Raw genomic sequence first — 144,179 nt, forward strand, 5'->3', positions numbered from 1 at the left:
GTTGTCTTGAATTCTGTAGCTGATGCTGAAGGGTTACACACATCTTGTTGCTTTGCCTTGGTTTATACAGCCAAAACTCAGAGAGCTCCACACATTTTTGAGACCCATGGCTCTGGAGCGACTGCTTTTGGGGAATCTGAAATCTGTGTTTGGGGCCAGGTTGCTCTCTGCCCAGCATTTTGTCACTGACTGCCATGGCTCTGACCTTGAGCATCAGCCTCCTCTGACAGGGCCCCAGTCTGAAGGTATTCTACAGATATGCCTTAGAGAGAGTTGTAATTTTAAACCGTGTGAGTGAGCCAGCCTCATCGTGTTGGCAAACATGCGCTCTGCAGATGTGAAGGAGGCAGTGCTGGGGAGGGGCCCCAGTTCTCGTTAGTGGGGCCTCTGGCTTTGGCTTTATGGAGACGTCCGTTTTGAGGGATTTTACAGCTGTTAGTACAGGCTCAGTTCCACTTTAGTAAATTATTTTATAAACAGCTTATGTGCGTTCAAAAGTGATTTACAATCCTCAAAATAGGACATACTAATCCAAAAATCCACATCAGAAAACTCTGGGAAAGTATTCAAATAATACTTCAACAGAGCAGAAAACATTTGCTTCTAAGGCCAAGATGCCATATAATGAAAGAAGTGGGCTTTGCTAGGATGGATTGGGACTTCCTTTCCCCCTGAGCCCCTATTATTATTAGTCTTCTATTGCATGGCTCCCAGAACACTCGTCGTGGTGGTATTTGATATCCTTGAATGTCTCTGTGCTCAAGGTGAGCACTCCACAGGCTGAATCGCAGCTTTGGCTCAGGTGTGACAATGAGCTTTTTGATGGTGGTGACTCTGTGTCTCAATTTCCCGCTTGGTAAAGTGCGGATTGAGTGGATGCCTGAGAACCTGTCTTTACAGGTCAAGACAAATTCCTTTGTATTCTCAGCTACTAGGAGGCGAGTTCTCAGTGTCGCTGCTAATGATATATCAGAGAAAGTGACAAACTGTTCTTGGGCTGTGAGCCTAGTGGTTAAGAATGAGGAGCTGAGCTAGAGAAAGTGATAAACTGTAGGTAATGAAAGTAGACGAGCGTTTTCTACAGGTCCTGTGAAATATTCATTAACAGTCTGCTTAGGAAAGTGTGTAGTGTTCTATGTGAATGGTGAGTCTGGACCTGGCAGCTGGTCCTGTAGGCCATGCCATAGCTGTCCTTGAGTCTTATCCCTAAAGGCTGCTGAGTGGAGCCAGATTAACCTTCCCATGCCTTTTTGCCTGCTCTTTACCAGCCTCAGGAGACTGCAAGATGAGGTAGGCAAGGGTGCCAGGGCCGGGCAGCCATGGCAGAGCTGCATGATGCCTAGTATAGGCCAGAGGCGGAAGTCCTATCAGGGGCCTCCCAGTTTCTACTTGTACAGGGCACACAAGACATGTCCACTGGCTTACACTCTTTAGTGTTATAGAAGATGTCATTATCTCTGAAGAGAGATTACTCACAAGCACAGAGTAAAGCACAATTCTCTTTGAGCTGGAGCCAGGCTAGGAGCCAGGGAGTTATTTCCCCAGAACAGTGGTATGAGGAGGCTCCCATTGTCTTCCTCCATGGATAACATTTTTTTTCTTTAAAAGTGGGCCACAGTTGGTTATTATTTTCACTCAGATATTCAGATGTCTCTTTTCTCTTCTGGACTTCAGATCTTTAAATTAGTTAAACAAATACCAGGGGGGAATGTATACCATCTGCCAGGCACTCATAAAACCAGGACGACCAGAACTCACACTGTGGTGGGCACAGGGACAGCTGTTTTGTGAGCCGGCCTCTTCTAACACCGTGAGCAGAGTTGCTTTAAAGTAAACTGAACTTTTCTTTTCTCCATCTCTCTTCTTCCCCCCCTTCAGTCGTCTTTGTTGACTCAGCCTTTGGAGAGACTCTTCCGTTGGCCTGTAAAGGGGTCTACACACACCGCCTGACTTTATTTTCCACCATCCTCTGGTGTTTGAACCCTTAGGGAGTTTTTCTGGAGCCTCTTGTGACCTCGAGGGCACAGGCTTTCTGATGTATGAGGTCTTAGTCCTTAAAGGATGTTATAATGCAGTTCTCTTTTCTGGAACCACCCTAAGGAAGCCACATTCTGAAGATAGGCTTGTTTCTTTGGGGGACATATGGAACACCTCAAGGAGGGGAACCAGTAGTGTAGTCACCTTACAGAGGCGTTGGCTAGGGCTATATCAATCTGCCTGTGCTGCTGTTCACAAGACGTCACCCACCAGACCCTTGGGTTAAAGCTGAATGTTCTTCCTTTGTCCCGCACCGCTCACCCTGCTGGCTTTTGCTGTGCTTCCCTCTGCCTCCTCAGAGACACTTGGACTTGTCCCATGGGGACGTCATCCCTCCACTGATGACTGCTTACATTTCAAACTTCTCACTGCTCTCACCCTGAGACAAAGTCCTTGGTCCTCCGACTGTGAGAGAAGTTGGAATTTATCTATTTCCAATGAAGATTAATAATTCATTAGACTCTTAAGTAGAAAAGCAAAGTGCCAATTAATCAGGCCTCCTCCCAGACACACTTCCAGCCACCAGCCTGCCGGGACTGGCCATGCTTTTACACTGTCACCCCGGGAAGTAGGTCAGTGCCGCGGAAACACAGCCTCTCGTGCGTTAGCATCTGTTCTTTCTAATCGCCGCTCACAGATCTGGGTCTTACTATCATCTTTATTAGTTGTCCCAGCTGGGATTTATGTTGCCAGGAATAAAGGACCAAGAGTGGGAGGAGTTATCCATGAGAGATTCAGGTCATGCAGTACAGGGTAGGGGATCTGGCTGACTCAATCTCATTGCCCATAGAGCCTCAGTGCTGGGAGCCATGCGACTACCAGATTTTAGCATGCCAGGAAGGAGACTCAGAGGGTGCATGCTGTGGAACTCTCTTCAGGGCTTGGTGCCTGGGAAATACACCTTGTTAATGACTCCCCTGATGCCAGGTATAGCACAACACTACGAGCCTGTACCAGGAGAGCTCACAGCTCAGACCAGGTCCTATGTACAGTTTGTGTTTGGGAGAGGCCAGATTTAATTCTGGGAATGGAGTATTTGGGCCAGGCAGGATCTGCCCAGGACTTGTAAGGCAAGGCGTCCCACTCAGTCTTGACTTTTAACAGGTACCATTGAATGCTCACCCATTTTCTCCAAAGAGAGATTTGGTTTTAATTAGACATACCAGGTGAAGGTGGAAAGTATGAGGCCTACTAAGGTCATCACTTTGTGACAAGGAATTAGAAGACAGGACCAACCCAGCCGCAGCGTCCCAACTCCTGTGGCTGTTATAAACCTCATGCTCTTGAAGCCTGAAATGCTTACTGTTGCCTATTCGCACACGCTTGCTGACCCCCGGTGAGCTGGTGCCACCTCATCCTGATGTGCCATGTGACAACTGCAGTGTGTGTCCTGTCTTAGAGGTGCCACAGTGCAAAGGCACTGCAGAACACCAGGGATTTCCTGACTTGTTTCTGTTTCTCACAGGACCTGCTGGCCATTAGTGTCTTGCGCTTCCTTTTCTTCACCTCTCACCTCTGGCTCGGCTGGGTCCTTCCCTTGCCTGCATGCTTGCCTCACTTGTCTTGACTGAACGAGTGGTCGCTTTGCCCTCTCACTCAATCCTGGGTGCTTCACTCAGGATCTGACTTGCCCAGTGGGCTCAATATAGGGTAGGGACACCTGAGCACAGGATGCCCATTAGGCTGAGGCAAGACTGGTTGGATGGAGTCAGCGCTTCTGCTTCAGTGATTTCAGATAATCACAGAGTCTCCTTGAAGGAACTGCTTAAAGAAACTCAAAGAGGCCTGACAAACAGCCAGGTACCTTCCCAGAGACTTGCCTAGGACAGACAGCTTCCCTCAAGGGCTTTCTTGGTGTTGCAGTTTGCATATGTCCCCCGAGTTCATGTTTTAGAGACTCATTCCCTGAAGTCGGGTTGATGATGTCTGAAGTTAGGGCCTTTAGAAGGTGAGTGACTGAGTTAGATAAAGTCCGGAGGGTGATATTAGACCTTCATGAGAAAGAGAAGGCTGAGCTGGCACACAGGACTGTTTGGCCATGGGGTGCCACACATCCCAAGACCTTCACAGAGCAGAGAGTGAAAGCAAGGTAAGGACAGAGGGTGGGCCTGTGCTCCAAAGGTCGGCTGCTTGCCTAGCACTCATGACTGTTTGGTCCTCAACGCTGCAGAAAGTTTACTAAATTAGATATAAAAAGCTAGTTGGAGAACTACTGAACAGATTCCTGCAAAGTGAGGACTGGCACCACGGAAGGCAGCCATGACTGGGCCACCTTCTGAGAACTGAGGCCAGAGGTGGCCTGCAGCAGCTCCCTTTGTTGTTTGCTCTCAGAGTTTTCTGAAATTCCACTTTTCTGATGGTGACCCAAATCACACTCATTCACATCGTGTCTGAACATTTACCTCCCCCCAAATCAGCCTCAGACACCTGCCTTCCCCAGTGTCCCATTTGACTCTTCTGGACAAATGTAAGGAACCCTCATTCACTGCTGTTGGAAAGGAAAGCTGATACAGCACTCTGGAAGTCAGCACTGAGAATTCCCAAAAAACTAAAAATAAATCTAACATATGATCCAGCTTTATCACTTATTGGCATATGTATAAAGGGTTCAACTACTCCACGGATAGTTGTTTAGCCTTGCTTGTTATGGTAAAAAGTAAAACGGCACTGTTCCCTGAGTGGTCTGCTGGCCATGAGGGGCAGCGAGTCCCAGACAGGGAGCTGTGTGATGGCTGAGAGACCTTGGCAGGGCAGCCCTGCTGAGTGAGGTTGGATACTTATTTACTGGGTTATGGAGGGGAAAGGGAAAGGGGGGAAGGGGAGAAGGGAGAAGAGCAGATAGAGAGAAATATATATATATATATATATATATATATAGAGAGAGAGAGAGAGAGAGAGAGAGAGAGAGAGAGAGAGAGAGAGAAAGAGGGGGAGTGGGGAAGAAGAAAAGTCAGGAGAAGGGAGAGAAACAGAAAGGAGGGGACTCGGGCTACAAGCTGAAGAAAGATTCACTTGCCTCAAGGGACAGGGGTGGGGGTGGGGTGGAAGGAGTGGGCGTGGCTTGTCTCTTAAAGGGACAGGACAGACCATTACATTCCTATCACTTTTTTTTATAATAAAAAGGCGGGAGGTTAGGCATAACAGGTTAAAGGAATTGGAACAGTGGATTCTCAAGACTGCTTCCTGCTTATTTGTGGATGTCGTCTTGGGGGGGTACCTGAGAAAGCTGGGTGCTGGTCACATCCTGGGGTAGCTGGTCTGTTTGTTCCTGTCCGGTGTTTGTGGTATGGAAATATCTGGTGTCTTTTATACCTGTTTAAGGTATTGGCAGAACAGAGGACAAAGTTAAATTTAGGAAAAAAAAATTAGGACCAGGGAATTGAGAGTGGTGTATCTGAACCTATTTAAGGTACATCCTTCAATTTGGCTCCCTGGAACTCACAAGAAATCTTTGAGTTTATGAAAATTTAAACAACAGCATATTTATATCAGAGTGACTGTGACAGATATTTTTTACATAATGAAAAGTATCTTTAAGACTATGAAATGCAGCGTTTAGGAGCATGAGAGAGAATTTTGATAGTGTGCACTTGTCCTCACTCCTTTATACCTTGCAGGTACAAACCTGAATAACTTGTATTTGTATTTTGTTGAAATTTGTTTGGTGAGGTTGTCCTTTTAAACTGACAAGACCTCTCAACTGTCAAACTGCACCAGAGATCTTTGAGAAGGATAAAATTTTACTTGAGTTATTGATTAAAAAACAACAGAGAACTTACTTGGTTGGTACCTCAGGGTTCTCCATGGTCTCTGAGGGTTGTATTTGCCTTTTGCTGTTTAGTGCAGGGTCTTCCAGGCTCCAGAAAATCCTGTAGGCTAAGGATTCTGTAGGAAGGCAAGCCTACTTTGACCTGAGCAGTTAGGCTGTTGGTTCCAGTGATTCTGTCCACTGTCTGGAGATCTTCAGTTTGGATGAAAGGCAGTTTTTCCTGGTGGTCAGTGCTTGGCAATTGAAGCGAATTGCAGATGGATGTTGTTCTGTTCCCATTTGTCTTCTGTCTTCTTTGGAGGAAACAGAGTGCTGCTGCTAGGAGCCAACCTGTCTCTTTTTATTATGAAAAGTCTTTTAATAATTAAATATTTAAATGCCATATTCCCCAGATATCTGAGCAGTTGAGGGTTGTTTACCGGGTATACATGAGTTATAATTATAGTATAGAATCTGCCTGGAGAGCTGGGTCCAAGCTTGACTGTACTGGCTCTCAACTTAACAGGTAAAGCAGGGTTGGATTAAGAGACTTAAAAGTACATACCAATTTAAAACATGAAACTTATTGCTTTGTTAGTCTGGAATGAGATATAATGGGCAGACAATTATAACATTTAACAGTAAACATAGGTACATTTAAGTTGCATGTATGCGCATACACACACAGAGTGAACAAGAATTGGGTGAAGTGAATGCTCTTGGTGGGCCCTACCAAAGGCATACCACTGTGCGAAACACACATGTAGCAGAGTCAACACTGGGGAACCAGGCAGGGAATACCTCAATAAAGCTGATGGGACTTGGTCACCTGACCTGGCTTTCAGTTAAGATGGTGGTGAAGTCACCTGACCTCAGTTAAGATGGTGGTAAGGCCACCTGACCTCAGTCAAAATAGCAGTGGTCGCATGTTGTATGGAGAAACCACATTTTTTTTTTTGAGCTACGGGAGTTTTAAACATAATAACAAGAGAGACCTGGAGGCGTGATCTTCCCAGTTGCTGAGCCACCACACCACAAGTTGCGGCGAAGAGCAAAAACTGGAATTGAAAACAGCTGCCTCGTGGATCTGACTAATATTGTCAATTTCTTCAAGATCAGCCGTAGTGGTAGCAGGGATAGTTTGAAGAAAAGTGGAGCCAGTGGGACACCAGTAGAGCATTCACAGGTGGGTGGCTGATAGATCGAGGGTTTATACCATAGCTGAAAATGTGAAAACTTGCAAAAACAGCAAACACCACAAGGCCTGTAGAAGAGCATCCCCTCTCCATAGTGGGTGTTAAAGCTTCACTGGCTCTGGTCTGGTGACTCAAAAGCCAGAGACTAGATAGGGTTGCTCTGAGCGATGTCTCATGGTGGGGACCACTTACAAGTGGTCCAAAAGAAGAGAAAAGAAAAAGAAAGGAGAAAGGAAAAAATCTATGGGACCCTGGGCCCTAAATCGAAGACACTGCACAGAGTGTGCAGTGCTAGCATGGGAAGACCAGCCTGGTTATTCTGGCCATGTTCTTAGCTATGGGAAGCATCCAGAGATGAATGTCAGCAAAAGGCTCAACTGTAGCCATGAAGGCTATGGTTGTCTGACTGGAAGGGGAAAATTCACCACCGAAACTACTGGTGTGCTTAGAGGTTGGCGTTCAGGCAGATAGAATGCAGAACTGTTGAAAAGAAACCTGGTTCCTGAGCCCCGGGTTCCACACATCCTCAGCTGGCCCACCTGTGGGCGGGACGGAATGTGGAGAGAGCCTGGCCAAGTCATAAGCACCAATGTTATGGTAAAAAGTAAAACCGTACCATTCCCCAAGTGGCCCATGAGCCACAAAGGGCAGCAGATCCCAGGCTGGGAGCCATGTGGTGGGTGGAAGATCTCAGCAGGGCAGCCAGTCCAGAGAGAGAGAGAGAGAGAGGAGAGAGAGAGAGAGAGAGAGAGAGAGAGAGAGAGAGAGAGAGAGAGAGAGAGAGAGAGAGAGAGAGAGAGAGAGAGAGAGAGAGAGAGAGAGAGAGAGAGAGAGAGAGAGAGAGAGAGAAAGGAGGGGGAATGGGAGAAGTGGGGAGAAGGGAGAGAGGCAGAAGCTGCCTCTTCCAGAGAGAGACAGAAAGGAGGGTACTCAGGCTGCAAGTGGAAGGAAGATCTGCTTGCCTCAGTGGATGGGGAGGGAGTGGATGGGGCTTGTCTCTTAAAGGGACAGGACAGACCATTACAATGCTCGTTGCTGTTATAGTCATAATAGCCAGAAAACTGGAACAGCCTAACTATCCATCAACAGATGAGTTGAAAATGAAAATGTGATCAAGTACACAATGGCATCACCATACTGTAACGAAGAATGAAATCATGAAATTTGCAGGATGGACCTGGAAAATATAACAGAGTAATGTAACACACTCAGAAAGACAAATGGTGTGTGTTCCCTCTCATATGTGGTTCTAAGTTCCAAATCTTCAGGTTTAAGTACACAACATGGAGCAACTGCAGAAACCAGGAAAGTCAAGGGACTGTGGTGGATGGGGCTTGGGAGGGGATCCGTGATATAGATGATAGGAAGTGGGGCTATGGAAAAATGGAGATGGGGCTCTACCTGTGGAGGGGAGAAGGAGATCAATACAGAAGGAGGGAGGAACTACAAACAACACCAATATTGTTTGATAAAACCTCTATGAAACATACTATTTTCTGTTTACCTAAAACCATACATAATACATATAAGATATAAATGTATGCATATTTATATATCTATATATATCTATACATATACATATACATACATACATATATATATATATAAATAAATATAACATTATATATTTGTTTTATAAGACATGGTTTTTCTGTGTAACAGCCCTAACTGTCCTGGAATTTACTCTGTAGACCAGGCTGGCCTCAAACTCACAGAGATCCGAGTGTCAGTATTAAAGACATATGCCATCACTGCCTGGCCTTATGTATATATCTTAAAGGAAGCTATGCCATTAGGGAACATTGGAACAGTGTTCCCCACAAGAACCATAAACTCACAAATACCACAGTATCGGGTTTGGGAATGGTTGACCACGGTAGCCTAAGTGACTCCAAAAACTATATAGACCTTGGCTGTTGCCCTTGGTTGCCTCTCAGAGGTAAAGCCCCATAGCTGAAGACACTGTATACTTTAGGATATAGGACTTCAGTTATTTGAGCTGGATCTGACCTGAAAGCCTGCTTTCTGTGTTCTAGCTTTCATGGTACCAGGAAATACTATGCAAGTTGTCAAAGGAAGAGGACAGTTAAGAATCCTGCCCAATTGTGACACCTAAGAACCACAAAAAATGGCAGGGAGGTGGTGGAGCACACCTTTAATCCCAGCTCTTGACCAGGTGGATCTTTGTGAGTTCAAGGCCAGCCTGGTCTACAGAGGGCATTCCAGGACAGCCAAGGCTACACAGAGAAAAAAAAAATCTGTGCTCCAACTACAGGCTGTTTATAGGACACTTGTTTTAGGTCAAGAGACACAAATGGGTCAAATGAAAAAGGACAGGAAAGATGTACTGTGCCAATAGGAATACCGAGGGACCCTAGCGAGACAGAGAAATCTTGAAAAGGAAGGAAACTGAGCTTCAAACCTATCTCAAGAATCAATGACCAATAATGCAGTTATGACAAATGGATAGACACATGGACCAGTGCCAGAAGCAAACCTTGCAGACATGGCTAGTTGTGGTTCGGTGCTCCTCAGACAGGATGCCAGGACCATCCAATGAGAAATAACAGCCTCTTAGCTCGATGCAGGGAACACTGGGTTTCCATATGCAAAAGAATGATGCTGGCCCTACTGAGGTTGTTGTGACCTAGAGACTTCTCTAGGATTCCCTCTAGACATGGCCTCATTCTGCATCCTGGGGCAGGGACTATTGCTCAAGTTCTTGATGCACAGAATGGCCAAAGCAGCTATAGACTCTTAGTTTAAATGCAGGTTTATTAAGACCTAAAATGTGTACATACTTATTTTCAGAAGTAAACAAAGATCATTCCTTTTCCTAACCATTGTTCCCTCATGGTGTAGCTCCCTTGACACTAAGGAAATTCATATGTTACAATGAGGAGAGTGAGAGAGAAGACCGGCCGCAGCCCTGATTATGCATATGTAAGTTCTGTGGGCACACACTTAACAGTATGTTTCTTGATGAACTGCTCTTTATGTCTCTGAAAGGGAGAAGATGTCAAGCCCAGGAAGGGGAACCAGTTCTAGTAAGATGTCTATATTGCAAAGAGATGCCATGTTGGTTAGTGGTGTGGTCTATAGGCACAAAGATGACAGCCCTCTGTGTGTAATAAGCCATGATCTTCTTTTCTGCAGTTTATCTGATCAAAATTGTCTGTCCTTCATTATATAATATCATTGCTAGGTGAGTAACTAGATCATGTAATTTGTGCTGATTATTCATGGTTTACTTGGCAGAGTTAATTACTGTGAGGAATGCAGTGGTGGAAGTCTCAGGCTTCAGGCTGAGCAAGCAGTTTCCATGCTGGTAGATGTTCCTAGGTGACACAGTATAGCAAGCTGGTACTTCTATGTATGGATGGCTCTTGCCATGGTCCCGATCTCATTTCTGAGGGTTCAGTGGTACATTGCTGAGGGCATGTGGTTGTCAGAGGTGACACATAGGACATAGTCCTTGAAATCACCTTTTTCATGTGGGCTCCAATGCCAGAGTTTTTATTCTATATTCGCAGTAACTATTGATTCATTATTTAATAATTGAATATTAGATTATTTTCAGTTTTTTAAGTATCTTTGCAATGACAATGTTTAAATTGGAATATTAAATTAGGAAAGATTTCCAGAAATAAAATCCAAAGTGTATTTATACTTTGAAGTTTATTTAAAAATTTAGAGTAAATAAACTTGGGAACCAATATGTTGTATGACACAATGGATATTATATTATGATAATTAATTGTACTAAAGCCACCAAATGGTTTTTCATCATACAATTCATAGCTTGAACTTACTGCCACTGTCACTGAGAACACATCATTTTTATGGCCATCGGAGCATCTAGGTTTAATTTTTTGCATCATTTTCCTTATTCTTCTTGCCTTTTCCAGTTTTTGGTAAAATGGTTATCAACAACTCCATTCTTGGACACATGGTGGCTCTAGAGCTGCAAGACAGGTCCTCACGCATTTGCAAGATGCCGGGGTCAAGGTTTCTCACCCATTCTGGAATGTCAGTTACTTTTGCTTCTGTATAGGACTTATCAGAATGAGATCCTCTAGGGAGGCCAGGGCGTCTATCAGGGGTCCAACTTGTTTCGTTGGACCCAGAGTCTTGTGGAGTCTGTGTCATCCCTGATGATCTTCACTGGCTCCAGTGACTTGGTCTAGCTGCCATACTGTCCTATAAATGCAGCCCTGACCCACCAGGCTCCCAGCAGTCTTGCTAGGTGTGGCTGCTTTGCTCCAGGGGTACTGGCAACCACAAGGGTCTCATGTGTTGAACCTGGATGGGGCCACTGAGAAGCCAGGGCTGGTTTGGGATTGAACTCCTGACACACCCACCACCCCATGCTTAGTACTGCTCTGTAGAGATCCTTTTGCTGTTTGGAATTGTGCCTGCTTTCTCTTTTGCCTTTGGGCCCTTAGTCCCTTGACTGCCAGTATCTTGTGCTCTGCTTTGCCGTTACTGAGCTTGTCTGGCAATACCTCTTAACCCTTTGGGTCACTCCCATGATCGCATCTTCCTCACAGCCCCACAGGGCTGTGTCCCCCGGACTACTGCCCATCCCTGCCCATGTGCTGCCTTCCCTCTCTCCCTGGAGGATTCTCAGGTTCATCTCCCTGACAAAGCAGAAACCAGGAGAGGGAGGAGGCAGACGAGGGAGTGAAGGGCCAGGCAATAAAGAACTGGAGGCTCCAGGGTGGGTAGGTCTCAGGCACCTGAGTTCAGAATGCACGTCACGACTCTTCTACACTGGACCTGGCCGGACCCACTGCTCCTGTCGATGTACGAATGTGTCCTCTGGTGTCTGCTCTCGCAATACAAAAACCAGCACATGATAGGCTACGGCAGGGGCTTTAAAGCCGAAAGGAGAGTAATCATTTTATGGCTAAAAAACTCACAGTTTACATATTTTACTTATAAGTACATTATTTCAATCACAATAGCTAGGATCTTGAAGGGGCATTGCATTTTTGTGCTTCTTGGAGATTTTACATAAAACTTTACGTGTAAGACTATGAAAACGCTGACTTTTAAAAGGCCTCTGCTCTGTAATTATGCTGCACTGTGTTATCTTCAGCTCCAGCTGCTCAACAGAAGCAGCTTCTGAAAAGATCCTGAGCAGCCCTGGGGAGCAAGTGTCCTCCCTGCAGAAGAGATATTGTCTTCCGCAACCAGGTGACCACCTGCTGACATGGGCGCTTGCTCTACTTCCCTTGTTAATTCTCCTGAGACTACAAAGCAAGGGCGTGTCCCTTTTCTTTTCATTTAAAAAGAACACATTTCTATATAAAAGATGTCCCAAATCCTTTGTATGGTCCAAGTCCGCCTGTAGCAAACTCCGCGCGGGGCCTGCTGGCGGTGATGCTGGCAGTGTGGAGAGCTGTGACCTCCACCGGCTGCCCCTCCCACCCTTGTCCCTGTTTCCCGTAATGGAAGAGGGAGGCTGCCCACTCATCCAGGCTAAAGCTCTACTTTAGACCGGAATTAGAGGAGAAATCTGGAGCGATAATTCTCAGTGTCCCTTTCATTGAGAGACATGAATGTTCTAGTGAACACTGTCCAAGCAGCCTAGGAAGAAATGAAAGAACCAACTGGGCTAACTACCATGTTCCTAGTATCTCTATGTGTCGCAGGGGGCAGCCTTCTGCCGACCCAGGCCCCAGGCCCCAAGCTTACCCAGCAGTGAGTGCCCTCAATTCTGTGTTCCGCCAGTAGCTCATACTGGGCAAATACTCAGGGAAACATAAATACAGTTGTTGAAAATATTCCAGCTCTGAGCTAGACACTGGAGGACACAACTCTGAGCCCAGATACTCTGAGCACTGAGGCAGGAGAATGGAGACTTGAAAAACCAGCCTGGACTACATAGTGAGACTTGGTTCTGAAAAACAAAAAATGAAGTTCCCTACATCCACAAGGGAAAGACCTCTGCTCCGGCTTGCTTGAACAAAGCTGGCTAAGGACCTGCATGCAGCTTGACCTAATTTCCATGAGTTAAAAGAGGGACGGAATTGTCTGTGACACGAAAAGGCCTGGGGCCAGCATCCAGTTCCCAGTGGCTACCTCTGGGGTTGGCAGTCTCAGGGCATTCCATTTTCGGTGTAACAACTGCCCCCCAAATCTGAAGTTTCCTATCTCGCTTATAAAGTTCCTATCATTTGAAGCAGCTGATTAGAAATGTCTGGCTTGGTGAGAAAGGAAAGCCTGTGCCTTCCCACAGATGGAGAAGGTTCCCACTGTGGTTCCCAGCTGTCCCAGCGGACTGACTCCCTTGGGCCTATCCACAGAGCTGCCCTGCTTTGAGCACCTCATCCCAGGCAGCCTTAATCAGACAGGACAGCTGTGATCCTAGAGGGCCCCACAGAGCCCTCTTCTCTCTTGCTGCTGCTTTCTCTGAGGAAATTCCCCAGTTGCTCTTCCATGTTCGTGATTACATAGCAGCAGTGCGGTGAGTATGGAGCAGAAACATTTTATCTGCCTCGTGGCTAAGAGTCAGACTACAAAAGAACCCACAGACAAGCACACATATGCACAGATATATACCTGAGCACATTCACATGCACACATATGTGTGCATACATTCACAAACACCCACCTACAAATGAGTATACACACTTGCATATATATGTACTTTAAGTGCACTAAGCACACATATAACTGTATGTACATCTAACACACACACAAACACACACACACACACACACACACACACACACACACTTCAGCCTCCTCTGTTGACCAGGCCCAGGTTCTGTAGGGCTGAGGGAGGGGATTAAACTGGGCCACATCCTCATGGCTGCCACTTATACATCTTGGTTACCCAGGCTCACCTTCTCACATGAATTGCAGACATGATCCTGAGTCAGGGTGCTCAAGGGGTGTAGCGCACACAGCTGTGCTCTAGGACCTCACCATCACTCAAAGCAAACTCTCACACGGAATGAAATTAGGTTTATTGCAGTATATACACAGCTCAGTTCCACTCTGTGGTGCAGTTTGTGGATATTCCACAGATAACACGTAAGATCCCAAGCTGACCATGTGGTTATCACACCTCTGCTACTGGTCAGTTCCAGTGGGGACCAGTTCGTGAGCAGCCCTTCTCTTCACCAGGGAGAAGCCCTAGGCCCAGCTCTGTCTACTGTCAGCACATGCTGGGCTGTGGTGACAGTGTCCCTGCACTGTCCATGCTCCATGTGTGATCAGTAACTGCTTAATGGATGGGGACTGCTTGTGTTCCCAGGTCCTGCGTGTCTCCTTGGGGTCCTGGCAGGGTGACCACACCTGGTTGTTGATAGGACGCCTTCAGATGTGAAGAAACTTTGCTTCTTTAAAACTGCTATATTGAACACTGATAACTCAGGATGAAGAGAGGCAAGGCTCACACCAGAGCTTACAGCACCAACCTACTACCACTGCCAACAGCCTTTTTGGGGTACTTGACCTAGGCCATTTTCTCTCTACGACCTGCTCTCTAGCCTTGCAGCCCCAGGAGGTAGCAGGTTAGTGGTGTTTTCTAGAATATCTCAGCTGTCCATCCAATGCAGTTGCAGTCAAGATGGGGCTTGCTAGGAGTTGATGGAATCAGAACTCCAGGGGCAGTCCTGTGGGACAGACATTCAAGCCAGAAGTCTGGCTGCTGGGTCTCAGGTAGTCTCTAGATGCTCACTTGTCTGCTGTCCCAGAGTCCCATGTACTGGCTTTAGAGAACTGGAAGTGAGGTCCTTATTTTGTGGTTTCCAGACCCTGAGACCTCCGGCTCCGGCACAGTTGTTGAGATCATTGGCATTCGTGTTGGCTGGGGTCTCCATGGCACAGGAACCACAGGAAAACACTTTGCAGCTCTTATCCTTGGTGTGTATTGTGTATGTGCATGGTGTGTGTGTGTGTGTGTGTGTGTGTGTGTGTGTGTGTGTGGCAGGGTTACATAGACTGTGCCAGAACACGAGGTCCAGAACCTACAGCCCTTGCACTGGGCCAGGGCAGTTTTCCAGGTTCTCTGGGCGCAGGGACAGGTGTTCTCACCCTTCAGCTGCTTCTTCATCATGCCATGTGACTCCCCCAGGTCTGCCTGTCCACAGTTGCAAATAACAGGAAAAATAAGGATGATTATTGGCAAATATTGGATAGGAGAACTTGATGCCATCTTATATTTTGATAAAACAAGTCTCTTTTTAAACAATTTTAAGATAATGATTTTCTTCAAAGAGTACAGTTTCCTGTTGTCTAGAGAACACCCGGGACTGTATGGAGAGTCACCAGGGCTTCATCCTGATGAACCAGCCTGGAATCCAGAGCTGCTTGCCCCTTGTAGGAAGCAGCAAATGCTAAATGACCAGGAGGATGTGAGCTCCTGGCTTGGCCACTGAACCATAAACATGGTCCCTGACTTATCTTTTGGTCACTACCAAGTGGTCCAGGGAGTAGCAAGAGTGTGACTGTCCAGATGCAGAGGCCCATCCCACAGGACAGGACTCAAGGCCATGGGGAACAGGAAACTTCTAGGACCTCTAGGATGCGAAGGCTGCTCTCAGCTGATTTCTGTGGTCTGTCATAGATGGAGGAGACATTTCATAGACATCCACGGGCATGCACTGGGTGCCACAGGATGCTGATGCTCAGCTGGCTCTGGACCTGGTTCCCCTGACAGGTAGGGAACCAGAAACTTCTTCCTTGTCTTCTTCAGAGGTACCAGGCTCCAGTTTTGATGTTCAGGGCCACTTGGCTTTCTTTGAAAGTAGATCTCCCTATGTGGCCAAGCCATATTATGAAGAGGATGGCTTAAAGGCTGGAGTTTGACAATAATAATTAGTGTTTCAGTTGAGTTACACATGAGGGTCAGAGTAAGGACTGGGGCTGACCCAGTAAGGCATCAGACACTGGGCAGCAGAGGAAGTCATCAAACACATGTGTCAAACCCAGCAGCATCGTCAGTTCCATCGGAGGGATGCAGCTAAATGACCGAGGTCTCTGTCTGCAGGAAGGACTGGGTGCGGGAGCCACGGTGTATCTGTAGGGCACTTTCGGAGCCATTCCGGGACATGGACCAACTATGCAGCCGGTAGTCCCTGCTTCCAGGCTGGGTCAGGCACAGGCTTCGCCACCTTCTTTTCAATTCACACTGTACCTAGGGAGGAGGGTGTTAATGAAGGGTCGGCTTGGAATGTAGGAACTCATGCATCCTCTAAAGAGACAGGCTGGATATGCCGTTAGACAGCAAACAGCTGGTATGGTTTTAGAACTCTTCTCTACTAGTTACAGGATGGGTGCTCTGGCCCACGGTGTTGGGTAAGTGAGGAGAGGCAGGAAGAGCAGAGAGCTGTAGGAGATGGGCCCAGGTTTGTGGAGTATGAGTGGCAGACTCCAGGAGGATATACTGATGCAGCATGGAATTGGAAGGACAGGGGTGCACAGAAAAAGGTATAGCCTTACGGGTATTGGGGATTGTGATGTAGTATGGGGGTATGTCTTGCCATAGCACAACCAATGGCTCCTGTAGGATCTTCATCAACATCTTTCCCCTTTAAGGACTCCAAGTGAAGAAAGTGTATTGGAAGGAGACATGGATGTTGGCTCCGTAAAAGCCCTCCTTAGTGACTAGAAGAAGGAGCTGGTCATCAGGTGAGGGTCACACAGGGAAAGTCAGCAATACCTAGGGTAGGTAGATTCTGGGAACCGAAGGGTGAATGGAAGGGAATGGTCACAAAAGGAGATCTGGGCTCTGACTTTGTCTTCGGACAAAGTGATGCATCTCTCAATGAGACCCAGCCTTTCCCACCAACACCATGATTTCTTGGACTCAGTTGTGTGTTGAAGAATAAGATGCTGACCATAAAGGGGACATTGGTGGGGGACAGAGGTTAAATTTTGCTGGAAGGGGTGAAAGTCTTCCTAAGTGGGGCTTTGGAGACAGCAAGTTTGGCTTTGGTTGTGTGGGGCAGAGCTGGGTAGAGGTAAGCGATGAGGCCAACTCCTGACCCCATCAGTGCTTGGGTCCAGTTGACGAAAGACTTACCTCACTGTTCAGGAAGCAGTATAGCACTGCTACCACCAGGCCCTGCAAAGAGACAGAGTGTCAGAGATGCCCACAGTTTTCAGTGCCCACAGCGCTTCCCGCACTTACCTGAAAGGAACCAACACAGAGCTCAAACAGGATCTGGTATGTGGAAGAGATGCCAATGGGGAAGGCAGCAAACACCATATAGTGGACACCAAACAGTGGGATTAGCAGCAGCGTGGATTTGGCAAGCCTCCTGGAAAAGGAGAAGAGCATGATGCTTTGTGATTCTCACTTCTCCCACTCTGGACCGTGGGAGCTGTCAGAGGCCGATGTGGTCGGGGAACACTCAGGTGCTTAACTCTTCTGGTACCCAGTGAACCCTTCTCTTTGCCCATTTGGGTAGAATTTGCAAATGTCGTTATGTGAATTTGCTAATGAAGAAAAGGTTCTTACGGGGTGTGTTGTGTGGCTCTCCAGCTTTCAGGGGACTTATGGTCCTTTGTCACTGGTGGGCCACATTAGTCTTGAACGGGTAAATTCTGGTAGGGCTGGGCTATTGTTCAGTGACAAAGCCTACTATGAAGACCCTGGATGCCATTCTTAGCACTGGGAGGGGCACTCAAGAGGCAACCCTCCAACATACAGGGGCCCTCCTTTATTGATATAGGCACCAGACAATATGGATGAGATTTTTCCTAGCAGCTGTTTCCTAGAAACTTTCTCAGCCAAAGTTTCCCAGACTTCTCCTGCATTGGAACCATGTGGAGGTCTTATCATAACTCAGGCCTCATCAGAATTCTGGAACAGGGAACAGCAGGGAAACAGCCTAAAAATCTGCATTTCTGCCTGGTTCCTAGTGACTTTGAGAAGCACTGCTCTGTGCCTATGACACTTGAGGCTTGCTGTTCTCATCTTGTCCCACCAGCCCCACGCTAGGGACCAGGTTCTAGCTTAACGTCCCCAGATGCCTCCAAGTGCCCAGGAGGGAATATGCGGCCATGTGGGAGCCCTCTCCTGGTGGCCGAGGATCACCAAGCACACGGTCCATCTCCTCTTGATTCAGCTAGGGGACACAGGAGACTCCTCCTGCTCCCTGCCGCTCTTGCTCCTCTCACCACTTCCAAACACAGGGGAAAAGAGATTTTCTCTAACTTATTTTAAAGGTATCTTCTTCAAGTTCACACTGAACAGGGTATTTGGATTAATCTTAGACCAGCTTGACACAAGCTAGAGTTATCTGAAAGGATGTAGCCTCACTTGAGAAAATGCCTCCATAAGATCCAGCTGTACAGGATTTTCTTAATTAGTGATGGATGGAGGAGGGTCCAGCTCATTGTGGATGGAGCCACTCCCAGGATCCTGGTTCTGGGTTCTAGAAGAAAGCAGTCTGGACAATCCCTGAGAACAAGCCAGGAAGCAGCACCTCTCCACGGCTTCTGCATCAGCTCCTGCCTGCAGGATCCTGCCCTGTTGGAGTTTGTGTCCTGACTTCTTTCCGTGATGAAATGAAGTGTAATTTGGAAGTGTAAATAAAAGAAGCTCCCACCCAACTTGCTTTTTGGTCATGCTGTTTCATCTTAGCAATAGTAACCCTAACTAAGACACAGGGTGTGCAAGCTCTAGAAGTGTGTCCCCTATTTTATAACCTGCAGAAATCTGATCCTTTCTGTGAGGGTCACGGACGCAAGTGGTAGGTGTCTCTACCAACAGACATCACTGCAGCCACTGCCTTGCAAATGTGCACTCTCAAAGATCTGTGTCCAAGTCCTTCAGCCTCAGCATGGAGGCTCACTAGGCTCCTGAGCACGACTCCTTTAGCTGAGGTTATCAGAAAGCTCCCGGGTCCTGACATTTGCATGGACTGTCTACTCATCTGTCCCCAGGGAAGTGCTGTGAGAGAGAAAGGCCTTTAGTCCTTCTTTGCTACAACCCAAGGGGTGAAGCACAACCCTTTGCAGCCCTTCTCATCACCCTGGAAAGCACAGACTTCATTACCCCATATAATTCTGTTTCCAAAATAAAAGCATCCATCTTAAAACCTTCTTAACAAACACTCCCCAGAAACCCAGAGAAAAGGTCAGCACAGACACTAAACAAGATTTGCTGAAAGTCCAAATTCAATTGAAGGGCGGCTAAGAATGCCCACCCTACTTTTCAAGGCTGCAGGGGGAGGCATGAGGACCAGCATGAGGCACCATGTGGACAGCCTGCACCTTGCTATGTGTAGACCATTTCTTCCACAAATAGAAACTCATTCCTTGTATTTTGTGCACAGCATGGCACAACTGAATCTGAAATGCTCACCAAATTATTTCTTGATTCTTCTGTGCTAGGCACTGAATGTCGCAAGGATTAATTTAATTGTCTCTCAAACCTAACAATAGGCACCATTCCATTTTCAGGGGAGGAGACAGGATATAGGGAAGGTTCATACTGTGGCTCAGCACCCACATGGATGCTGCTTTTTAAATTTTTATTTATTTATTTTTTGGGTGGGAAGGAACCTGGATGCAGGCGGTAAGTTCCGACTGCCTGGGAGCGGGTGACTTGGCCAGGGATTCAGCTGCATCTGAGCATGGGCTCCCGAGCTGCACCAAATACATCAGCACTGAGCTTATTGTGTTCCTCTTCACATCTGAGCTGGGGTCTGTTTTTTCTTTGTGAATGGCAGGTAATTTATGGATTCCTTGGATAATCATAAATAAGCTGGAGACATTCCTGACCTCTGCCCTGTGTCCTTCACATGACACATAACTTTTTATATAATTACTAAAGCAGGTCCAGGCACAAGGTGCCAGCAGTGGTTGTGTGACTCAGACCCAGGGTCTGGTAGGGAAGACAGATTATATGAAGAATAATGTGTGGTCAAAGGGAATGAGAAGCTGTGACACCGGAGAGGGACACACATTTAAGGAACACCTCATCACAAAGCTCTAGCACGCTGTCAAACACGGCAGAAGACTCCCATTTTCCTTTTTAGCATCATCATCATATCAGCATGGCGTCTTGGCTCCTCTGAGGGCTGGAATGGCAGATGCTGGTGTCAGTACGAGCTGCGCCTTAGACCTTCTATAGTCGAGCACCAGCTTCTACTCTCTACATACTTTGATGTATAGTTTTCACGCTGTACCAATGGATACTCACTTGTACTGTGATTGATCATTGCCACCGACATCTGGGGAGGTTAGCTTCTGAAGTAAGATCCTTATAATACTGATGAAGAGGGCAAAATTGACCTGCACAGAGACAACCAAGGACTACTTGATCTGTGGGTGACTTCAGTCTTATCCCTTACCACCCACATACAGGATTTGGTGACTATCTACCCCAGGCACGATGCCTGCCCACTGCACCAAAGAAGACCTCGTGTGGGCATTGAGGACACGACTGCATAAAACTGTGGTCATCTGAGCAGCGGGAGACGTACGAGGAACTGGTAGAACCTCCTGCGGGCTTAGGTTCTGCTCGTCTCACCTCAGAGCCCACCCTTCCCTGGGAACTGCCCTGGAGGTGATGGGACCCTGTGAAGTATGGTGGTTGCACTCTCTGCACAGTGTGTGTGCGTAGCAGAAGAGCAGGGCAGAGCTTCTCTGTGGGAAGCTACTTACTACAATAGAAATTAGGATGGGCATCCGAATGACCCACCAGGGGATGCTCTGGTCGTTTGTGTCCCAACAGCTGTTGGAGAGAAAGAAACTGGTGTCACATTGAGTAGACCTACAAACCAGGGAGAGCCGATCAGCTGAGGACTGACCTCTCACGTGGAGCTTACAGAACCAACCTTCCCCCTTCTTGGCCCTTTCGTTTCATCTGTCAATCAGACTCGGACACCCACAGTCACCTCCAGCTAGATTTAGCTGTTGTGTGTGTAGAGGGAAGCAACTTTCCCCAGTGAGTCAACCTGACAGTCTGCTAATGGGGAGGTGGGACGACATGTAGCTCCAGGGTTGCCGTGTCTCCAAGCTGTGATTTTAACACAAGGCACGGACGCTCACTTCACCTGATGTCATGAGGCTTTTCTCTGTTCTGAAAATTTATTTCTCCCCAGTTGTTTGTATCTGTGTCTTAAAGGAAAAAGTAAAAATATGTCTTGAAAGTGGCTGAAGCGGGCCTGATTTCCACCAAGGTTTATCTCCAGCAGAAGCATGACTATGTAAGGCTTCCTGCTTTGGTATCTACAGCCCACAGTGGATGTTAGCTGTTCCAGCAGGGACAGAATTCCACAGCCATGGGCCCCAGACTGGCAATGTGATGTGGGCAGCTGAACTGGCTCTGAGAACTCAAACTCATGCTCATCCTACAGGAGCCCACAAAACATGGAGAGCCTCGCAGCCGACACGGCCTCGGTTGTCAGTCCTGCTTGCCCAAGGGTGACTGCGCCAGCTAACACAACTGCAGAAACATCTCTGGGGTGGGGGAAAGTCATAGCCTAAAGAAATGGATTGGTTTAGACCATCCACTCATAGAGTGTGGGATGTCCTTCAGCAGACAATTGATGCTTTGGGGTCTTTTGTGGGATACATTTAGGCTAGGAATGCATGTGCCACTGGACTCGGAAGTTCTCAAAGGAAGAGCCGCTCACAGAGGCCATACAAGCAGCTGTGCAGCCTGATCTCAACGTTTTTTTATTGTTGTTGTTTTTTCCAGAAAACCTTCTTATGCCTGCTTGACACAATATCACTCATTCTGCCTGGTTTGTTGCAATTCCAGCTGAACTGCAGGCCTGGCTTGATCCTCACCTTGATCCTGGCTTGATCATGTGGATCATCTTCCAAATACTGAACCTTGTAGTGAGTGCTGCCCATGACTACCCACATGTCTGCTTTCTATTCACAGAGTGGTAACTGCTACCTAGAAATGTCTTGACTGGCTGAAAGTGTTTCCTAATTGTATGAGTTTCTTTAGTTTCCAGGTATTCAACCAGCACTGGGAGGCCTTGTTTCACAGCACATAACACTCACCCTGTGTCTTCTAAGGAAAGGCGGGTTGCTGTCCATGCGCCTATACACACACTGGGAATGCCTGTGGAGAAACCCCATCAGATCAGCTCAGTCTCGTTAATGAGGAGCAGCATCCCCACAAATATGGTACTGTGCTCAAGAGTCAGAACTTCAAAAAAGAATCTGCAACCCAAGGGCCACATGGAAGCTCTTGCTTAATGTCTTTGCCAATATGTGAAGGTTGATTCTTACACCTTATTAGGTAACAAAGATAAATATGTCTGAAAGTTGAGGATCTGAACAGGTCTGAAACCTGTCTACTGAAGACAGAGGGCAGGTAAGAGGGAGACATGCTCACAGGTTCCATGACGCCTAAGTGGCTGTGTGTTTGTTCCCCAAGCTACACAGGCTTCTATCTCTTCCCTGCTCTGGGAAGAGCTGGGCTCCTGAGAGCAGGTAGATGTGTCATCAGCCTGCTCCTTCCTGATCTTTTCATTGTCCATATGAGCTGACTGGGAAAAGGGATAGGAACAGGAGCTCAGTTTCAGTTAAAGTAAAAGGGGTGTGAATGGAGGTAGAATGCTAAAGCATTTCAGTGGACCCCCTCAGTGTCTCCAAGGCAACCGCTTAGTATATCCCCTGGAGTATACCCCCTGGAGGTCTGAGCAGAAGCCTGCAGACCAATTTGCATTGGCCAAATGAGATGGGAATCAAAAGATGAGGAGTATGAAACCCTTACCCCATCCAATCAGGAGGTAGGCCAGGAAGCACCTGCTGGGAGGAAGGATGGCCACCAGGAGGGTGTGCAGGTAGAGCCCCTCCACCAGAAGCCAGTAGAAGTTAGCCATGATACAGTACTGGAAGAACACCAGGCTGAGTTTGCAGCCAACCTGGAACCAGAGACAGCGAGAGAATGTGCCAGTCGGTAAAAATAGTTATGGTAGGCAGGGCTACTCTCTGTTTGGATAAGTTGTAAAGCAAAGCCAGAGTGCTGACTTGAAGGGATGTTGTTAATTTCTTGTCCTGGCAGAGGCAAAAAATGTGTTATACTGAGGCAGAGGCCGTTATATATACAATGCCAGGGACCATCTGCTGGGAACCTCTAATTCTCTGAGAAAGAAGTAGAGGCAGCGAGTTCCTGCGAGCCAGTAGCTGGCCACCTTCCTAGATACCAGGCTCAGACATACCTCCTCCTACTTGGTCCTCCATCCTGCTGGTTCCTTGGACATGCCTTTACCTCAGTACTTCCTTCACTGCCCATTCAAGAGGCTAACCATCTCTACGACATGCAGTGGAGGAGAGCACTTGCTGGCTGAAGTGATAAGTGGAATGTTTGTCTTAGGGTTTCTATTGCTGTGATAAAACACCGTGACCAAAAGCGGTTCAAGGAGGAAGGGGTTTATTTTGTCTCACAACTCTCAAGTCATATTTCATCACTGAGAGAAGTCAGGGCAGGAGCTCAAGGCAGGAACCTGGAGGCAGGAGTTAAAGCAGAAGCCAGGAAGAGTGCTGCTTACTGGCTTGCTCCTCATGGAACTGGACCAGCACACATCAATCATCAATCAAGAAAATGACCACAGGCCAGGTATTTCACTTGCCAAATCACTCTAGCTTGTGCCAAGTTGACATAAAGCTAGTGAGAACAATGCTATGCACACTTGAGGTGTGTTTGGGGAAGGGCCAGGACACCTGGAGGCTGTCAGTGGGTGGAGGCTGGGGAAAGGGTGGCCTCTGGCTAGTGAATCTGCAGCTTCCTGACCCAACCTCCACATCTGAACAAAGTATCAACACTGGAAAAGGTTGACAGACTGTGGTCATTTTCTTAATAGGTAACAGAAGTTTGGGAAGAGAAACAATGGGCCATAACTAGGTTCCCAAACATAAAAAAAATTGACAACCTTTAATTTAATATGTCATTCTCTTACCCCAGTGAAGACCATTTTAAAACTCCTAGGAAAAATAGTTCATTTGCTATATTTCTCTTGTTTTACTCTATTTCCAACTCTAATTAATTCTTTTACAATCTTTTCACATATATGTGTGTGTGATATAACCACACCCACCCACATACAGATGCTAATTTGTGCTCACCCATATGAGTGAGCACAATATATCACATATATGAATACATATCACATTCATTTGAATATATACCCATTCTATACATCAAATACATCCAGCCTGCATATACCTATCCATAATACAAGACTCCCCAACACATGCATTTCTACGTGTGCCTATCTATAGATATACATTTTTTAGATAGATAGAAGAGAATAGAGTTGAAAGTGATATTCTTTTTCCTATAGAAGCAGCAATGTCCTATCCCTGTTTATATAAAGGGAATGCAAAGTCTGAAATACACTGATTATGTATTTGCACCATACACTTACAGGAAATATGGAAGTCTTGCCAGATGGTCCCCATGGCCATGAGGGGCTTGATCTCAACATGCTGAACCTTACCCATGCCCCAGCCTGTCCCACAACACTATAGTCTTATGCCTTGCTATCCCCCTTTTCTCCAAATGAAAGTAAGGTACAGAAAAACTTCCATTTCTAGGAGGAACCAGAGACTTCTGACTGCTCATCTTCACCATCAGTGAGATCCCAGCAGGTTCTGCTCCTATTGTGGGATCCTGAACACAAATGTCACAACCACCCAGCCATGAAAATGAAAAACAAAGATCCACAGTTTTATATCTTGTTATGATTCACTGGGATAGTGGGTGAAACAAATTGAAAATCAATGAGAATCTGGTAGGTGATGACATATTTAAATGTATCTTGCTTTTCTGACATTTGATAAAGCCTACCCTACCTTAAAGCACAAAATGAGTAAATTGCAAGTGTATTAAAGACATAAATGAAAAAAATTGAAAATAAATATTTCTAAATCAGAATAGGAAGCCTGAAACCCAAACATAAACATAATGCTAAAAGGCTAGAAGATGATTTTGAGCTTCTAGCTTACAAAAATACTGAAAACTTCGAGGAAGCAAAATACCACTAAAATGCAATTGACAAATGGTGGATCTGAAAATGTGTTTGCAACAGAAACATAAAAGGCTCATTTCAGTAAACAACGATAACAGGCAAACTTGTCAAAGAAAGATAACACCATTTTGGTGGTAGGGGGTGTCTGAGAGAATCCCAGGATGGCTGCTCTTGGCAGTGTCTTTAAAGAAATACTGGGCACCAAGGAGAGAACATCATGTCATAGCTCTCCTGGTGTATTTTAAAAACTAACCAATGAATTTGCTTACAATTTAAAATGAATCTGCCTTTGTAATTTATAAGTGTGGTGGTTTGAAAGAAAATGGCCCCCATGGGAGTGGTACTATTAGGAGGTGTGGTTTTGTTGGAGGAGGTATGACTAGACTGGGAGAAAGAAGGTGGAGTCAGTGAGAAGCCATGGAGCTGCTACAGGAGACATATGCAGGAGACAGATGCCAGATAAAACCTTACTGGTAGGCCACAACCACGTGGCAATACACAGATTAATAGAAATGGATTAATTTAAGATATAAGAGCTAGCTAGTATATACTTAAGCTATTGGCCAAACAGTATTGCAAATAATATAGTTTCTGTGTGGCTATTTCAAATCTAGGTGACCAGGAATGAATGAGTAGTGTCCACCTACAAGCTGTAGCCAGCACCATGTCTGCTTGCATGCCACCATACTCCCAGCCACCATGATTCCTACCATGATGACTAACCTCCTTAAACTGTAAGCCACCACCTCAATTAAATATTTTCTTTATATGAGTTGCTGTGGTCATGGTGTCTCTTCACAGCAATAGGTACCTTACTAAGACAGTAAGGTAATAGCCCCCAGACAATGGTATGAGGAGATGTTTTGCTTGGTAATAAGGATGTGATTTAGAAGTCAGTTTCTTATCTATGACCCTTATGAGATGCCGATGGGTAGTGCTTTGGTTCTGGACCTTTGGCTTCCAGAACAGTAAGAAGCAAGTGTCTGGGTTATCATGACTGTCCAGGCTGCTGAGATTCTCTGGGCTGCCTGCTTCACTTCACCTGTGAGTTGTACCCCAGAGAAACATGAACACATAGGTGTGTGGAAGAGCATGCCTGGAGAGACAACAGACACATGCAAAATCAAGACCGTGTCTGTGCTGGGGAGCCAGTCAGATGAATTATGCTGTACCATATGATGGCTGTAACATGATTTAGATGGCAGAGAACAGGGCACAGCTGACTTGAGAGTACCTATGTAAGAGAAGGCACAGAAGTATGCTTGTGACCATTCCATGTTCTTGTTAGACTGTGTCAGAAACATCTTGTTCTTATTGCCTTCCTTTTGCTCATTGCTAACAAATGTGATCTGTGAGGACCAGAGGCCTGAGTGACATGGGTCTTCCTCTGACTTCACCTTCCACAACACTGGAGCCCCTGGGGGTCTGCTGCTGCCCTGCTAGGTCAGTGCAAGGATAGCAGGAAAGAATTAAAAGGGCCAGGCAAATCAATAGCAGGCTCCCGAGAGATCAAAGCTCTGTCTGGGAGCCTCTGTTTGTGTGCATAGACATGTGCATATTCATGTATCTGGGGTGCATGTGCATATGTGCACACAATATACTTGTGATGCATGTACACATGTGTTTGGACAATGTCTTGTAAATGTGTTCAGGCACAGGCTTAGTATTTGCTCGACACGTATGTGGGTAACATCACTCGCTGTTTTCTTCTCATTTCCTACCTTCTCAGTCTTCTGACGCCAGCTATGTGGGGTGAGGATCCCTAACTAAGCTTCCAGCCTGGATCACTGCTCTGCTCTCTCCTCACCGCCACAGAACTGTCTGTCCAGGTGGCTGTCTGGGTCTTGCTGCAGTATTTACGGCTGTGGCTTATCCACTCCCCTCATCCAGGCCGGCAGGACTCAGGCTGAGCTTAGGCTTCTTAGGATCTGCAGACCCCCAGAGAAACCTGCTCTGATCCCATGATAAGCTGTTTTGCTGCATGCAAACTGCCCAGAAGTTGAGGAGCCTGTGCAGCCTTCAGCCACATGGAAGAGCGAACTGTTCTGCCAGCCGCCCCTGGCCGGGAAGAGGTCTCTTCACGCATGGACTCGTTCTGCTGCCTGGAAAAAGCAATTTGTCACATCGTGGGGAGCATTCCTGGTGGGTTGCTTTGGAGAATAATGTTGATTTAGCGAAATACAGCCAGGAATAAAATGGAAAAAAAATGGAATTGGAAAGAAAATTGTTTCCTATTGCTCATTCTGCAATCTGACTCTATTTTGCTAATATGTTCAGTACTTTATCATTCTTTAGACAGCCCTGTCTTTTCCCTCCATGCTGTGCTCTGCCTTCCTTCTTTAGCCCTCTCTTTGCTCCTTTGTCCCTCCTGTCTGTCTCATCTTGGTAGGAATCCCAGGGCCATGGGGTATTGGGCACAGCTGGATGCTCTACTCCCCGGAGAAGCTCAGGAAACAGACTGGAGGAACCTGTCCATAGCTGGATGCTCTACTCCCCGGAGAAGCTCAGGAAACAGACTGGAGGAACCTGTCCCCATTTTCAACTTTCATTCAGCCCTTGGCACTGGCCTGAGCATGGTAGTGTCAGAGCTGGGGTGAGTAGCAGGTATTCAGGTTGACTCCTCAATACTTTGGGAAAACTGCAAGATTTCCTCAACCTGGTTTCATTTTTGTGATGCAGGTAAATCCTGGTTCATCAAGCACTTACAAACAGGACAGGGAAACAGACTAGTGCTAGAAAAAACTCAACACTGCCACGGGAGGTTGAGAGGGCAGAGCAGGATGGTGCCACTGCTTTACCCTTTCCCACTTCAGGGGTGCCTGCCACCTTTTCTCTGCCCCTCCACATGAAGAGTTCAGGATTTTGGGGTCTCAGCATCAAGACAGAGTTGAGCATAGGTGCTTCAGAAGAGTAGGTATTGGGTTGTCTCTGAGGATCAATTTCTTTTTTTAAAAAAATTTATTTAATTAATATTTTTCACTTATTTTACATACTGACCACAGTTTCCCCTCCCTCCTCTTCTGTTCCTTCCCCACACCTTCCATCTACTTCCTTTCCTGTCCACTTCCCCTTAATCTCCATTCAGAAAGGGGCTAAGGAATGAAAGCTGCACAGAGCAGCTCCGGGCATTGCAGTGAGGGGATTTGCAGCATCTTGGCGTTTACCACTGGAACACATGTAGCAAGATCCTCACCTTAGGACAAAAGCTTCAGAGACAGCAAAGTATGGTGGATGGATCCTGTTTTTGGTTTGCTATTATAACAGATTATTTTTATAGCCCACTCTGCATCATGAGCCTGAAGATTGCACTTCCCTTCAGGAAGATGGTGATGGCTAGACACAGCTGACATGCTACGCAACTACAAGGCACTTTGCTCTGTCAAAAGTAAACTAATTAACATCTGTTCAGGATCAAAGGGTGTTATCTGATGTATCTACTGGCATGCAGCAGTGGGAGACAGTTGAGTGTTCTGTCTTTTTAAGTTACTGAGGAATAACACACCAGATTTCCAAACGTGGAGCATTACATGCTAGCAGAGAAAAGCTTAGGAATACTTGATTGCAGGAAGCTCTCAAATAGCTGCCCAATTGAATAGGTAGCAAATTACCACGACTAACCCCACAAGCAGAGCCAAGGCAGAATGGCCTGGCATGGGAGAGAGCCCCCGCCATACTGCAGACACCATCATCAGCATGGTCCGCTCTTGTATGAAGGATGTAGATTGAGTATATTTCGCAGTGGCACTGTCCAGGGTTTATACCACATGGGTTGATTTCATCCAGAAAATGAGTAAAATTTTTGATCCCTCAGCATCTGGGTGATGTTGACAAGTGTACCTCATCTACAAAAGGACTTGTCACCTGTTGCTGCAGTCATCTCAGTAATGGTCACCAGGGCCTGGTGACTTTCAGTTCCCAGTCCCCACAGTGGCTAGATACCACCCAGAATTCTTGTGGGCCTTCCTGGTCTTGGTTGCAGACACAGGCCTGAAGGCATTCCTTTCTGCCTTGCTCAGGTTGGAGAAGGGCTAGGCCACTGCTGTCCCTTAGAGAGGAAAGTGCTTGGCAGGCACTAGGGTCTGCCCCGTACATACGGCTCTTCTTAGGGAAGTCTTACCCAGGAGGCTGCCTGGTCGTGGCAGCGCAGTGTACCTGAGCTGGAGTAGAGCACACTGTCCTTGACCAGCACTGAGATGGCTCTCAGCATGAAGGAGAGGAACAGATTCAGGTGGATGTAGTTCCTGGTGCAGTGCAGCTTCCTGAAGGGGGAGAAGACAGACATTGACGTTTAATAGTCATCTAGGGTCTTTTCATGAAGTTTCATACAATTTATTTAACTGCAATTATCACAGTATATGTTTTGTTTCCAGTTTTGCATCATGGTAAGTTATTTTTGCTCATGAACTCTCCTTTTAGTTCAGATTATTTCCTTAGGTTGGAGTTCAGTATAATGCAAAGGCCTCACAGGAGCTGCCTCGAGCCTGCAGCCAAGTGTACTCTGTCCCCAATATGGTTTGGGAACACAGGCTGGATCCTAAGTGTGGCTGTCTCGTTATTGCTCCTCTTCTGGTGTAGCTTGTGGTCTTTCTGTCTGATGCTCCTACTTTGAGGCAGAGCTGCAGCCATGACTCTAACTATTCCTCAGATGATACTTGGCTTTCAAGGCTTCAACTCTGATGTGTTAGGTAGGAAACTGCCTTCTGTAAAAACCGACTTTCTCCTCTTTATATTGACACAAAGAATGGTTCACCCCATGCACAGGGATCCATCTTGGGTTAGGATCTGCAGTTCGTCTCCTGGTTACACAACAACTCTTCCCATTCTTGACGGTCCTTTGACAGAAGCTTGCTGTTGGCTGAGGGCACAGGCAGATGCTTTCCCATTGACCCCTATTCCTGGTTACACAGGCATTGACTTACCATTTGTCTCTCTCATGTCCCTGGCACGCTCTGACCGATCAGCCAGAACTACCAGAACAAATGAGACTGAAATATGGCCAATGGGGGCTGATTCCAAGTTTTGTGTAATTTAATTAATCTAGAGTTAAAAACAAAAGTATCATGGCCTGCCTTTTCTTTGCACACTGTGTCCTGGTCATGGCAGAGCTGTCCTTCACTTTAACAGATGCATCATGTATGTATCTACTGGTGTGTGTGTGTGTGTGTGTGTGTGTGTGTGTGTGCACCATGGAGTGTCAACTGTATGGGCCCTCTAGTATTACACACAAGAGAGACGCTGGTGCAGCAGAGGTTAATAGATTAATTCAGTTGGAGTTTTTTTCTTTTCTATGTGCAAATGGAACAACACTGGACAAGGATATGTCACAAATTTCATGAACAGCAGATGCTGTTACCTGTGGTAGAGGAAGATGAAGAAACTTTCATTGGGTTAAAAATGTTGAATTAAAAAGGTAGAGAGATTTTTTAAAAAAAATATTGTTGAATTTAACAAGAACTTTACAAAAGTTAGTCACCTGAAATCAGAATTAAAATTCCAGCAAAGGAGGCCAGTGAAAACAGTGAACGAGGGGCGTCTGTCCAACCCTTCCAGGAAACCCTGAAAATCTGGCAAAACTACTCAAATTAATCCTGCTGTAACTCTGGAAAACACTCTGAGTTGATAGCTATGTGATCCCCCAGGTAAGCACACTGGAGGCCAGCCTTGCCTTGTCCTATGGCACATGCTCAGTTTGGTGCTTTCCTGGAGACTGTGGCTGGTGGTCTCTGTGTGGTCTCTGCAATCACATACATATACAAGATACTGGTTTTTCTTTCTTTCTTTTTTTACTTCTAAGTTCATTGAACAACTGGTGCAACCTTCCAGAACCCATTCAGACAGAGAAGCAGCTATAATGAAAGCCAAATAGATTCTGGCAGCTGCCTAAGGCCAACATTAACAGTTGAGGCAAATGACAGACATTCTGGAGCCTAAGAAGAGAGGCCAGGGAGTGAGGTTCTTTGGAAAACTAGGATTTTGAAAATCTGTCATATATACAGAGGATTTTATAATTCGGCATACATGCTCCAGACAGGTCATATGTTCCCCAAAAGCTTTCACCTCAGGTGATCTTTAGATTTAACATAAACAAAAAGTGAAATTAAGGCAGCGTTGTAAGCTACCTGGTCAAGTATTAAAGGAGTGTTTCCAACACAGCCAGACTCCCCAGATGGGAAATACATCTTTTCTTCCTATTTTCCCCCTTCGACTGGGGATGTCTGAGGATACCTCTATCAGCAAGTAATTGACTGATAGATAACAGTGCTTAGGCTTCAGAGACCAACATGACCAGCAGAAACTCTACAAAATAGAAAAGTTTATAAAAGTCACTAAATAAATAATTACAAGTTAGACCTGGTGGCATTGAGCTGTAGTACCAGCTACTCAGAGGCATGAGGCATAAAGGTTGTAAATTAAAGACTTGCCTGAGACTAAGAAGGACTTTAAGGACAATCTAAGTACTTCACGGAGACTCTGTCTCAAAATAAAAAGTAAATGCAAGGGTTGTGTTATACCTCTGTGGTATACTGCTTGTTTGGCATTCAAAAGGCTCTGAGTTCAATCTCAAGTACCACACAAACTGATAAAATAGAATAAATAATATAGAAATACCTTCAACTCATAACAAAGGACAACAAAAATGAGATACAAAATTTGGTTTCCAAAGTTATCACATCATTTTATTATAAATGTCCAATTTCAACAAAAAGATTATAAAGTATTAAAAGAAGCAAGAAAGCTGGGTTACTACTAGGAAAAATGATATAAATAAAACCTTTCCTTTAAAAAAACACACGAAGTAGCCTCACTAGACAGAAACTTAAAGCCAAAAGCTTGAATATTTTCAAAGAACAGAATGAAATAAAGAGAACAATCCTTCAACAAATACAGAATTTCCATAAAGAGATGAAATTTGAAGAAGTAACTAAATAAAAATTTTGGATTTGATTCTTACAACTGGCATTAGAAAGTCCCTAGAGATTGCTCAGGGAACTCTAGGCAGGCAAGAGAGAGAGAGTCAGTAAATTTAAAGATCAAAGAAAATCACCCAGTCTTAGAAGCTGTTGTGTAGTAATTTTCTCAAAATGGAATAATTTCATCTTGGAGGAACCTCTTTAAAACTATGCAAGTAAACAAAACTTACCAGGCTCAAAACTAAACACCTCACAAGTCTTAGAAAGTTCCTGAAACTTACAATATTCACAAGGACAGCCCTCAAGCAGTAACAACTTCTTTGTAGAGGAGACACTAATGTATTTAGCAGCTGGCAAGTTAAGAACAGGAACTCCAGGGATGCAACTTTTGTGAACTATCATATGGGCTTGAGTGGGCTTTCCACTGATGCTTCTGAGTCATCCATGTTTCTGGAGCAACCTGTTGTCCACACTGCTGTAATCAGCCCCAATAAGCTCACTGGTCCACTAATTTAGACTTAGGTGAAAGCGGTACTTTGGTCAGTCCTTATATGTGATAACTAGATGTTTGTTCATGCCTTCACAGAAAAAGTCATCAAAAGCAGAATAGATGAAGAAAAACAAAGAAAGCCCCAAAGACATATAAAAAGTCTTACAGTGTAATAAAAAACCAAACAATTGAATTAGAGACTAGGCACACATGGAACTAGAGAAGATATAGTTAAAAAGTACATGAGGAGGGCTGGGGAGATAGTTCAGAGCTTAAGAGCACTGACTGCTCTTCCAGAGGTTCTGAGTTCAATTCCAGCAACCACATGGTGGCTCACAACCATCTATAACAAGATCTGGTGCCCTCTTCTGGTCTGCAGGGATCCATGCAGATAGAGCACTGTATACATAATTAATAAATAAATCTTTAAAAAGTAAGCACATGAGGAATCTGGAAGGACTTTGTTGGTGAAGTATCTGCTGCACTTGGTGTTAGGACCCAAGTTAGATGTTCTAGACCCATGTGAAGAAACCAGGAGCAACATCGGGGAGGTGGGAACTAAAGGATCCTCGGGACTCAGTAAGCTCCAGGATCAGCAAGAGATCATCTCAGAAACAGAGTGGAGAATGAATGATGGAAGAAAACACCAGTCATTGACTTCTGGCCTCCACATGTGCACACACGCATGAGCTCCTACACACAGTGCACACGCATATATTAGTGCATATACCATGCACACAAAGGGCATGAGACCATCAAGCACTGCTTCACATTCAGTCTACAGTCATGTATTCTCTGCACCTCGAACAGTTGCAAGTATTAACCAAGCTTCTCTGGTAAAGGCTGAGAACCGCACGGAGCTGTGTGTATAAAGATAAGTATTTGGAGGGGATCGATTTTGCTAACGTGTCCATTTAGCAAAATAATAGTAGTAGTTTCACCCCTGGGGCATGTAAGCTCTGCAACCATAAGTTCTTGGCCAGGTTTACAACACCAGGCATGAGTTGCATCTTGTGTAACAGATCTTAAATCCAGTCAGAAGGTAATTGGTTATTCCTTGGCCTAGTTTGATTTACGTTGTTGTGATAAAATACCATGACCAAAAGCCAAGTGGTGTAGCATGATTAATAAAAACCCAGGGACAGAAATTGGGGTTCAACCTGAAGGTCAGAAAAGCAAAACAGGCAACTACTGACTCTTACCTCTACCTCAGTCCTAATTGGCAATCCTGCCTCCAGGAATCTCAGAATGAGACTGAAACTGAGATCTGTCTCTCCCATCCTCTCGAGGTCTGGGATTAAAGACATGCACCACTACAGCCCGGTTTCTAGGCAAACTAGTGTGGCTGCTGGGATTATAGGTGTGTGTCATTGCTGCCTGGCCTGTAAGCCTGATCAGTACAGCTATTTTACTGTCTGAACTTCAGGCAAGCTTTACTTATTAAAATACAAATAAAATATCACTACAAAGTGGGGAAGGAAAGGCTTATTTAAGCTTACACATCCAGGTAATAACCTGTCACTGAGGCAATTCAGGGAAGAATTCAAATCAGGAACCTGGAGCAGAAACCATGAGAGTTGGTTAGTGACTTACTTTTTTTTTTTCAGCTTGCTCACTTTCTTATATAGCCCAGGCCCACATGTTCAGATACGGTGCCACCCACAATTGGCTAGGCCCTCCCACATCAATCAACAATTAAGACAATTCCCCACAAACATGACCATGGTCAATCCAATCTGAACTCTTGAGTAAGACTTCCTCTTTATAAGTGACTCTTGATAGCATTAAATTGAAAGCAAACACTAGCTAGGAATCCATCATAAAAAGCTAAGGACATGAATTTGAGCGAGTGTGTAGTAGCGAGTCTGAGAGGAGTTGGAAGTGGGGAGGGTATTGGATATACTTAAAATGCATTTCATCTATGCATGAAGCTCTCATAGAATACACTAAAACCATCTTAAAAAAGAAAACAACCTGAAATACCTGCTCCCACAAATCCCTCTGGCCTCAAGAATGAAAGAGACATCCAACAGAAGATCAGACTTTGCAAATGAAAGTGTTATATGAACTGGGTCTGTTGAGCTTGTCTAGATTTAAGTGGAGAGACATAAAATAATGGGAAAGATAGGAGAATGGTCAGAAAATACGTGAGAAAAGGTCAAAACACCCACTACTAGGAAGGATGGTGTTCCAGGAGAAGAGTATGATATGGAAACAATTTTCAGGGGGTTCCAGTCAAGAATTTCCGAAACTGATCATAGAGTAACAGATGAGATGCTTGACACTGAGCCGGATACAGAAGAAATGACACCAAGTCGGTAAGTGCACAAAGCAGGGGGCTCTCAAAGAGATGTTCAAGGGGAAAAGACCATGCTTTAGGAACAAGGCATCTTCTTGAGAGACACAACCTTATCCTCATATTCAGAAATATCATTTTAAAAAGCAAGCAAAAAACCTCGAGAATTCACTGCAGTGAGAATGTAACCAGAGGCAGCTAGAGAGGCTCAGGAGAAGCAGGGGCATGAGCCCAGCGGAAAAGAAAGTGTGGGTAAAATGGAGAGCAATATGTGGGCTTGCTAAATAAACACCAGCCTAAAATAATAATGTCTATGGGATCTCGACATGGAATTAAAATTTACGAAACCAAAAAGGCATGAATGGTACATGGAGTTAAAATGCATTGTGCTTGGATTAACTGGTAAGTGGTAAAAAGTAGTTTAGAGGTTAGCTGCTATGAATAAGAGAATGTGTTATGTGTTGTGGCCTGGCAGTGGGGAGAGAGCGGGGAAAGGAGGGGGAAGGAAGGGGGAGGGAGAGGAAAAGGAGAGGGATCGTGAGGGAATGTATTGTAAATGTCAGATTATAAGTGAATGAAAATATAGCTAAAAGTATAAAAGAGGGAAACTGGAATAAATAACTTTGTGACAGAAAGAAAACAAAGAGAAAGATTAAAACTTAAAGTTGGTAATAACTATGTTAGGTGTGAGCTTAACGATGCTGCCTGTTAACACACTGTGAGAAATGGCGGTCGAGTTTCAATCTTCTACATGTTGGCAGCCAGTCTTAGCAGCACCACAGACTGAAGAAGCTGTCATGGTCCAATGCAGGCTTTGATAACTGTGTCAAAAATTAAGTGGTATAGCTATATGGATTTATTTTTGGATCTACTGTTCTATTTACTTTTACTATATGTCTGTTTTTGTGCCAGTACCATGCTGTTTTTGAATTACTACTACTACTATTTATATGTGCAGGGGGTTGGTGGGATAGTAAATTTATGTAGTGACTTTGGAAGTCAGTGTGGGGCTTTCTCAAAAACTAAAATTAGCATAGCTATATGATCCAGCAATACAGTTCCTAGGTATATACCTCTCTTGGTTAGTTTTAGTTGTCAGCTTGAGATAATCTAGAGTCATCTTAAGGAGAAACCTCAACTGAGGAATAACCTAGATCAGTTGGGCATGTGGCCATGGTTGGGAAGGATGGCTTTGATTGATGATGGATGTGAAAAGGCCCAGCCCACAGTTATTTCAGAAAATGAACAAGGGAGCAAGGCAGCAAGCATGCTCTTCTATGGTTTCTGCTTCAGGTTACTGATTGATTTCACACCCTGGCTTCCCTCAGCGATGGGCCGTGACCTGGATATGTAAGCCAAATAACCCTTTCCTCCCTAACATGATTGGGGTTATGGTGTTTCACTGTAGTAACAGACTTCAAACCAGGACAAACTTGCTACTGGAGAAGTGAGGCTGTTGTTGTGATAACTTGACGATTTTTTTGGGAGGGGTCAGGGCAGACAGGGAGAATTTAAATTTTGAGCTGGAAAAGCGGTTGAGCGTTCAGAGCTTTTGGGAGAAATGCAGACAAGGGTGCGGGGGAAGCCTGCAGAGCTCATGTGGTTTCAGAAGAAAGTAAAGACTTCATTGGGCCATTTTTGTAATATTTTATACTAAGAATCTATAGTTGCTGGTTCAGCTATGGCCAAAGAATCAGCTGTGATTAACAAGAGATGAGCACACTGAGGTGAATGCTTCTATGCATCATCAGGACAATAGGAAAGTATCTCCTCAGGGTTAGTACACAGAGGCTATAACATAAGGTGGCCAAGGCTACATCGCAATGTGACAGTCATAATAGGCAGGGTGTAAGAAGTTTCTCACGTAGTGCTGCTTTCGAAGGCATGAAAGAAGTAAGACGGAGGGGGCCAGGAGAGTATCTGAGGCCTGGTGCCTCCAGAGAGGTTATTGATAAAGGTGCAATGTCAGTTGCAGCAGGGACCAAAGGGTATTGGAGATGCCAGGGTTGTGGTTCGTTCATCAAGGATAGTGGCAGGTATGACGTGGAGCTGACTTGAGCAAGCTGTGTGTGCTGCTACGGCAGCACTGGAGAGTTGGCTGCCCAAACCCTCTAGCGCCCATGAGTGACTTCTAGATATTGGACACTGAGATATAGAATTTGGATTTACATGGTTAGATTTTGGATTTTTCTCTGATCTGATTGTTCCTATTCCCTGGTTCTTCTCATTCAGAATAAGAAGGTAGTTAGGTTGTTTTTGATTTTCAGGAGACTCCAGTGGAGAGACTTTGGCTTTTTAAAGAGAACTGTACTTTTAAATATCACAGAACAATTTAAGACTATGACATTTTAAAAGTTGAACCATGTTTTATATTGTAATATTACATGAGATATTGGTGATAGGAAAGGAGACGTTAGGAATTAATAGTAGTGTGTGTGTGTGTGTGTGTGTGTGTGTGTCGAGTCAACAAGAAGTGGATTTCTCTGGTTAGCCTTAATTGTCAAGTTAACACAGCTTAGAGTCAGCCACCTTAGAGAAGAAGCCTTTACTGTGGTGGTATTCTCCTTAGGCAAGTGGACCTGGGCTTTGTAAGACAGTTAGCTAAGGAGTGGGACTGCACGCAGTGTTCCTCCGTGGTTCTGATTAAGTTTTCGACTCGAGTTCTTTCTTTCAGTTTCCTCTGTGGTGATAATCTTGTCTGTACTCTAACAAATAAAGCTTGTCTGAAGATCAGTGGGTGGAGCTAGCTGCTAGTTAACGGTAGAGGTCTGAAGGCAGGAAGAGACAGGAGCTCGGCCGCTTTCTGGTCTGAGGATTTCATAGAGGTAAGAGCTAGTGGCTGGCTGCTCTGCTTCTCTGATCTTTCAGCTTTCACCCCCTAATATCTGACTCTGGGTTTTTATTATTAAGACCAATTAGAATGTAGATTCATCCTACATTCCCCAGTGAAGGACTGTACCTGGAAGCTTAAGTCAAACAAATGGTTTCCTCTCCTAATTTGCTTTTGGTAGTTTTTCTTTTCCACAGCAGCATAGGTAAACTAGGGCAGATTTTGAAAGACTATCAATAAGCATAGCACAGAATTCCTTGCACATCTGTATTTACTGTGACTACTCACAATAGCCAATTCTGAATCAGTCTAGGTGTCCATCAGCAGGTAGATGGATAAAGAAAATGTGGTGTATGTATAATGAATGGTGCTCACCTTCGGGGAAGAGTGTGTTATGGACAAAGATGGTTATGCAGGGCTTCTGGTTCAGACAGTGTCCTACGTCTCCATCCAGTTATTGTATTTACCCATGTTACAAGTTGAGCGAGGACACGTCCTCTTTACTGAATGTCTATGTTACTAGGTCGTGTTTGGTTCCGCACATGAAATCTATGGCTGGCTTTGTGGTATCACCTATGGTGTCCCAGCATACTATGGGGTTGCAGGGACCTCTGTGCAGCAGCAGCACAGCAAATCGTGACTCCTGCTGGTCAGGTGCCTATACACAGCAGGCTCTCTCCTCAGCATCGCCTCCTCCTGTGAGTGCTATTATGACCCCGCCCCCTGCTTCTCATGTTTCCAAATATCTAGTCTTTTCCTTTAGTGTTTGTTGTTTCTTCCTTCCTCCTTGCTCACCCGAGTTTCCATAGAGTGGGGCTGCAGGGTTGGGCCATCACTGAGAGGTCACTGTCCAGTGTCATTCCAGGGGTAGGTCTGATAGATGTCAACAGTGCGTGGTTCCTGGCTAAGTAGAGCTGTGGTGGCTCACTCATCGGGTCCAGAGCAGACTTTGTGGATATGTGGCACTTATCAGCAATGCTGATAGCCTGTTTGCACAGTCTCTACCCTCAGCAGCCCTTCAGTCGTCAAGTGTCTAGTAACTGCTGGCCTTCACTCTGCCTGTTAAAATTCAGGATGGTAAAACTCTCTTGTTGGATGAAGGTGTGGGATGGAATGAAATATCCATGAGGTACAGTTTAGCAATTTCTGTTGGTGGGAGCTGTCTGTCACGTTTTAGATCACAGCTATCATTCTGGTGATTCTAATGCACAATGGGGGCCCTGCATGTGCTAGCAGGGTCTGTCTGTACTACAGTGTCCGGCCTGATCTAGGGCATGAGCTGCTCCATTTCTCTGTATCAGTTGAGTCTTTGGTTATCCAATATTTTTGTTTTGTTTTTCTAAAGGCTTATTAGGGAGACTAAATGTTTGGCAACTACAACTAATTTTGTTTTCTGGGTAAATTAGAACAGCAGAACATGCCAGAACATGCTGTTTCATATTACAAACCTTAGAATTGACTTATACTTAGTTTTCCATGGATATGCACTGAGCATCACTTCTGATAGACAAGAGGTGGCATGAGTCAGAGGTTCTGAGGTGCAGGATAAAAATCCCCCCAAAGTGCCTGGGCTCCAGGTTCTGTGCCTGGAGCACTATCAGCCTCCAGCAAGATGGCATCCAGGGCAAATGGCTCTTTTCAACTGAAGAGTTCTGAAACAGCAGGGGTTATGTCCAAATCTAAAAGACGGTATGGCCACCCATGAAACAAAATATTGCAGGTTCTCTGGAAGGTCAAAATCACCCGTGCAAAGCTCCAAAGGCCTTTGGCTTGACTGGCCATGCCACACTGTGCAATGCGAAGGGACGGGGATTGAGAGTGTCGTATTCAAGATGGGAAATAGATATTTTCCATGCTAACCCACAGCAGCTTATTTCTCTAGGTTTCATTTCTTTATAGTTTTCTCTTTAAAAAAATGTTAGAACACAGAGATAATTTAACACATAGTGATATACCAGTCATATTAACATCCCCGAAGGAGGAACAGTGTAACTTGTCTGTGATTGCTGAACTTCTAAGCTGTATCCCCCAGCATACCCAGCTCCTTCACTGGTGGATGACAGAAATGTCCCCTTTGCCGACAATGACTTTAATCTCACATAGTGGCGACACTTGTACTTGTCCTCAGCAGAGAGAGCACGGAGCTGATGGGAGCCCTGGGGACTCACTCACACCAAATGCTAGTAAGCTCAGTGTGATCCTCCCATAGGCATATCCACTTATGCTCCTGTGGACCAAGGTTCTCATCCTGAACAACCACTGGTCACAGCAGAGACCTGAGCAGGGCCCAGGTGGTGATGTGGCACCATCCGACCTCACTACCAGAAAGAGAACAGTCAGACAGGATTGCAGGGCTCCTGTCCTAGGTTTGGCCACCCACGCCCTTCCAATCTGCAGCACTTCAACTTCAAGGACCCTCTGGAGTGCCCCAATTAGTATCCACATTATATATGTACGTAGGGCTTGTACAATTTGTCCAAGGTCACACAGATACAAAGAGGCTAAACAGGATTTGAACCCATTCAGTGTGATTTCTCCCTCAAAGCTCTTAGATTCAATGCATCTTCATAGAGCACCCAGAAGCATCTGAAGGGAAAGGACAAGATCATCCGGTATTCATAGTTCCATGTTTTTTCATATCACCTACTTGTTTAATAAGTGATTGCTGACCTAAAGGGCAACATTACCTGTTTACAAAAGAAATGGGAAATGCATAGATAAAAATTAAGTGTCAGTAATGTATTTCTTGCTAGGTTTCTTCAAGGGTACCTTATTTTTACTTATATTTGTGCATATGTGTAACTGAGTTTATGTATACCATGTGTGTATGGGAGGACACGGAGACCAGAAAGCAGCAAGAGATTCCTTGCAATTGGAGTGACAGGTGGTTGTAGGATACAATATGGGTGCTGGGAACTGAATTCCAGTGCTCTGTAAGAGCAAATAATCCACCTCTCTAGCCCCAAGAACAATCTATCATTTGGCACATGAGTGGGCTCCAAGTCAGGGTCCTAACCCTCTGAGGTACCAAAAAACCTATAGGTAAGTTTGCTGGTTTCTTATTGTTTACAGAATTGCCCAGTTTTGCTCCTTACCTGAAGAGGCAGATAATTATGCTTCCTGTTGTAAGAGACATCAGAGAAACACTGTAGCCCAAGGTATAAATGGCCTTCACCAGAATATAAAACGTGATCTATAAAGAAATAAAAGCACATCTGTAAGCTGCTAGCCAAATCCATGGAGCAATAGGACATTCTGAGGTCCTTCCTATTTGTAAAGCACTCTCTCACACATGCGGAGTGCTCCGAGACAGGAGGCAGGGTCACTTGGGTAATTCCACCTCCACATTGAGTCCAGAAGGACCGCCACTTTTTGAACACCTATCTTTTCTTACAAATCATTATAAAGATGATTTTTGTAAAGAAATATTTTAAAGGGAACTGCATTGGCCACCACCAGGGCCAAGGAAAAGGAAGGTCAATGTGAGTGGAACTTGTGGGGTCCCTTCAGTGAAGGAGGAATGTGACAGTCTTCTGGGAGTGTATTTCCCAGCAAGACCAGGCAGATACACACATATGGACTTATGAAAAATCACATGGCATCAAAAGTACATGACCAGTTACCCAGAGCATGGCTATATCTTGCAATTTTTATTTCTGATACTTAGGCTAGAAGGTTTCATTGCTGGAATCTCACATCCAAGCAATCATCAGATATGGGACAGAATACCTGTAGTTACTGCTGTAGAACCATTGAAGCTCTCTCTCTCTCTCTCTCTCTCTCTCTCTCTCTCTCTCTCTCTCTCTCTCTCTCTGTGTGTGTGTGTGTGTGTGGTCATAAGAGAGAAAACCAGGCACTCATATCTGAATAGGCTGTACCACCCTCCATGTTTCAAGACCATGCTTGCTCTGCACTTTTTGGTAAAACTAACTCATGTATGAAAATGGAGAATATACCTATTCATTTAGGATGGATTTTATTTTTGTCAAAAAGTCCTAAAACAGACATAGCTACTGCTATCAAATCTCATGGTTATGGTACAATAAAGACTTCTGTCAGGTACAGTAGCACATGCCTGCAATCCCAGGACTTAGGAGGTAGAGGCTGGGAGAGCAGGAGTTCAAGGCAACCTTCACTGCAGAGAGTCTGAAGCAAGCTTGGACTACAAGAGGTCCTGATAGTAAAACATAAGAAGTTTGCATCTTACTACAATACCAATCTGCTAGGCAAGTTGTATCAACTAATGCAATAGTGACATGATCATTATGGGGGAACCAACTACTTTATTACTGCACTAGAGGTCTTCTCCACAGGAGGGATTTCATGTCTGGTACTCTGAACCTCGTCAAGAGCCTATGACTGGGGAGACCATAAGCCATAACCTACTGGCGTTTCAATAAATGGTCGTGTTTCAAACTGCCTTCAAAATATGCTTATTGTCATAGATTCATGTTGCTCTCAAGATTAATTAGAAAAACTTCTTTTTGCAATGGGTAGTGTGGTTCATACAGAGACTCCTAAGTGGTCAGAGTACTGAGAATAAGTAAATATGAGTATTCAGCTGTAGATGGGTCATCTCTACCTATTTCCATCCATTCAAGGCTCAGGGACCATAGAAAAAAGAGAGGTCAGAAAGAATGTAATAGTCAGAGAATGAGTAGGAAAGTTGTGAAATACTAACTTCTGGAAATTACATAGCTGTTGAACACATCAACTCAAAGCAGCTGTGGTTGCTTACACAAGCCTTGCAAAAAAATCAAGCCAGCCAAAATTCCAGCGTGGATTGGAGAGGGCTCTCAAGGCCACACTGTAGTGGTGAAGCTGTTGGTAGTTGATGGCTGCAGACAGAGAGAGTCACTTTTCTTTGGGGATATGGATGCTGATAAGCTAGCTGCTAATGCCCAGTGCATGGTAACATGCCTAGTGCATGGCACATGTGGTCAGTTTTAATTTGACTGGGGCTGATGATGATGGTGATAGTGGTGGTGATGTAGAAAAAAAACAAAACAAAACATGAAATTGGAGAGGAGATGGGCCAGGGTGTATCCTGGATAAGCTGGGGAGAGGTTGGTAGGGATGGATATGATCAAAATATATTTTATAATATTAAATTCTTAAAAATAAAAACAGTATAAAAAGCTATTCAGGGGTCTTTTAGGTTTGCTCATAGTAATGCTACAATTCGATCATGTTTGAAAGCATCACCCTATTAACGTTGAATTGTGGGAATTCTCCTTGTTGGTGCTAGGGCATCCCATAAAGTGCTGGTCCCAGGTAAGTAGAGAACATAGAGGTCCATTCAACCCTCTGCCATCTGCAGTGGTGCCACCATTGCTTCATCGCTTCCTTCTCTCTCCTTGCAGCCCCCCATCCTTCTATTTTTCATTGCCCACCCCATCTTCACCCTTATCTTTCCTTCCATTTACATTCACAGAAGTCTCCCCACTTTATCTCCTCCTCCCCCTTTCCCTATCTTATCTGCACCTTCATTCTTTTTTATTGATTGTATTGAGCTACACATTTTTCTCTGTTCCCCTCTCCTCCTCTCCCCTTTCCCAAGGTCTCCATACTCCCAATTTACTCAGGAGATCTTGTCTTTTTCTACTTCCCTTGTAGATACATGGATACATGTTTGTCTCTCTTAGAGTCCTCATTGCTGTCTAGGTTCTCTGGGATTGTGATTTCTGGGCTGGGTTTCTCTGCTTTATGTTTAAAAACCACTTATGAGTGAGTACATACGATATTTGTCTTTCTGGGTCTGGGTTACCTCACTCAATATGATGTTTTCTAGCTCCATCCATTTGTCTGCAAAATTCAAGATGTCGTTATTTTTTTTCTGCTGTGTAGTACTCCATTGTGTAAATGTACCACATTTTCCTGATCCATTCTTCAGTAGAGGGGCATTTAGGTCCTTGTGGCATGACTGAGCAACCTTTGAGTATATACCCAAAAGTTTTACTCTCATTCCTTATAATCCTCACCTCATCTGCCTTCTTACATCCTTTCTAGTCTCCTCATTTCACCCTACTATACCCACCCCCTCATTCCTATTTCTTCTTATCTTCTGTCTTAGTTACTTTTCTATTGCAATGAAGAGAGTATGACCAAAACAATGTAAAGGGAATCATTTAATTGTGAGCTTGCCTACGATTTCAGAGGGTGTGTTATAAGCACTGTGATGGAGCAGGGCCACAGGCAGGCAGGCATAGTGTTGGGTCAGCAGAGGAGAGTTGACACCTTATCCACAAGCAGGAGGCAGAGAGATAAGGTAAGACTGGGCGTGGCATGGGCTTCTGAAATCTCAAAGCCTACCCAGTGACATACCTCACGCGACAAGGCCACACCTCCTAATCTTTCCTAACCAAACATTCAAATATATGAACCTATGGGGGTCATTCTAATTCAAACCACCATACCTTCCTATATACCTCATGATCATTTCCCTGCAGCACCCTGTTTGGTCAGTGTATTAGTTACTTTCTATTGTAGTGATGAAACATCATGGACAAGCAATTTATAGAAGCGAGAGTTGATTTGGATTGATGGTTTCTGAGGGGTAAGAGTCCATCCATGACAGAGAAGTGTAGAAGCAAGCAGCAGACATGGTAGATGGAGTAGAGGCTGAGGGCTCACATCTTTAATGGCAAGCATGAGGCAGAGAGAGCAAACTGGGAATAGCACATGATTTTTGAACCTTCAGTGCTTGCTCCCAGTGACATTCTTCTTCCAGTAAGGCCACACCTACTGAATAGTGCCACCTGGAGAGTGCCACCAACTGAGAACAATGGGGCCACCTCATTCAAAGTATCACAGCCAGGTTCCCTTCTCTGAATTCTTTCGGTGCAAACATAATTAATAAGTTTACACTTGACTATATTTGGCCTTAGGTAGTCTCTCTGGAAAACCTGCTATGATTAAGCAGCCCTTACCTCACCTTTTCTCCTTACCCTCATCGGGCCCATAGTAGTCGGCAACACAAAACTCTGGAGTGCTGTTACTAGTGTGGCCTCTTAGCCCCTCATGGTTTTCTGTGGGAGGACTGGAGACGCCATCTGATCAGCTAAATCTGGGTATGGGAGGGAAAGTTGAGCTTGGAGCCCTGTCATCATGTAAACATTTCAATATTGGTGCTGCCCAAGCTCCCACAGCAGCTCCCTGGGAACACACCAGTCTTCCCTGCTGGTGTAGGAATGCATGCATGCACAGATGGTAGCAAGGCCTCCATAGGAAAATAAATGTACAAGTTTCTTCTACCTAGCCAATAAAAACAACATATTTTGGTGACGAAGGTATTTCAGCACAGCTGCTTTCAGCACCTGTACCACAGACATTATATCAGCAATCCAGAGATCTGTGAATGTCATCATCACCTCCGTACCTGAGCTTCCAAGACTCCACTCCAAGGTAACAAATGAATACTATCTCAAAAAAAATCATGCCACTCATTCATTGTGTGAAAATGGAATAACACACACACGCACACATGCATGCACACATACACACATGCATTCACACCTGACTAAACAACTATGATTTTGAAGTCAATATATCCATTCCTTTTATTCACCTAAAACGTTCATCAAGCGCTTGCTGGAGCCAGGGATGTCAGTGATGTAAGCAGACAGGAAGCACAGCTTTCAAGGGACCTGTGTGCACAGGGATTGACGCAGTCCTTGTGCATACAGTAAAATTTTGCTGAACCTCTGAGGTTTCGAGATAGGCTAGGGAACCAAGGTTCAGTTATGCAAAATACAAGCCCAAGGCGCTCTGGCCCGCGCGGCCATATCAAAAGGATCCGTCTACCACCAAGCTGCAGGACGCCGTCAGACCTTACACTCAGCATTGCCAGCACACACACACACACACACACACACACACACACACACATGCATGCATGCACAGACACACACATGCACACACAAGCATGCACATGCAGAAACACACACACATGCATGCGCAGACATACACAGATGCATACACGGGCAGACACACACCAAACAAAACAAACAAACAAACAAACAAAGTAAAATAGTTCCACCTCAACACCAATGAGAAGACACAGGACAGCACAGAAATGAGCACTGACTATTCTGACCACCCCTGCATCTGGACACTCTCTCTTCTGCCAAGGCCCCCAAGCCCCTTTGCTGAAGTCCCAGTTGCCCTACTGGTATTGTTCTCATCACAGCCGCTCTGTCCCGACAGAGTTCATAAGGCCCTTGGGTGCCCAGTAGGCACAAGTACATGGTGTTTAGTGAATGAAGCTTGACCCATGGATTTGGGAGTTGTGAAGTTTAGATAATTAGCGCAGCAATCATTTGGCCCAAGGAGCTGAGATGGAACAGCTGTTGAAGGCAAACAGGCTCTCTTTCAAGGCCTTGGCTCCTGCTTGGGCTCAGGGACTCTGGTGGCCACAGGAATGGACAGCTTTGCCTGGTAGTGCAAGGGACCAGGCTGGCTTGCTGGTGTTTTATTTACCTCACATCTCTTTCTAAAATCTGATTCAGAGCTTGATCTCCAAGGGAAGTTCCTCATATACACTTGGAAGGATGCAGGCCAGTGCTGGTGGGATCATTCTAGTTAATGCTTGTGAGAAAATTAAGTAGGTTAGCCTAACTGCGACTTAACTTAGGTGATCAAGGTGAGAAAATTAAGTAGGTTAGCCTAACTGCGACTTAACTTAGGTGATCAAGGTGAGCATACATTTTGGTGTGGCAAATGAAGGCATTAGAAGAATTTTTATTACTACAGACAAGTGTCTTGAATTCTTTGTATATTTTGAATATCAGTTTTCTGTGTGATATGTGGTTGGTGAAGATCTTTTCTCATTCTGTAGGCTGCCGTTTTGTCTTGCTGATCATGTCTTTTGCTTTACAGAAGCTTCTCAGTTTCAGGAGGTCCCATTTATTGTTGCTCTCAGTGTCTGTGCTACTGAGATAATATATAGGAATTGGTCTCCTGTGCCAACGAGTTCAAACGTACTTCTCACTTACTCTTCTATGAGGTTCAGTGTGGTTGATTTTATATGAGATCTTTAATCCGTTTGGACTTGAGTTTTGTGCATGGTGATAGACATGGATCTATTTTCATTCTTCTACACGTTGACAATCAGTTATGCCAGCACCGTTTGTTGAAGATGCTTTCTTTTTTCCCCCCATTTTATATTTTCAGCTTCTTTGTAAAAAATCAGCTGTTTGTAGGTGTGGGACTGATATCCGGGTCTCTAGTTTGATTCCATTGGTGGCCCTGTCTGTTTTTATGTCAGTATCAGGCTGTTTCCATTACTGTAGCTCTATAATCAAATTTGAAGTCAGGGATTGTGATGCCTCTAGGAGTTCCTTTATTGCACAGGATTGCTGTGGTTATCCTGTGGGTTTTTTTCCATATGAAGTTGAATATTGTTATTTTGAGGTCTGTGAAGAATTGTGTTGGGATTTTGATGGGCAATGCATTGAATCTGTAGATTGCTTTTGGTAAGATTGCCATTTTTACTATGTTAATTCTACCTACCCAAGAGCATGGGAGATCTTACCAATTTTTGGTGTCTTCTTTAATTTTTTTTTCTTCAAAGATTTAAAGTTCTTGTCAAACAGGTCTTCCATTTGTTTGGCTAGAGTTATCACAAGATATTTTATGTTATTTGTGACTATTGTGAAGGGTGATGTTTTTCTGATTTTTTTCTCAGCCAGTTTATCCTCTGTAAAAAGGAGGGCTACTGATTTTTTTGAGTTATTCTTGTATCCTGCTACATTACTGAAAGTGTTTATGATTTGTAGAAGTTCCTTGGTAGAATTTTTTTGGATTGCTTATTTAAACTATCATATCATCAGCAAACAGTGAGAGTTTGACTTCTTCTTTTCCGATTTTTATCCCCTTGATCTCCTTTTGATGTCTTATTGCTCTAGCTAGGACCTCAAGTACTATATTGAATAGATATGGAGAGACTGGACAACCTTGTCTTGTTCCTTATTTCAGTGGGATCACTTTGAGTTTTTCTCCATTTAGTTTGATCCTGGTTGTTGGCTTGCTGTATATCACCTTTATTATGTTTAAGTATGTTCCTTGCATCCCTGGTCTCTCCAAAGACTTTTATCGTGAAGGAGTATTGAATTTTGTTGAAGGATTTTTCAGCATCTAATGAGATTATCATGGTTTTTTTTCCCTCTCAGTTTGTTTATATGGTGAATTACATTGACAGATTTTCATATGTTGAACCATCACTGCATCTCTGGAATCAAGCCTACTTTGTCATAGTGGATGATTTTTCTCATGTGTTCTTGGATTCGGCTTCCCAGTATTTTTGCATCAATGTTTATGAATGAAATTGGTTTGTAATTCTCTTTCTTAATAGTGTCTTTGTGTGGTTGGGTATTAGGGTAACTGAAGCCTTGTAAAAAAGAAAGTTTAGCGCTGCGTGGTGGTGGTGTATGCCTTTAATCCTAGCACCCAGGAGGCAGAGGCAGGCGGATCTCTGTGAGTTCAATGCCAACTTGGTCTACGAAGTAGGTTCTAGAACTGCTAGAGCTAAACAGTGAAACCCTGTTTTGAAAAACAAAAACCAACCCCATATTGTGTGGTCATTTTTGTTAAATTTTAGGAAGTCATTACTTTCTTTATTTCTTCCTTGACATGGGTAAAGGTGATGATTCAGGTGAGCATTGTTTAATTTTCATGTGTTTGTGGACTTTCTGAAATTCGTGTTGCTGTTGAGTTCTAATTTTAAGCCATGGTGATCTGATAAGATCCATGGGGTTATTCTAATTTTTTGTATCTGTTGAGGTTTGCTTTGTTACTGAGTATGTAGTTAATTTTTGAGAAGGTTCCATGAGGTACTGAGAAGAAAGTATATTCTTTTATGTTTGGATGGAATGTTCTATAGATGTCTGTTGATTCATAACATCTGTTAGTTCCATTATTTCTCTGTTAAGTTTCTGTCTGACAGACCTGTCCAGTGGTGAGGTTGGGATTTTGAAGTCTCCAATATTAGTGTGTGCGGTTTAAGTTTTAGTAATGTTTCTTTTACAGATGAGGGTTTCCTTGTATTTGGGTCATAGATGCTCAGTATTGAGATTTTCTCTTGATGGATTTTTCCTGTGACAAATATGAAATGGCTTTCTTTGTCTCTTCTGATTGATTTTAGTTTAGTGTCTATTTTGTTGGATATTGGGATAGTTACACTAGCTTGTTTCTTAGGTCCATTAGATTGGAAAAAATTTTCCCAACCCTTTACTTTGAGGTGATGCCTGTCTTTGAGGTTGAGGCGTGTTTCATGTATGCAGCAGAAGGATGAATTTTGTTTTCCTATCCAATCAGTTTGCCTGTGTCTATTTATAGGTGAGTTGAGCCCATTTATATTAAAAAATATGACCAGGGATCTCTAGTTCTTATCATTTTAGTTTTTGTTATTAGTGATGTTATTGTGTGTGCTTTTCTCTTCTTTGGGATTTGCTGCTGTAAGACCATCTACTATCTGTGTTTTTGTGGGTGTTGCTCACTTCCATGGCTTGGACTTTTCCTTCTAGTATTTGTGCAGGGCTAGATTTGTGGCAAGTATTGTTTAAATCTGGTTCTGTTGTGACAATCTTGTTTTCTCCATCTATGATGAATGAAAGTTTTACTGGGTACAGTAGTCTGGGATGGCACCCATGGTGTCTTAATATCTGAATAATGCTTGACCAGTATCTTCTGCCTTTCAGTGTTTCCACAGAGAAATCAGGTGTAATTCTGACAGGTCTGCCTTTATATGTTACTTGGCCTTTTTCCTTTGCAGTTCTTAATATTCTTTTTTTATTCTGTATGTTTAGTGTTTTCATTATTAGGTGGTGAGGGAACTTTTCTTTTGGTTCAGTTTATTTGGTGTTCTATAAACTTCTTGTATTTTCATAAGCAAGTCCTTTAGGACTTTCCTTTGGGAAAGTTTTCTTCTATGATTTTGTTGAATGTATTTTTTGTGCCTTTGAGTTGAACTTCTATCCCTATTATTCTTAGGTTTGGTCTTTTCATGTATATTCCATATTTCCTGGATATCTTGTGTTAAGATTTTGTTAGATTTTACATTTTCTTTGTCTGATGAATCCATTTCCTCAATCATATCTTCAGCTCCTGAGATTATCTCTTCTATTTCTTGTATTCTGCTATTTATTTATTTGTAGTTCCTGATCATTTACCCGTATTTCCCCTTTCCATATTCTCTCAGTTTGTATTTTCTTTATTGTCTCCATGTCATTTTTTTAAATCTTGAATCATTTCTTTCACTTGTTTGATTGCATTTTTTTGGTTTTCTTTAAAAGATTTTGATGGAGGAGGGTTATCTGTCTATTGTGTTACTTTTATTGGTTAATAAAGGAACTGCCTTGGCTTGATAGGACAGAAAATTAGGTAGGCAGAGTAAACAGAACAGAATGCTGGGAGGAAGAAGGCAGTGAGGCAGTCACCATGACTCTCCTCTCCGAGACAGCTGCAGGTTAGAATCCTCCTGGTAAGCCACCACCTCGTGGTGCTACATACATTATTAAAAATGGGTTAGATCAATATGTAAGAGTTAGCCAATAAGAGGCTACAGATAATGGGCCAGGCAGTGCTTAAATGAATACAGTTTCCGTGTAATTATTTCGGGTAAAGCTAGCTGGACTGGTGGCGGGAAGCAGCCCGCCACTCCTTCTATAGGATTTGTTGATTCTTGCAGGGTTTTGTGTTTTTTGTTGTTGTTGTTTTTCGTTTTTTTTTTTTTTTTTGTATTTTCTTCCACTTCTTTGAGGGAAGTTTTCATTTCCTCTTTAAGGACCTCAAGCATTTTCTTAAACTTATTTTTAAGGCCATTTTCTCCTGCTTCATCTGTGTTGGAGTTTTCAAGTCTTGCTGCTGTAGAGTCACTAGGTTTCGGTGCTTTTGTGTTGCTCTTGGTGTTGCTGAGTGTGTTCTTACCTTGTCGTCTTCTCATCTTTTCCTCCAATTGGTTGTAGTTGGGGCTGTGTCTCTGGTGATCACTCCTCCAGGTACCAGTGAGTCCAAGGCTCAGATGGTTGTTCCTCGTGGTGAAGTTGGGGCCACACTTCTGCTCACTAGGTGCTCTCAGAAATCTCTTGCCTGCCTGCCACTCCCTGAGGTGTCTCATTTCTGAGCCTGCAACTCCTGGAGGTCCTGTGAGTCTGCCTGCCACTCCCAGAGCTGTCTCACTCCGGCCTGCCTGCTGCTCCTAGAGGCCTATATTCTGGTTTCTGATGCAGCTAATTGCAAAGTCTAAATTGTAAGTAAGGTTGGCTTCTAACAAGAAGCCTCTGCCTAGTTTAGAAAAGATAACATAGACCATCCCACAGACGAGGAGTTAACTAAACAAATATAGCGACTTCTTGGTGACTGTGAGAACAAAGGGGTTTAATTCAATTAATAAGATTTTAGACTTCTGTCGGGTCAGAGGTGCCAACACTAGTTAGTGACTAACAGGTAGCAGACAGTCAAGGCCAACAGCTAACAAAGCACAAGCCAGAGATGGATTAAGGGGCTGTCCATGTACCCTAACTGGGTGGGAGTACAGAGTTTGTGAGCAGAGCATGATCATCTGTCTCCTGGCTGGGTCAAGAGGGCATGCACAGCATGTGTATCCTCCATTGGCTGACCCATGATAACCTAGATAATTAAGCAATAGATTTGTCCAGTTTCTGCCATGGCCCCACAAAAACTCCACATACAAAGAAGTTCCAAGCCTTTTCCCTGTCTTGCAAACCCCTCCCAAAATTGAAAGTGTCTCTCAGTTTTCCTTAATTTTTTATTTTCTGTAATTTTTATTGATAAAGCTTGCTTCAGCCTTGCACACTCTCAGCAGAGTCCACATTTTACATTGTTGTTGGCATGTGACCATAGACTCAGAACCACTGTATCAGGTTGACCTTTGGTGGTAGTTGGATGTCTGGTATTTTAGAACCCTGGGTCAGGCACAACTAACAGGGGTGGGGAAGTTCCACTGTACTGAAAAAAACCATGTGTCACGGTCACTGCCACCGAGGTCTGAAAATGCAGGATTTCCTGCTAGAACCTCTCAGGAGAAGTGCAGATGGCAAGAGAAGGTTGAGTAAGTTCATAAGCGGCAGCTAAGTCTCTGGAGCAAATTCTGGTCTAGACTTTGAGAGGACACATTTCAAAGGAGACACGTGTTCTGATGGTGCCACAAAGCAGCGGCTTTAGCTAAGTAGCATGTTGCCAAACACAGGGTAAGAAAGTGGCTTGACCCAGAAGGCCCAGGGTGGCACTTAATGCAGGAGAGGTGATCATCCATGGGCTCGCAAGCAAAGACCTCTGTGAGAGGCCAAGTATGTTTGCATCTGACTTGAGATGTGACATTATACCATCCATTGCTATGCTCAGTACTCAGAATGCCACAGTGACTGAGGTGGGGGGTTGAACCCAGGCTCTGTGGAAGTGCAGCCACTGTCTTCTCATATGATTTGTTTTTCTTGATTAAAACTTTTCAGGTCTTTGTTGACAGAGCCATCAGCCTGAGCTCAAAATTCTTTCTTTGAGATGTTCAGCTATTACAAATGGTGGACTTCTGATCAGCAAGAGAGACTCCCTGTGCTATCTACAGCCCAGCCTGTGTCCACAGTGTATTTTGAGATTCCTTCCAGGAATGACAAGATGTTGACTAACAGCCAGAAGAAGGAAATCCTGATAAAAACACAGGAATGGGAGGACCAGAAAGGCAGCTCTTTCCTGGAAACTACACTTAGCAGGCTTTTGTTTTTGTTTATTGATGTGTGGGAGCATCCAGAGCACAGCTGATGCACAGCAGTCCTCAGCAGGTGTGCCTCAAAGGCCAGGAAGCAGTTGCTTTTGTCAGCAGTCTGCAACAGCAGAGCTTTGGTGCAGGGCAGCACAGTGGACGTGTTCATGAAATACTAAGACAAGAAACAATGGGAAATGAATTTCCGGTGTAGCCCTCGCACATTCACACATTTAAATTAAAGAACGTGTCATATATATCTCTGGGTTAACAATGACAACACTTCAAAAATTCTGTGCTGTTGACATTCCCAGATTAGGCATGAATTAAGCTCCAAATACCAACAACCACAGCTAATCTAAACCTGGTGAAGAAATCTGTAAAAATATGACTGAGTCTGGCTGTTTCCACAGAAAAGCTCTTTACTGTCTGAAGGACATAGAAGTCACTCTAGCACATGCTAACTAGTAAAGAGAACACATGGCATTTCATTCACGACACCAGCTAACCACACAGAAAGAGACAAGAAGGACAGAACATGAATAACCAAAAACTAGGGCTAATTTCATTTGTTAAATACAGAAGGACAAAAATCTCAAAATGCCTAGTCAAATTTTAGACAAGTAAAATTGCAGACACGTATGACTCAGTCAACTACATTTCCCAGCACACAGGGTCATGGCACACATGACATGCTGTACTACATGACAAGAAGACAGTACCTGCCCCAGAAGCTCCTATGCTACCCTTGTTAGTCTAGCTGGACCAAGTTCTGATTCCTCAGAGCCCCATGGTCAAGGAAATGAATTTAGATGCAATAAGTACCACTGAGTGACCAGGACAGTGCTCAGAGTCTCTTCAGTCATGGGGCTATTTGACCATCTTAGGAAACCTCAGTATTTTCTCACAAGCCATCTATGTAAACTGGCCACCTTGGTCTGGGACCTCTTCTGGAATTGCCTCATTAGAGTCAGGGATGTGCCCTGCTGCTTCTAAGAAAATGCTTTCCAGTTTTTACCCATAAAATAAGATACAAAGGACAGCAGCTCTTGGCTCACAGCTGCTGCCTGGGGTGGGCAAGCACACACTCAGAAAGCCATGAAGCAACAGCAGAAAATAACAAAACCATCAGCTACACATGCGGCAAAATGTCTATAAATAAACTTTAAAAAATGTCCCAAGGCAAGGAACTGACAAGATAGATACCAAGGCAGTATGAGGACTCCACCGTGAGACAATGATGCCACTCTTCACCCCAGGTAAGACTTGTTACAACCAACAAGTCCCTCTTGGGCAGAAAATCCTGGGTTTCTAGGCAATGGCCACAGACATGAGAAGGCCCAGCTGAGGGTGGGACTCAGCTGTGAAGGCTTAGAGTGAAGATGAACTTCCAAACCTCAGGGTGGGCTTCCAAGGACTAGAGAGAGCAGGAAAATGGATGTAATCCCGGGAGAAGGATGAAGTTCTCAGTGAGAAATTATATCTGATTTATTGGAGTTCCTGCAAATACATTCCAAGCATATTAGCTGGCTGATGTGAAACATGACTAAGAGGAAACACAAGGTGTCTGGGCATCTGCTCGCAGTGTGAGGATGGCTGAAGGAGAGAGGGAAGAAGAATCCAGAAAGAAAAAGGCAAGCAGACTGCGACTTGTACTGCTGAACTTATCTTCACAGATTATGGAGACCAGTGTGGGGTGAACTAAAGCAAGATTCTTAGTGGATAAAGAGCTGACCGGGCAGGGAGGAAAAAATGCCCAGAGGAAACCTGGCGAAGGAAAGAAACTAACACCGAACAATAACAGAGGAACATCTCCCAGCCCTTTCAGTGATCAGCAAAATGGGGTCTCAGACTTGGTATCTTTTTTCTCATTAGTGAAAATAAGTGGAATTCTGTGTTGGTGGGTACTGTGGCCGCAGTATATGTGCCCGCCCCGTGATCCACAGATTGAATCATTAACAATTAGGAGATAGAGCCTTGCTCGGTGACTAGATCTTGAGGGATGAGCTCATGAGGAAGGGATGGATCATCCCTGACACAGCGCACAGGTAGCTCTCTGAGGGTGGGGGTCAGTTTCCATCAGGCCCAGCATCTGCCAGTGCCATGACCGTGGACTTGAGCTTCTAGAACAGTGAGAACCACATTTCTGTTGGTAATAAGACACTCCAGCAGCAATGCTTGGTCAGAGTAGCCTAGATCAAAACAAAGTCCTCTTAATGATGGTCATACAGGGTCTTGTCTTATTTGAACCAACAAAAGGATATCAAAAGATAAAGGAAAAACTGATGCTCAAAATTCTGCCCATTTGAAATAGCCTTTACTGGGGACTTGTTCTGTCCGAGGTACTGGAAGGCAGGGGATGGTGGAGGACACAGCACAAAGCTGACTTCAGGGATGCATTCATCAGCCGGTAGCTTGAATTTTGGAATAACATGGGATACTGTCCAACCCAGGCCACACTAACAAATGGCTTATTTCATGTTAGCCTGATTTCTGGTTTCCACACATGGCCTTTGCAGATCCTATTAGAGTTTTGGAACTACCGTTAGCCTGTTAAACAGCTGTCTACACCAACAGCCCAACAGTATGGGAAGTATCATGCTTTTGATTAGGAACTGGGTTAGGGCATCTCAGAGGTTTAAGGCCATGATGGTTCTCTCTTGGTCCTTAGCCTACTCTATTTCAGATTTTTGTGCTGTCTTGGAAAAATGGGTGGATTTTAAAGAGATCACCTGGACCTGTCATGGCGCTGAGGAGCTGTCAGCTTAAAGTTGCTACTGGGAAGACTTGAAAGAGGGTCTAAGTCTCATGGGGACAGAACTCCTGTGGATCAAGTCACCCTGAAGGGATCCATATGATGCAGAAATTAAAAATCCAAGGCAAAGGGTTTTGGGCATCCAAGTGATTAGGATATTTCAGCTTTCAGAAGCACGTGCTGGACCCAGAGACTCTGGATGAATCACTGGATTCTTTGTTATAGAACTGACACATGTCTGATATTGCAAATGGAAAGCTATGGGGTCTCTGCTTCTGTCTCTATATAAGGTGCTTTTTACTCTTAGACAACAGGGGCAAAATTAATTTTCAGAAAAATTCTATTCAGTTAGCTTAAAGAAAATACTTATATAAATATTCAAAAAAGTAAAAATTAGGAATGAAAATTACAAATTAACTCAGAAATATTTAAGTTTCTATGATTTTGATAATCTTGAGTAAGTAAGAATACTGGTTCTTAGTTTTAAAAAGACATTCAGAATAGTCAGTGTCACATGTTACAGACATAACAACATTTTTAAACAGTCAAACTGTGTGTCAAAAAATTTCTCAGCAATAAAAGTGGAAAAAAACAAATGGATTAAATCAGAGTAATACGAAATGAGAGGAAATTTGGTTACATTACCTGTTAAGCTTATGTTAATCTACATTTTGGCAGAAAACTGAAGAGAATCGGTTTGCTAGTCAACAGTTCTATCACACACACACACACACACACACACACACACACACACACACACCACGCACGCACACATGCACGCACACACACACCCTCCATAAAAACCCCTGTGTTCACAGGTCAGACGATCCAAGAGTGCCTGTGACAGTCAGCTTCTATGGACAGCAGAAGGGAAGGACAGGAGCAGAGACAGAGGCGGGGAAGGAGGACCTTCTGTGGTCAGGCTTCGATGGAACTATTAGTATTTTAAAAATGAGCATTATTATAAAATACATTAATGTAAAATCCAGAATTTGTTCTTTGAAAAGGTATAATACTGGTTAGTTTTTTTCCTCTTCTCCTTCCTTTCTTCCTGTTCTTGCGTTTCTTGAGATACTCACTACCTATTTAGCCTAAGGTGGCCTTGAACTCAGGATCCTCCTGCCTGTCCAGTGCTGGCTTAACTAGTGTGCTCCACCATTTCTGGACTTACTTATCTTTGTGCTCTGCTGATGATGGAATTCACAATCCTGAGTACATAGGTGTCTACATATATACATGTATCTAGGGAAGTATATCCCCCAGGGAAAGGCTCAGCTCCTGAGAGGAGATCCTGAAGGCTTTTCTTTACTGTATGGCTTATTGTTAAAAAGTTATATTCTCTCTTTGTCTTTTAAATAACTATGTAACTTTTTGTATTTGGTTTTAAAGTCTGTCACCGTTTCAGGCAGACAACTGTCTTTGATCCTATTTAAACAATGCTTTTACGTTTTTTTGATGTTTTTGACAAACTTCTCCAAATTGAATCTTAAATGAAGCCTTTTGATTTCATACTAACTTGGGTTTTCCCAGAGGGCTCCCAGCAAGCTCAAAAGAATTTGTTCTTCTGTTTATAAACAGAGAGAGAGATTGAATTAATTAGGCTTCTTGCATGGGAAGTAGATGATAGCTAACTTTCTTTTACCTTACGTCTGGGTGGATGGATGTCATTACCTTAGACCTGCCAAAAAAATGTAGGAGACTTGGCAATCCAGTGTGTCCCGAGAGCATGCTGTCAGGCCAGTTCTGGGGTGCACTGTGTGTACTGAGCCCCTGTCAGTCTTCACCACAGCCCTTCGACAGTTCCTCTCTTACTCTGGTGCTTTCTGGAAGGTTCTGCACAGAGCTATCACACACTGCAAGAGGATCCATGGGAGAAGGGGAAGAGCAGCATTTGGACAGCTTCAAGGTCTTGAATTTTGTTGGATGGGAATTGTCAGAATAATGGAACTGACCAATCCAAGAAATAATTTTAGGACTTTTTGTTTGAAACCCATTCTTTGATGTGCTGTTTCCTAGATTCAAAGAGTCCATGTTCTCTTTTTCACTGGGGCTTTCTGAACCGTTGGCAAAGTATGCTTTTGTAAACAAAATGAACCGAAAAACTTTTACTGCATATTCTAACTTTTGTGGAATGTTGTGATGGTGGTTCTGTTCTCCACTAACAGGACACATCGGGTGGTTCCTTGGCGCAGAGGAGCTTTTCCAAGTCTAATGTGAGATTCCTTGTTTCCAGACAATTCTAATAGGCTACAGCTGACCTTCCAGAGCCAGTAAGCCTCCTTGGGTACAACTGATGCTGACTTGAAGGTCCTTTGTGGGACTGGGCAAAGGCTTTGACTGTGTGAACCATGAGCCCGAGTTCAAAGAAGCTAGATTTACTCTGCAAACTGCTTAGTCATCGTGTTTGCCTCTGCAGGAGCAGGTGATTCCAGAAAGAAAACCGCTTTTAGAGAACTCTGCTGACCCCGAACCAGCGTCTTCAACTCTCATTTTCCCTCTAAACCATTTTTCTTTCAATATCTTCCTATGATTTTTTTTCAAGCTAATGTTTCCATTTTTATTCCACTCTTCTTATTTGCAATCACCGAAAACTGAGGCTGCCCCTTTTCTTTGATTTCGTCAAATTGGATCTAGGAAAGCTACTACGAGCTTTAGAGAAGCCATCACTCCTACATTTGCTGACAATGCCACACTGTGCTACATAGCCACTGTCCTGGCACAGTTGAAGGTACCACTAAGGATATTCTAGCTGAAACTTCAAGAGGCCTAGGGTGATACTTCCCCCACAATGCAAGGGTGGTGGGAGCTGGAAGTCAGAAGCCTTTTCTGTGTTTTGTTTTTTTTTTTCCTTTCTGGTATGCAATTTGTTCTGACTATTGACCTTTGTTTTTCTTTTGTTTCCATGGAAACATTTGTTAAGTCTCTGGATGCAGCAAGCCGAGATGTAACTTGTGTGGAAACCCTGCAGCGCTGCCTCCTGAAGTGACACCTGTACCGAGTGAATGTGGCATCCTCAACTAAGGCAGTATTCACAGACTGCTTCTACCAGTATCAATATTTTCCAAAAGAAAGCAATGTTGTCCAAATATCAGAACTTACTGGAGAAGATAGCAACAACATAACGCACTGTGCCCTGTTGGAAGAGGCCTTGTTTACTGCAGCCTTTGTAAATGATAGCAGCCGTGGGTTCTCTTGTTAGGTTTGTGTGACACAGTCAGAGGGCCACAGGCTGCTTACTGGATAAATGAGAGGTAGTGTGCTCCAGTCCCCCACACTTCTGCAGTCTGGAGAAGATCTCAAACCCAGCTACACTTTAGGAAGACGAAGACTGGCTGGAAAAGCAGGTCTTTCTTTTATTAAATATAGGCAGCGAGCACTCAGAGTTGAGCTGCAATCCTATGATGCCCCCTTGGTTTCTTAATTGTTGGGTTCATCAGAGTACTCATTGGTCTTCAGAACCAGATAGCCAAACCACATAACCACTGCTACTCCAAGCATCTATTGGGATTCTGGTTTTTGATGTCCCGTGCACATAGGAAAGGAATGTGATGTGGCCATCAGTAATACCTAACAGCTGGAGACAGCCTCAATTCACAGAGAGAATGGCCAGAGGAGAGCGATGACTGTTAAATGAAAATAACATTAAACAGGGAGGCCAGGACTGACCTATGCCTGAGTTGGCAGCTGCATCGGCCGGGACACTCACAGAGGCTGTTTCCTTAGCAGCGTGGCAGTTTTAGCCTCAAGCCATGGATGACAGCTTGGCATATGGTAGCCAGTCAGCAACAGATATGTAGCTCTCTACCCTAACCAGTGAGAAGAACATCTCAGTGGATGTCCTCAGCACTGCAGGAGCCTGCTGGCCACTCTTGTGAGATTGTGTTTAGTCTTGTCTCCTTGTTCAGCAACAGATGGTTTTCCACTTAACAGAACTTTCACATCAAGAATATGTCTCTGGATTTCTTTTGACATTACTGGACTATTTCCTGCATGTGCTGTTACTAGTTATTGCTATGGGTTAGTTCTGTTTTCTCCTAAAGTCTGTGTAATTTGTCTATTGCTCTTGACAGAAAGCTGATATTACATCTCTATATTCACCATGCCCAGTGTGCTCATTAGTTTTGTCAATTTGACACAAGTTTGAGTTACCTAAGAAAAGAGAACCTCAACTGAGGAGTTACCTCTTTCAGACGGGCCTTTGGGTACAACTGTGGGGGCATTTTGATGAATGATTGATGTAGGAAAGCCTAGTCCCACTGTGAGAAGTACTACCTCTGGACAGTGGTCCTAGGTTGTATAAGAAAGCAAAATGAAGAGTCCAGCAAGCTGCATCCCTACGTGGTTTCTGCTCCAGATCCTGCTTCTAGGTGTTGTCTTGAGCTCCTGCCGTGGCCTCCCTTGATGACTGACTAAAGCCTATCAGATGCATTAAACCCTTTCCTCCTTAAGTTGCTGTTGATCATGTTTTATCACAGCAACAAAATAAAGTAGAACAATTTTTTTTAAACCAGAGAATAGGATATTGTGATAGACCTGCCTATGTTTTGGGGGAAGGGTTGTAGGAATGTTTGGAAATTTGGGCTGGAAAAATCATTGAGTTTTTGGAGCTTAATGGGCTATTGTGGAAACAAAGATTGTAGAGGCCTGGCTTGTGAAGTTTCTGAGGGTAACAAACATTTTCTCGGGGCCCTTCAAGAATCTTTAACATTTTAAAAAATTTATTTCCTTCCCTCTATTCCCCCAACTTCTACTCTCTCCCAGATACCCCTCCCTGTCTCCTCCCCAAAAAAGTGCAGGCCTCCCAGGAACATCAGCCACACATGGCATAAGACACAATAAGACCAGGCACAATCACCATATCAGGGCTGGATTAGGCAACCCAGTAGGAGGAAAAGGGTCTTTTTTTTTTTTTTTAGTAAATTTTATTAAATTATAAAAGTTTCCATTTCCGCCCCCCCTCCCAACACCCTCCCACTCCCCCCACTCCTCCCCTCCTTCCCCTCCGTCCCCCAGGGCAGTCAGGGTTTCCTGCCCTGTGGGAAGCTCCAGCTCCCTCCCCCTCCCTCCAGGTCCAGGAAGGCGAGCATCCAAACAGACTGGATCCCCAAAATCCAGCATATGCAGAGGAAACAGGTCCCAGTGTCATAGTCAATGGCTGGAAAAGGGTCTTAAGAGCAGACAAGCATCAGAGACATTCCCACTGCCAAAGAAATGAAACCTTTGCTTTACTGGGGCAATCAATATTGTTTAGCTGGGGTTGAAGACTCAGCTATGATTAATAAGAGACCAGCTTCATTTGGGTGAAATACCCTGGGAAGTATTTCCTCAGGGTCAGCCATTGAAACTGTGGTCCAAAGGGTGCCAAGGTTACATCTCAAGTGGTGGCTGAAGTTGGGAGTATGGAAGTGTCTCCTATGTGGTACTGATATGGAAGCTGCAGGATTGAAGGGGTCATTGAAAGAAGCTGGGGCTCTGCAGTGTGAGAGGTCAGGAGACATCATTGATACAGTGAAAATACCAGAAAGAGTTCTGATGCGAAGTCAAGGCATGGCACTATGTGCAGGATAGGAATCTTTGAAGCAGCCAGGAGAGAAGACATTGTTGAAGATGCTGCCTCAGTAGATGTCAAGGCCCTAGCATATCTGAGATGCCAGGGCTGAGGAATGACCATTGAGGAAAGCAGCAGGTATAGAGTGGAGCTGGCCTGAGTCTGGGTCACAAGCTGTGTGCGCCATGGATGGCAGAGCTGGGGAGGAGGATCTGATAAAGTTTTTGAAACCCAGAAGATTGTAAGTGTGTTGGAGGCTGAGTTTGCTTAAGTGTTTTATTCTTATATCCTGGGTATCTGCTTTTGGAGTAAGAAATTATTTAACTTGCTTTTTTTTATTTCTTAAGAACCTACAATTGAACTTTCTATATTTTTTAAAAAACAGATATTGAACTTTTAAAGTATTTGAGATTTTAAAAGACAATGGGGTTTAAAAATGATACTGTTTTATATTGTGATAGTAACATGATGTCATAGAGGATAAACAAAGCAGCAAAGGTTATGGTTTAATACTGATGTGTTTGTGTGTCATGTTGATAATCGGCCAGTTACGCTGGTTAGGTTTTGTTGACACAATCTAGAGTCATTTAGAAAAACAGAACTTCAGTTGAAGAATTGGCTTCATTAGATTGGTTTTTGGGCATGTGTGTGGGACATTTTCTTGAATAATTTGTTGATGTGAGAGGGGCAATTCCACTATAATTGATACATTCCTGGCTGGTGTACCTGGGTTGTCTAAGAAAGAAAGCTGATCATTTAGGTTATCTCACTCAATATAATCCTTATAGTTCCATCTAGTTACCTGCAAATTTCATTTTTCTTTACAGCTAAATAGTATTCCATAGTGTATATGTGCCACATTTTCATCATCTATCTATCAGTTGAAGGGTATTTAGTTTCCTTATGCTTCCTGGCTTTTGTGAATAGAGCAACAATAAACACGGCTGAGCAACAACCTGTGGAATAGGGTGCTGAGTTCTTTGAGACCAAGAAATGATATGTCTGGGTCATACAAAGAGAAGATTTGTTTTTATTTTTAATTTTTGAGAATTCGCCATACTCATTTCAGAGTGACTGCACCAGTCTGCATTCCCAACAACAGTGGATGGGTGCTCCCAACAACAGTGGATGAGTGCTCCAACAGCAGTGGATGAGTGCTCCCAACAACAGTGGATTAGTGCTCCCAACAGCAGTGGATGAGTGATCCCAACAACTGTGGATGGGTACTCCCAACAGCAGTGGATGAGTGCTCCAACAGCAGTGGATGAGTGCTCCCAACAACAGTGGATGAGTGCTCCCAACAACAGTGGATGACTGCTCCCCTTTCTCCACAACTTCGCCAGCATTTGTTGTCAGTTATTCTGTTGATCTTAGTCATTTTTAGTGGGGTGAGATAAAATCTCAAAGTTATTTTACTTTGTATTTCCCTTATTCTAAGGATGCTGAACAATTTTGAGGTATTTAGTAACCATTTTAATTTATGTTATTGAGAACTATTTGGATTCCTAGTCCATTTTAAATTGGGTTGTGTCCTTGACTCTGTTTTTTGAGGTTTTTTTTTTGTATATTCTGGATATTAATTCTCTGTGAGACTGGCAGCTGATAAAGATTCTCTTCCATTCTGTGAGGGTCTTCTTCACTTGATTGTTTCCTTAACTGGACAGAATTTTTTTTTTTAGTTTTGTGAGGTTGCATTTGTCAATTGCTGGCCTTAGTTTCTTGGAGAATGGAGCCCTGTTTAGAAATCATTTTGTACACGTATATCTTATAGAGAACTGCCTATGTGTTTCAGCAGATTTAGTGTTCCAGGTTTCAAGGTGAGACCTTTGATTCACTTGGATCTAATTTGTTCTTATGCATGTGAAAATACAATTTTCCTGGCACCATTTGTTGAATGTGTTATTTTTTCTTCAGTGTATATTTTTCTTGCCTCTTGGTCATATGTCAGGAGGCTGTAGTTAAGAGTGATCTTGTTTGGGTCTTCTATTTTATTTCATTGGTCTGCATATCTGGTTTTGTGCCGATACCATATTGTCTTCATTATTATGGCTCTACAATATATCTCGTAGTCTAAAATGGCAATTCCTCCAGTGTTCTTATATTTTGCTAAGATAGATTTGGCTATCAAAGTCTTTTTTGGTTCCATATACATTTTAGATATTTTTGTTTTTGTGAAGAATCTTTCAGGTATTTTGTTTGGGACTGTGTTAAATCTGTGCATTGCTTTTGGTAGGACAATCATTCAGCCATTGCTTATCTTTTAGGGGTTGAGAGCTGGTCCTTATCACAGAAGACATCACATACTTAGGACATATGATTTGGATTACTCAAGCTGGTACTAACCTGAAAGCCTCTTTCCTGTGGTCCTGCTCCCATAGTTTCAGAGGGAGGGAAGCAATTAAACTATCCCAGTTAGCTGCAACACCTATGAACCACAGCAATTACCAGCATAAAGGTGAAAAAAGTGGCAACAGCCAACAGCAGTCTAATTGGACTTACAGACTACACAACCAGAGGGAAATCATGCCTGGTACTGGAATTCTAGCCAGTTTCCCAGGGTTAGTGAGGCCATGGACCTTAGAAAAGGGCCCACTAGCACCACGTTGCTAGATCAGCATAATTCCTTATACCCACAGGTAAGAAACAACTACCCCTCACTGAAGAGCTTCTCTTCACGGCAAATGGAGGTCATCACAGAAAACCACAACTGCACACAATGTGGAGATCAAGAGATATTGGGGAATCCCAGCCCCACTGGATATATCTACATGACAGCTCCTGTATTCATGGCTCAGGAAACACCTTAGAAGAAGAAATGGGAAGAGCCAGAACACCAGCATGTCTCCTAGAAATGACTGCATAAACAAGACCAGCACGATAGCAATATCAATGGACATCCTGTGGGAAAAGTTTGTGGGCTGCCACCCCTCAACAAAGAACTACAGTCAACTGCTCACTGCTTGGAGAAGGAGAATTAGTCTTTCTCAGGGATGGGACCTCTTATTGGTTGCTCACTGCAGAGTGAAGACTGAAACCACATACACTCAAACAGCAGAACAGACTCACCAGGCTGTATTTATTTATATTTGTGCACACACAAATACGTAACAAATATAAGCAAAGAGAAGGAGGCTATCAACTTGAGTACAGAGGAGCGTGGGAGGGATGTTGAAGAGGCTTCCTGGGAGACTGTGGAAGAAGGCAAGGGTGATGGGGAAGTGATGTCATTCTGCTTTGATTAAAACCATTTAAAAAGTAAAGAAAGGAAGCCAGTAATCCATGAAGTCAATAGGCACTGTCCCTTCATGGTTTCTGCTTCAACTCTGCCTCTAGATTCTTGCCTCGAGCTCTTACCCTGGCTTTCCTAGATGACCGACTCACAGCTGTAAGGTGAGATGAAACTCCACATCCCAAATTTCTTTTGGCCTGTGTTTTATTAACAGAAATCAAACAAAAGTTGATTTCCCACTTAGCAAGATATAGTATCCAGAATGATGTCTTTGGATTTCTTTTTGACATCGTTAGGTCATTTCCTACATGCATTGTTTACTGGTTACTTTTGTGCCTTACATTTGTTATGGGATGCACATTTTACATTTCTCCTGCTGCTCATGTAAACTGTCCACTGTTTACCCTATTATCACTGTGCCCAGGTTCAGATAATTGTGCTTCAGGTGCAGTATACCCCTTCCTGAAATGGGGACTCACCTTGTTCTGATTATTTCTGGAATTGCCATATCCACTTACGCATGGCATATCTAACTTAGTTTGAACAATGAGTGTGTTACATGTGAGCACGTCTCTGTGAAAGAAGAAACTACTGATGCACTACCCGACCTGGTCACCAATCTCCTTTGAATTTTAAATAAAAGAGCAGGCTGCATTGAACACAGAACCAGCAAGCAATAGGCATGCTGACAGGCAGATAGATAGATAGATAGATAGATAGATAGATAGATAGATAGATGGATGGATGGATGGATGGATGGATGGATGGGTGGGTGGGTGGGTGGGTGGGTGGATGGATGGATGGATGGATGGATGGATAGATAGATAGATAGATAGATAGATAGATAGATAGATAGATAGATAATAGACAGATGGAAAGGCATGTAGGCCTACAGACAGAATATTGCCATGATTATGGACCAGGCAGACCCTGTGTGACTTTAGGGATCATAGACTCTGAGATGGGAGCTGACTAAGGGCTTCTTAACCCAGTTGAGATCAGGCTAACCATCAGCCTCCAGAGCCTCATGGTGCTACATAGTCTTCTCTATTTATTTAACATGCAGATGCTTTAGACTAGAACAGAGACAGAGCTCCAGTATTGAAAGGCTTACCCATGACAGTCACACCCCAGCTCTCCTGTCCTGTTGCCACATGTCTGTACATCTCTGCTTCTCTCTGTCTTCTCCCACCTGCACTTGAGCACTCACACATTATCTCTTCTGGATGGACTCTGCCTCTCTCTTACTGTGTTCCAAACCTCTCCACTCTGGCTAAGCCCCTGATCCTCTCTGAGTCTGACTAAAGAGCCTCTCTTCTTTCTAAACGTGTAGGAAATGCCTCCTTCCTGTCCCTTGCAGAGGGTCCTCCTCCTCTTCTTGCCTGCTAGTCTGATGTCTTCCTCAGTTCAATGCCTATTTTCCCAGGATCATCCTTTCTCAAGCTGTACTCATGCCCAGAAATGTGCACCAAGGACCCTACTGCTATATTCCTTCTGCCCTGCCTTGGATATGTCATTAAATGTCGTCACACTGTCCCTTCCCTCATGCACTGCCTTTTGTGGTGAATGTTCCTCCAAGGGCATCCCACCCTCCAGCTAGGACCATTCCTTCCTGTTCCCCAGGCATCAGAGGTTCCATACTAATGTAGGCACCATCTCAGTGGCTACTGAAGCATGTGAGCCAGTTGAGAATACAAGTAGTAGGAAGGAAGGGAAGAGGAGACAGTACATGAAAAATCCACACATCTATAGTTTTCAAAATTAATCTACCAACTTGAGGAAATATAGAAATCAATACTAGTCTTGTGGGTGTTGGGGGGTGGGATACCATGGTGTTAGAGTCTATGTAACTTGTGTTTGTGTGTAGGTTTTAAGAGACAGCCTTACTGTGGAAAATTGTTAAAAAAAACCCACTGTATCACCATTGGCCAACAGGATATAATTTCAGTTCTCAGCACTTGAAGCATCTTAGCCCCTCCAAGCCCAGATCACAATGTTGGTTTTGCTCACACAGCCTCACAGTTTCTAGTAAGGTTCAGAAGCCAAGAGAAACCCAATGGCACTGTGCCCCATGATACAAAGCTCATTTCCAGAGATGCTGTCACTCTTTCAATTGGTCATCTAGGCATGGCCCCAGCTTCCCACAGGCAACAGTAGGTCCATGTAGGCTATAGACTCTAGCCTTGTCCTCCTAGCAAGACTGAGACTCTCAATGGTGCCTCCTCTCGAGTACAGATACGTGATTAGACATTGATAATGTTCTAGATTATCATATAACAAGTTCAAAAGTGATCAATTTTTCTTAAATGGTAAGGAAGTTTGGGGATAAGTTATAATTCAGAAGTTTGTCCTCGGATTTCATCTTTGATGGTCCAAAGAACATGCGCGTGTCTCCTTACAGGGAATAAACAACTATATCACAAGTCACATTGCAAGGGCATGGATTTTAAAACAAATGAAAAGAAACAAAGCCAAAGCCCATGTTCTGTATCCTTTCTGCTGCGTCATAGTCCAGGCTACCATAAGCCACAGAGGAGCATTGGGCATGGCTCAGAGGCATCAGGAGCAGCATGATGCCTGAGAGGTACACTTTCAGAGACAGTGGCAAGGAGCTGTGAGTTTCCCATGAGCTAAGTGGCTCTAGATCTGTGTGTTATTGGTTGCTGTCTTTCTGTTCTGGACTGTGTCTCTACCCCAGCAAGCTACAAAGGAGAGCTGTACAACAGCAGTGACACCCACGGCCCCAGTCCTTTCTTATGTTTCCCTCCATGTATTTCCCTGCTCTCAACAAGATCCCACCAGTCACATCATCTACCTCTGGAGCATGCTATACTCTTAGGAATACAGCCTCAGACATAGCAAAGAATGCAGTCTGCCAACAACAGTATATAAGAAGTGAGAGCAAGGGTCCCATTAATACTTTAAAGAAGTATATTTGTAGACTTCATTTTATAGATGGAGAAATAGTCACCTACCTATCTCAGATTTCCTCACTGACAAACTCATGAGTATATGTAGGATACACTAGTCACCAGTCAGAGCTTATTTGGGGGGTTAATATGTTGGTGATCCAAATTCTCAGTAATTGAGGTGTCTGTGGCTCATACAACTATTTTCCACTGTTTCCCCATGCATGATAAAATGGAGGCAAGAGCACCTTATCTCCTGGGCTGAGGTTTAAGGGAGATAAGCCACTGGAAGAACTGGCCGTGGTGCTGATGGTGTGCGCTAGGAGGATGAGGTCCACACTGGGTTCATAGACACTGTTTCAAGTTTAATGAAGCTGCCCAGGGGCTGGTGATTCTTTCCCCCACTGTCTCTGGGGACTGTAGAAAGGGTGATCAACCAGCAGACTCAGCGCTGACCTGGAGAAACAGGCTCTCTATCATCCCTCAGTACCTATGGGGACTACTTCCAGGATCCTAGGACCTAAAAATTAACAGCCGCTCAAGGCCTTTATGTAAGTGTTGTATTTGTATATAACCTCTGCACATCCTTACATATGCTTACATCATCTCCAGGTGGCTATGCTAGCCAGGAAAACGAAAGCTCCATGTAATAGCGGTTATGCTGCATTGTTTAAGGGAAAATGACAAAAACCATCTGTCCATATTCGGTACTGTTTTGCACTGAGTCTAGCTGAATGCAAGGGCAAGGAACCTATGGACATTATGAGGACAGATCATATACACAGGATGATTAAATCATCCACAAATTAAGGACTCTGGTTACCTTACTCAGCAAAAAAACTTACTTTCCACAAAAATGACCACTTCTCTAAGTTTGAGGCTCAGCCAACAGGTGTTCTTGTGCTGAGTGGCTCCAGACATAGAACCCTGAGTCCAAAATAAAGTTGTGCTCCTCCCACAGATTGCAGGATACTGAGATCTGAGGATTAGACTCCAAGTAGCCCCGCCTGGGAGGGTGGAGTGGCACATCAGAATGTTCATTAGCTCACGGCAACAGAGTTCTGATCTACACTCTGTAACTCCTCCTTCGGGGTCTTGGTTAAATCTGGTTCGGTGCCTTAAGGTTAGAAGGGAGACCCTGAGCTGGGACTTCTACCTGTCAGTGAAACGCTGTTCCAAAATCTTGGGAGAAAATGTCCTTGTCATTCAAGGAGTCATGATAGGTAAGAGGCAGACCATGTGCGGCAGTTTGAATATAATTGGCTATCGTAATCCCAAAGGATGTGGCCTTGTTAAAGTAGGTGTGGCTCTGTTGGGGGAAGTATATCACTGGAGAGGGCGGGCTTTGAGGGAGCTTAAGCTTCACTCAGTGTCAGACAGACTCCTTCCTGTTGTTTTCTGATCGAGACCTAGCAAGCACAATGTCTGCCTGCATGCCACCATGCTCCCTGCCATGACGATAATGGACTGAACCTCTGAAACTGTGAGTGAGCCACTCCAATTAAATATTTTCTTATAAGAGTTGTCGTACACCATGTATCCCTAGTCTTTCTTGGAGGAGGCTCTTTGCTGGGTGGTGTCTTCAGATCAGGGCTGAATTCATTTCCCTTGCTCTCAGAGTATCAGAGGCTTCTTTAATCTCAGCACAAGAATGAATACAAGGTGTTTCCCTCCAATCATTTACCCATTCATCAGAGGAAGTGGAGCCGCTGGACCCATTTGAGATGGGCTGCAGGCTACATTCAGGTCGTGAAGATCAGTAGTCTAATACACAGAAGCAGACATGTGGATGTTGGCTGCTGTTAATTGGAGGATGCAAGGCAAATTCCAGTTTAACTGCTACAGGAGCCACACCTCTTAAAGGGAGTCTAACCTTTCATGGGGACATGGCATCTTCTGGTGATTCATGGGGTCATGGTCTTTCCTGAGGACTAAGTGTTTCTTGACAGCATGTCCTCTTCTGAGGACATAAACCCTCCAGGGATATACATCCTCCTGAGGATGTAATTTTTCATGAGGATGGCAGAGATACACCGAGAAAGGAAGAAGCCATGTACCCACCTTAAGGGAGAGCTGATTATCAGTAGTGAAGTCTGTGTTGCCACTGTTCCCATGGAGATTACAAGCCCAGACCAAGGGCAATTGCAGAATGAACGTTACCCTATATGTACCTGTGCAAGCCTGAGTGAGCCTGTGTGAGCCTGTGTGAGCCTGTGTGAGCCCGTGCGAGCCTGTGTGAGCCCGTGTGAGCCCGTGTGAGCCCGTGTGAGCCTGTGTGAGCCTGTGTGAGCCTGTGTGAGCCTTGTGAGCCTGTGTGAGCCTGTGTGAGCCCGTGCGAGCCTGTGTGAGCCTGTGTGAGCCTGTGTGAGCCCGTGTGAGCCTGTGTGAGCCCGTGTGAGCCTGTGTGAGCCCGTGTGAGCCCGTGTGAGCCTTGTGAGCCTGTGTGAGCCTGTGTGAGCCTGTGCGAGACTGTGTGAACCTGTGTGAACCCGTGTGAGCCTGTGTGAGGCTGTGTGAGCCCGTGTGAGCCTGTGTGAGTCTGTGTGAGCCCGTGCGAGCCTGTGTGAGCCTGTGTGAGCCCGTGTGAGCCCGTGTGAGCCCGTGTGAGCCCGTGTGAGCCCGTGTGAGCCTGTGTGAGCCTGTGTGAGCCTGTGTGAGCCCGTGTGAGTCTGTGTGAGCCCGTGTGACCCTGTGTGAGCCCGTGTGAGCCCGTGTGAGCCTGTGTGAGCCTGTGCAGGCCTTGAAGTTGATGCTGGGCATACGCAGGACCTATTGAGATTTAGCCCACAGTCACTTTGTTGTCCTTTCTCCTAACATGTTCACATTATTTTAAAAAGAAGAACTGTTCTTTCTGATGGTGGAATGTGTGGGGAGAGAATTTTATTTTAAAAGTTCAATATAGAATTTCTGGGGTAAGGAAATAATCAGAGATATAATTAATAATAATCATATTATCCCACTAAGCATTCTATACATGGGCAGAGTTTATGATTATGATTTCTAAACAAAAAGGCAAGCAAGCCAGAACTGGGAGTCTTTGCTTTATTATAAAATGTTCTGAGGTCATCCTTGTGGGTTCCTGGGAATTTCCCTGGTACAAGGTTTATCCAAAACCCCATGACGGCATTCTCTACCAAAATATCTCTTTCATTACTTTCCCCCTCCTGTCCTGTCCCCAGCTTGACTGCCCTGATCACCCATGTTCCCATCCCCTCCCTTATACTGCCCCTTCCCTGGTTTACTCAGGAGATCTCATCTATTTCTTCTTCCCAGGGAGATCCATGCACCCCCCTTAGTGTCCTCCTGGTTACTTAGCTTCTCTGGAGCTGTGGGTTATAGCCCACAAGGATGACCCCAGCTAAATCTTCTAGCAATAGTCGAAAGGGTGCCTGAACTGACCTTCCCCTGTAATCAGATTGGTGACTATCTTAATTGTCATCATAGAGCCTTCATCCAGTAACTGATGGAAGCAGATGCAGAGATCCACAGCCAAGTCCTGGACTGAGCTCTGGGAGTCCAGTTGAAGAGAGGGAAGAGAGATTATATAAGCAAAGGGTGTCAAGATCACCGCAGGGAAAGCCACAGAGACAGCAGACCTTAGCTTATGGGAGCTCACAGACTCTGGACTGAAAGCTAGGGAGTTGGTATCAGATTGACCTAGGCCTTCTGCATCTGGGTGACAATTGTGTAGCTTGGTCTGTTCATGTGGCCCCTAGCAGTGGGGCCAGGACCTGTCTTTTTGGAACCTATTCCCTATGATGAGATGCTTTGCTCAGCCTTGATGCAAAGGGGAGGAGCTTGGTCCTGCCTCAGTTGATGTGCCATGCTTTGTTGACTCCCATGGGAGGCCTTACCCCTTCTGAATGGAGAGAAAGCAGGACTGGGTGGGAGGATAGAAGGGGTGGGGTGGGGGAGGGAACAGGAGGAGAGGAGAGAGGGAAACTGGTTGGTATGTAAAATAAAAAATAAGAAAGAAAAAAAATGTCCTGATCTTTGACTTTAAACTTGTGCCCATCAGAGCACCCAGATCTAACTGCTAGCAGACCCTTCCAAACCCTGCAGAAGCCAGTCTGTGCAGGGGCCTCTAGCGTCTCTAGACATTGCTGTCCTGACAGAAAAACAGATGGTTTTCCAGAATTGGAGCCTGAAGGACTGTTTGGCATGGCATGACCCAGAGTCTCCTGAGTCGATGTCTTCAGAACTCTGGGGAGGTGGGGAAGAGCTGAGAATTTAGCTCACCAGAAATCCTGGGCTTCCTATATGTCCCTGTATGAACCTGGAGCATTGCATCCACCACAGAGAGCTGCTGCAGGTAGGAGAGGACCAAGAAGGCAGCAAATGTGATATCTGGAGGACTGTGATGGCTTTGTGTGGGGCTCTTGATCTCTCTTGGCAGGTAATTTATCTCAAGATAGATTTTTATTTTTAAGGAAAAATTTATTTTGATTTAAGGTTCCAGAGAAATCAAGATAGACTCTTAGAAATGAAGGAGGGGACTCTGGAGGCTGAGGCAGAAAGATGAGGTGTTTGGGGTCTAAGGTAATGACATCCATCCACCTAGACGTAAGGTAAAAGAAAGTTAGCTATCATCTACTTCCCATACAAGAAGCCTAATTAATTCAATCTCTCTCTCTGTTTATAAACAGAAGAACAAATTCTTTTGAGCTTGCTGGGAGCCCTCTGGGAAAATCCAAGTTAGTATGAAATCAAAAGGCTTCATCTTCACCTGCTGTACCCAGAGCCAGAGTTCTGGTTACATTACTCCCATGCAGGGCTGCTCATGTACAAGGCCAAAGAAAGGATGCTTAAGGACAGGCACCCTAGCTCAATTCCCAGATAGGACATCTACACAAAAAATTTTGTCACCTGCTGGGCCACACAGCTAATCCTGGTATGATCCCAAGGAATTTCCACATGTTATGTCAAATATCTTAACTCTAAGAAGTGTGTGTGTGTGTGTGTGTGTGTGTGTGTGTGTGTGTGTGTGGGTGGGTGAGAGAGAGAGAGAGAGAGAGAGAGAGAGAGAGAGAGAGAGAGAGAGAGGCCTTTTGAGTCATGTCTGCTTAGCTTGTGCTTTCGGGTGACCATCTTCATGAATTGCTCCTCTATCCTTTCATTTTCTGGTTTACAGCAACTTCCTCCTTCAGGGTAGTATTTCTCAAAGGAAGGACTTTAAGAATCTGAAAAAAATAATCTGTTCCTGGGCAGCCTTTTTCTGTGTTGCTTCTCTTTTGACCTTGGAGAGAATTAATGATTTACTGCAACACATCAATGTGTGAAGCTTCTGTTGAATCAGGAATAAGCGTGACTGATAACTGAATCTGTCTTCATAAGGCAGCTTCAACCTTAGGCTCCAGGGGGCAACTGGGATTGCAGCTCTCTGCCACACCATGGGTGGAGGTAGCTCCTTGCCTGCCTAGCCTTTTCAAGTTGTGCACAGCTGACTTGACCTTGCTGCCGTAAACATTTCTCCTCACCACCGGCTGGCCTTAAGCTTGACAAACCATGTGCCTTAAACACTATGAAGCACGAGGCTTTTGGTGTGAGGGGAAACAGAGACACTGCGGCCTGGAATGAATATGGCCTATGACGAATGAGCAAATGCTTGTGTCTGTCAGAGCTCCTGCTGGAATCTGCCACTGGGTGAGCCCCAGAACTGATGTCCATTCTGGGCAGGTATCATAGAAGGTCTCTGTGGGATTCCTCCTTCCACTCCCAAGATAACGGTGGATTACCATTAGGCTGTGACAGGTCAAGGGCATTCATAGAGCCAGAGGGCTGGTGGTGTGGTCTGCGCCATCAGGCATAAGTATGAGGAACCCTATTAGGAAGAGTGGCTACTGGATGCTGGGAGCAGAGGGCATAAATATTTTTAGGAATATCAAATAATATGGAAGAAATGTGTCTACTTGACACAAGTGCCAAAAGCTCTCTTCTAAATTTAGCCGAAGTGTTCCTTTATTTGAGAGCCAGGTGGGAAAGGCATAGCAAAGACATCTTCTTGTTCTCAAGTGAGCTGTGACCGTATAGATAGCTCTGGGCACTACGCCGAAGCCTTGAGGGCTTTACCACCCCCTCCAGGAGATTCCCGGCACTGTCAACTTATCCTTTTCTTCTTTCATATGTAGCTACGTCTATAATTTTTGTGAAGTCTACTTATATTTCTTGAACTTAATGTATTTTGAAGCCAATTATGACCTCCCACATAGCCCCCATGGGTGAATCCGACTGTACGTGACTGGGATACCCCCTGAAACACAAATCTGAGGAGAAAGAGAGCAGCTGGGGCTGTGTTCAAGCTGCTGCAGGCAGAAGAGCTGGGTGTTCCCCCGGCCAGGGCTTCTCTTAGGTTCTCAGGCACCTGAGCCTGCGGGCATGAGTTCCATCTTGTGGAGTGGGTTCTAAATCCAGTTAGAGAGTGATAAACTCAATGACAGCTTTGTAGATTTTTTTTTGTCTCATATTGCTTTGCTGGGGCATTTTCTTTCTTACTGTCTTACTGGTCTTTTGAGTGTATATTGTGGGTTCTGTCTGTCTGTCTGTCTGTCTGTCTGTCTCTTTGGTGTTTCCTGTGCTTTTCCACTGTTTTTTTTTTTTTTAAATTCTGGTTTGTTCACTTTTTTTTATTTGTCTGTTAGTTTTCTAAAAAGAAAGAAAGGAACCGTGGCGTTGGGTGGATGGCAGTGTGGAAAGGAGCTGGGAGGAGACGGGGGAGAGACGCCACCATCAGAATATATTCAATGAATTTTCAATTAAAAAAAAAGACAAAAAAGGAGCTAGTCTTGACAAGGCTCAGCCCGGGCAGTGTGAGCCTAGAGCTCAGCTGGAGTCTGTCCCAGCGCCTAGGGTATCCTGATGGCACTGTGTTTGCCGTAGTTTCATATTTCATTGAGTCTCTGAAATAACCCAGTATCTAAAGTATTTAAAGTGTGGAGACTGCAATTTAGAAGAATTACTCATTTTGACTTTGGTCCATCATTTCCATTGCCTTTTGCATTGAAATATTTTGACTTTTTAATCCATTATTATAAATTTATTCTATTTGAAGAATCTCTGAAATGTTTAATTAAGAACAAAAATAGTTCTTTAAAATAGACAGAATGCATGAGGGATCAGAAGCTGGGCCTCACACAGGCAGGATTTAATTATAGCCCCCTCAGAAGCACCAAATGGGATTGAGGAGTTTTTCAGTGTCTCAGGAACTCTGGAAACACTTCCTGAGTATGATCTAGGAGAAATCAAGGAGAAGAGAGGTCTTGTCCTGTGAGGACACATGGCAGCCTCTTGCATTCCCATCAGTCTTTCATTGAGGAGAGCTCCGAATGGAGGCTCCCAGAGATCTCCGTACACAGGAGCTCATGCACAAGAGAACGCAGGCTCGAGCGAGTGTCTGGCCCACGCCTCCAGGGAGCTGCACACGGGGTTAGGAAGATAGTGACAACGCAGTTTAAGGGCACCGCTCAGCACCTACACATCGTCTATGTTCAGATATGAAACAAAGTCCGTACGCAGGCTCCCAGGGCAGACGATCCCATCTAGATGTGGGACTCCTCCCAACTCTACATCCTCACAGAAGCCCTGAGACTTATGGCTGCTTGATCTGCCCACATGGTCCCTAAACAGGAGATGTGTCCCGGTTGACCAACGTCAGAGGGACAGAGTCAAAGCCCTGCTCCATGGCCATCATCTCAGCTTTAGATCGGAACTTGGGACACTCAGGACAGGGCTTAGGAAACCATCCTTCAGAACCAGTGCTTGAGCTGAGAGGATACCCCACTCCCGGAAGGTCACAGGGCAGTTTCCTAGAAAGAACCCACCGAACAGCTTCAGGGCAGTTTGGGGCATCTCAGGAGTTCAACATACACTCGTGTCTTCTGTAAAAACATGCTTCAGATCTTATTTCATCTGAGCTCTCGGATGGTTTTATTCAATCTCAATATCCAGATGAGAAAGGGGCTACTAAGAATGCTGACCTCAAAGGCCAGGCTGCCCAGAGCTTTGCCTTTGTGCTCCTACCAAAGGCCCTTGTGGAATCGGGGGCCATACTTGTGGGCTCCAATGTATAAAAGGGTGAAACGCTAAACGTCACTTGGCAGCGATGTGACACCAAGGATGGTACCATTAACAAACGGGGCAGAAACAACCATTTTCGGGATTTGGGAAATGAGGAAGAAGCAGGGAAGTCTGAGAATCTGGGCCTCTAGTCACACATGCGGGATACAGGTGACCTAGGAGGACACAGCTGCTTTATTAGTCTCTCAACTGTATCCTGAGTAGCTGCCATTCCTCTGCATTCTCTGGGCTCGTGAGCCTGACTCAGTTTAGTGAACCTCCTCTGTGGGTGGGGCTCGGTGACACAAAATTCAGAACAATCTGTAATCACCAAGTCCAGATCACACAATTGTCCTGTGTGCTCAGCGGCATGTTGTAGTTCTAGGGGGGCAGGTACCACCCACGGCTTCACCGAGAACACGAGATGCACTTGTCACAGAGAGGCTAATGGTAGTGATTGTGCACAACAGAACAGGGGGCAGCACCACAGTGTCACTGTCCAGAAAAGAAATCTGCTTTCTTAGGGAGTGGCACCAAGTGATGCCACACAGCAGAATCAGGCCATCAACCATGTGCATCATGGGGGACAGGAGGGTCATGGGTTCCCTCTTCCCACATCTGACCAGGGTTTTTCATGGGCTCCGGGGTGGCGTAGTAGGTCAGAAATGAGCTGGCATCTGTTCAGATGTGAGGAATGCTGGCTTCCAACACTCTACTGGTTGTTCCCTCAACATTGCTTCACTCTGCAGGATGCAGTGTAGGCCCCTTTCCATAGTGTTCTGACTGTGCTAAAGGGCTGGAGTCCCAGTCAGCATCCCCGCCCAGAGCTGAGACTACCAGTAACAGGACTGAAGAGGGTAGGAGGCCAGTGGTTGCCCTCTCTAGTGGAGCCAAAGCAAGTGTGGGAGCAATGGAAGGTTATAAAATCAGACAGATGAAGGCCAGAAAATCCCAGTTTTTCTCCAAGCCTGAGCACCCCCCCCCCCCACATGGAATCAGTGCCATCAAGCTGGAGTGAGAGGCGTCGTATCTTGTCGGGCTCACAGTACATATGCAACGCTGAGGTTGCCAAGCTACTAACCGCTGACCAGTGTGCAGTACTGTCAACCAGGGGAGCATTCTCAAAGACATGGCATTTCTTTCCTTGAGTTTCACAATCTTTTGGCTTTGAATTATAAATCGTAATAAAGGAAAGCAATTAGTCTGGGGAAAGGAACAAGTGGGTCAACTCTCAGACTCAGCACTGCTAATATGGTTGATGGGAGGGCATTTGTGACAGACAGGAGGCAACTTGAGACACCAGTGACTGTGCTGTGCCTGGCTATTTACTGACTATTTAGCATCTGTATAGGGAAACAGAGTACCCTCCTGAGCAGTCGGCATGTATGTACATACCTAACTGTAGGACTGCAAGGAGCTAAATCCTCGCAGTAAGAAGCTGACCCAGCCTGAGGAGGAGGACGAGACAAAGATAAAACACAGTGACAGTGCTGCAGAGATGCCTAAAGCTGCCAGAGTTTGTGGAGCCAAGCAGATGTACAGGACTGAGTGTGGATGCACTCCCACAAGGAATACCCATATCCCCAACAATTACATTCTTTCAGGAAGATCTACTCCTGAATGTGGTACTCTTCATCCTAGAAATGGTTGGGTAAGTTCTGCAGCCATGACTGGAGAGACTCTTGGCACTTGGCACGAGTGGCCTGAGGTAAGATACCAGGAGCTACAGACACAGCCTCTGAGCTCAGAAGAGTTCTGGCACTCTATCTGTGGGATAACCTCTCTATGGGCTCAGACTACGAACTACTGAACCAGCTCCCCAGCAACCCAGTCGGTGACAAAACTGTAAATGAGATGGAAAGATCCAGATAGCAAGGAGGATTCATGGCTCAGAAGACCCCAGAAGCGCTAGTCTGTGGCAGGGGTAAGTCCCTCACAGGAAGCTTTACCACCGAGACATACTGACAGGCAAGGAAAACCGGCCTTCCTGGGCCTCCAAAATTATGCAGAGTCAGCAAATCCCAAAGGCCACAGCAGCTCAGGGACCAAGTGTGGATGGAGAAGCTGCACTACCACGGAAAGGAGACCTGTGGAGAATGCTGTCGTGTGCAGTGTCAGCGAGAGAAGCCTTACGGTCGGCCAAGCACCTACCTTACTCTCATCCTCGGGGTCGCTGTAGCCACAGGCATCTATGAAATCTGGAAACGTCTCCGACCACCCGTCACTAGTGCAGTTTTTGCTTATGTTTCCTGGAAAGTAAATTTCAGATGTTTGGTTCTTGAAAAGTAGCCTCACGATGCAGGGCGATAAGACTAGTTGAAGCTGAAGCCCTAATCAACAAGCGACTTAGACCACCCAGAAGTCCTTCCTTAGGTGCCCTGCATAGTTTGCTCTCTGAGACATGCCCGCCAGGGAGACACAAGTGGACACACTGTATCACAAGATAGTAAAAGCAGAAGCGAGTGCTAATCACCATTGCTGAAACTGCAGAGCCGTTATTCTGCTGCCTAACCAAGACCCTCAGCACATTCTGATGTCTGTGTCTGTTAGACCCAGCTCTCTGGAGCTAGCTTTCTTCTTTAGCTTTCAATCCTTGCTCCTTATAAAATCAGATAACTGATTTGCCCCTCACCCTTCAGTGCCTAAGAAGCTGTGTAGTGCAGTTTTCATGTGGCTATCAGTTGGAGGAAAATACGTGACTGAGATTTAAATAGCAAGAAACATATTTGTGGTATTCCTATTCTCATATTTATGGTAAATTCACAAATGAAGCATTCACTCTATTTACAAAGAATGTGGCAGGTGACCACACAAAGCAGAAAGAGTATGAAGCTCTTGGCAGACCTGGTGGGAAAGGAGCAGACAAGGACATTAGTGATTTGAAGTGACCAGGTCAGATTCTTATTCCAGGCCCCCAGGACACATGTCTTCCTTCTTCGTGGAGCTTCTGTCCCTTACTTAGGCCACTCATAGGACCCACAGAGTCTAGGACATTTCAGTTCAGCAAGGGTCTTCCTTGACACACCTCTATTTTCAGAGTGCACTTGAGAGGCACGTGTAGTTACCATTGCTGCTCTCATCCTACAGCTGGGAGACTAAGATCCTGGAGGCCGGGTAATGTTTGAGCCTGAGCAGGAGATAGGGTTTCTGACTCAAAGGCGCTGCAGTATTTTCTACATGGTGAAGGTCACCTGTTCACTGGTACCAAGCAGTCAGCAGGCACCGGGAACTTGTCTCTTATCTGGTAATGGGCATTAGCAGTTCCTTCTAGGCTGGTGATTCTGAAAGCAACACTGCCGGGCAGACGTAAATCCACAGTCTCTGGAAGACTGTAGGTTCCCATCTCCCATCACCTTCTCTGGGGAACTACTGCTATCCTTTCTGAGGACTCAGACTCAGGTCGCACCTGACCTATCAGTATTCAGGGTGAACTGTCTCTTGGCACTGCTGGCCACGCCCCTCAGGGAGCTGTTGATGTCTGAACTGGATGAGAAGTTTTTAGAGGACAGAATCTTGAGCATGGCTGAGCTCCTCTAACGTGACCATGAATGAGCAATGCGGTAGGTTAGAGACACAGCTTCCCTACACAGTGAGTAGGAGACCAAGCCTCCTCTGACTGCTTTTTTCCGTTTCAGTCAGCTGAATTCCCTGCTTTAAGCGTCAACATTCTCATTCCATAAAGTGTTTTGTCCCATAGTATCTGACCAGAAACAAAATTTCCAGTTTTCCCAAGCATTGTACTTCCCTTGTTCAAGTTAATGTCTTTTAATCTGTACTTTTCTAGACAGATTCCTGGCCATGTATGAAAAACATATGAAAACCTGTATCCTGAGACATGCATAAAGGACAACATAGCACAGTGGGGTTGAGGTGGCTGCAAGATCTCTCCCTAACTTTACAACCTGTGGGAATCTCTCTCAGGCTAACAGTAACCTTGTCGTCCCCGTCTCCTAATTTCCATTATCATTCATGCACGTTTTCCCTGCATTAACTGCGGAGAGTGTGTCACCCAGCCTTTCCCGCCACATTTGCCCTGCTTGCCCATCCAGACTTCAGCGGATGAGCTACGCCTGCTTCCTTAAAAGAAAACTCCCCCACCACGAGCCAGATGTGCCAGATGTTCTCCTGCTCCCTTAGCACCAGGGAGCACATAGCTACCAAAGAAGGAAGGCCCAGCCTCTTGTTACTGTGATGGAAAAGCTTGCCCCCAGATACAAACATCTTTGAGCCCAGGAATCATTGCAAGCATCATACCTGGTCTGCTGTAGAAGTTGCTGAACACTTTGGGGCAGGGCACTGTGACAGTTTCTCCAATGTCTGCAGGGCGCCAGCATGTGATATTGTCCCAGACACCACTGCAGCCTGGAAGGAGAAGCGAAGAATCAGGTGGAAATCATGGGCAATGGGAACACAATGCTTAGAAGGGGACAGGAGAATGAGTGACCATCTAAATGCTCCGCAAGAAGGAAACTGCTCGTCACACAGCTGTCAAAGCATTTTTCTATGAGATACTCTCAGGGCGCTTTTGAGATAGGAGTAGCTTGGGTGTTCATTTGAATACTTCTGAAGAAAGCAACAGGCCTGTGGTCGAAAGCATGTGAATAATTCAATGTGCACTATGTACTTTTAAAGTACATATTTCTTTTTAAACTGAAAACTAATAATTGTATATACTTACAGGGTAGCTGAGATGTTTTGATACAATGTGTACATTGAAGGATGGGTCAACATTTAAATTATCTTAGCATTCTGGTTTAAATTAACTGTAGTCACCCCTCTATGCAATAGGTCACTAGATCATGTTTTTAGTACCCAGTTGAAACTTCTTGCCACCTACATAGCACTCAAAGTTAGCCTTTGGTGACACCATTCTACATTTTGCTCCATGAGACAGACTTAGATTCCACATAAGAGAGTTGGGTGGTTCTTGTCGGTCTTGGCCCGGCGTATTCTACTATGCATTGCATCAAGTCATCTGGGCCCATCATAATATGGCAAATGGCATAAGTTTTCTCTTGTATAATGCTAAACAAGATCCCATTATATTTCTGTACTACATTTTAAAATAAAAGAGAGAGTGGTTACTTTTTTTTTTCTGATTTGCACCTTCAGTGTGATAAACTGGGCTCCTCATGGTATTGAGTCTTGTGGAGACTTAAGTCTGGACTGCTCCAGGGTAAAGTTAATGGTTTTGTGAGCTTAGCCTAGTTAGAGCAGGGTTCACCAGTCATATACCTTAAATATGTTCAGACACCCAGGACACTGAATGATACTTTCCTTTTGGCTTCGGCTGGCTGGTTTATTGATCTGGTTCTTCCTGTGTAGTTTTCCGAGACATCCACTTTGGAGATCTACTATACCAGCATTTGAGGGGGCCTACAAAGCTGGGGGTACCAAGTCACTAGGTCTTCTGACATTCTCTTAGCTCCCTTTATATCTTCCCAAAGGGATTTTTATTAGATTTAATAAACTTCCTTCAATTTCACTTCCTTCAGTGTCTTTTCCTGCTCAGTGAGGTTAGGGGCAGGTTCTGCAAGCCCAGCAGTTACTGTGGGTTCTGTCCATGGCAACCTGGGCTTGTCCACACTCATGCTGGGCTGTGGGCATGGCCTGATGTGCCTAGGAATTATTCCCCCTTGAATGGGTTGCCTTGGAAGGACTGATCTCACCCCAATGAAGTCATGTGAGAGTTGTATGGCTGAGAAAGGTTCCTTAGATCCTTGCTCCTTGGTTGTGTGCACTGTGTGCAGCCAAGGATGACACTAGCTAATTTGGGTAGTGCTTCCAATAGGACAGCAACATGGAGGGACGTCTTCCTTCTAACATTCAAAAAAATCCTAAGTTTGAAATCACAGAAGCAAAACTTCTTGCAGAAATGAGGCAGGGCAGGCTTGCCCTGACAGTGCTCACGGCGAACTCAGTTTGTACAGCCTTGTCAGTCTCTTGTCATCTTGCGATAATTGCAAGGGCTGAGGGGTGAACACTCCAATTCTGACAACGTCCAAAGACCTTCTAACTAGCCCCTGGGACTGGATACTTAAAAACCTTCCATGCCTGTCCCTGAGCCTTCATGGACCATTCTTTGCAGTTCCCACATAGCTGTCCACATAAGCTGTCAGAAATCCTCCTAAAGATGATACCAGAGGATTCTCTATTGCCTAGCAGAAACAGAAACACCCCTGGATGCCATTTTCCTGCTCTGGGAGGCGAATGTGAAGTCTAAAGCAGGCCACAATAGTCTTGAAAATGAAGTTAGGAAACATACTGATGTAGCAGATGGAGGGGGGGGGGGGAGCGTGCACCTCACCTCAGCATTCTCCCTTGGGCACGTGTCCCATCTGAGCAGTGGGGTTGTGCATACACAAGTGCCTTAATGTGAGAAGACAAGAAGGGTACAGAAGAGAGAGAAATCATTGCAACTTACTAATAAGAAGGAAAGTGGTGAGGGCCTCAGTCATGGCACCTCAGTTCAACTGGCTCTTGATGGAGACATGAGATAAGGTCAAGTTTTTATTATAGAAAGTGTTTTTTTTTTTTCTTTTGTCTTACCTCAGGAGGAACCAGACAAAGTACTTCTTGTACCCTGGCAATTCCTTGCACAGAATTTGCTGTGGCCAGAACAGCCATCTGGCAGGACACAGAATTAGAGTTCCTCTTGGATTCTATGGATGTGCCAGGCTTCCTAGGTCATGATCCAAGGAGGAGAGCCAAGAGCAGATCCTCTGGAGAGTACCCTGTAAGTCCTTCAGACTCATCAAAGGGACCCCCCATTTTACATATGATACAGCCATGCAGCGGCTGAGCCAAAAGCCCCGGTGGCTACTCTATGCTGCAGCCTAGCATTTGCCTGCTCAGAAGCCCCCTCACTGGAGCTGCCTCGGTGTTATCCACAGACTGAATGCTGCAATGGCCCTGCAGGCCACCTTGCTGAGGCAACTTAACCTTGAGGAACACATAAGCAAGCTTCCAGATAGCTTTCTCCTCTCAACAAGTACCCAACATCCAGCTGTCATGTCCAACCCTCCTTTCTCCCGGTGTCTTCCCGGCACCATATTATCCAGATAAGGGAGAAGAATATAGCATTCCACAGTACCACCTACTCATAAACTGCAGACAGGGGTGCAGAGGGAAATCTCAGACCTACCTAAGCCCTGCTCAGGGGTCTGTCCCTTAGGGTCCTCCATGGGTCCACTCATCACCACAATCTCACACATACATACATGGAGAGAGGTCATAGGACTTCGTTTTACAAGGAAGAATATCATTGACTGTCTTCCCATGTGACCAGGTTCTCACATTTGTCATGTTATGTGTGTAGAATATGGTTATTTTCATCGGCAGCACGATATTCCATAGTCTGATTTTAACGGTTAAATCCCCATTTTCAAGTCCTTAGAATCCATTATGTTTATGCAATAATTTATAGGAAATGTAATAATTAAATAGAGAAGAGGGATAAAACGAATGTCCGGGCTTGCCTTTTAAAAGGAATTGTAGTTCTTTCCTGGTTGAAGAATAATTCTGAGAACACAAGTTGAATATGTGAAGAATCAGCATAATCAACAAAGTGTGTGTAGAAAATCAACATATTTCTTCTGCAAAAAGCAAATTCAGGTACAAACCATTAATAGATACTAAAACAGATAATGCTGACTGCTTCTGAGGCCCTGTCGGTAAGAAAACCCAGGAATAGAGCCCATACTAACACACCCACCAATGTTCACGTTTGCTCACTTGTGCAGGGCATATCTTCTTAGGGCCCATTTGTGTATGCTCTACCTGTTCTATGGTTCACCTTCCTGGAGCTCAATGGTGTGTAGTACACTGATTTGGGGCTCCTCTGTGCGGGGGGCATCTTTCCAGAGTGATCCTGTGCGAGGCATACCTGCCCAGGACACACTTTCTTGGGAGCTCACTTGTGCAGGGTATTTACTGGGGTCTCTTGTGCAGACACACCTGTCCAAGGTCCACCTTTGTTAGGCACATCTGTGCAAGGGGCACCTTCCTGGCGCTCACATGTGCAAGGGGCACCTTCCTGGCGCTCACATGTGCAAGGGGCACTTGTGCAGCCCTTTGTCTGTCCCCCAGTGCCTGTGAGCGAGGAGGTTACAATTTCAAAGCAGCAGAGTTTCGGGAAAACTAATCATCATTTTTGCCATCAAACCTACCGATCCTCTATGCCTGTCATCAACTGAAGAGGCACAGAGCAGGATGGAACTGGAAATTGAATTGGGAAAGATAATTTTCACAAGTGTTTTGTCCTCCTCTGAACTATGCCAATCTATTTTGACCTGAATTGCCTCAGACTCCTGCTTGTTGGCCTCACAAAGACACTATGTTGTCTTAAGGAGGGTGCTGGTTTCTCGGCATTGTGCTCACAAAAAGTAAATTCTCAGTGGTCTTCCGAAGAAACCCTGGTGAAGAGGAGCAATGCAGGGTCAGGACGGCTGCTTCCTCCCTTGACTGCTCAGACCCAAAGACCATAGGGTTGGCCTAGGTTAGCCTACCCCTCAGGCTGCTGACAGTGTAGAGGCCAAATCCTAACTGTGTGGAATATTTACCCTCAGCCTAGTTACATCTCCTGGAGCCTTGCAGGCTCAACTAAGGTGTGACCCACAGGCATTTAGAAATGTTTTCATCATTATTTCACTTTGGCTTGCAGCTCAGAAATCTTAAATAATACCACTTTTGGGTGCCTAGTGTTAGTGGGGTACTTGTGCCCTCCACCTGAGCTGACCATGCAGAGCAAATGCATTAACTCCTGAACAAGCAGCATGGTTACAGATGTGGGTGTCCTCTGGACAGCTGCTTTACAAGCTGCCAAACTGCTGGGCAAACTTTTCTCCAAGTCTGAACACTCCTGTGTGAAGGAGAGACTTACGGAGTCCCTTCCCATGGTGATACAAACAGTAAGCAATTTCTTGGTGTTGCTACCTGAAAACTGAACAGGGAATTCCAGTGTTGCTGGTCTGCTCATGCTCCATGACGAACCCTAATAAACCTAATGGCTCATCAAGCTGGACTTCGGTGGGATGGCTTCTGTTGCCTGTTGTTGGTGCCCTATCCAGGGTGACTACACTTGTTCACATCTTCCCTAGGAAAAGTCACAAGGTCCGGACAGGCAGTTTGTAACCAAGGCTTTCTGCCTTAATGTTCACTGTACACAAGTCTCCAGAGCAATAAATAAATCTTCACAGGAAGCAGGATGTGGACCACCTGGGTCCGGATTTCGCAGCTCCTAGGAATGTGAATGTAATATGCTGGCTTTCTCTGTAGATGCTGGCTCCTCAAGTGGCTAACTAACAATTCTTCTGAGTGCTCTAGAGTTCCAGTTAGCTACTCCGAGGGTAGAGCACGGTTACAGGAGTTCTGCAAGTGAGAGCCTCCATCCTTTTCTTTTGTTCTAAGGGTGTTTCATTTGTTCTTAAAATATTGCCAGTGAGATCAGTACTCCATCCATGCATTAGCTCATCTAGGTATGTTGCCAAATGCCATTTTAGGAAAGCCGCAATTAGGAATAATGACAGTAACTGAACTGGGAGGGAAGCACAGCAAAGAAATCTTTAGGGGAAATACCCAAAGCAATAGCCTGTCGAGACCAAAGAGCGGAACACTCTTTCGAATGCATGCTCCTCTCAGGAGACTGTTAATGTGGGTATAGATGATTGTACACTGGGGGCTATTCAAAAGATTATTAATGGGACAGGCTTAGGGTCTGTCAGGAACCTAACCATCCACAGAAACAGATGCTAGCCAGCACATGGCTCCTATCTACCGACTTCGTCTGGGGTGTGCTGCTAAATGGGACCACTCCCAGTATAAGAGAAATGGCCTAATCTACAATCCATGTGTTTGGAGTGCCACATGGATACTGCACAGAAATCAGGTAAAATGTTCAGATTCTAACCAAGGTGTGGCCAGAAAGAATCTCATTCCCAACCTCTAGGGTGGAGGATTAGCGACCAACCAAGGACTGGAAACATCATTTCCAGGACACTGCTGCTGGGTGACTGGGGAGTCAGCTCACATCAGGCTTCTAAATCTAAAGCAGCAGCTTTATTCTGGGGTTCAGATGGGCTCTAAAGGTGGGGACCAGGTTCTGGAACTTGAACTAAGTTTGTACCCTGATTCAGACCCAGAAACAACCCAAGCTGCTAAGTGAACAAAACCTTTTTGCTAAGTAATATGTGGATCTGGACAGAGAACCTACATATTATTTTTGAGGGGGAACTCTACCAAATCCAATAAATTCCCAATATTAGTACAATCTAGCCAGTGTCACTATAATCCATGTGGGGAGACCTGCTTAGTCACTGGCACCTAACAACTGGGTGAGAATCTAGTCCTTAACACAGGACACTGTCTTCTACCTGAAGCAGCCTGGGACCTTCATGTGGTATCATATGGACACAATGTGGGTACCTGTTTGACAAACCGACGTGCGTGCTGAAAATTTGCAAAATGTTGATCCTCTGACTCACTAGCATGAGCGACCAACCAAGGACTGGAAACAATCATTTCCAGGACACTGCTGCTGGGTGACAGGGGAGTCAGCTCACATCAGGCTTCTGAATCTAAAGCAGCTGCTTTATTCTGAGGTTCAGATGGGTTCTAAAGGTGGGGACCAGGCTCTGGAACTTGAACTAAGTTTATACCATGATTCAGACCAGAAACAACCCAAGCTGCTAAGCTAAATTATGCTGAGGTCATAATTTGCTCCCACATAAAATACTACAGAAGCTTTTCCCCAAGGTTGGCTGTGGCCCAGGGCCTGCTGTTACCGCAGGGAGTTTAAGGCTGGGCAGAGTCGAGAGACGTTTTGCATAGCAGCAGATCCTATCTGGAGGCTACATCAATGGCATGGGAAATCCTGCCAGTGGATCGCGAGATAATCTCCCTCAGATTTATGATCAGGACCATCCCAGTATATCTACTAGTAGGGCCTGACACATCTAAGCTGGAACTGACCCAGGCAAGGAGACCGAAGTGCTGGATACTCCAGGCAGCTGTGAGTCCAACCCCTCACGGATGATAATACCATTCAGCTGTAGCCAGGACAGAACTGTACCAATGTAGAACCAGAGGACTATGTTTTCCAGGGTGCCTAGGCCCTGGAAGGTTGGCAGTCAGTGACCCCATCCTATCTGTCTGGGAACAGATCCCACTCTTCAAGGCTAGTTCTGAGTCTTACTTAGTTCTGCTCTGGCCTTTGTCATGAAGGACTGGCATGCTCCGGAGATGACCCCTGCAGCTGGAACCTTCCTTTCCAGCTTACCCTGACCCCTGTTTGCCTACAGGGCAGAGTCTGAGTACTATCACTTCCTGCTGCCTCCTGCTGGGCATGGCCCCTGCCAGGTCTCCTCCACCTCTTCCTTCATCAGCGCTCCTGCGTAGGAACAGGCTTAGACATTCCCACAAAAGGAGATTTCCCTGAACTTTAAGCAGCCTTCTTCCATGGAACATCCTTAGGGTGGCAGTGCACATTCCAGCCGTCAGGCCTTTCTGTTCTTGTCTCTAGAGTTTGGCCTCTTGCTTCCGGATCTGTAGAACCGGCTTTGGGGAGTTACTTTTGCCCACCAGTGTCCACAAGGAACATCTTCATCTCTCCTCTGCAATGCTATTTCTTGTCATGTTTCTTCATTTTCAAGGATGCCCTGGGCCTCCTAAAATATAGCTCATCCTGAGATGCTGTTTCTCCAATGCCCTGAGTGTATCTCCACCCTCAGGGCTACAATACCATTCTGCCCTCTCCCCATCTATGTTTATGCTCCTAGCCTGCTGCTACTGCCCCCACCCCTTACTCCCTGCATCTGAGATGAGCCCCACACAAGTCTCTCATGTCAGTGCCTAAGCCCCAGGTAGAAATTCCCCCTCTCCTTCCTTGGAACTCCTGGTACATTTTGGTGGAAGGAAACCATGTGTGCATACTTTTATCTTCCCAGAGTGTTTTAAATTACAGATGAACCTCCTAGGGGGTTCCCACGGGGTACAGCACAGCTTCATGGCAGGCATGTATCGCATTCTTATCCACAACGTGCGGCCTACTGCTGCCCTCAGGTCTTCTCCGAGCAGTTTCCATCCTCCAGAAAGCAGGGCGCTCAGGTAAGGTTGGGCAGCACACACTTCTGTGTCTGAGTGGCACAGACTGTGGGCATTATCTGTGTCATCTCTTGTGGTGTCTGTCTAGTGAGGTGTCTACCTAGAAAAACCACAGCTGCTCCGTGCCCAGGAGTCTGAGGTTTATGTCAGGGGCATAATGGAAGAAGCAACATGGAAAGATAAGCCAGATCTAGACCTTAGAGGGAAAAATACAGGGCGCTGCCTGGAACCTCAGAATCCAACACAGTCCAAGAGAAGAAAACACTAACTTCAGCAGGCAGGTGGTAGTGACCTGGCAGAAGTCCTCATCTGAGAGGCAGCTTTGTCTGAATACACAGATGAAGGAACCAAACAGGACTTCAAGTCTGGGAGTGGACTTGGAAGTCAAGTGGCACTCCTATCTTTGAGCAGACAGTGAAGAATGAGGCAATGTCCTTCTAGAAAATGCTCTTCCTCTAACAACCAATGGATTGTAACAGAACCAGTAAATGTACAGGGTCTAGGGCCTAGAAAACCCTCCTACCCGAACTCACTATCCTGACCCAGACGTCTTGGGCTTCTGGTAGCAAGCCCAGGACCCCTCCTCTATGACCAAGCAGAGAAAATCTCAGGTACCACAGGAGTGGGAACCCCCTGCCCCTTGTTCTGAACAACATCACTGGGGCCCTGCAGTGCCTGTCCACTGTGATAGACCTGTGACAAGCCCTTCCTGGACCTTAGCACCTGGTGGAACCGCACAGTTTGGTTTTCCTCTTGGTTCAAGTTTTCTCCTCATGGTTCAATCCTCACTGACCAAGAAGAGCTGCACCGCATCGGTGGGCTTTGCTATTTACTACTAGGTCATGAGATTAGTGACCTGAGGTTAGTCAAATGCTGGTGAGATGTTTTATTCCTAAGAATATCAGGGTACTATTTCTAATAGCAAAATTTTGTCATTCCTCGAAAAGCTCAATCGATAGAAAGGAGCAAAGGAATGTACTAGATATTCTATAAATTTGAAGGCGAATGTGAAGCTGACACAGTCTCCAGACTGAACGAGAGAATGAAGATCAAAGCACAGACCAAAGCAAGCATGGCTGGCTTTCGAGGGCGCTGTGCACAGGCTCGGCTCTGTCAGTCTCACAAGGCCAGGGAGAACGGGCATGGACACGCTTCTCATATTTTAACATGTACATACTTTAACAGTATTATTCTGTGTACATAGTCATTAATTGCTAATACTCATTTCTATTGTAAAAATGTTCATGGATTCCTTCAGCAAAAGCTAGTTGAAATATTTTTAAAGGCACGGTGTAAGATTTGGTGGATGTACCAGGACACAGATATGTTCTCTTTTTCTCTCCCTCAAGAACAATAGGGTAGAAGGACTAATCATCAGTGCCGTGGTCACTATGCCTGGATAATGAAAAGGTGTCTCAATTTGTTGAGGGTTCTCCTGTGTGGGCTGCTTAAGCCCTCCATGGGCACCTTCTGAGTAGACACTGCCTGCTCATGTCCACTTCTTTCTGAGGATGTCAGACATAAACAGCACTGGGCACCAGAGACTGTATTTCTCTGAGCAGCGTGGCAATTAAAACACCGTCCCATTAGGTGCTCAACTGTCTGGGATTCTAACAACCGTCTGTGGAAGGTGGGGATTCCTAGGGTGGGGCTACGACCCAGATGCATAGGCCTTGGCTCTGAGAGGTTTCAGAGGTGTGTAGGAACCCTTGTGAATGTGAAGTTGTGCACTGTGGGAGAAGCAGAAACATCTGTTGCTGGCCCAATATCTGTTATTATTATGAAGCTGTGGCTGGCTACTGTCAGTCAGCTTGCCAGCAGAAAATAACCTCAAGACCTGCACAGTTCCTCCTACAAGTCCAAGACTGCATGTTTAAAACAAACCAAGGCCCACTGAGCAGCACCTTCCTTGACCTGGTTCTAAGCTGACTATAACCATCACAATTTCTTTGGTGAAGGCATATAGTCTAACTTTTGTTCTGTTAAGCCCTAGATGGCCACAGATGTAGATATGGGGTGATATGGGTTCTTATACTGACTTCCTGGAGAACATTCCTCTCTCCTCAACCACCCGTGACCTTAGGCCCCATACCTGCACACTGTCAAGATTAAATTTGTCTTAGCAATTAATCAAAATTGGAATATAGAACTCCAAATAGCCCCATAGCTTTCCGAGTCCTTAGTACAATCCGTTTTAGGATTGACAAGTTTCGTAGAGATTTGTTACACCCTTTTGTTCTGTTTTCTTATTCATCATATAGTAAAATGGAAGAGTTCCGTGTCAGGACTGCAGGAAATTATTTTACTAGCATTGAAGTGCTTTATTCCTAACTTCTGACGTTCTTTTACAGCAATGCCACACTGGTGCAGAATATGAAAGCAGCTCTCACGGATGCAAGGAACTCAGCAGCGTCCCTTCCGACTTCATGAGGCTACGTCCTGTAGCCTCGTCCCACCAGAAGTGCCCCCTCGGCTCTGGCTCCACACAGCCTCTGGCTCCCATTGCCCACAGCATCGTCATCCTGGCAACCTACTGCTATTTATATTCTTGACATTGAAACCCTGCATATTTCAGAGAGCAGACTCAGAACTGGGGACGCAGGCTGTCTCTTCTGAAAGCTGCACAGTGATGGGCTGACCGTCAGCTCTGCTTTCCTGCAGGTGGCTGGTCAATGACCAAGAAGGTTTTGCAAAATAGAAAGGTGGATAAATCAGATACACAGATTTTTTTTTCTGTAAGCTAATAATGAAAATAGAAGCCCTCAATATAAAATGTCCAAGTAGGCATCCGTTTTTGCAAGAAAACCCATGAAGTTTCTCTATACACCAAACAAGGGAGGAATCCTACAGACTTGTTCTCCCTGGTCACGCCAGCCAAGCACCAAAGAAAGCCGGGCAGTTTTCACAGACTCCACCCAGGCTGTTCATACAGATTGCCCTCTGGGGACAACCCAGGAAGCTTGTCTCAGGTGCTGTCCTTGAGAGAAGCAGCCAGCAGGAGTCTCCAGCCTAGGAGCTCAGACACCAGCAGCTTGTGTCTCTGCAGCCACAGAGCTCTGCCCAGCTCCCATGAAAGTCTTATTTAAATTTTACTCTTTTAAAAACTATTGGTTTCTATTTTAAGTGTATTAGCATATACTGCACGTATGCAGGAACCTATGAAGTCCTAAAGAGGACACTGGACCCCTTGGAACTGCAGTTACCAATGTTTGTGATGCCATGGGTGGTGGGAACACAGAGAGTGCTCTTAACGACTCGTCTATCTTACCAGCTTCAGATCTAATCTTATTTCCCTCTTTTCTTCTTGTTATTGTTATTGTTGCTGGTGTGTGTGTGTGTGTGTGTGTGTGTGTGTGTGTGTGTGAACTTTGCCATAGGACTGTTTTCCTGAACTCTGAATTTGTACTGAACAGAGCCAGCCTCAGTGGCCACAAAGCTGACCCCTTTGTCTCACCTGAAGTCAGTTCTTTAGTGCTAGCCCTTCCTGGGGGCAGTGGAACTGATTGTATATTTGTCTATATTTTCATCAATGGACTGAGGTCAACTTGACATTTTGGGGGAATGTGGCCTTCAGAACCACATGTGTGCTGTAAAATCACAGGTCTTTAAAGGAAGCCTGGAGCTAGAGCCTTAACTTTCAAGTGAGGTAACAGGGGTCTAAGGCAGGCAAAGAAAGGGTGGCTATTTATAGTCTTTCTGACTGGTGTGGGAGTACTGGTTTGAAAAGTGTTCCAAAAGGTGAGGTGCTAATAACATTAAAAAATGCATTATGCTATAATACTTAATACAAAGAAAGAATGTAGAAGCTACAATATCTAATTATTTAAAGTCAAATGATAGTTAGGTACATTTAGATGAATATAAAATATGCTATAAAAATTAATCTCACTTTTTAAGGACTTATTTAAATGTGACTACTAGAAATTTCACATTAGTTACATAGCTGTAACTGTGTTTTGTAACACAGTAAGAGGTTCAGAGTGCAGTCTAGGACCTAGGCCTGCTAGCAAACAGCAGGTTACTGTAACAATCTCACCTTGATTTAAAGTTCTTTCTTGAAGAGGTTGTACACGTGACTCTAGAGTAGAGTGATCCAGGACAAAAGGTTGTGGTGCTGATACCTGGGCTGTACCCACAGCCATTTTGGACTGTGAACATGGAATGGGAGTACATCAAAGGCCTGGTGTCCCAGAAACTTTCTGTTCTACTCAGAGGACAAACTTGAGAAACACACAGTGTTTAAAATAGGTGTGTCTTCAGAAAACTGACATCCCATTTTCCTGCTGGCTTCTGACAAGTTTCGAACATTCTCAGTCGAACCAACAGTAAGGATAGTTAATATTTTAAAACCAAGAATTCAGATATGTGCTGTGATTCCCTGGGAACCAAAGCTGCCTTTGCGGAGCATGATAGAGCCATAACATTACATTAGTAACTGCTGCCTCCTCAAGCCATGGGAACTGTTGGTGTTAAGAATTGAGGTTTTCTTTCAAAAGGTTTGGTGAAATCCACACTGATACAATGCTGCAGGAATTTTGCTGGCGACTCACCAGAACAGCAGCAAGTGTACCTGTCTTTAAGGTAGGTAAACTCCAACCTCCCAGTTAGGGAGGACCTTCCACCCGCAGCCCAGACTTATTCCTGAAACCCACCTCTTTGCTTTTCTGTCTGGCTGTTCAGAAGCTCTACACATTTTGTTTCTTCTTCCTGTATTTCCAGATGAAAGCGACATTCTGGATGGATGCTGCTCACCTGTTCAAGTTAAAGAAACAGAATAATTAAAAATTACACAAGAGGGGTGAAGCAAAAATCTACAAGAAGACCCAAAACCTCACAGTTCTAAATTTCTTTCAAGCTGGCATTCATTTTAAAGTAGTCATTTTCATTTTCCTGGTGTGTTTTTTTTTAAAAGCTTTACTATCTATTTTGTAAAACAAACCTAAAATTCAGTCGAATACTTTTCCTGAGTAGGAAAACAAACTGGCATTCTATAGCATATGTTGTTATTACTAACTTAAGAGCGATTGGGCTGTAGAAATTCTGACTCTCTCAGAACTGAGGAGCTCCCATTTCGTAGCCTGCGGTCTGCTGAAGTACAGCAAGTTAACTCTCAGTGACTGCGGATGCACAGAGCAACTGTGCACCCGAGGAGCCCCTCTTTGATCACCCTAGAGTCAGAATAGTCTAAGTGAATTTTCACAAGCTTCAGGACATACTAGAAACTTAACCTACGAGTAAAGATGACCTTGTTATCATTATGGTTTGGTGTGAAACACCTACTTTTAAAAATAAAAGGCATTAGAAGAAAGAGTTGGAGCTGCGAGAACCGCATTCATCCCCAGGAGCCACGGGAGGTTTCTGGCAAAGCTTTCCTAGGGTCCTTAGACATGGCAGAAGCAGACTCCAAGGCTGGCCACCAACGAGAGGGTAAAGAGGAGACAGACTTCTCTGACCTGTGTCCTCTAAGCTGGGATGCTTATGGAGCACTTGGTCTCAGAACTTTGTCTCTCTATGTCTCAGTTTCTCCGTCTTCACAAAAACTTGCTTTTATAAGACAGTAATGAAAAGAAACCATGCTCAGTTGGGTATGGCTACCGGTGTTTGGTTATACTACTGTTGATATGGGCAAGCTAGGACTTCAACAAGGAATACCATTTCCTGACAAACTCAAAGGATGAAACACAATGTAGAATTTTTCTGCCACATTCCCTTCACTTAAAGATCACCTGAGATGCCTTAGTTTTATCAACTCATTACTACAAAACCACCAGACTATAAGATCCCTGATGCCAAGCAGCACATGGATCTAAATTTCAGAACTGATGAAGTGATCAATTAAGGTACTAAAAGCACCCCAATCCCTGATATTCCTGGAACAGAGAGAGCAATGGAAAATGTGGGACATCTGAGAGATTAAAGCGGATGGAGTCTCAAGGCTTCCCCACCATCCTCGTGAAGCTACCTTCAGCTGTCAGTGGGGGTGGAGAAAATGCACTCCAGAAAATTGAATTTTCATCAACAATGACGGAGGGCTTTCCTTGAACAATCCCTCCCCTCTTGCTGCACTCGCTTAGTCGGCTCCCTCAGCCTGGAGGCCCAAGTGTGGAAACCTTGTACAGGGACACAGTTCTCAGTGCAGGGAGGGAAAAGCAAGGAATAAGGCTCACACCCTTTTTTCTTTCTTAATTTTTTTTTTCAAATAAAGGGTAGAGTTCCGGAGAACTATATAAAACCACTGTAACCCATGTAGCAAACATCAGTTCAGGGGTTCCTTTGGCTTTCTTAGAAAAAACAAAACGAGTATTTCCAAAAGGAAACTTTCTTAGTCACACCACGTTCCCTTTGTCACATACTAAACAAACACAAGGACCAGGAGATGGAAAGAGAAATATTTAACCACAGAGCAACTGCAGTTTCCCTCGGAAGCGAAGCCAGAGCAGGTGGCCCGGGGAAGCAGCCACTCTTCTTGCAGGGTGCTAGGGATATTCCCAACTCCAAGCGCACAGTCAGACCAGAATCCAGATCGTCCCCGGGAGTCGAGGAGAACCTGGGCCCCCACTTCTGGCGAACCCGTGACGGCGGTGGAAATAGGAAAAGTGCCAATGAGTCCAGCAAGCCAAGGGTTAGGTAAGGCTTCAGTAGGGCGCCTGGGGTCCAGTGCATTCTGCTCTGGATCCAGTCCCCGCTCCATGCTCTACCCACTCTTGCTGGGACTCAGGAGGTGAGTCCAGCGGTCCACTGCAGGACGCACCTCTCCGGGAAGGGGACGCGGGTTCACTCACCGGCACCAGCAGCCAGCAGAAGCAGGTAAGCAGCACCGACGCCCTCATCTTGGGCTCAGTGCTCCGCCTCGGTGGTGAGCGCCCTCAGAAGTCACGGCCCCACCTCGGGGCCTCCCAGCACAGATTTCCTCAGTCTCGCGCCTAACGCCCTCTCCGCCTTCCAGGCTGCAAGTCCCAGCCCCGCCCCTCAGCCCAGTCCCCGCCTTGCGCCCCTTCTCCTTTAGGCAGAGCCTCTCCCTGGCATTCATCCACCAGGTCTCCGTCCAAGCGTTCCTCCCTCCACCCGCACTCCTCCCTGCAGTGCTGGGCCCTGAGCCTCACCCCAAGCCCCTCCTGACCGGGGTACTCCCCGTGTCTACCCTGTTCTATCGCGCCCCTTTCTGCCGGGCTCCCCTTGCTAGTCTTGCTACACTGCCTTCCTTCTTTGTGACCCCACTGTGGGCTGCCTTGCCCACGCCTTTGGAGGGCTGGAGACTCAGGTAAGCACATGCCCAAGGCACGAAGGACATCGCCCAAGCTCAGTTAAGGGAGCCTGAGCGCCAGGGAGGCACACTGACTCCCTATGAAAATGGGAAATCTGCATGCAGCTCAAGGAGGAACCCTAGCAAGCAGCTGACCGCCCATGGTAGGGATGCTTCGTGTGAGTGAAGAGACAGAAGGAAACTCTTGTGTGCTTTCCCCTGGAGAGTTCAAGGCCGGGCTGAACAGAAAGCAGGAGCTTCAGCAAGACAAAAGTGGGTCTGCCCACTGGCGCCAGAAGTTCTGCCCAGACCCTCGGGGTCCCACTGTGGCCCTCTGAACCCCAGACCTGTGGGAACACTGCCGCTGCTCACCTGCGGCTTGCTCTCAACAGGTCAGTCTAGTGAAGAGTAGAAAGTCCCCAGCAGATAACAGCACTAGCTGGAGTAAAGCTGGCAAGTTTTAAACCTCTTGTTCAGATGTAACTTTAAACCCAAAGTTAGATGGAAAAAATGATAGAAAATGCACCTTTCGCACTTTTGGGTGTCTCTCTGGCCACTAGCTTTCTCCTCATTGACTTTATCACGTGCTCTATGACACCAGAGCCCCATGTACCTGAGGACCTAAGTTTCTGTCTGTTGTGTGTCTTCCGTGGCCTGTGCATCTGTCAGTGTCTATTCATCGGGGAATCCTAACAGAGGAGAAGGTCTGGACATTAAGTCTTCAGGCTGAGGTCTGGGAGCTGGGGCTCTGGCTCACCTCACAAACACCGTTATTCCAGTCAGTGAACCTGATCCACCTGCACATTTGTAAGTCACAACAATGACCCCTGCCCTTCACCCCAGAGGGTCACAGTAAGAACTAGGAGAGTTGTGAGGGCCTGCACGCTAAAATCACCGCTGGATATTCTCCGTCAACAATAGGTGAGATGCCAGGGTTTCTCCTCACAGGGCTTCAGCCACAGCAACAGAGACTGTGATGACCTGAAGCCACAGTTCTGACAGTGAGATACAGGCAGGGGAAACAAGAAGGCCTTGCCCTTCCTGGGGGCATCCTAGAGGAGGGAAGTCCCAAAGAGACTGGTCACCAGTGAAGGGAAAGGTTCCTCAGATAGAGCATGACACCCAGTGGTCAGCATTGTGGCAGCTCAGAAAAGGGACTCTCAGGGAGTAGAGTCATTGCTGTCTAGAACCATTGGCTCACCCTCAGGAAGGACACTCATAGGGGCTCCCTAACCTGCTCTTCTGCTTTGTCTGAAGTTCCACTAACGTGGAATGCCCTTCTGTACACTGAGAATATGTGTTGCTTTTATTGGTTGATGAATAAAGCTGATTTGGCCTATGGCAGGGCAGAATATAGCTAAGTGGGAAAGCCAAACTGAATACAGGGAGAAGGAAGAGTCAGGGGATTCCAGCAGCCGCTGCAGAAGCAAGATATGAAGTAACAAGCTATGAGCCTCAGGGTAAAATATAGACTAATAGAAATGGGTTGAACTAGTTAATAATAAGCTTGAGCTAATAGGCCAAACAGTTTGTAATTCATATTAAACCTCAGAGTGATTATTTGCGGAAGCAGGAGAAAAACATCCAGTTACATCCTAGTGCTAATAAAAGATGAGGCTGGGTTTGTCAGTGAGACTTTTCTCAATATTTCAAGGTCTCTCCACTCTTCCTACCAAGCCACCCCCATTTGGGTAAGCAGAAAGAGAGAGGCCTGTCGTGAAATATTAACTGGGCAGAGATGTGTTACATCTGTTTATGCTGCAGAGTATCCATCTAACTGTGTGAATGTGGTACCCCTGTTTATGCTGCGGTTGTTTAATGATGTAAGGATGTGTGTTGAATTATGTAAAGATGTTGCATCTTTTCCATCTCGCCTATTTATAAAAGGCACCTGATTGGTCTAATAAAAAACTGAATGGCCAATAGCTAGGCAGAGAAAGGATAGGCGAGGCTGGTGGACGGAGAGAATAAATAGGAGGAGAAATCTAGGCTCCAGGAAGAAGAAAAGAAGGAAGAGTGAAAGAAGAGACCAAGTAGATACCAGACAGACGCAGAGAAGCAGAAGTAAGAAAGGTAGTAAGCCCTGAGACAAGAGGTAGATAAAGAGAAAGAGGTTAATTTAAAAGAACTAGCCAGAACTGTGCCTAAGCTAGGCTAAGCATTCAGAGTTATCAGTCTCCATGTCATGATCTGGGAGCTGATTGGTGGCCTAAAAGAAAAAGTCTGGTCCAGAGGCCTCCTTGTGCCTATGGGTGAGACTGCTTAGGTCTATGTTGGGACCTCACACCATTCAGAGCCAGGATCTGAACCTGAGTCTCAGCCTTGGGCTGTGACCTCCAGCACCCCTCAGACCCACTCTGATCACTCCCCTCAGCATCTCCACCTAATGATGTCTGGACACCATATCCCTTCCACACTGACATCCTCTTGGATGCTGGGCCGTTTCCTGGCGTCTTGGTGGGTGCACTGATCTCCAGACTAAGCCACGGGCTTTCAGTCCTTATTATCACAGATATTTCTTATACCCCAAAGCGGCATTTGGGGCAGTACGTTTCATATACCACTTTAATTAACCCTCTTGGTCTCTTAGGATGTGGTCACTGATTTCTTCCTTTCTTGCCTGTGAAGTTTAGTCTCAACTATAATGGCCGAAGCTCAGGACCCAGATCCTTCGTGATCTGCTAGCACTCTCCAAGTACTTTGCCACATGGAGCTGAGTCAGTGAAACTTATCAGAAACATTAGAAGCCTATATGAACACATAAAAAGAGGCTCCTCAGGAAATGGCAGGTGACACCCACTAACATCCGCTGACTCTTGCTCTGCTTTCTTATCTACAGGGGCTTTGTGTTCAACTAAAATCTTCAACAACAAGAAAGAATGAAAATGATTGTTTCGGCGCTATTTGTCTTTGACAAAATGAAATTCTTTCTCAGTGCTTCTCTCGCGCACCGCCCTGTAATGAGGGCGCAATTTCAGGGGAGTACATAAACTGAATCTCTTTGCTGTGCCTGGAGGGGGGGTTATGAAAGACACATGACCCATTAGGAGGTGCAACCACAGCCATCTCCAGGGTTCTGCACCTCTCACGGGCAGAGTGGGAAAACAATACAATACCGATTTGTAAAGCGCAATCCTCCTTTGCAAAATGTATTAGATGGTGGGTTGGTGGCTCATCCTGGCTTCCTTAACATCCAGCAAAGCGAACAAAATTCTTGTTTAAAGTGTAAGATTTATATATTTTCATATTGGTTATGGGTCTTGAAGATAAAATCGTAAGAGAGTTTTACCTACTATTCTGTCAAAGCTGAAGGAAAATACCCTTATAATTTATTTTATTGCATAAATTTGAAAGGCAAGCCTTTGTGCCTGTTTTTCTAGGGAAAGTCAGTGAGTGGAGCCTGTTTTCATGGCTGTTTCACCTCTCTGGCCCACTCAGGGTCAGTTCTAGGAGGGGAACAGCTCATGGTACCTATGAAGATATATTTTCTTTCATTTTAGCTCCTCTTATAATTTCTTTCTAATTAAGCTAATCAATCTATTAATACATGTGTGGTGAGCACGAATACCTTTTCAGAGTCTGAGGCCAGTCCTTTCTTCATAGTCAGAGTACTTGTGGGGACAGAACCAGGAAGAGAGAGCAAGCCTCTAAGGCTTCATCTCACTTGAGTATGGAGGTTATGCAGCATCGCGACCAAGCTATCTATAAGCTGGAGAAGTGGGGAAGCTGGTAGCATGGCTCCATTCAGGTCTGAAGGCTCAGATCCAGTGAAGCATATGGTGCAATTCTTAGATCAGGCAAAGTATTGAGAGCTGGTGGGTCCCAGAGTCTAGATTCTCAAGAGCCTGGAGTTCTGATGCCCAGGGAAGGGGATGCTGTTTCTAAAGAGAAAGCAAGAATTCATCTTTTCTTTGACTCTTTGGTTCATTTGGGCTCCAACTAACTAATGGTATCACACACACTGACAGTGGGTCTTCCCACTTAGTTCCAGGTTCAAACTCTTCTCCAAAACACACGACAAAGCCGGGCATGATGCCTGCCAGCTGTCTGCATCTTCCTCAATCCAACTGCATTGACTACTGACCTTCACCACACATGTCCACGCTGACTACCGACCTTCACCACCACACATGTCCACGCTGACTACTGACCTTCACCACCACACATGTCCACGCTGACTACTGACCTTCACCATCACACATGACCACGCTGACTACTGACCTTCACCACCACACATTCCCACACTGACTACTGACCTTCACCACACATGTCCATGCTGACTACCGACCTTCACCACACATGTCCACGCTGACTACCAACCTTCACCACACATGACCACACTGACTACCGACCTTCACCACATTCTCATGCTGACTACCGACCTTTACCACACATGTCCACGCTGACTACCGACCTTCACCACCACACATTCCCACACTAACTACTGACCTTCACTACACATGTCCACGCTAACTACTAACTTTCACCACCACAAATTCCCACACTGACTACCGATCTTCACCACACATTCCCATGCTGACTACCGACCTTCACTACACATGTCCATGCTGACTACTGACCTTTACCACACATGTGCACGCTGACTACTGACCTTTACCACACATCTCCATGCTCACTACTGACCTTTACCACACATCTCCACGCTCACTACTGACCTTCACCACCACATGTTCCCACCTTGAATTAAAATGGAAGAAAATTTTATTCTTCATCGTTTTGCAGGTGTTTTTTATTAAGGCTTGGGGGCATTCCAGTTTCAATGACATGGAGCACTTCTTGTACAAAGAACAAGGAACTCAGAGTACTCTTTGAACACGGAGCAAGGATGGGAAGAGGGTTCAAATGAGTGTGTGAGAGAACACTGGAAGGAAAACTTAATTTTCAAGTTCATATAATCCACCAGTGAGAAGTTTTTATTGAAAAATATATCAGATGGTAAATTTTCTTCTCAAAGTAATAGAGGGGAAGACAGCTTGAACTCCATTAATCAGGGGTAGGACTGGGGTGGAAATGTGTCATGGCTGCAGCTCCCTACAGCCTCCTCGTGTAGCCAGATCTGAGCTCATGGGCACTGGTTCAGGCTCAAATCAATTGTGTAATTGTCTGTACTAAAAAATACCATTGCTCTTCAAAATTTGGAATTGAAGCATATGTTACACAGATTAAATAGCACAGTTCTTAATGCTAGGTTTTTCCTACACACACGCCAGAAGAGGCATACTCTATATGAAGATTTAGCACGTTCCAGAATCCAGGGGCTCCTTCTCCTATGTTTTAGCCATTGCATGATACCTTCTATACATCTGTGTGTTGTTTTGTTATTGTTAGAGTTGTTAGTGTTTGTTTTTTAAGGCAGTCTCGTGTAGCCTGGTTGACCTCAAACTCCATCCTACGATAGTTAAGACTGACTGTGAATTTTTCATCTGTCTTCCTCCATCTCCTGAGCACTGGGATTATAAATGTGTGCCACTATGCTTAATCATATAGTTTCACACTTGAAAATCACTGTACCAGAGCATATCAAGAAGCCAGCAGAAGACTGTGGTGTTTCTGCTTCTGCCTTTGGTGTGTGGATTTGCATAGAGCTCTTGTATTGTTTCAGGTTCACAGGCCATCATGAATTTGCAAACTTACTGAGAGTCCATGATGTACATTTATTTCCCTGTTCCCGAGGTGCCTGAGTAGAGCTTGGGTGTGGAGATAGTGGCTGGAATATTAATGAGCAGCAGCATCTTTGCTCCCTGGCCTGTTCCTCGATGATCATTCAGAAAGACAGAATGGCCTATAGATCAGTCAATCAAAAGCAAGTATTTATGCAGCACCTCGTGTGTTCTGGGTGCTGTGCTTGGCCATGAAAGCAGAGCCCAATGCTTGTTCTTTAGCAAGTGTACCCTCTGCTGAGGAAACCAGTATCTACACAGGATCACAGGGCAAGCAAACAAGCCTTCTTGTGGCTTTCCTCTAATAAGTTCAACTAGCCAGACAGTTAGATGTACAGATAGTAAGTAAAATACCATTGTGCTTTAACACGAAGCTTTCTGAGTGGATGTTACAGCTGCGTGCTCCGCTTTGATGCTCTCTAACTGAAGAGCATGAAGCGGGACTGGCCTACGGGACTGCCACATTTCTGCTGATAAGTGTCTTTCCTATCATCGAGGACGCTTAGCTGATCACTGTGGCCTGTCTTCCTCCCCACAGCAGCCACATTCTGCTGTTGGTCTCCACACAGCGAAGTTGCTGTCTGAGCCAAAAAGGTGGGTCACCAAGCATGGGAAGGGAAGAACGGGAAGAAAACCAGAGGAGGGAGCTAAAAAGCAAACTCCGATACTATAATCCAATTTTTTCTTTTCTTATTTTCTCTGCTGTCTATAGGTGTCAGGGAGTTTATCAGAAAGACAATTTGTTTTGCCATCTAAGAGAAAGTGTGGATCTGAGTTTGGTTGACTTAATGATGTCTTTCTTGTCCAGGGCTTTTGGATGACTTTATAATGGGCTCTGGATCCTCATCATTTCATCGAGTTTAGAGCTCACGGAGACACTAACATCTGAGCGTCCCTAACAGGGATCACTACCATCTGAGTGTCCCTAATGGAGACCACCAACATCTGAGTGTCCCTAATGGAGACCACCAGCATCTCAGTGCCCCTAATGAAGACCACCAACATCTGAGTGTCCCTAATGGAGACCACCAACATCTTAATGTTCCTAACAGAGACCACCAGCATCTCAGTGTCCCTAATGGAGACCACCAACATCTGAGTGTCCCTAATGGAGACCACCAACATCTGAGTGTCCCTAACGGAGACCACCAACATCTGAGTGTCCCTAATGGAGACCACCAACATCTGAGTGCCCTAATGGAGACCACCAACATCTGAGTGTCCCTAATGGAGACCGCCAGCATCTCAGTGTCCCTAACGGAGACTGCCAACATCTCAGTGTCCCTAACGGAGACTGCCAACATCTGAGTGTCCTTAACGGAGACCACCACCATCTGAGTGTCCTTAACAGAGACCACCAACATCTGAGTGTCCATAACGGAGACCACCAACATCCGAGTGTCCCTAACAGAGACTGCCAACATCTGAGTGTCCTTAACGGAGACCGCCAACATCTGAGTGTCCCTAACGGAGACCACCAACATCTGAGTGTCCCTAACGGAGACCACCAACATCTGAGTGTCCCTAACGGAGACCACCAACATCTGAGTGTCCCTAACGGAGACCACCAACATCTGAGTGTCCCTAACGGAGACCACCAACATCTGGGTGTCCATAATGGAGACCACCAGCATCTGAGTGTCCCTAAGCATGAACAGAGCACGTGTGAAGAGAACTTGGGGAACTGTGACAGCAGAAGCAGATTCCTGCTTTTGTCAAAGGTTGCATCTTGTTCCAGTGTAAACACCACACTGATGCTGAGGACTCTTTAAATGTCCCCAACAATCCAAGTGAACAGATGGCATTTGTCACAGTATAGTGATTGTCTCCTGGTGGTTGATGTTTTCTTCTTTGAAGAATATGATTTGAATTTGGAATCAGAGTCCAAAGATGCTAAGATCTCTCTCCACTCCAGGACAGAATGAGAATACCAGGGGTAGCTAATTCAGTGTAGCTGGCCCCTAAGTGGGCCTCCACATACATCAGCCTGTACCTTGTCCACCAGATATTGTCCACCCTGTTTTTCTAGTGGAATAAAAAGATATTGATTTATTTTCTTGATAATTTATCAAATAAATTTATTTATTTGATAATTTATTTCATTATCAAAGTGTATAAAACACCAAAGGATGAATCAACTTGTAGTAAACCTCCAATTTCAGGCTATAAGCAGAGTTCAGTAAGTGAAATTAAAGCGTCCCAAGGCCAATGTGACCTTTAGTTTTGTGATGCTGCCTTCCATTCTTTTGAATCAGGAAATATTCAGGGCTGGGAGTCAATGGTGACTGTTTGTCTGGAATTCATGAAGCCCTTGATTCCAACCCTGATGCTGCAAAACAAGAGGAAAATCAATACTTTCAATTTCTTACACTTCTTCTCACGAAATGCTCTTTTAAAACTAATAATTTGATGCAACCTTTTAGAAATTAAGTTCTTAAGACAATATAAAAATGAAATCTTGTTAATCACCTGCCAGGACGACCTGTGGGTCCCTGGTTAGAGTGAGGTTCTGGGTTGCTCAGTGCAGGACATGAGCCCCACTTGCTTCCCTCGTCAACAGAGAGATGCTCTGAGAGACCAACAGCCATGCTGCACTGCAGCTGCACCACCCACACCCAAGCCCCAGACTAGGAACACTGGTGACAAAAGATACCCATCTTATTCCCAGCGACATTGCCCCTAGTCTAAAATACATGTGGTACATGCCTCCCTCCCCAGTCCTGGAAGGGCTCCAGACTTTATTTATGCACAGCAGACACTCATGCTCCCACCCTTGCATGTTGGAGGGCACTCATGGTGGAGTCCCTGAGCAACAATCGCTCTGGTGTACTCGGGTAGTGCCTACCCATACTCATGTCCTTATTCACCAGGCGTTCACCGTCAGGACTGCATGGCTGTGTCCTGCTCTTCACTCACCTACTTTCCTCTATGCGATGCCCTGTGGTGGTGTGCAAAATCTTCCCATCTGGCCTTTCTCATGGGGGCTTCCCGAGGCTGTAGTGCCCTGGACAGGGGAGCAGTGCCCCTCAGTGGACAGTGTCTGCCTCACACTATCTTTCAAGCCAGTGAGAGTTGCCCAGCATAGCGGGGAAACAAGGGGTACTTGAGGAAGGGGAGGGAGCCCTGAAGGTGCTGCCTTCCTGACAACAGGGCTAGAGGAACATCACTGTCTCTCATAAGGTCTGAGAAGCCAGAACCAGTGCCAGCGATTGTTAGTGTCACTCAGGAGGCACATGTCTGTCTCCCAGCAACAAGGCAGCGCCGTCTGTGTGAATCAAGCACCAGGACCTGGGTTTTGAGCTCTCTGTTGTGAGCTCCAGGCAGCATTTTCCAGGAAGGATATGAGCCAGATGTGAAAGGGAGCAGTTAAGAGACCTAGTCGGCTGTATATCTTAGGTTGTGATATCCTAGAGGAGGTGATCCGTCAGATCATCCATGCCTCCCTAGAGAAAGTGCTGCACCAAGGTCAGGAACACACAGGTCAGCGATCACTTGCGGAAACTGAGTAGTAGGGTAGATTCAACTCAGTAGATCAAAACAGTTGCGTATGAAACATGTCCTTATAAGTCAAGATCTCAGGATAGGGAAGACTGTTTGGGCATAAGTGTATGTAACTGGTATGGTGCACCTCTATATGTTCATGGTAATGTGTGTACATATGCATGTATAGCTGGTATGGTGATATGTCTGTATATAATGGGCATAAATATGTGTGTGCCTGTGGCTGGTGTGTTTGTGTGTGTGCGTGTGTGAAGTTGGTGTGGTACATGCATTTCTGGGTTGTGTTATGTGTAGTGCTATAGTGGGTGTGTCTGTAGGGGTGGTGTAGAATGTGTGTATGCATTTGGAGCTGGTGTGAATATGTGTCTGTATGTGATGATGTATGTGTGTAGCTGGTATGATGTGTGTCTGGTGTGATACATGTATCTATATGTGCTGTGACATGTATAGCTGGAAGCTTGTCAGTGTGTGTGTCTGGTGCATATGTCTGCGCTCTAGTGTGTGTAATGTGTATCTATGTATATACTGTGATGATGTTTGTTGTGGTGTATGTATTTTATGCTGTAATGTGTCTGTGTTGTGGTTTATGTAGCTGGCAGCTTATGTGTGTGTGGTGTGGGGTGTGTGCTGTGGTGCATGTGTGTTTATTTATCTATGCATGTGCTGTGATGTGTGTGTTGTGGTGTATGTGTCTGTGTGGTGTGATGAGCCTGTTTTGCTGTTGTATGGTGACTGGAGGTGAAAGTGTTTGCTCACTTCCTACTCATTATTTCACAGTACCTTTAAGCCTGGCATCTCATGGGAGCGTACGGTCCCTTTGCGAGAATGTCTGTGACTGTAGTGCTTAATGTCTGAAATTCTTTGGAAGAGACTTGAGGGTTTTCTTCCATGCGTCAGACATTTACATGGGTTCAAACACAAGTAAATGCTACAAACTGAAGGCCAATATAAAATACTGCTGAAAGGAAGCGGCACTCTCCCCCTCCTGCTGTCTCCTTTCTTTCTTAGGGGACCTGGCTCAGGTTCACCAGCCAGGCCAGGGGAAAGATGTCAGCTCTCCTCCTCCACCCCTCCTTCCTTGCTTCTTCTGTCAGTAAACCAGGCTGCCTTCTGGATACCCTTCAGCACAGATTTGATCTCAAATTAGTGTTTAAAAGTAAAATGAAATTGAGATAATTAAATATGTCAGATAAAAGATCCCTGCTTGTTCTTTTTTGTATGTGTTGTGTACATGCTATGTATGTGTCCTTGTATGTGAGTATGGACACACATGTGGGGGTCAGAGACAACTTCAGGTGTCCATCACCTCATTTGAAACAGATTCCCTTGTTAGCCACTGCATACTCCAGGCTAACTGTGAAAACTATCCACATGCCTATTAAGAGATGAGTGGGTATAGAAAATGGTGTAAGTACACACTGGAATACTATATGACATTTTAAAAGTCAGAAATACCATTATTAGTCACAACATGATAGGTCCAGAGGACCTTATGCTGGGTGGGGGGCATTAAGGCGGACACAGAAAGATAAGCATGATCTCACCCAGGTAGAATCTACTCTGCCCTGTTACACCTACTGGAGAAATTCCTGAGTAGAGACTGAGACCCAGACTCGTAGTATGAATTCTACTTGATCTTAATAATAAAAACCTGCAGTCAGATATTGGGATAAATGCTGAAAGATCAGAGAAGCAAAGGAGCAGTCACTAGAGAGACTTTTTACCTCTACCGAATCCTCAGACCAAAGGGAGCAAGATTCTGTCTCCACGAATCCTCAGCCTGACTCCTCCTACCTTCTGTTTCTCTCTCCACCCAGTCATATCCCTTCCTGTCTCCAAACCTAAACCTAATTCTAGCCCCTAACAACTGTATCCTTCACTTTCACACCCTCAAGCTCTGGCCTCTCAGAGAATTCACGAAGGATTCCCATGTCATGTCTCTGTCCCCAGTGACCTCACATAGGGTGATTCCACGACATTTTAATGCCTGTATCCTTCACGTCCCTAAAGTCAGAACCAAATGGCTTATGTTGCCTAGTGTGCCTGTCCTTTCTGAGTGGAGCCTGTCACCCCTTTCTGAATGAAGCCTAATTCCCTTTCTTAGTGGCACCTATGCCCTCTTTCTGAGTGGAACCTACTTCCCCTTTCTGAGTGGAGCTTACTCTCTTTCTGAGTGGAGCCTACCCTTTTCATTGAATAACCTTCCCTCTGGTGTTGCTTTTTATGAGTGGAAAATCCCCATGCTCTATCTCTTATAGGTTGAAAGTTTCACTGGGTGGGGTCTTGTACTGTGGGGACCCCTCACTTTACTACATTTCACATCAGACCTCTTCTTTTTTCTTTCAGCATAAGCCTTATGTCCAACATTTATCTTTCTGTTGTTCTCTTCCATTTCAAACTGTGTATTTTGCATTTATTTTACCCTGCTGGCTCTTTTACACTGTAGACCTCTATTAATAGTGATTACTAGTAACCATTATCATTACCACCACCATCATCACCACCAACATCATCATCATCATCACCATCATCACCATTACCACCACCACCACCATCATCATCATCTTCATCACCACCAGCACCACCATCATCATCTTCTTCATCACCACCACCACCACCACCACCACCATCATCATCATCATCATCATCATCATCTTCTTCATCATCTTCATCACCACCACCACCATCATCATCATCTTCTTCATCATCTTTATCACCACCACCAACATCATCATCATCACCATCATCACCATTACCACTACCACCACCATCATCACCACCACCACCATCATCATCTTCTTCATCACCACCACCACCACCACCATCATCATCATCTTCTTCATCATCTTCATCACCACCACCAACATCATCATCATCACCATCATCACCATTACCACTACCACCACCATCATCACCACCACCACCATCATCATCTTCTTCATCACCACCACCACCACCACCACCATCATCATCTTCATCATCTTCATCACCACCACCATCATCATCATCTTCTTCATCATCTTCATCACCACCACCAACATCATCATCATCATCACCATTACCACTACCACCACCATCATCACCACCACCACCACCATCATCATCATCATCATCATCATCTTCATCACCACCACCACCACCATCATCATCACCATCATTTATGCCCCAGCAATGCTTAAGCATGCATGGGCAGCCTATTTATGATGGTTTTCCAGTTGTTCCCATCCTGGGCAGTCCTAGATGATTGTGTTATTGTCACACCCAAGGTTCCACAATCTTCCTTTCTGCTGTCTGTTCCGTGTTTTTAGGGCCTTCCTCTTTGCCTTATCCTGTACACTCTTCCAAACAGTGCTAACTTTGGGTATCTACCATCATTCATTCTCATTATATGGCCGAAGCATCTCAAGAACTGTTGCCACATCCTGTAGTTTACTTCCTTCTGTAGATGGAGGTGTTTCTTAATGTCATCATGTGAAGCCTATCTCTTTGTGTGGCTCCTAGAATCCTCTTGAGACATGCCACCTCAAACACATTCAGCTGCTATTCTGAGGTATATTTCATTGTCCAGGTTTCGGAGTTGTAAAAAAGGCAACTCAAGACAAGTATCTCATATACTTGTAATCATGTTACTGTTGTTGTGTCTCTCGCTGACCAGACCTTTCCTAGCACCTGGGATGCAGCCCTCGCTATCCCTATCCACCTCTTAACATCTGAAATAGTTCCCTCCTTTGAACTCAGGTTGGATTACAGAATAGCAAAGATTGCCAGATATCAATGCATCCATTCCCAGCCATCTGATTGGAAGATAGATGACAATTTCTTCTACTGTGGAAAAAGCCTGCATGTGTAACAACTCTGGTTTCTCTAGTGCTTATTTGAGAGCTCATGACCTCTACAAATAATATTAGCAACTGAGCTAGAGACAATATTTGTGGTATTTTGGCAAAGATTGTAGCTGTTTTCTGCCCTTATCTTCAGAAACTACCTAAGACTAAACTGAAAAGTGTTGATTTAATTTTCTTTGAAGAGAAGATTTCAAGACAACCTAATATTGATTTCTTTTGTGTGGTTACTAGTAATCTTAAACTTGAATTCTGTAAAGCCAGTCTCCATAGAATAACCCAGAATCCTCAGCATTGTTTCTCAGTCAAAAGAATCCATCCTCATGAAAGAAGTCCCATATACTTTGCAAAAGAGTTTGTTATTATGCTTATTATACAACCTGCCTCCCTAGGCCATTATTCTGAGAACTCTTTGTCAGTCAGTCAATAGAACCCATTCTTGTGGAAAAGTTTACAGGTGCTTTGCAGAGGAATTTCGATGTAGCCATGAATAAAGTTTTGTGGTGACAATTGTTACCTGGAAACTTTTTTCCCCAAAGTTTTACTGCATTTAAATGTGTAAAAATAAACCCCTTGGCATTAGACTTAAGAAATTTTGACCAGCACTGTCTAAGCTGTGTTGACAGGGCATCACCTGGATCATTTTGCTGCTGACCATGATGCTTGCAGGGACTCCCACAGTTGTTTCCCTCTGAAGCCTCTTGTGAGTCTCCATAGTCCACGTTTCTGTTGGTGCTGCTGTCTTCCAAGTTCCTACAAGGATTGTCCGTTATGCCTTGCTTACTGCGATCAAGTACTTTCCTAGTAAAAAGTCTCAAAGTCTTCCACATTCTTCCAAAACCCATTATGGTCAGGACAGCCATAGCAATAGCCTACTCCCTGGTTCCAATGTCTTCCTTAGTTACTTTTCTATTACTATGATTAAAGATATAATGAAGGCAATTGATAGAAGAGTTTGTTTGGAGTTTATGGTTTCAGAGGTTTGGAATTCATGGACAACATAGCGAGGGGAACATGTCAGCAGTCAAGGCGGCATGAACCTGAAACATGCTATGTGAGCTCTCTGTTAACACAGAGAGTACAACCGCAAGCAGAGAGGAATCTGGGAATGGCACGAGCCTTTGAAACTTCAAAATCTGCCCTAGTGACACACCTGCTACCGGGGTACATCTAATTCTTCACAAACAGTTCCACAAATGGGACCAACTATTGAAATACATTACCGTATGGGTTTTTTCTCATGCAAATCACCAGAGCAACACTGAAAAATCCTGTATTTATAGTTGTTGATGCTTTCACCTATTTTTTGTGACATTGAACTTGGACACTGAATATTGTTACAAGGAAGCTCTTTGTTTTTACCTCATAAATATGAGTATTTTCTATTTTATAACGTATTCAATTTTCTGACAAGACACTGAAAGAGGTTTTCTTTAGTAAGGAAGGTGAAGTGAGACAATACGACAAAGACAGTTATGGAGTGAAAAAGTTTCAGATCTCAGATATAAACAACTGATGGGATTAGAGTATGTTCATGTGTTTTTCATATGCAGATTTGCTGAAGCCCATTCTAGTTTGCTTTCTGTCACTGTGAAAAACACCGTGGCCAAAAGCAACTTGAGGCAGAAGGTGTTTATTTTATTTTCACATCCAGGTCAATGTTTGAGGGATGTTAGGGAGGAATTCAAGGCAATGACAGTTCTAGTTTGCTTTGTGTTGCTGTGAGAAACACTGTGGCCAAAAGCAATTTGAAGCAGAAAGCACTTACTTAACTTTTACCTCCAGGTCATAGTCTATGTTTGAGGGAAGCTAGGGAGGCGCTCAAGGCAGGATCCCAGAGGCAATTACCAGAAAGGAATACAGGTTACTGTCTTACTCATTAGCTAACATTCAGAGAACTTTCTTACACATCTCAGGACCACCTGCATGGGAACGGCTTTGCCCACTGTGGACTGTGTCCCCTAACCCCAATATCAATCAATAGTTGATACTTTCTTGAAAACACAGCCACAGATTAATCTAATATAGGCAATTCAATTAAGGTTCTCTCTTCCCAGGTGACTCTAGGTTTCGTCAAATTGACATTTAAACCCCATAGGACAACATGTGAGTCCCTGGTGTAAGAAGATACTGAACCAGATAGTGTTTTCCAGGGATGTTCTAAAGTAAAAGAGAGTTTCATTGATTCTCTGATAGCTATCTAGGCATATGACAGACCTGGGTGCCTATATGGCCAGTTACCCCTTGTTTGGGACTCAGCAAGCGGTTGGTGATTTGTTCATGTAGGTTCCATGCCTGCCTTCAGCCTGAGTTCAGCCCAACAGATCTTATAGGAACAGTGGTTGTCTTCACTGAATTCATATCTTCCCCCATGATGTTGAAGAGAGGCCTCCAGTCCCATTCTGGTCTTGTCATGTCAGTTTGATGCTTATTTTTTAGATGGGAATTGTTTTTAGCTTATAGTTGCAATCATTGTTTGAATATTCTCAACATTCAAGTAGCAAATTTCCCCTTTTCTCTCCAGTTGATGGTCATGTCTCATGTTTTAAGACTACCAATAAATATTCTAATCTTTTTGTTGGTATAGTTTATTTCTCTTAGGTTCAGTAGGTATTTGTTCTTGAACTGTGTTGTATAAAGTTCAGTAGAAGAGTGTGTACTAACACTTCTAAGTTTATTGCTTTGGTCCGAAGTGAAGGACCCCAACTCGTTTTAACCACAATCATACCGTTTTGCAAAGGATTCACAAATAACAAGCTCAGGGCCTCCGGAATGCTAAGCAAAGACACCTGAGATTAGAGCAAGGACAGCCTTATCTGGCTGCAGGACAGGAGATTTATGGACTGGCATGAGTAGGAACAAAGACTTCAAGGGATGAAGAGAGGATTGCAAGGCCTGAGTCACGTACAAAGCGGGGCTCTCACGAGTCAGGGGCTGTGCAATCAGACATCTGGTCGCCAGCCAGGAAAGTGGGGGGGCAGGATAGGAGGAACAGTAAACCGCTGAGTAGTCCCCTCATTGTTATTTAGGTTAAAAATTTACCACCCTGCATCTTGCTTCTGTAAACCTCGCTTTTTGCTCTCCTATAAGAACCCCTCACCCCCAACCTGCAGGCGCGCAAGTCCTCCGAGAGACTTGTCGCCCCAGGTACCTGTGTATCCAATAAACCTCTTGCTGTTTGCATCCGGCTGCGTGTTTTTGACTGATCTTTGGGCACGGGGTCTCTCCCGAAGGAAGACGCCCACAGGAGTCTTTCATTTGGTGCATTGGCCGGGAATTTGAGGCCCCTATCCCAGAGACCGCCGAATCACTGCCGGGAGGTGAGGTAAGCTGGCCAGTATTCTATGTTCTATGTTCTATGTCCTGTACTTGTCTTACGTCTTTTGCGCCTGAGTGTTGTGCTGCGAATTTGAATTTGTTCGATTCAGCTGGGTCGGTTTGTATTTGGCGGGCCTCGGAAAGGAGCTGACGGGCTCGGACTTTCCCCCCCCGCACCCCGGAAGACGTTTCGAGGGAGTTTGGGAGCCCGATTTTTCGGGCTCATTTGTCTGAACCCACGACCAGAGTCGGACTTTTGTCCGAGGGGTACGAGGTTCGTTTGTCTGAACCCACGACCAGAGTCGGACTTTTGTCCGAGGGGTCGAGGTTCGTTTGGGAGGCGAGGTGTCTGGAACCTCTTCGTAGCCTCCGTTTGCGCAGCGTGTTTGATTGTCGGTCTGTTCGTCCTATTGTGCATCTTTGTGGTTTGTCTGTTTGTTTATTGAAACACCAGCATGGGGCTGGTCACACCCATGAAGCAGCTTGAAGTCTTTGGTTTGTTTGGTGCCTTTGTCTTATGTGTCTATGTATGGTTGTGCCTTTCTTTGACTTTGATATTGTGATCACTTACAAGACTTTACACTTTAGAGATATGGCCATAAGCATAGGGATATATTTTTTTAAAAAAAAAAAAGAAAAGAAAAAAAGAGTCAGCCTCAGCCCCAAGCTCGTGGATGGCTGGGCTGGATAATTGCTATGACCTAAAGAGGTTAACAATCTTTTTTTCCTCAGTGCCCTGGGAGCTGTGCGCCTCAAACCTTTGGTCAAAGCTGGCCAAGGCTTAACTCCACCTATGAAGAGCTCTTTCAGATCCTATGGGTTATAAATATTATAAATATCTGTCATCATTTACAGAGGCTGGTTACAAATTATTGTCGGTTAATGTTAAAAAAATTGCTGGTCTCAAATGTTTCGTACTGGTACAGGATTTTATGTACTGTTCTTATTTAAAAATTATCATTGGTTAATGTTTTATTTTTTAAAAAAAGGGGGCCTATTGTTGATCTCAAATGTTTCACACTGGTATAGGATTTTATATGCTGTTCTTGTATGCTATTCTTGTTTAAAATATAGCCTTATATCCCCACTGAGAAAAACCACAAGAAAGACTTTGGTAAGAATTTTTATGTTGTCTACTATGTTGTCTAAAAAGCAAGAAAAATCTTTGCTGTGTTGTCTAAAAAGCAAGAGAAATTTTTGCTATGTTGTCTAAAAAGCAAGGAAGATTTTGGTTAAAAAAATATATGTAAACAGATGGGCCTTATCTAGTTCCCTGTGTATGTTTTTAAGGTCAAACTTAAAGCAGGTAGGGAGCAGCTGACAGTCCATCACCGTAGGGCTCTGCCATTTGTGTTTCTTGAACATTTAAAGGAGGCTTACAGGCATTATACTCCCCTTGACCCAACCTCTGAGGGTCAATGGTACCTATGGCCTTTATAGGACAGTCAGCATCAGATATTATGGTTAAAAGGGTTGCAGGATTTGATTAAGGAGGCAGAGAAAATATTTCATAAGTGAGAGACGGAGAAAGAAAAGCATAAGAGAGAGAGAGAGAGAGAGAGAGAGAGAGAGAGAGAGAGAGAGATGGAGGCAGAAAGAAAGAGGACTGGAGGGATCATAGACAAAAGGGAAATTTGATAAAATTTTGGCCGCAATGATAGGAGAGAAAGAAAAGATAAAACCTAGACAGATAGGGAACCTGGGCAACAGAAGACCAAAGATGAACATGGACAGGCACCCCTTGGACAAAGGACGATGTGCTTATTGCAAAGGAAAAAAGAACATTGGGCAAGAAAATGCCCAAAGAAGAAAGGAAGGGACTCTAAGGTACTGGCCCTAGCAGAAGATGATTAGAGGGGAGAATAAAAGACTATAGTAATTGGAGCAACTGGACAGAAACAATATCTATGGACCACCTCACGAACTGTAGATTTGGGGAGAGGACAAGTGACTCATTCCTTCCTGGTTATCCCCGAGCGTCCTATCTTTATTAGAAAGAGACTTGCTAACGAAGCTAAAGGCCCAGATTGGGTTTACTCAAACCAGGCTGGAGATGATTAAAGCCTTTTGTTGACTGAACCAGTGACCTTCGCTCCCCCGCTGTCCTCCATCCCGCTACCCTACTGCCTGAGGCTGATGACATCTCGTCTACTCATCAATGCGCTGAGAAGCTGGCACCAGAAATGATCTGAAGGATCAGCCTTGGCCTGAAAGTCCGAGCTGGTGTACGGATGGCAGCTGTTTTGTGATCGAAGGTAAGCGGAAGGCGGGGACAGCAGTGGTGGATGGGAAGCAAATGGCCTGGGCATAGCCTCCCTGAAGGACGTTGGCACAAAAAGCCGGACTTGCGGCTTTGATACCAGCTCTACGAGTGACAGAGGAAAAAGTCTCAGCCAGCATCTACACTGACAGCAGGTATGCTTTTGCCACTGCCCATATTCATGGAGCAATATACAGACGAAGAGGACTGTTAACATCTGCAGGAAAGGACATATACTTGTCCAAGACACCAAAAAGCTTGAGATGCTGTGGCTGAAGGAAATCAGATGGCAGACTCTCTGTCTTGGCAGAAGAAGTAGTCAAAAACTGCAAGGCCTGTGCTATGATTAATGCAGGACACTCCATATATGCTCCTGGGAAGAGGCTCAGGGGCGATTGGCCTGGAGCCTACTGGGAAGTATATTTTACAGAAATTAAGCTAGCCAGATATGGCAACAAGTACTTATTAGTTTTTATAGATACCTTTTCAGGCTGGGTAAAAGCTTTTCCTACCAGGACTGAGACAGCCAATGCGGTGGCTAAGAAAATCAAAGAAGAAATCTTCCCAAGGTTTGGGATACCCAAGGTAATTGGGTCTGATAATGGACCTGCATTTGTTGCCCAGGTAAGTCAGGGACTGGCCGCCCAATTGGGGATTGATTGGAAATTACATTGTGCTTACCGACCCCAGAGTCAGGACAGGTAAAAAGGATAAATAAAATTCTAAAAGAGACCTGCGGAAATGACTGGACAGTCCTCCTTCCCTTTGCCCTGTTCCAGGTTTAGAATACCCCAGGGGCGATTTAAACTCATCCCCTATGAGATCCTATGTGGAGAACCACCACTGCTCACTGAGTCGGATAAAATATATAATCCTGATATTATTCTTTCTAGACCTTTATTTTCCCCATCTAAAGGCCCTTGAAATGGAGAGACACCAGATCTGAAAACAACTGAAAGAAGTATGCATCTCTGCCTGGATCCACGCCTCCCACATGAAGCGAGCTCCTGAAATACCCAAACTACAGTATCCGAGGCTTTTGACAACGCTACCAGTCAAAAGGCTTGGGTTTAGAGGACTGATCATAGACGGACTCTTACTGAGGTTATGTAATGAGACTCTAAAGAGCCCTAAGACTCCTGACACCTAGTACTTGGTTCCTGGTTTAGGTAAGATGATGGGTTTGTAGTACAGGCTTAATGCCTTGCATGTCAATGTTAATTTTTGATGATACCAAAGATTACTGTGTGCTTGCACAACTGGTATGAGTTTGACAGGCACCCATCTCGCTTTCGACGAGAACCTATTTCTCTGACACTAGCAGTAATCCTGGGCCTTAGAGAAGCTGCCGATGTTGGGACAGGTACTGCTGCCCTAATACAGGCCCCTCAGTACTTCAATATATTAAGATTTGAGAGCTTTAGAACAATCTGTTTCCAAACTCGAAGAGTCATTGACTTCCCTTTCAAAAATGGCCTTACAGAATAGAAGGGGATTAGATTTGTTATTCTTAAAGGATGGAGGATTATGCGAATAGATCTCCCTGGATGACTACTTTGATATCCTCCCTTTTGGGACCACTCCTAATTTTGCTTCTGCTACTAATATTACCTTTATTAGAAAAAGAACAAGTGCTGTTCAGATTTTGATGTTACACCTCCAATACAGTGCTTTATAAGGTCAAGAAATCTAGTTCTATGATTAGAACTAGGCACTAGAAAAAAAATGGGGGAATGAAGGACCCCAACTCGTTTTAACCACAATCATACCGTTTTGCAAAGGATTCACAAATAACAAGCTCAGGGCCTCCGGAATACTAAGCAAAGACACCTGAGATTAGAGCAAGGACAGCCTTATCTGGCTGCAGGACAGGAGATTTATGGACTGGCATGAGTAGGAACAAAGACTTCAAGGGATGAAGAGAGGATTGCGAGGCCTGAGTCACGTATAAAGCGGGGCTCTCACGAGTCAGGGGCTGTGCAATCAGACATCTGGTTGCCAGCCAGGAAAGGGGGGGGGCAGGATAGGAGGAACAGTAAACCGCTGAGTAGTCCCCTCATTGTTATTTAGGTTAAAAATTTACCACCCTGCATCTTGCTTCTGTAAACCTCGCTTTTTGCTCTCCTATAAGAACCCCTCACCCCCAACCTGCAGGCGCGCAAGTCCTCCGAGAGACTTGTCGCCCCAGGTACCTGTGTATCCAATAAACCTCTTGCTGTTTGCATCCGGCTGCGTGTTTTCGACTGATCTTTGGGCATGGGGTCTCTCCCGAAGGAAGACGCCCACGGGAGTCTTTCAGAAGCACAACAGGAAATCAGCTCTGCTGTTGATTAAAGTGATTATATCATGGAAACTTAAACTGGAACACCTCATTTCAGATATCACCCAGTATTAATAAGCACCTGCTGGAATAATGACTGGTCACCATGCCTGTGTTATAACTGTTACAGTATCCTTGGACTTGCAGCAAGTAGATAGTGGTCATTTTCTGATAGTCTTAATTCTTTGAGATAATTTGAGGAACTCAGAAAGAAGGTAACCCACCCCTGAATTACAAATGAAGCTGATGATATATTGTCTTGGTTTCCTGGCCTCAAAACTCTTTTGAGAATTTAATTTGAAGCTTTTTTTTTTAAAAAAATACAAACAAACAGAAAACCCAGCCCTCTCTAAAGCACCAGTATGACTGGGTGGTAGAGTAAGTTCATTACCCAAATTTACATTTTAAAAGCCTACATGGTCAACAGTTATTCTTGCTGTAGTTAGGTAAATAAATAATTAAGCTGTAAGAGTTTAAATGAGAATGTTCCTCCATAGACTCCTGTACTTTAACACTTGTTTCCTAATTGGTGGCACTATTTGTGAAGGTTTCAGAGGTGCAGCCTTGCTGGGAAGTATTCCACTGGGAACAGACAGGCTTTCAGATCCAAAATCCACCATATCCAATTTGCTGTCTCTGTTTTGTGCTTGTAATTCAAGATGTGAGTTCTTTTGCCACTACCATTCTATCTCCACCATGATGGGCTCTAAACTTCTTGGACAGTAAGTCAAACAAAACAAAATCAAAACCAAAATAAAAATCCATCAACCCCTAGCTTTTCTATAAGCTGTCTTGGTCACAGTGTTGTGTCACAACAAAAGTAACCAGGACAGAAAGTGGTACCAGAGGGTGGGCTGCTGTTTCGGAGAGCCTGACCATGTTGCCTTTGAAGGCATGTGGAAGACGTTGGATGTTTGGACTAATGACAGTTGAATGTTGTAAGCAGAGTTTAAACAGACATTTTAGTGGGAGCCTGGAAGACAGTAGCTCCGTGAGCAATGCAGCCTTTAGAGGCTTGTCAAGAGGTTTCAGAGGAAAGGAAGGTCCTTAAAAACTTGGTTAGAGGTTTCTTATAGGATTGCCTTGGCAAAGAATCTGGCCACTCGCTTTTCCTCCTAAGGACTGGCCTGAGGGTAAATTAAAAAGTAATGGACTCATTTCTTGGATGCAATCTCAAGGTAGCATCCTACTGAATCTGTATGTAGCATGGCTATTAAGAATGTCTGCTATGCAAGCCTACAATGTAGAAGAGAAAGTACGGCTCAAAAGAAGAAAATCAGAGCACCAGGAAGCTTAATGTTTTAGCCAAAGATTGTACTGAAGAAGATAAGATTAGTACCTTTTAGAGGATTCCCTTCTCTGCACTTCAATAGAGGAAAAGGTGCTCCCAGGTCAAGAGCCCACACTGCTAAACTTCTAATTTGTGAAAGAGCCTAAGGCACTTTTTGTTACTAAGCAACAAAGTAAACTGAGTAAACCACTAAGCAACTGAGTAAAAAAACTTCTGCTAATGAGATTCAAGAGGGGCAAGCCTCATCCCAAGATGGCTGCAGAACGTGGCAGTATTTTCTATAGTGCTACGTTTAAAGGCATGAAGGATGCAAGAGTGAAGAATTCATGTATTCTTCCTCCATGACTTTAGAGAGCCACTGCGGCCTGGCAAAATGTGGTAGGGGAGACCCCATGTGAAGTCCTTGAGAGGCCAAGAGGAGGTGAGATGTCACTGTATAAAGCTGTATTTGTCTCAGTTGTAGTGGAGACCCTAAGGCATTGGACGTGGCAGAGCCACCGTATCTGTCAAGAATAGCTCCCTATAGAGAATGCAAATATCTCGAGAGAGACAGATGTACGTTGTGAGCAGCAAAGCTGGAGGGTTGGAGCCATCTAAACTCTAAATTAAAGCCCCAGCCACTGGATATGAAACTATAGGATTTGGTGCTTGCTCTGCTGGGTTTCACTCTTGCTTTGGTTTGTTATTTCCTCACTAAGCCCCAATTCTTCCCTTTTGGAATGGTAATGTATATTCTGTATTATATATTAGAAGTATGTAAGTTGTGAGGTTTTTTTTAACAGTATGTTCAAAATTAATGTTATCTTGAATCTCAGAAGATACTTTAAACTTTTAAATAGTGTTAGTTCTATGAAAGACTATGGGGAGTTTTGAAGTTGAACTAAATGGATTTTACATTGTGACATGGAGAGCTGCCCATGGGAGTCAAGGAGTAGAAAGAAAATGCCTGAATAAAATTATTTCCCAAAGGCTCCCATACTTGAAAAACTGGTCCCCAGTTAGTGGCATTGTTTGAGGGAGTTTTAGGAGGTGCAGCTTATGTGAGGAAACCTGTTACTTGGGTCTGGCTTTCAGAGCCCAAATCCACTCACTATTTAGAGCTGTCTAAGCTTTGTGCTTACAGTGACGGGAGAGCTCCCATGCCAGCAGAGAAGCTACCGCGTTGTCCCTGCCATTACAGACACCAACCCTGTGTACCCAGGAGCCAAAGAAATTCTAAGCCGTGCAGCCACAGTGCTTTAGCAACAGCAACAGAAAAGCAACTAACACAGAAATTAAGTCTAAAACTAACTGTTTCAATAATTTGGTCTTACTCTTATTTCCCTATTAGACATTTTTATTATTTACCTTCCATGTAGATACTTCTCCTGTATCAACTTTGCTGCTTTACTCCAAAAAAAAAAATACTTTCAACTTCCTCCAACTACTCTGACTTAGGATCATGAAAAACAAGCACTCAAATCCTAGGGAAAAAGCTAGACAACGGACACAAAGTAAAAGTAAAACACTGCAGCGGCTTAGCTATGAAGACTGTGTGTGTGTGGACTTCTCTGAACATTCACTGGCATGTGTAATTCAGATTTACTATAGAAAAAACTCTCAGTTGTTATCATTGGCTTCCACTCATAATACTAGAGCCCAGGTCTAGGAATGTTCTTAGCTGAGAACCTAAGTTTCAAATTGACTTCTTAGACTATGAAAAAAAAAATCTTTTCCTTTCTTTACCTTCCAGAAAATTATGACTTATTATAAAACTGCTTGGGCCATAGAGAGGCCAAGTTCTAACACCCCTCATCTGTAGCACTACAGTCTTGAATCAGACTCCACCTGCTTAACTGATCTTTTCTGAGCAATAGCAGTTACAAGTATAGTGGTACAACCCTATTTTAATGTTGGAAATTCCACGTATGGAGGACTGAGATACCTCATCCTGAACATATTTCTTTCATATATTTTGAGTCGGTTGGATGTCTATACACTGTATGCACATGTGGAGCCACCAATGTTGAACCTCATTAATGTGTCCAACGATACGTTAGTCCAAAATAAGCACAAAATTCATACATATTTTGCCAAGTGAAAATAGCTTCTATAATGGATTATTTTATTCTTCTCCCATTTTACTTTATTCCTTATTATTGAATAGGTGTTTATCTGAAATATCTGCTTCAAATAAACTGTCTCACGAACATAAAAACATTGCATTCTCTCTCTTTCTACAGAGTTAAGAAATAGTCCAAGTGGTTAATTTTTATTTCACATTTAACTATTTCTTGTTTGCTTTTTCAAAAAGATTTAATGTGTTGAAATAACAAGATGGGAACAAGAAAAGCTCTATGACAGTAAACCATGGCCCCAACAATGTCATCAGGAACAGTTACACAGGCAATATTTTATTAAAAGATACATAGGAGCTAGGGAGATAGCTCAGTTCTTAAGAGCATTTGTTGCTCTTTCAGAGGTCCTGGGTTCAATTTTCAGCACCCACATGGTGGTACAAAACCACCTGTGACCCCAGCTCCAAGGGATGCAATACTCCCTGCCAACTTCTGTGGGTACTAGACACACAAGTGATGGACATACATACATGTAGCCAGCACTCATATACAAAATAAAAAAAATCCAATTTTCCCAGCTGAAAGAAACAGACTTCACACCTCTACCCCATCCCTTCTAATAGGTTTTGACATTGTTTTCATCATTACTGATACTAGAAAATGCAACAGAAAACACCCACCAAACACTCATTTCAAATCTTATTAGAACTGATGCTAGTGGATTCATTTGTTAGGCTTACTTAAATACTATTTAATGGGAACCACAGGTAGCAGACACAATCCTGAAACCCTATGCAAGGAAGTTTCTCAAGCTTTGCAACTTTAAAGGGTTGAGTCCACCTACACTTCATTTATTATGATTGTTAGTCATAATTATGAATAGTGAAAGATAATCATTGTTTTTGTGACTTTTTTTGTTAAAAGGCCAAATGTCTTTGTACTCTGTTGTTTGTTTTGGATGCTTGACCCAGTGACCCTGTATTAGTTTCTGTCATGTTGCTGTGATAAAATTCCCTGATAGAAACAACTTAAGGGAAGGCACAACAGTGGGAGCACGAGGAAGGTGCTCCAATACTCAGGAGAGAGACAGAGACAGAAGGAAATGTCCTAAGTTGTACAGCTTCAAAGTCTAGAGGACCCTTGCCACGCCCAACCTACAGTACCTTTTCATGTCACATTCAACCTCTTTGCCCGTCAGATTCTACACCCTTCACCAGGATAAGCCTGGCCGGCTCTTTCTGATACCCCCTTTCACTCTGACCTAGACTAGGTCTCACATGTAGTGTCCCCCAATAGACTGGGCACCTCTTGGGATGCCCCAAAACTTGAGGCTCAGGTCAGGACCCTTGTAGCCTTATCCCAACCTAGAGGCTTATTTAATACCACATTTAACCTTTCCACCCATCCATATCCAAGATATCAATCATTCATCAGGGTTTAGCTAGGCCAGTCGATCTGATCCTCCCCTCCATGTACCCTTGTCTTCAGTGTCTTTCTAGATGAAAAAGCTAATGGCTCTGATGCTCACTGCACTGCTGCGAGAAAAGGTCGGCTGAAGTGCCTTTCACACTTCAAAGCAACCCCCACTTCTCACCTATCCCAAACTATCTGAGCTGCTAGAGTTAGGTCTCAGGTGCTGGTCCTGTCCTGGCATCCTTTTCTGTGGACACGTGGAGTCTGTGGTCCTCCCTGGTTTCCCAGTTAGGTCAGTGGCACCACAGCACATTTGTGAAACTTGCAGGTGGCACTAACCCAGAACAGCCATATGCCTACAGTTTGCAGTGGACTGAGCCTCTGTGTATCCCACTAGGACGACGGACTTCAATGGCAGCAGCAGGAACTATTTGTATTGATCTGCCATGTTGATGCCACCTTTTGGTGTGTCCAAGAGACACTAACACCTCAGATTTGATCTCATTTTTGACGTGTGTGTCTAGCAAGGACTGGATGTTCAGCAACGAGATGCCTACATTGGAGCTGGTCAGTCGGAGGCTGGTACTGTACGAGAACCTCAAGAGTATTTTTTTCCCTCCTATCCTAGACAGACAACAGGTTCGGTCCACAGTACCCTGAAACCTCCCAGTCTGCCACATTTTCACCTAAAGATCCTGGGGGGAAATGAACAATAGAGGTTGTTTACCCAAGAATATATTAGTAATGTTTGTCATCTAGAACTCTATCTGGAATAAGGAAAATGTGTTGTACAGTCTTTGGAAAAATAGTACAAACACTCAGAAATGGGTCTTGTTCTTCTGACATGTACGTGAGAACGGCGCTTTTTCCAGTTTTCATGAGTGAACATATTTAGAAACTTTTAATATGTAATACAACCATATCTTTTGAGAAGTGAGTTGTTGGTACTGTTCTTTGAGAGCCATGAGGTTTCTTCTATCAGGTCAATTAATAGTATCTAGCAGCTTGGAAGTAACAACAAAGAGTTTTACATTATTTACATGTGTAGATCTCAATTACAGTATGAGCCCATATATAAAAAGCTTTTGTTATACTTTTTACATATGCACAGAACATTAAGTATTTTACTGTTCTTTGAGTTGTGCATTTGGGACAAAGTTGAAATTTTTATTGTGTTCTCTGATGTTAAAATGCTTTGCATCTTGATTTAAAGGGTTTGACACATTTGGTATGTTTATAGTGTTTCATTCTAATATAAACTAGTATTAAGGTGTGGAAAATAGTAAAAATCTTTGGCACTTTTTCTGCACTTGGAGGGTTCGTCTCAGGTGTGAGTGTTTGTGTTTAGTGAGGACTGAAGGACTATGAAGGCTTTACCGGGTTCTGAGTATTTCCCAGTTTTTGTCTCAGGTGTGAATTCAATGTTCAATAAGAGATGAGTAACAACTTAGATTTTTCCCACATTAAAAATATCATTTGTTTTTTTCTAAAGTGATGGTGGTGCCTAGTACAGGATTATAAACATCTGGGGTCTTGGTATTGCTTGTATTTGTACGGTCTCTCTGCAGAAGAATGCATTCTGTGACACCGAGAACTTATGAATGATAGACAAATTGTAGACTTTGCTACTACACTCACTGCTTCCACAAGACTCACCCAGTTTTAATTATATGACATTCAACAAGTTCTGGACTATGGATAAAGGATTACTACATTTTTACATTTGCTGTTTCACTCATGTATGAATTCTTTGATGTTTTCTAAGGTTTGAACACTGACTAAAGCATTTCCCACATTCACTGCATTTGTATGGTTTCTCTCCCGTATGAATTCTCTGGTGCTGAGTAAGGTTTGTGCAATGGATGAAAGCTTTGCCACACTCTTTACATTTGTACGGTTTCTCTCCTGTGTGAATTCTCTTGTGTTTAGTAAAAGATGAACGGCAGTTAAAGGCTTTGCCACATTCTTCACACTTGTAGGGTTTCTCTCCAGTGTGGATTCTCTGGTGTTTTCTGAGGCTTGAACATTGGGTAAAGGACTTTCCACATTGTTCACACTTGTAAGGTTTCTCTCCAGTATGAATTCTCTGGTGCTCGCTAAGTGTTGAGCTTTGGGTGAAAGCTTTGCCACATTCTGCACATCTGTAGGGCTTCTCTCCAGTGTGGATCACCTCATGTTTTCTAAGGCTCGCACACTGGGTAAAGGATTTCCCACACTGCTTACATTTGTAGGGTTTCTCTCCTGTATGGATTCTCTGGTGCTGACTAAGAATTGAGCAGTGGTTAAAGCTTCTGCCACATTCCTCGCATTTGTAGGGCTTCTCTCCAGTGTGGATTCTTTGATGTTTTTTAAGGCTTGCACACTGGGTAAAGGATTTTCCACATAATTTACATTTGTAGGGTTTTTCTCCTGTGTGAATTATGCTGTGTTTACTGTAACTTGAGCAATACTTAAAGGCTTTGCCACATTCATTACATTTGTAGGACTTCTGGGTATACTGAATTTTATGTTTTTGAGGTTTGAGGTTTGAGGTTTGATTAAACATTGTGTCACAATCTGTATGCTTGTGATGATTATCTTGAATATAGTTACACTGCTGAATGGCAAGCTTTGAGCACTGGGTAAAGAAATTTTCACAACTGAAAAGGTTCTTTGGAAACAGAGTACATTTCTGGTTGGTGGGACTTGAGTCATGGTCAATGTTATTGTGTACTTTGTTACACTGACCAGATTTCTCTACAATATCCTTGCAATTATTTAGTGTAGAGCCATTACTGAAAGCTTTGCTAGTTTCTTTACACATGTGTGTGGCTTTCCAAATATCTGTATCTGGATTCTGGCTATGCAGTAATAGATCTTCAGCAAGTAGTCCACAACCATCAGAATTGTGCAACTGGTCATAGGAAAGATCCACTTGCTGGCTGAAGAGTAAGGATCTTTCAGGATAGGAAACCTCTACTTGATCAACTTTAGAGATCAGTTCTCTATTTCTCAATTCTTTGTCTATGGAAATGTTTGAGTGAAAGATATTTCCCGCTTTCAGACCTTCACAACTTCTTTTCAAAGCTAAGTTATATTGAAAGATTTCCCATGGATATTTTTGTTTATAGAGACATGGCTCATCAAAAGTACCTGTCCTAGCATGAGTTCTTTTCATAGCGGTTTTCTGTTCTTGATCTCTGTTGTCAATGACATCTTGGCGATTGCTAGTGATCACAAGAGGGTTATATTCACCATGGCAGGCTGTTTGACCTTTATTCTCATCTACATTAGGCTGATTTCTGAAACTCTTGAGACCATAACTTCCACGTCTTCTCTTAGTCACTTTTTTGAAGGAATATTTTAGGATCTGTTCTGGTGAAAAGTTCTGGGTAAAATGCCGAGAAAGAGCTGAAATAAATAAAAACAAACAAATTAACTTAATAGACGATGGTGGTTTAGTTTATAAATATATATAAAAGTTATACTAGATTGTATACTAGAACATCAGTGGGAAACCACAGGATCAAAGGTTCTCAATACTCTCTTATATATTAACTTTAGAAAAATAAAATATTGACTAAATTGAACATGTGTACACTCCATAACCAGTTAAGAAATCACAACACCCCAAGTAATCACAAAATCAAGAGCAGTTTGATTGTAGTTGGGAGCAAAGTTGTTACTTCTGTCAACCACAGCTCCCCTTTCCCCTCTACAGCACAGCCAATTAGAGAAATTCAAACCTCCATCAGGGTTTGAAATGGGGATTTTTTAATAGGGGCTGTCTGAAAGAAACCTGGCTACCTCCAATGACAGACTGTAGGAGATATAAGGTGTACTTGACATGACAGTTTTCTACAACTGAGACCAATGGCAAACACTGTTTTGGTACTCCAAACTGTCATCAGAGGTAGAGAGCCCGTGGTAGTTAATGAAATCTGTATAAAGATAACTCCATATAACAGACGTCTTAAAACAGATTCAAAGTCCTCAATGATCAAAAGCATGATAAAGACATCCTGTAGAAAAAAAAGTAGCTCTAAATATAAAACAAATCACTGGTGCTTATTAATTTCACTGAAAAATAAATTTAATATACTCATCATGTGCACCATGCTATTTTAATTTTTATATATTTATATTGGAATATATTTATGTTGGAATGACTAAATCTATCTTCCTAACACATTATCATTTCATATAATTATAAGTTTTGTACTTAGATACTTCCTATCTATTTCCTTGGTACTTCTCAAAAATATATTAAATATACTCGTGATCTATAAAATTCTGGACGTTCTTGTGCCTGTCCTCTTCTCCCCGATTAGTTCTGGATCTTTAGTAAACAGTTTATGGTCTCAGCCTTATGCTCATCTCAATAGGTTTTCTCACCTTTGCTCACTACTACTTCAGCACCCTCCTAAATTGACAGCCTCTTTTTATTTCTGAAATTAACTTTACAAATTGCACATTAAGATGTTAACTTCCTGTGTCTGCTTGATTTCATTTTAAGCCTTGCACTTTTACCCATGCAGCAGAAAATGAGATTTTCTTTTTTATACAGCTTAACATTAAACCACTGTGCATATGGACCCAATAATCTTTTAAAATACTTTTTATCATTTTTAAATGTGTGTGTGTGTGTGTGTGTATGCGTGCGTGTGCACGTGTGAGCACATGCTCATGTGCATATTAGTGCATCTTCCTGTGAATATCAGAGGCATTATATCCCTCTGAGGCTGGAGTTACAGGCAGTTGTGCTGTGGGTGCTGGGAACCAAATTCTGGTCCTCAGCTAGAGAGTTTGTGTTCTTAAATACTGAGCTCTCTCTTCATCCCCTAAATAATCTATTATTCATTTGTACTAAAGTTAACTTTTATTTTGGCAACTTCAAATCATGCTGCATTATTGGTGATTTTCACAATAGAGTGATTTAATATTGTTTGCCAAAATATTTAGTGTCTAATGCTTCTAAGAGAAGCATTGTAATGCAGACGTAAGATGAAGAACACAGTGAACGCGCTGGAGGGATACAACCTAAAACATACCACCCAGCCAACCCATCCTTCAAAGGGAAAGAACTGCATCCAAGGATATACAAACACTCTAAACGACCATCTCTGCTGGACTGCCCTACTGTTATGAGGCAACACAAACAAAAAATTTAAAGCTCTGTGGAAAATCAAATACAGAGCAACAGAATTCCGTGGATTTATGAGGAATCCAACACACTTTTAATTTCTGAGTAGAATTTAAAAGATAAAAGCAAAAGCTTTGTCATAAATCTTTGTTAGTGCATCCAGACACACTCTAAATAAAACAACTATTATCAATAATATCACAGGAAAGGGAATTGTAACTGCAAAGGAAACTTGCATGGACTGGAAATTATATTGTCATTAGCACATACAAGAAAAAAAGAAAATTATGCTGTCTCATAGGAGACTCTTTTAGATGTAAGGATTCAGGTATGCTAAAAATCATGAAGTAAGAGGACAAAGAAAGCGGGCATGGCCATAATTATAAAAGTATACACTTTCAGTAAAAAACAGTTTTGTGATAATGAGATACAATATAAGTCAGAAACTATAATGAAAGAAAATAACCATGCTGTCAAGTTTTTTTGTTTTTGTTTTTGTTGCTGTTCTTTTTGTTTTTTCCAACTAGACAGAAGCTAGAATCTTCCAAGAGGAGAGAGGAGGGAACCTCAATTGAGAAAATGCCTCCATAACATTGGCTTATGGAAAAGCCTGGGGGGGGCATTTTCATACCCGATGGTTGATGTATTGATGCCCAGCGCATTGTGGGTGGTGCCATTCCTGGCAGGTGGCCCTAGGGTATATATGAAAGCAGGTTGAGCAGGCAATGGGGAGCAAGCCAGTAAGCTGGACTACTCCACAGGCCTTTCCTGTCTCAAAGTTCCTGCCCTTACTGCCCTCAGTGATGGACTGTGATATGCAATTGTGAGCCAAAATAAGCCCTTTCCTCCCCAAGCTTCTTTTGGTCATGGTATATTTATCAAAGCCATAGAAACCCTAATTAAGACAAACACAAATGGCCATTTCTCTGGGAGAACGCAGCTGTAATGAACACATACACAACACACTTCCCACTTCTCAGACATAGAGTGTGAACACTGAGGACTGAAGTAAGACACTGAAAGCACCATAATAATACTGACTTCATACCCTCTTTCGTATTATAAAATAAAGCTACATGGAGAACTAATTAGGAAACAAATCCTGAAAATACTATAAAAACCAGACCTACAGACACAAACAAATATTAAGTTGGATTACCTGGTAGGATACAACACAAGTCCTAACAGATAGAGTATTGAGGTTCATTTCTAACTATAATGAAATAATAGATAGACATCAACAATGGAAGAGAAATAAGAAAACCTAAAACTATGTGTCCTTTAAAGGACATATGCATGATTATGGTACTATTACAGAAGAGAAGATAAAATTAAGGTGATTGTTATATCCAACATAATCTAGAGAGTCTGTTTAATCTCTATCAAAACCTGAAAATTACTTTTTAACAGAAATACCTATAGCAATTCAAAAAAATCAGATAAATCAATGATGCTAATGAAGAGTTCAACACTTTTAAGAAAAAATTAGGAGCCATCAGGTTTCCTGAGCACAAAGTATATTAAAAGTAACAATAATCAAAATGGTTTTCTCCTGACATTAGTCTGAACAGGTAGACTTATGGAAATCAGGAGTGTCGTAAAACCCAGGTGATGGCCAAACGAAGATGTATTTCCACTGTAACTGCAACATCATTTTTAACAGTTAAGTGGTGAAAGCAACCCAACCCCCCTTGCAATAGCAGATAAAATTAATTTGGAATGTGGGATGTGAGAGTTAGCCAATAAGAGGCTAGAACTAATGGGCCAAGCAGTGTTTTAATTAATACAATTTCTGTGTGATTATTTTGGGTATAAGGTAGTCAGGCAGCTGGGACAAACAAAAGACCCGTCTCTGTACAACAGACATGCAACACATGAGGTTTTCTGTCTCCTTCTGTGCTCAATAGAAAAGAGAAGATTTGATAGAGGATTGAAGCACAACACTAGTCCAAGTTTGAGTCCCAAAAGACATATGAGACCATATTTCCAGTTTGCAAATACTGAGCTCAACTTCTGACTATAATCAAATTGAAGCTGAAGAGGAGATGTGGACCAGAATGTGACATGCCATAGCAATGATGCGGTCACCACTAAACTAATGTTAGGCTGTACATGGTCTACAGAAAGAGGAAAGGGGCAATGACAAAAAGAAATGGGAACACTCTATGCCTACAACTGTTCTGTAAAGCACAGATCTGCACTGGTCATTAAAAGCACAGCCACAGCAGGCATTTTTGAAAGGAAAGACGTTAAATGCTGGCAGTGTGTTGGGAGCTCTGCCGGGATTCTGTCCTCACCCACAGAGACCAGGTTTCTGTAGTTCTCTAACATCACATCCCTATACAGATTCTGCTGAGGAGGGTCCAGGCATTCCCACTCATCTTCAGAGAAATCAATGGCCACATCGCTGAACGTCAACTGGTCCTGAAATAAAAATGAACAAAAGAAATAAATAGCAATCTGATCAGAGTTTTAGTATCACCCAAGAAGAGAGTTAGAACTGGGGATGACACAGGCAGTTCAAATTATTCAGTAAGGCGCGTTTTATATCACATTAATATTCTACATCTTACCTAACCGAGTTTAGGTATGACATAGCTCTGCTAAACCAGTGTAAACACTCTAACTTTATGACCTTTAACATGCCAAAGTAAAACATTACCATCAAAATATGCACTATATAAACTACTATATACAACATTGTGTATATTTCTTAGATGAGAAAGTCATGGTAAATTACACGGATGACGATTCTGATTTGGGAGTTCTGGAGTGGAGTCGGGGTTTCTGAGGACATGGCTCAGTAGAGATGCTGATGCCAGTGTCCAAGGGCTGCTCATTAGCAACCATGAAGCGGAACACTAGTGGAGGAATTCACTGGTAAATTTGACTTTCAGAGTAATTATGCATTCTATTATAATAGGAAGTAAAGCAAGAATAATCTTTTTGATTATTTAAAACTATCTTCAATGGGAATGATTTTATGTTTCTTTTTTTCTACATCAGTTTTCAAATACATAGCAAAAGGTCAAGCCTAGGTTCTGACCAAATGTCCCTGTTCCAAGATTCACATGGAAACAAAGTTAAAATAACTAAAATAACCTTCAAGCAGTTTCCATGTGAGATTGGGAATGAAATGTGTTAAGAAGGAAGCAAAACAAAACTGATCAAATAATATTTATATTTTATTTCTACACATAAAAATGGTAGCTATAAATTCAAAACAATACACTATGGCTGTGTGCATTTCCCAGTGACAGGTTGTTGGCTATTACATATAAGGCCCTGGGCTCCTTCTGAGGACAGATTCAAACACACACACACACACACACACACACACACACACACACACACACGAGTAGAATGTTAATGTCAAACATTAGAAAATGGGTCTGGAGATGTAGTTCAGTCTGTTGAGTGTGCCTAGCATACACACAGCTTTGGGCTGACTTCCTGGCATTGTTTTACCCAGAAGTGTGTGTGTGTGTGTGTGTGTGTGTGTGTGTGTGTGTGTGTGTGTGTGTGTGTGACCTTTAACCCCAGAACTTGGGAGGTGAAGGCAGGAGAATGTAAATTAAAGGTCATCCTTAACTCAATGCTGCTAGAGGCCAACTTGTGCAAATCTGAATTATATCCTATTTAAAGAAGATTCTATTTTAAAATACACCATCACTGAGAACATATTTAAGGATATAAAGCTACAATAAAAGCCATAGCTTTTTAGTTATTTATTGTTGTATATTACACGCATTAATTTGAACACACTTGGAAATATATTATTGCTGTTTCTTTCGCTAAAAATAGTGATAAAGTGCGTATATGTGATATTGAGGTGGAATAAAATGAAAACTCACTGCACCATGTATATTTAATATTCCAAAACATGTTCTATACTTAGAAGAAAAGTTAGTAGCTTAAAATAACAACAAGCAGAATGACACTAAGCAGAAGTAAGAAAGGCGGAGAAGCAAAGGTTTGCAAGTCCTGAATGCAGGGCTCCACAGTCCCTAACCGGAGACACACTCCCCTAGGAATCTGTCTTTTTTCCCTGGGATTCCTTAGCTTCAAGTACTGAACCTCAGATTTCTGCTTTCTAAGTATATCCACAGTTTTAAATGACAGAATACTCAGTGTTGCAACAAACCATTCAAAATACTCAGTGTTAATAGCAATTAACAAACTTTTGAAGCACTTAAATTTCATATCTCAAAATGAAAATAATGTTATTCTATCCTTTTCAGAGAATATAAAACTTTTTGTAATGGTAAAACAGAAATAATTCTATAAAAATTCATCATATGTGTAAACGAATAGGATTTGCAAAGTTAACTCTAAAAAAATCACCAAGTACAGAGAACAGCTAAGCAGAGTGACCATCACCAATCTTCCGAGAATGCTCTCGTGAAGGTTTGTGATGCAAAGATCCCTCACTCGCCTGATGAATCTGAAGGAAAGAGCTTCTCTATTCTTGATCCCGTAGCTACTGCTAAGACTCAATTACATCTGAAATTCTTTCCCCCAAGAAGTCTAGCAAATTCATGGTAGAAAAGAGAATAAATTATAATTAATAAGCACTAAAACCAAAAATATTTTGGTTTCTCCTCTATTTTGGATTTATAAATGCTTTCTTATATTCTACTTACTTATGACACAATAATAAACGAAGAGTTAGAAAGGACATGTAGGGCTTAGTGTGTCAGCTGAAAGAGATAGGCTGGGGGAACAGATTCTTAGATTTGAGATTGTTTTGCTTTCATTAATTTCAAAGAACCCAAATGGGTCATGCTTATGTTGAAATTAGCAAGTCAGCTAGAACCTCAACACCACCCACAGAAAACCTATACGCCCCATATATAGAGGACAATAGGTCAGAAGAATGGCCCATGGTGAACAATGCCTTGGGAGCTGTGAGGCTCTGGGAAGAAAGGCAGAGCAGAGGGCCTTGACCTCAGGTGCATCTTGTTCCCTGGACTGTTTTTAGATGTGATTTCATGCTTTCTGTGACATTTATATCCAAGTATAAGACTAATCTTGTTGGACGTCAGAACACAGCTATAGAACCTACCTGGTCATTGTACCCTGAATCTTGGTATGGCCTTCTGCCTTGCTTTTGCGGTTTCCCAGATAAAATCTATAGTAAGTGCCAAGCATTGTTTAAATGAGTCTGTCCTGAGAAAGTTCTGGAAAAGGTTGTTCTGTCACTATTCACTATGTGCTTACTGATCATTATTTACATATTTTTCTGAACTCAAACAACCTTCCTTGGATCACTGGTTTGTTACATTTAAGCAGAAAAGCACACTGAAACTGAAGTAAGGCTGTCTACAGCGTTAGACCACAGCCATGTCCTGTCCCACACTCCCTCCCGGCTTCTTTCCGGTCTTCAGATCAGATTCCAGGTGTTGCAGACAGATATGCATAGGTTGGTGAGAGTCAACACACACGGATTCTCCCTTGATGACATTTCTTGTGGAAATCACACAATCTGGGGGAGACACAGCTGTGCCTAATTGTACTAAAATATTTTTCTGGAAAATATATCTTACCTTCAAAGAGACTAAACTTCTTGCAAGCAAGTCAGTAATAAGCCTTGAGAAGTGGTGATTTAAGGGTATAAGTTCAACTTGATACCCTGATGTGTACTCAGCCTGTTTAAATTTACCCCGTCTTTATGAAAACAAGGCAACCAGCCTTTCCAGGCCTTGTATTTTACATTATCAGCTTTTATATCCTAAGCTGAATGCATAGTTTTAATATTATGTATTCCTCACATCCTTGATCCATAATAATTTTTGTGTGCATAGGTGTGTTGTGATCTTTTGCTGAAAGCATCCAGCAGGTTGGAAGAAGCCGTAAACAAAACAAATATCAATGTTGGAAGCACCTCATGGACACATGATGAGAAACTCTGTTAGTGGTTTTGAGCTCTATTTTAAGTCAGTTGGGTTCAGTACAGTAACTTCTTCCTTTTTAAAACTCTGCTAAAGTTACCAGTAAAAAGTATTCCCCATTCCTTTCCCATATCATGTTTTCATTCTTTTTTGAAAAAATTATTTTATGTGTATGTGTCGGGATTGGTCATCAGATCCCCTGGGCTGAAGTTACAGTGTGAACGCCACTCGGGTGCTGAAAGTCTATCCTGGGCTCTCTGAAGAGCAGCCTGTGCTCTTTTATCCAGCTCTCCAGCCTCCAAATCATGTTTTCTATGCTGTCCAATACAAAGCCCTTTGTTAGGGATAGACACAGGCAGGCAACGAGGACATCACTCACACAGAACACACAGGCAACATGGGCAGACAGACAACAGACACATATCAGACACACACAGCAGTACAGTAACCATATATGGAAGATACAGGGAGAGAAAGAAATTCAAATTTGGGCTTCCTCCTGGTAAAGTATTCTAAGAAGAAATTTCTATTCGTTGTTAATGTGACATTGGTGCACCCAATAGCAATGGTGCAGGGTCAGCATGCCCAGCTGTCTTCATCAGTGCTCTAATGTTGTGAAGAGACACCATGACCAAGGAAACTCATAAAAGAAAGCATCCAATTGAGGGCTTACTGGCTGTTTCAGAGGCTTAGCCCATTATTAACACAGCAGGGAGCACGGCGGTAGGTGGGTGGGCAGGGAGCATGGCGGTAGGTAGGTGGGCAGGCATGGTGCTGGAGAAGTAGCTGAGAGCAATGTCCTAATCCTTCCAAATAGTTCATTAAGTAGGCCTAAGCATGTAAATATGTGAGCCCTTGGGGGCACATCACCATTCGAACTACCACATCAAACATCTCAGCTACTGTTGCAGCCCCACAATACATTATAGAGGGGTGCTAGGGCCAAACTTCACCTGCAACACTCAGATCCCCTAACTGGAGATAACTATGCAATGACCTATTCCTTTCACTGTCACGCTACGTTAGCTTGGTACAAGCTTCACATCACTACATGGTGCTCAGTACTTAGTTGTCTCTGGGAATCTGGACAACTGTTGACGTTCCAGCAGACTGAGAGAGACAAGAGTCCAGCGAAGCTAACAGAGACTCCTCCAGATCGATCTGCAGACCCTACTCCCATCAGTCTGATGACAGGAGATGGGATCAAATCCCTGGTTGAATGGCACCATTATGACAAGTTTCCAGACCTTCTACACCAGCATTACTCCTTACAAGAGGACCTCTGCGTTTTGGCAGAACCAGGATCCTAGCGTCTGGCACAGTCATCTTCTTCCCTTCGGGCCAGCGACTCTCCAAGCATCTTCCTTTTGAACACTGGGTCACAAATGTATACAGGAAATTACATACTCAGTATCCACTTCCAGTCTCAGGGAAGGGGGAATGCCCAGGCCAGGTATCAGTGAGGTACAATGAGATTGACGGTGGTATAGTGAAATTTATGCCAAATTATCTCTTACTGCCTACTTATTTTAAGCCACAAAAACAAAAAACGTCACTCAAAAGGAACAAGTATTAAATTCATGGAAGAGTAGAGTTGCTTGGCAATAATATTCTAAAGAAGAAATGAGGGCACGCAGGGAGCCTGCTTCATTAACAGTTCACAAAGAACAGCATCTTCACAATCTCTGTGAACCAGGGAAAGACTCTGAAATGGAGCCTTGGATCCCAGGGTGATGAAATAGGGTTCTGAGGATATAGCTGTAAAATGAATGCTCTTTCCTGTGTTGTAAGATTTTTATCTAAGAAAACTGGAAGCCAGGAGGAAGACAATGGTTAAGTGAACTGCATGGAAATTCAGAAAAGCCCATGAAATTATACAAAAGAAATATAAAACATAACCTTAGAGAAAGGATGTGTAGTGGGTGCAAAGGAAGGCAATTAATATATGAAGGTAGTAGGGGTTATTTTTTGGGGGGGAATGATTGCTCAGAGAAGTGACCAGTGACCTCCTCTCTCTCTCCTTCCTCAATCTAAAATTCGTGTCCTGTGAATCTTTCTAAGTCCCTCCCTACTACTTCCCATGTCTATGTCCCGGGTTGGAGGTAGTATTTTTTAACAAAAGACAAAAACAGTTGTCATGCAAACAAATTAACAGGAGAATGTGACAGAAAAGTTTTAGGAAAGATGAAAGAACACAGGGACTCCAGCACCACTCCCTGTGAATAAAGGAATACGTACTCACAGGGGAAGAAGGAAAGCTGTGCTGGCTGACACCAGCTGGGTTATCTGGAAAGACTCAACTTCGACTGAGAAAATGCTTTCATACAATTGGTCTGGAGGCAAGTCTGTAGGAGTATTTTCTCGATTGATGCGGAAAGGTTCAGCCCACTGTGCAATGTTGCCACTTTTGAGCTGGGAGTTCTGAGTCATAAAGACAGCAAACTGAGCAAGCCAGTAAGCAGCACTCCTCCAAGGCTCCTGCTACGGTTCGCACTTACAGCTTCCTCCTGCCTCGGCTCCTGTCCTACTACAACCTGAAATAAATCCTTTTTCTCTACAGGCTTTTGATATGGTGTTTTACCACAGCAATAAAAAATGAACTAAGATAATTGTTTACAAGGAGCAAGCACAAATAAAGTCTCCTGATAAATTCATTATTTAATTTAAATGTTCTGACAGACTATAAAAGAGGACAAATGCTATTACATCCAATGTGTAGAATAAAAAAAAAAAGAAGCATTGGGGTTTGGGGACAAAACCAAGAATGATACCAAAACGTAAGTTTGCCTTAAATATAATTCCAAACAGTCTGTGTTACCAGGTAAAGACCTGTACACATATTTTATTTATGAAGCAAATAGGAACTTCCAGAAGCCGTGACCATACTCTTTTTTCTTTTTTGGTTTTTCAAGAAAGGTTTCTCTGTAGCTTTGGAGCCTATCCTGGAACTCGTTCTGTAGACCAGGTTGGCCTCGAACTCACAGAGATTCACCTGCCTCTGCCTCCCGAGGGCCGGGACTAAAGGCGTGCACCACCAAATACAACTGGAAAACAGGAAGGTGTGAAACCCCCACTCTTCTGTACATGAGACCAACAAAGGCTTGGCTTAACGACACATGCTGTGAGAATTCAGCATGAACTCTGGCTTCACGCACACCTGTGTAACATTATGTCTTTAGTCACCACGCCAGAAAAGAGAGGCCAATGGCCACTGAAAGTAGATGGCACTAAAGCCATATTTTTATCCACATATATTAAAATGTCTAATTTTATTTCTGAAAGGTATAGTTCTCAGAGGCTGAAATTTATTCATTTTTGCTTCCCATGAATCCTCTTAAAAGACCCCAAAATACAATGCAAAATAAGCTGAGAAGAAAATGAGCAAACTCATGAAGATCTAATCATCTTCCCTGCCTTTCAGAAACTCAGAATTACCACTGAAAGAGAATGTAAGAACACGAATAGAGGGATGGTAGATCTTATTTCCATCTGATACTCTGCAAAGAACTCCTCGCCAACTCTGGAACAAAAACAACAAACAAACAAACAAATAAAAATTTAAAAGATGGGAAGGGAAGGAAAGGACTGAGAAGAGGAGGAGAAACAGAAGCCTTCCTGTATTGACTATCCAGTGATGGCACGGTTATAGCAATGTACGTATGTGTACAATCAGGAGGTGGGCTGGTCCACGAGAATGGAATTCCCCCAGGGTAAAGACCTGCTACTTTAGGAGGTGAGGCTCCTGCAGTCTAGAGGCAAGGCATGGGCATCAAGCTGCTACAAGTCACTACATAATATGTAAAATAAAGGCTTCCAAGTTCTGTCTTGCTCTGAGTGGCTCCACTTTGTGTGAAAACAGACAAGCAAAATGACTCTGCAGTTCATCTGTACACCAACCATGAAGCAAAGACTGATAACTATTCATATTAAATTTATTTATTTTACATTCCGACCAGTTTCCACTCCTTTTCCTCCCATCCCCTTCCCCTACCCTCCCTCTACCCACATTCCCAATTCACTCTTCTTCCATTTCTGTTCAGAAAGGGGCAGGCCCTCCATGTATATCAATAAAACATAGCATATTAAGTTTCGGTAGGACTAAGCACCTCCCCTTGTGTTAAGGCTGGGCAAGGCAACCCAGTATGAGAAATAGGTTCCCAAAAGTCAGCTAAAGTATTAGGAACAGCCCCTGCTCCCACGAGGAGTCTCGCAAGTAGGTCAAGCAATGCAAGTGTCACACATATGTAGATTGTCTAGGTTGGTCCCAGGCAGGCTCCCTGGATGTAGTTCAGACTCTGTGAACTACCTATGAGTCCAGGTTATCAACTACAAATTTAATAAGGTAGATTATAAATTATACTGCCCTATAAACATAGCAATAGTATATCAGAAAAACCAGGCCCAACTAAAGTAGAAATCAAGATCAACCAGCATAATACACCTTCACCTGGAACCCAACAAAAAAACAACTAACACTGGGGTGGAATCAGTATAGGTGTCAAGGGACCACCAAAGAATCCCAGGTGATTAACAGGTTTCTGTTCTCTATGGTCCCTACTCCATGACAAGACCACTCAAGTCGGTCTCGTGCATAATCCTGCTTCTTAGCAAAAAGGAGCCATGTCTCCACAGCAGGGTTCTTTGGTTTCTCCAGCAGTTCTGCTACGGGATTCACTAATATCAATCTGAAAAGAAGAGGAAATTGAGGGAGCAAGGAAAGCCAAAGGAGCCTCTCATGGTGTCTGCTTGATGTCTCTGCTCAGATAAAAGCCACAAATTCCAACAAAATAAAATTTTCTATGAACACAATTCCTTCTATACACGAATACTTCAAATAAAATATCGAAACAGCAATGAACAATGTTGAAGACCTAAATACAGCCAACCTTCAAATAGGGCCTGAGACCTTTCCAGGAGTCTTTGAGAATTTCACAAGACTATTAACTTTTATTCACTTAAAAACACTTGAACTCAGGCAATCCCCATGCCTAAGGGTTCTGCTTCACAAACTACAACGTCATCCACTGCACATCAGGAACTAGCCCAAGATCTTTTCTTCAGCAACCCTGAGATGCAAGTTCAGAATGTTGAACTTACAACTGTGTAGCGGACAATAATTATTTGAGATGGTAAAGAATTCTACATCCATACAAGGATGTATCTTCCCACTTCAGAGAACCTGTTTCTATTTACCTTCACACTCAAATCTATGTGAAAACCTCTTCCTAACAAATTCTAAGCTTGCTCAATGAGAAATTCCTTTCTGTTATAAAGTATCCCAGATTTACTAGAGATCTCTGAGAATTCCTCCTCTGCTACAAAAACCAGCATGAACTGTTTCCTGCCTGTACTCCATTGCTGCTAATACTTCATGGTCTTTTAATATATATCAGCTTTTTGTCTCTGGCTCCAATAAAGTTCCTAGACAGATAGACAGACAGATAATGATAAGGTAGGTAGATAGATAAGATTACATAATGGTTACAGAAGGGCTAAAAATCAGCATTCAATCTGTCTGTCTATCTATCTACATACATACAATTATGCTAGTAATTCATATTATAAAAGAATTTATCTATCTACATACATACAATTATAATAATAATAATTCACATTATAAAAGAACCTGTAATTGCTAATGGCAGTTATTAAGGAATATGAGACGGCCAGGTAGATGCAGCTAATTAGCTTATTTTGTAAATCTATCATTCAATGTGTCCATCCATGTTTCTGACAAACCGCTCTCATGAATAGGGAGAGGTGGCTCAATTTGTGGAGGTTCATTGGAAGAAGCAGGGATTCCCAAGAAGCTTCTAGTTTACTCAGCTGGATCCTACAATGGTATCAAGGCCATCCCCACACGGTAAATTCTCAAGCAAACAGACATTTTATTAGTGTTTCTTCAGTTCTTCATTGACTAAGATGTAGGCCTAGATCAGAACACGGCTCAGATACACCACACACGTTGAGTTTGGATACAAAATAGACAGTTACAACCCCTATCTCAACAAAGATAGATGTATTCCAGAAAGGGAGTCCTCCGGACTTATAAGTCTAGGGGGAAGTCTACATCCTGCTTTACCCATGTCTGCCTCCCCTTGCTGGCGAGTTCCCCACTGCTGCTGTCAGGAGCTCAACCCCAGGCCACAGAGTGCACAGTAAGTAGAACTGACTGTGACTCTGAAGCTGATGGAAGAATTCAAGAACCCTGAGGGGAACAGCACAGCTCAGGAAGCTAACGCCGAAGTCTCAGAGAGCTGCTGAGCAAGCCCACGGCTCCAGCAGTCCAAGTGTCTTATGGAAAATCCACATGAGCGGTAAAGTTAAGAGGGGAGGGTGTTTGTGGCTTTCCCTCACGGCATAAAACAATCTCTTCCACTATCACAGTGCAGGACAGAGATAATGAAGACTAAGTCAGTGGTGGCCAGGCAGGCATGACAAGAAAGAGTAAGAAACACAGCGGTCTACGGCAATGGCAATGTGGCTGTTCTTACGCCCTAAGAGATAGAACAAGCTGGGAGAGTCACAGTACTCAATTTTAGGATTCCACCTACCTCATTCTCTTGCCTCCCAGTTGCAAAAGACCACGGAAGGTGCTAGAATATATGGGAATGGAAAAGTTAAGATGGGATTCCATGAAGCAGCTTTTCTGTTTTGGACACACTTTCTGGGCTAAGACTTCTCGGTTGTACAGCAGTTTTGCAATTCATAGTTCTATAAGTAGGCTCAGTGGATTCACTGGTTTATAACGCAAGGTCCAGTGGAACCCTTGTTTTACTGTGCTCATGGTGCCCCATCTCGGTTTTAATCTCACTTTTGTTCATCTGCCAAGGAAAAGAAATGCAACAAATATGTAGGTTTTGAAAGACGCTTCCAGGGCTGACATCAAGGAAGGGCGTCTTCAGGGACTAGGACCCCCAAGTTAAGGCAGCGCTTGTGTCAGACATCTGAATGAGCTCACATGTAGACCAGGCATGCTTGAGTCCTAAAATTTCCTGTCCTCCTCAATAACAGGTTTCTGGAAGACTGAGTATGATCTTCCTACTCCCCAGGCCCTCTCCTCAAGCTGGCTACACAGTACAGACTCCAGGTCTACCAATTCTTCCTGGAAGCAGTTTCTTCATACAATGAAGGACCCAAGTCAACACCTTCCATTGGGCTATATCCTGAACCTCCAGGCTCTGGGTGAAAGAGAACTAAGCACATGTAATTCTTCTGGCTTAAACTGACGGACCAATTTTCCATGGCCTACAACTTTCAAAAGCACTGACTGCTGTTTATTCCAGGAAGAAGTTTTAGAGCGCATTCCACCAGTGGCCACCTGATGCCATGGGTTCTAATCACCTGAACTAGTGACTCAATACACAGCTGACAGGTGACAGGCCAGCTTTAAGAGTTCCATGGCCCACAGAATCAACTAACCAAGGTTCATAGAGGCTCAGAGACTGAAGTGACAATCAGGGAGCTTCTATGAACTTGATCTAGGCCTTCTGCTGCACACATGTTATGGTTGTGTAGCTTGCTGTCCTTGTGGGACTCCTAACAGTGGGGGCAGGGCTGTCTCTGACTCTGCTGCCTTCTTTTGGGACCTTTTCCTCCTATTGAATGGCCTCATCTCGCCCTTGATATGAGGGTATGTGCCTGGCCTTACTGTAACTTGCTATGCCATGTTCTGCTGATATTTCTGGGAGGCCTGCTCTTTTCAGAAGGGAAACAGAGGAGGAGTGATCTTGGGGAGAAGGGAGGTCAGAGGGAGAGAGGAGAGGAGGGAGGGGCAACTACAGATGTCACATATGAGAGAATAAATAAAAAAAAGAGTTCCAGTGGCCATGGGTGTTTTAGAAAGGAACCCTTGGGATACAATTGTTTAAAATATAAATTCAGGGCAGCTGTTAAAAAAAAACAAAACCATGAAACAGAATGACCATATAACCTAAGTAGTTACAAACGGATTAAAGCCACAGTGTTGAAGAAATGACTTCCCCACCACAATGCCAACACAGTCCTCAGTAGTCAAGACATGCGAACAGCAAAAGGGCCTCTTAGATCAAAATCTTCCAGGCTCAGGGCATCCAGCTGCTCCCTCACTGCACCCCCACCTCAGCCTGTTTTCTAAGGAGAGGACACAGTGGTCAATATGCGCTAGCACAAAGCAGCCGTGGACGCACGGTGCCAAGCCCAGGTGCAGGAAATAACCAAACCACAGAGCATGGACACATCACCATGGAAACTCTCCAGGGGGAAAACTCAATCCAAAAACACTGTGAGAAGACTGCCTAGAAGACAAAAAGAGATCACAAAATCAAATCAAAACAACAACAAGAAAGACTTTCTTTAAAAAAGGTGTTGAAAGGGGAACTGCTAACAAACCAACCAACAAACGACAGATCCCACAAAATACCAAGCTCAAGTTATGCCACATGCATGACACGACCCTTGCACCCAAGATGTCAGTGGATGTGATTAAAGGCAGAAGGACCCGCACAAGACTGGACCTGTCAATCCTTTGTGGGGGAGGGGCCATGAGGCCTGGCCACTCCCTGAGGATTTGGGGGCAGGTTACAGTTGATAAGGGATTGAGATATTTTCTCTACTAGTGTGGCCACTAATTAAATGCCCTGGCTCCGGTAAATAATCTCTCAGTAAATAACCCTAATGAAGCTCACTGGTTCACCAAAAAATAGATGAAAGTAGAACTACTGGGGAAGAGGGGACTAGTGGGAGGAGGACAGGAGAGAAGTGATGGAGGATATGTTCAAAATACATTAGCATGGAGCAAGATAGGCAGGACCAGAGGGAACCTTCATCAGACGATGGATGGCGATATAGACGGAGACCCACATTGGAGCACCGGACTGAGCCCCCCAAGGTCCAAATGAGGAGCAGAAGGAGGAAGAACATGAAAAAGGAAATCAGGCCCGCGAGGGGTGCATTCACCCACTGATACAAGGGGACTGATCGAATGAGAGCTCACCAAGGCCAGCTGGACTGGGACTGAACGAGCATGTGATCAAACCGGATTCTCGCTGACTGAGAAGCCATTGACAATGGCACTGGGTCTTGTTTCGTCTGCATGTACTGGCTGTTTGGGATCCTAGTCTGTTTGGATACTCACCTTCCTAGACCTGGAGGGAGGGGGGAGGAACTTGAACATCCCACAGGGCAGGAAACCCTGACTGCTCTTTGGACTGGAGAGGGAGGAGGAGAGGGAGTGGGGGGAATGGGAGGGTATGGGGAGGAGGGGAGGAAGTGGAAATTTTTATAAACAAATAAAAAAATACATTAGCATGTATGACAATGTCATAATGACACCACCCATTGCCATGTATAATTAATATATACTAACATAAAAAACTTTAGAACCATTTATTATCTATAATAAAGTACCATTTATTATCCGAGAAAATAATGACAAAAGCTGTCTGATAAAATACACACAAATAAATCAATTGACAATACTGTTTGGGAATGACACACATATTTGGGATTTAGGATTTAATTACCAGACCTAGGATCCCGAAGGCTGCGGAAAGGATTTTGGATCTGAGCTCCTACTTCCGGTACATTCAGAAAGCTCAAGGGAAAACTTTGGGAGGAGGATAAATCTGGAGCTCAGCTGCTCTCCGGCAGGAACCTCCGCCACGGAACTGGATTTTCTGATGCTCCTTCAGACCATCTCCAGCAGTCTGCGAAGCTGGCTGCAGACACAGAGAGGCCGCAGCAGGGGACGGGACTGGAAGCAAACTCCGTGTTTCTGCCCAGCTCCTCCCTTCCAGGGCACCGGAGGACACTAGGTTCGCGCAGCCCGTCAGCTCCGCCCTAGGCCAAGGGGACCTGGCCCGGCGCCCCTGGGAGTGCAGAATCCCTCCTACCTAACCCTCCGAGCAGCCTCGCCACCAGTGCTCACCATCTCCACGGTCCTCTTGCATTTCCAGCACCCGAAGCTCACGATTTCATCAGGATCCCCAGGCTTCCAAAGGCTGGGGACCACCCTACGACATTTTCAAACACAAAGGCCGGAGATAAGCATAGGCTCGCGAGATTGTCAAGGCCCGCCCCTTCTCTTCGTCAGCTTCATTGACAGTTTCTCAAACAACACCACCTCGACCAAAGCGACTGCCCACAGGCTTTGATTGACATCAGAAAGCACCAATGACACCAGACACCAGAATGAGTACGCCCCCCACCCCCCCGTGACAAGTTTTAGACTGAAGCTGTTGTAGAGGGGGCCTTTTCAAAATTTAGTTCCCAGGGACACCTCCTGTGTAATGCCGTGTAAGCCGTCAGTTGTACATGTATACACATAAAGATCCACAAGTGCAGAGAACACAGACAATTATTTTTCCGATCCCTAGAAATTGTTTGGACTCTGATCTAATGGAGACTGCCTCCAGGGTTTTGAGATAGAAAGGCATTCCCAAGTTAGCGAGGTCTTGTACAAACAATGAGAGGGAGAGGTTCAATTTAAAATGTTCTAGAGTTTGCTCACTTTAAGAAATTAAAAGAGCTGCCTATGCTAGACCACGGATCTTATCCAAGTGCTAAATGTTATGCACAAATCCATAACATTTTATGGTAGAGACAGGAAGGGATGGTAGAGACAGGAAGGGATGTTGCTAGGTGGAGAGAAGAATAAAAGGCGGGAAGAGGCAGGAGCTCAGAGCCTTCAGTGTGAGGATTTGTGGAGATAGAATCTTGCCCACTTTGGTCTGAGGATTCGGTAGAGGTAGAGCATCTGGCTGCTCTGCTTCTCTGATATTTTAGCATTTACACCGATATCTGACTCCGGGTTTTTATTATTAAGATCAATTAGAATTCACGCTACAACATCCCATTTAGAACTGTGTGTTCCAAGATTTCTCTCTGTGTGTAATGTCAGGCTGTGGGGTTTCTATATTTGTTCCCATTGTCTACAGAAGGAAGTTTCTTTGATGATAGCTGACTAAAAGTACTGATCTACAAATACAGCAGAATATCCTTAAGAGTCAATCAAATCAGACTTTGGTAAATCTTTGTGTCACCCTTGCCCTAGCATGTTTTGCAGGCAACATAGGTGTGAAGTTTCTATGTAGATTCCAGCTAGATGTCTCCATGCTCAATGTGGGTTTTGTCTTCAGCAGTGGGGCCTTGCTGTCAGTTTGTGGAGAGAAACTTATTGTCTTGGCAACAGCCTGGATTGTTTCAGGACTTCTGTGGGACCTCTTTTGCCAATAACTTAATTGGAGGTAACCTAGTCCTGTACTGAAAGGTTTGTTTGGTAGCAAGAGCTGGCCAATTGGGACTCTGGTTCTCTTATTATTTGGAGACTTCATTAGGATTGCTTTCATATATTTTAGAAAGTTTCCACTGTACTAGGTTCCATACTCCTCAGATGCATACTCCTCAGATGCCCTCCAGTTTTATCTGTCTTTCTCCACTTTCCCTCCCCAAACCAATCTCCCCCCTTCCTATCTGATCCTTCCATTCACTTTCTCCCTGTTCCATCTACCTATAAAATCTGTTCTATTTCCCCCTCCCAGTGAGATCCACGTGTCTTTCCTAGTCCTTCCTCTAGACCAAACCTCTCTAAGTCTACAGATTATAGCTTGGTTATCATTTATTTAACAGTCATTATGCAAATATAAGTGAATAAATACTCTATTATCTTTCAGGGTCTGGGTTACCTCACTCAGGATGATTTTTTTTTTCTAATTCCATCCATTTGCTTGTAAATTTCACAATGCTTTTTTTGTTTTGAGGGAATTTTTTTCTTATTTACTTATTTTTAAAACAATCTTTTCTCATTGTACATACCTATCCCAGTACCCACTTCTCTCCTCCTCCCGCTCCTCCCACCTTCTTTCCTCCCACCCCACTCCCCACCCACTCCTCAGAGAGGATAAGGCTTCTCATGGGGAGTCAGTAAACTTTGTTTTTTTTGTGTGTGTCTAGAATTCCTTTCCAAGCCCTCTCAGGTTTTATGTGGATTTAGCTAGCACATGTTGGCACTGCAGATGAAGTTGGACACTAAATAGAAATCCCACACTAGCTCAGAATTGAGTATAATAAAGGGTTATTTTTTTTAAGCGGATCATAGTCCTCTGCTCAGATGGGGAACAGCAATGGAATCCAGCACCCAGAAAAGTGAGAGAGGGCACACTTTACATTGGCATTTATATTATAAGAGGCCATGTCCAAATGGGCGGGTAACTTAAAGGCTACTGGCTCAAGGATTTTCCTACAGCAGAAAGTGGGAAATAGCCTTCAATGCATAGGCACAGGAGACCATTTCCTAAATATAACACCAGTGGCACAGACACTGAGAACAATAAATAAATGGGACCTCCTGAAACTGAGAAGTTTCTGGAAAGCAAAAGACACAGTAAATAAGGCAGAAAGGCAGCCTAATGAATGGGAGAAGATCTTCACCAATACCACGTTCAAACAGAGGACTGAGCTCCAAAATATGTAAAGAACTCAAGAAATTAGATATCAAAATTCCAAATAACCCAATTAGAAAATAGGGTATAGAACTAAACAGAGAATTCTCAACAGAAGAGTCTCAAATGGCCAAAAGACACTTAAGAAAATGTTCAACATCCTTAGCCATCAGGGGAATGCAAATCAAAACTACTCTGAGATACAATCTTATACCTGTCAGAATGGCTAAGGTAAAAAAAAACAGCAATGATAGCCTATGCTGGAAAGGATGTGGAGTAAAGGGAACACTCCTCCGTTGCTGGTGGGAATGCAAACTTGTACAACCACTCTGGAAATCAGCATGGCAGTTTCTCAGAAAATTGGGGATCAACCTACCACAAGACCCAGTAATACCACTCTTAGGCATATACCCAAAGAATGCTCAATTATACTACAAGGACATTTGTTCAACTAGCAGCTTTATTCATAATAGTCTGAACCTGGAAGCAACCTAGATGCCCCTCAACTGAAGAATGAATAAACAAAACATGGTACATTTACACAATGTACCAGTGGTAGAAAAAAAAAACCATGATCTCATGAAATCTGCATGAAAATGGATGGAAGAAGACAAACCCATCCTGAGTGAGGTAACCCAGACCCAGAAAGATGAGCATGGTATGATCCCTTTCATAGGTGAATACTATCTTTAAAGCAAAGGATAAGGAGCCTATAGTCCATAACTCTAGAGAAGCTAAGTAACAAGGAGAACCCTAAGTGAAACATACATAGATTCCCCCAGGAAAGGGGAAATAGACAAGATCTCTTGAGAAAATTGGAAGCATGGGGGTAGGGGAGAAAGTAAGGCAGTAGGGGAGAAGGGAAGCAGGGAGGAGAACTAGAGGAATGTTCAAGATGGAGGAAGGACAGAGACAGAGAACACGTAAGTGTTATCTTGATTGAGAGAGACATTATGGGGCTAACAAGAACCTAGCACTAGAGAAATTTCCAGAAATCCACAGGATGACCACAGCTAAGACCCTAAGCAATAGTGGAGAGGGTGCC

The 144,179-nt window shown here is 44.1% G+C and overlaps 2 protein-coding genes across 8 annotated transcripts; both read right to left on the reverse strand.

Moving 5' to 3' along the window:
• Positions 1-13,939: 13,939 nt before the first annotated feature.
• On the reverse strand, positions 13,940-93,723 carry Vipr2 (vasoactive intestinal peptide receptor 2). The gene is made up of 13 exons (XM_048437801.3): positions 93,559-93,723; positions 91,429-91,528; positions 78,932-79,039; positions 76,829-76,926; positions 40,564-40,661; positions 29,059-29,200; positions 22,685-22,835; positions 21,967-22,027; positions 20,614-20,683; positions 20,150-20,241; positions 17,129-17,258; positions 17,021-17,062; positions 13,940-16,132 (listed from the first exon to the last, which is right to left on the reverse strand). Exons 1-13 carry the CDS (start codon positions 93,604-93,606, stop codon positions 15,959-15,961), a joined length of 1,314 nt encoding a protein of 437 aa, XP_048293758.1. The 5' UTR covers positions 93,607-93,723; the 3' UTR covers positions 13,940-15,958.
• Positions 93,724-120,590: 26,867 nt separating this feature from the next.
• On the reverse strand, positions 120,591-140,779 carry LOC125402838 (uncharacterized). Of its 7 annotated transcripts, none has more exons than XM_087911465.1 (6): positions 140,623-140,770; positions 140,224-140,413; positions 139,690-139,840; positions 137,270-137,311; positions 127,122-127,248; positions 120,591-123,092 (listed from the first exon to the last, which is right to left on the reverse strand). In XM_087911465.1, the coding sequence occupies exons 5-6, from the start codon at positions 127,153-127,155 to the stop codon at positions 121,438-121,440; spliced, it is 1,689 nt and encodes a 562-aa protein (XP_087767591.1). In that variant the 5' UTR covers positions 127,156-127,248; positions 137,270-137,311; positions 139,690-139,840; positions 140,224-140,413; positions 140,623-140,770; the 3' UTR covers positions 120,591-121,437. The 7 variants fall into 7 exon arrangements, with proteins under 7 accessions (XP_087767591.1, XP_087767593.1, XP_087767594.1 ...); XM_087911467.1 differs by having other exon boundaries at positions 140,224-140,448; XM_087911468.1 differs by lacking the exon at positions 140,224-140,413.
• Positions 140,780-144,179: the final 3,400 nt, after the last annotated feature.

The sequence above is a fragment of the Myodes glareolus genome, chromosome 11 (genome assembly GCF_982192425.1).
Source record: "Myodes glareolus chromosome 11, mMyoGla1.1, whole genome shotgun sequence".
Taxonomy (NCBI): Eukaryota; Metazoa; Chordata; class Mammalia; order Rodentia; family Cricetidae; genus Myodes; species Myodes glareolus.

Coding starts and splice junctions, on each gene's coding strand:
- LOC125402838 (XM_087911464.1), bottom strand. Junction 127,249..137,269: donor CTGGGAGGCAAGAGAATGAG/GTAGGTGGAATC, acceptor TTTTTATTTCAG/GACCAGTTGACGTTCAGCGA. Junction 123,093..127,121: donor CAGAAACCTGGTCTCTGTGG/GTGAGGACAGAA, acceptor TATTTATTTCAG/CTCTTTCTCGGCATTTTACC.
- Vipr2 (XM_048437801.3), bottom strand. CDS start 93,606: ATGAGGGCGTCGGTGCTGCTTACCTGCTTCTGCTGGCTGCTGGTGCCG. Junction 22,836..29,058: donor ACGACCAGGCAGCCTCCTGG/GTAAGACTTCCC, acceptor CTCTGGTTCCAG/GTTGGCTGCAAACTCAGCCT. Junction 17,063..17,128: donor TCTGTGTTGGTTCCTTTCAG/GTAAGTGCGGGA, acceptor GTCTCTTTGCAG/GGCCTGGTGGTAGCAGTGCT.